This window comes from Rhinatrema bivittatum, chromosome 5 (genome assembly GCF_901001135.1).
Source record: "Rhinatrema bivittatum chromosome 5, aRhiBiv1.1, whole genome shotgun sequence".
NCBI lineage: Eukaryota > Metazoa > Chordata > Amphibia > Gymnophiona > Rhinatrematidae > Rhinatrema > Rhinatrema bivittatum.
Genome location: NC_042619.1, coordinates 251,981,498 through 252,117,089, shown reverse-complemented (window position 1 = coordinate 252,117,089; position 135,592 = coordinate 251,981,498). Strand labels below are relative to the sequence as shown.

Genomic DNA, 135,592 nt, shown 5'->3' with positions numbered 1-135,592 from the left:
GGCAATAGCTGGCAGGTAGATACTTCAGCCAATTGCCCATTTCCAGATTTTGCATGCCCTTTAACAGAGAATGAAACAACCTGTTCCTCCCTTTTGTTAATGTAGAATATCACTACTTGGTTGTCTGTTTGGAATACACCTCCTTCCCTGTCAGCCAAAGATGGAATATCTTTAGAGCATTAAAGATTGCTCTGAACTCTAGTGAATTATGTGGAGTAATTTTTCTTGTGGAAACAGAGTTTCTTGAGAACAGCAGTTGATTACTCTAGCATTGCAACCAAACCTTCTGCCAAGGTCTGGGACTCTCTGCACATGAAGCACAATCTCAGCACCATCTTAGGCTGCAGCCTGCTGCTCCTTGTGCAGTTCAATTAGGAATTTCTCTGCTAATTTAACATTGTCAAAGACAGTGGGTTTCCCATTAATGAGTACGCCTAACTTGGCCAGGTACAACATCACACATCAAAGGTTTAGTTTCTACAGCGCCTTTTTAATTCCTTTTTTCGAAAGGTTGGCAGAAAAATCAGGGAAAATCATTATCCTACTCCCCTGATAAGAGAGCTCATTTGCCTCTCTGGCTGCATTCAAATTTTTCCTTTTGTCTTTCAAGTTATGCAACTTGATGATTGTAGCTCGAGGACCAATGCTTTTGCCTATGGCCAGCACTAAAGCCAGCTGAGCCCAATCAATCTTTCTCACCCCTTTGGCACAGCTCAAAGTTAACAAGTCTGGAAGCCATGTTGAAAAGAATTGTATTCCGTTCCTTTCCATCTGAGTTCTCAGGCAGTTTAATCACCCTATTACATTGGCAGGAACTGTTTTCAAGATTATGTAACGTTTTAAGTACTGAGCCATCGTTTCCTTTTTCTCCACTTTGGCACTCATAGGTGTGACAACTCCAGATCAGTTAGCTTCACTTCAACTTCTTCAGTCCTCATGATATGATATTGTATGGTTTCCACCATTTGCACCACTTTCTCCATAAAAATTTCCAGTCTGTGGTCTATATTATTTAGATATTTTATCTGCAAACCTCTCCATGAGGATTTTGACATATGCCATGCATTCCATGTGAGTGTCAGTATCAAGCGCATCTACTCTGACATCTTCGTCAAAGGCAGACTCCTCTGCAGGTGAGCAGCACTGAGCTTCTTAATTCACTTTTTAAATCTATTTTGTTCAGCCCAGACAGAAGGGATTGATCACTCGCTAGGTTCTTTAACCACAGACATTTTGGGGTAGATTTTAAAAGGTACACGTGGGCATCCATGTGTGCACGCTACCCGGCACACACACATGGACACTCAATTTTATAACATGCGCGCGCCGGTGCACGCATGTTATAAAATCGGGGGTCGGTGCGCGCAAGGGGGGTGCACATTAGTGCAACTTGCACACGCCGACGCCCGCGGCCTTCCCCGTTCCCTCCCAATCCCCTAATCTAACCTTCCTACCTCTTCCCCTAACCTTCCCGCTCCCTAGCCCTATCCTAAACCCCCCCATGACCTTTATCTTACTTTTTGAGCCTGCCTCCGGGCAGGCACAGGTTGCGCGTGCTGGAAGCCTCTGACCCCACCCCACCCCGCCCTTTTTCCGAAGCCCCTAGCCCTATCCTAAACCCCCCCATGACCTTTATCTTACTTTTTGAGCCTGCCTCCGGGCAGGCACAGGTTGCGCGTGCTGGAAGCCTCTGACCCCACCCCACCCCTCCCCGCCCTTTTTCCGAAGCCCCGGGACTTACTCGTGTCCCAGGGCTTTACGCACGTGGCCGGGCCTTTTTTAAATAGGCTCGGCATGCATAGGGCTTTTAAAATCCAGGCCATTGCGTGCAAAAGTCCCAGTGTGCAAAAAGGAAAATTAGTTTCTTACCTGATAATTTTCGTTCCTGTAGTACCAGAGATCAGTCCAGACTCCTGGGTTTTGCCCCCCCTCTAGCAGATGGAGACAGAAGTTTTCAAAACAAAACTCCGCCTTATATAGGATGGTGCCACCTACAGTCCGGCAGTATTATTCAATATCAAAGCAGAATGGCTCTCAAAAAACCACCATAACTATGTACAATAACCCTTCAAGAAGAAAAAGAAATAACCGGTTCACTTAACCCTCCTAGGAACTGAACCTGTAGAACCACTTGAGGACGGTCAATCCAATTTCTGCAGATCTGAAAACAAATCAATCAATAACTGAGTTGACTCTCCCTTACTTCCATGCGTTCCCCGGGCGGGACTCTGGACTGATCCGTGGTACTACAGGAACAAAAATTATCAGGTAAGAAACTAATTTTCCTTTCCCTGTATGTACCCGGATCAGTCCAGACTCCTGGGATGTACCAGAGCTTTCTTACCTGGGATGGGATCTGGAGAGGCCCGCTCTAAGCACTGCATCTCCAAAGCCTCCTTCACCCAGTGCCTGAACATCCAGTCTGTAGTGTCTGGCAAAGATATGCAAAGACTTCCAAGTCGCCACCCTGTAGATCTCCTGCAGGGAGACCATTTGACATTCCACCCAAGAAGCCACCTGCGAACGGGTAGAATGAGCCCGAAGACCAAACGGTACAGGCTTTAGGGATGTGAATCGTTTTTATGATGAATTAAAATATCGTATGATATTTATTAATTTGTCAAACATCGTTGAAAACAGTAAACGATCACATTTCCCCCGAATTTTCGTCAAAAAATCATTTTTCAGCTTAGTACGTGCTAACTCCCGTTAGCGCGCACTAACAAAAATAGCAAAAAATAACAAAAAGTAACAAAAATTAACAGTTTTTGTTAGTGCGCGCTAACGGGAGTTAGCGCGCACTAAGCCGAAAAACAATTTTTCATGAAAAAAACGTCAATCCGCGGGAAAACAAGATTTTCCTGTGGCCAGACAAACCTGAAAGCGGGAACGATTGGGCACCCAATTCACATCCTTAACAGGCTTACCACACAGCAAATATGCCAAGCCTATAGCCTCTTTCAACCAGTGCGAAATCATAACTTTAGATGCCATATTACCTTGTTTTGGACCAGCCCACAGCACAAAAAGATGGTCCGTCACATGAAATGCGTTAGTAACTTCCAGATAACGCAAAAAATGCCCGATGAACATCCAGCTTCCATAAGCTTCCATAAGCTTCCATAAGCTTCCATAAGCAGCTTCCATAAGCAGACACCATCTCTAATTCTCCTACCTCTGTTCCCACTGTAAATACCTCTCTTTACAATTGCTATTAACTACTTTTGAAATGCTTTCTCCCCCCTCTTACTACATCTAATGTAGAACTACATCTCCTCTTAACCCTTTTCCCTTACCTCAGCCCCAACTTACTAGAATCCCGTTGCTACATCTCCTCCTAACCCTTTTCCCTTACCTCAACCCCAATTTACTAGAATCCCTTTGCTCCCTAGTTCTGTTTAACTTACCTCAACTAATATACCCCCAAAGTATAGTTCTGTGTTTTTTTAATAGATTCTACTTTTATTATATTTAAATATTTATATACATACTTTCGTTTAATATATAACTTGTTAAATATATAATCTGTTAAATGTATAATCTGTTAAATGTATAACGCTCCGGCGTAAGTTAAATCTGTTAAATCTGTTAAATCTGTTAAATGTATAACGCTCCGGCGTAAGTTCCTGTTCATTGTACACCGACGTGATATCTTTGATGAGCGGCGGTATATAAATAATTATAAATAAATAAATAAATAAATAAATAAATAAGTCTTTAGACATAGGGTCTGACCGGTCCAAAATGGGAAACGATGGAAGCTCCACTGACTGATTCACGTGAAATGCAGACACCACTTTCGGAAGAAAGGAAGGAACCGTCCGCAAGGATACACCAGAATCCAAAATTCTCAGGATACAGCCTGGAGCTCCGATACCCTGCGAGCAGATGTGATAGCGAGAAGGAAAATCACCTTTAATATGAGATCCTTTATTGTAGCCATTTTCAGAGGCTCAAAGTACGCTGTACACAGAGCTGAGAGAACTAAGTTCAGATTCCAAGAAGGACAAGGGTGCCTGATCGGGGGACATAAATGCTTTGTCCTCTTTAGGAAACGAGCCACATCGGGATGAGCAGCAAACGCCACGCCTTGAATGGAACTGCGCAAACAACCAAGAGCTTCCACCTGAACCCTCAGGGAACTACACGATAAGCCCTTGGCGAGTCAGGATTGTAAGAAACCTAAAATATCCGACACTGAAGACCGAGTTGGAACAATCACCCGGTCCACGCACCAAGATTCAAAGATTCTCCACACGCGCACATACGCGAGGTTGGTGGATGTCTTGCGCGACTGGAAAAGTGTTGCCACCACAGCATTTGAATACCCTTTGCACCTCAGGCGGCGCCTCTCAAAAGCCATGCTGCTAGACAAAAGCAATCAACCTCTTCCAAGCACACGGGCCCTTGATGGAGAAGGTCCGGGAGCAGTGGCAACCGCAAGGGACCCGCCACTGCCAGATTGACCAGGTCCGCAAACTAAGGCCGTCTCGGCCACCCTGGAGCTATGAGGATGACTTCTGCTAGGTGTATCTCCAATCTCCTGAGCACTTTGCCTATCAGTGGCCAAAGAGGAAAGACATACAGCAGCACGTCAGTCGGCCAGGGCAGCACCAGGGCATCTACCCCTTCTGCTCCTGTTTCTCTGTGGCAACCGAAGAAGTGCAGAGCCTTGGCATTCTGAAACATGAGATCCATGCGGGGTATGCCCCACATGTCGCATATGAGCTGGAAACTTAGTCTGCGAGCTCCCATTCCCCGGGATCGAGGCGGTGCCAACTCAGAAAGTCCGCCTGAACGTTGTCGACTCCTGCTATGTGAGACACTGCAATACTTCTAAATGCTTCTCCGCCCAGATGATCAGCTGCCGGGCTTCTGTGGCCACTGGCTGGCTCTTGGATATCCCTTGGCGATTGATATAAGCCACCGTGGTTGCATTGTCGGAAAGAATTCTGACTGACTTCCCCTGGAGAGGGCAGAACGCTTACAACACTATCCACACTGCCCTGGTTTCCAGATGATTGATCGACCACTGAGATTCTTCCTGGGACCATTGTCTCTGCACCGACTTCCTCAGGCAAACTGCTCCCCAACTGGAGAGGCTGACATCCATGGTCACCACTGTCCATTCGGGCACCTCCAGGGGAACTCCTTGGGATAAGTTGCCTGAGATAAGCCACCAATCGAGACTGGAGCTCGCCGTATCCGTAAGAGGGAGAGGTAAATGAAACTGTTCTGAGACTGGATACCAATGTGAAAGCAATGCTGACTGTAAAGGGTGCATATGAGCCAAGGCCCAGGGCACCAGCTCCAGGGTGGAACCCGCAAATAATCCCACACTCTGGGGAGACGTTTGGCCAATAAGTCCCACACTTGTCCTTGTAGCTTGACAATTCGGTTTGAGGTAAGGAACATTCTCCCCTGTTGATTGTCGAATAGAGCTCCCAAAACCTCCAAAGACTGGGTGGGCACCAGTCGGCTCTTGGCTAAGTTGATCACCCAACCCAGTGATCGCAGGAGTTGAAGCACTTTGCGAATTGCCAACTAGCCAAGCGACTCTGACTTTGCCCGAATTAGCCAGTCGTCCAGGTATGGATGCACCAGAAACCCCTCTCTGCACAGATGAGCTGCCACCACAACCATTACCTTGGTAAATGTTCTGGACGCGGTGGCAAGACCGAAGGGCAAAGCTCGAAACTGAAAATGGCGACCCATCACCGAGAACCTCAGAAACTTCTGGTGGTCAGCCCGAATGCCATTGTGAAGATACGCTTCCGTTAGGTCCAGTGACGCCAGAAACTCCTTTTCTTACCGAAGCAATGACCGACCGTAATGTCTCCATGCGAAAACGTGGCCCCCTGAGGCAGCAGTTTATGCGTGTCAAATCCAGAATGAGTCGGAAGGACCCCTCTTTTTTGGGGACTACGAAGTAAATGGAATAATGCCCTTTTTGCTGCTCCACCTGAGGAACCGGGGTGATGGCGCCGAGTTACAGAAGGCGTTGCAAGGTATCTTGTACTGCCTGTCGTTTCTCTTCATAACCGCATGGGGAGACCAGAAACTGCACTGGAAGGCGGTGTGCAAAATCTAAAGCATAGCCTTGATTTATCACAGTAAGGACCCACTGGTCCGACTTCACCTTGACCCACTCCTCGTAAAACAGGGACAATCTGCCCCCGACAGCTGGAACCGAGGAATGGGTCGGCATCCCTTCATTGGGAAGACTTGGCCCCAGATGCGAACTGGGTAGCCCTGGTTCTGCCAAAGCATCGGCCACGAAAGGGCTGAGACCAGGACTGTTGCTGACCGGACGCTTGCCAAAAGGAAGAAGCTGGAGCTCTGGATGGACGAAATCTCCGATTCCCTCTGAATCGAGACAGTGAAGAAAAGGAGCCCCTCGACTTGGGTCTATTGTCTGGCAGTCGGTGAACCTTGTTTTCCCCATGGATTGAATCATATCCTCGAGGTCCTTGCCAAAAAGCAATTTACCCTTGAAAGGCAACAACCCCAGCTGAGCCTTGGAGGAAATATCCGCCGACCAATTTCTTAACCACAGGAGCAGACAAGCTGGCGACACCATGGATCTGGCTGAAGTCCGTAACAGATCATAAAGTGCATCCGCACTATAAGCGATCGTAGCTTCCAGATGCTCTGCTTGCTGTGCTTCTGCATCAGAAAATCCAGCATTAGCCTGTAACTGCTGAACCCAGCGAAGGCCTGCTCGTAAGGCAAAATTGCTGCACATAGCTGTCTACACTCCCAGTGCCGAGACTTCAAAAATGTTCTTGAGCTGCAGCTCCAACTTTCTATCCTGTAGGTCCTTCAGGGCTGTAGCACTCGTAACTGAGATTGTGGTATTTTTGGTGACTGCGGACACCGCCGTGTCCACCTTGGGCACCCGCAGTATGTCAATAGCTTCCTCCAGACTTAATTGGCATCTCAGAGATGTGGTGGAAAGAGGATAACCAATGGGACAGTGCTATACTGGGGTACAAATTATATCGCAATGACAGAGAGGAGCACCCGGGAGGAGGTGTGGCGCTTTATGTCCGGGATGGCATAGAGTCCAACAGGATAAACATCCTGCATGAGACTAAATACAAAATTGAATCTTTATGGGTAGAAATCCCTTGTGTGTCGGGGAAGACTATAGTGATAGGGGTATACTACCGTCCACCTGGTCAAGATGGTGAGACGGACAGTGAAATGCTAAGAGAAATTAGGGAAGCTAACCAAATTGGTAGTGCAGTAATAATGGGAGACTTCAATTACCCCAATATTGACTGGGTAAATGTATCATCGGGACACGCTAGAGAGATAACGTTCCTGGATGGAATAAATGATAGCTTTATGGAGCAATTGGTTCAGTAACCGACGAGAGAGGGAGCAATTTTAGATCTAATTCTCAGTGGAGCACAGGACTTGGTGAGAGAGGTAATGGTGGTGGGGCCGCTTGGCAATAGTGATCATAATATGATCAAATTTGATTTAATGACTGGAAGAGGAACAGTGTGCAAATCCAAGGCTCTCATGCTAAACTTTCAAAAGGGAAACTTTGATAAAATGAGAAAAATTGTTAGAAAAAAACTGAAAGGAAATGTCCAAGAGGCGTGGTCATTGTTAAAAAATACCATTCTAGAAGCACAGTCCAGATGTATTCCACACATTAAGAAAGGTGAGGTGAAAGAAGCTATTTTAGCCAAAAGATCTTCATTCAAAAATTGGAAGAAGGATCCAACAGAAGAAAATAGGATAAAGCATAAACATTGGCAAGTTAAATGTAAGACATTGATAAGACAGGCTAAGAGAGAATTTGAAAAGAAGTTGGCTGTAGAGGCAAAAACTCACAGTAAAAACTTTTTTAAATATATCCGAAGCAGAAAGCCTGTGAGGGAGTCAGCTGGACCGTTAGATGATCGAGGGGTTAAAGGGGCACTTAGAGAAGATAAGGCCATCGCGGAAAGATTAAATGATTTCTTTGCTTCGGTGTTTACTGAAGAGGATGTTGGGGAGGTACCCGTAATGGAGAAGGTTTTCATGGGTAATGATTCAGATGGACTGAATCAAATCACGGTGAACCTAGAAGATGTGGTAGGCCTGATTGACAAACTGAAGAGTAGTAAATCACCTGGACCGGATGGTATACACCCCAGAGTTCTGAAGGAACTAAAAAATGAAATTTCAGACCTATTAGTAAAAATTTGTAACTTATCATTAAAATCATCCATTGTACCTGAAGACTGGAGGATAGCAAATGTAACCCCAATATTTAAAAAGGGCTCCAGGGGCGATCCGGGAAACTACAGACCGGTTAGCCTGACTTCAGTGCCAGGAAAAATAGTGGAAAGTGTTCTAAACATCAAAATCACAGAACGAGAACGAGGATATGATTCAATCCCCTGTCTCACCTCCCTGAAACCTCCCTAGTCTCACCTTCAACCCACCCATACCCACCCTCCCTCCACCCTTTCCCTATACCCCCGCCCACCTATCACCCCATCCCCACCTATCTACCGTGCTCCACTGTACCCCCAGTTAAAACTTTCAACCTTTATGTTTAAATCATGATACCGTTACTACTTGCTATAACTGCTGTAAATAAGCTAATAGTTTATACATATGAGTTTATATATATGTGTTTAATTGTTTAATAAGTTATCAATATAATCCACCATGTTAAGCAACCTTTTTTGTAAATACTGATACGTTCCTTGTACCTTTCTCAACTGCTGTCTTTCCTCCTTTACCTCTCTCCCCCCCCCCCCCCCCCCCTTTTTCGCTCCTGCTCCATTCCCCCACTCCCTGTTTTTTGTAATTTCCTCCTTCTCAAGTTTATTGTAAACCGGCGTGATGTGCTTGCACGAACACCGGTATATTAAAAGCTGTTAAATAAATAAATAAATAAATATAGAAAGACATGGTTTAATGGAACAAAGTCAGCATGGCTTTACCCAGGGCAAGTCTTGCCTCACAAATCTGCTTCACTTTTTTGAAGGAGTTAATAAACATGTGGATAAAGGTGAACCGGTAGATATAGTATACTTGGATTTTCAGAAGGCGTTTGACAAAGTTCCTCATGAGAGGCTTCTAGGAAAAGTAAAAAGTCATGGGATAGGTGGCGATGTCCTTTCGTGGATTGCAAACTGGCTAAAAGACAGGAAACCGAGAGTAGGATTAAATGGGCAATTTTCTCAGTGGAAGGGAGTGGACAGTGGAGTGCCTCAGGGATCTGTATTGGGACCCTTACTTTTCAATCTACCTTATAAATGGGCTCTGACCGACGGCCCGCAAATGCGCAGTAGAGACCAGCTCTACCGCGCATGTGCGGGCGAGCACGTCGATCTGAGCCAGCGTCAGAAAAAAAATGGCGGCGCCCAGTGGCAGCAGCGGGCGGCGACGGCGGTAGCGAGAGGCGGCGGCGGTACCGGCAGCGGGCGGCGGTAGCGGCGGCGGGCTGGGGTAGCGAGAGCGGCTGGCGGACGGCGGTACGCGGGCGACGGCGGAGGGTCGGCCGGTGGTAGCGGGGCTAGCGGCGGTAGCGGGCGGCGGTAGCGGCCAGTAGCGAGGGAGGGAGAAGAGAGAGAGAGAGGGAGGGACGGACCTGAGTGGGAGGGAGGGACGGAGAGAGAGAGTGGGAGGGAGGGACTGAGTGGGAGGGGAGGGATTGAGTGAGGGAGTGGGACTGAGTGAGAGGGAGAGGGGGGACTGAGTGAGAGGGAGTGGGACTGAGGGAGGGAGTGGGACTGGGAGAGAGAGGGAGGCAGTGGGACTGAGGGAGAGTGAGTGGGACTGAGTGAGTGAGAGAGGGAGGGAGAGAGGGGGGAGGGAGGGACTGAGTGGGAGGGAGGGATTGAGTGAGGGGGAGGGACTGGGGGGAGGGACTGAGTGAGAGGGAGGGGGGACTGAGTGAGAGGGAGTGAGTGGGACTGAGGGAGAGAGAGGGAGGGAGGGAGTGGGACTGAGGGAGAGGACGGAGGGCGTGGGGACTGAGTGAGAGTGAGTGGGACTGAGTGAGTGAGAGGGAGGGAGAGAAGGGGGAGGGAGTGAGTGAGACTGAGTGGGAGGGAGGGACTGAGTGAGGGGGAGGGACTGGGGGGGAGGGACTGAGTGAGAGGGAGGGGGGACTGAGTGAGAGGGAGTGAGTGGGACTGAGGGAGGGAGTGGGACTGAGGGAGAGAGAGGGAGGGAGGGAGGGAGTGGGACTGAGGGAGAGGACGGAGGGAGTGGGGACTGAGTGAGAGTGAGTGGGACTGAGTGAGTGAGAGGGAGGGAGAGAGGGGGGAGGGAGTGAGTGACTGAGTGGGAGGGGTGGAGAGGAGTGGGTGAGGGAGGGAGGAGGTAGGGGGGTGGTGAAGAGTGAGGGGAGAGAGAATGAGGGGGAGGTGAGAGACAGAGGGATGTAGCCCGTTTTAACGGGCTTAACGGCTTGTATATTTATAAATGATCTGGAAAGAAATATGACGAGTGAGATAATCAAATTTGCAGATGACACAAAATTGTTCAGAGTAGTTAAATCACAAGCAGATTGTGATAAATTGCAGGAAGACCTTGTGAGACTGGAAAATTGGGCATCCAAATGGCAGATGAAATTTAATGTGGATAAGTGCAAGGTGATGCATATAGGTAAAAATAACCCATGCTATAATTACACAATGTTGGGTTCCATATTAGGTGCTACAACCCAAGAAAGAGATCTAGGCGTTATAGTGGATAACACATTGAAATCATCGGTTCAGTGTGCTGCGGCAGTCAAAAAAGCAAACAGAATGTTGGGAATTATTAGAAAGGGAATGGTGAATAAAACGGAAAATGTCATAATGCCTCTATATCGCTCCTTGGTGAGACTGCACCTTGAATACTGTGTACAATTCTGGTCGCCGCATCTCAAAAAAGATATAATTGCGATGGAGAAGGTACAGAGAAGGGCTACCAAAATGATAAGGGGAATGGAACAGCTCCCCTATGAGGAAAGACTAAAGAGGTTAGGACTTTTCAGCTTGGAGAAGAGACGGCTGAGGGGGGATATGATAGAGGTGTTTAAAATCATGAGAGGTCTAGAACGGGTAGATGTGAATCGGTTATTTACTCTTTCGCATAGTAGAAAGACTAGGGGGCACTCCATGAAGTTAGCATGGGGCACATTTAAAACTAATCGGAGAAAGTTCTTTTTTACTCAACGCACAATTAAACTCTGGAATTTGTTGCCAGAGGATGTGGTTAGTGCAGTTAGTATAGCTGTGTTTAAAAAAGGATTGGATGAGTTCTTGGAGGAGAAGTCCATTACCTACTATTAAGTTCACTTAGAGAATAGCCACTGCCATTAGCAAAAGTAACAAGGGATAGACTTATGTTTTGAGTACTTGCCAGGTTCTTATGGCCTGGATTGGCCACTGTTGGAAACAGGATGCTGGGCTTGATGGATTCTTGGTCTGACCCAGTATGGCATTTTCTTATGTTCTTATATAGCTTATCCATAGTCTTGCTAACTTTCAATTCCAGATCCAGGGTATCCCATTCTCTGTCTCCATCTGCTGGGGGGGGGGGGGGGGCGCAAAACTCAGGAGTCTGGACTGATCCGGGTACGTACAGGGAATAGTGAATTATATCAATTACGGCAGGAAGTTTAGTCAGGTCACTGCTTACCCCACTCAGACCATGATTGGAAGTCCAGAATAGCAGATGTTTAGATGAGCTCCCCCCATCCCTGACTGGCGACATCTGTGGGTATTGTAATCTACATTCTGTCAATTTTATTGTTACAATGTAAACCGAATTGATTAGTAACTTTGTTGCTAGAACTTCGGTATATAAAACTGTTAAATAAATAAATAAATAAATCTAAAACTGAGGTTAGTGGAAAGACTGATCTCCGAATAGATTTTACTCCTGGTGAAATTCTGCACAAAAAAATTAAAATTCTGCAAAATTCTGCAAACTTTATATTGGTCAAAATAACACAATTTACATGACAGTCTAAGTAATTACATTTTAAATTAATACAGAAAAAGGTTATTACTTAAAGATGCAGAATTTTAAATATTTTGAGCAGAATTTTCCTAGAAATTTACTGTAAGAGAGTCCCTTCAACTCGCTTTCCCTACTCCCCTGGCCACTTTGCCCTCTCAGGCCCCAACTCTTCCACCTGCCAGTATCTCTCACCTCCACCTCTAGGCTCAACCCCTTCCACTCTATCCCAGTCCCAGAGTTGGACCCCGTTCTCAGTACTGCCCCTCACACAGGCTCCCTCTGTCCTTCCCTCTCTCTCTCACACACATGCTCCATCTCTGTCTAGTACATATACACACACCCTCATACAGGGCCCTCTTTCTTGCATACACACCCACACACTCTCCCTTTCTCTCTCACACTTACCTCCTCACACAGGCTCTGTCTCTCTCTCACGCACCCCTTCACACAGGCTCTGTCTAACACATACACAATCCCTTCACACAGGCTAGCACCCTCACATACACTTGATCTCCCAGTCTCTCACACACATACATACTCCTTCACAATCTCCTCATATAGGCTCTCTCTCTCTCTCTGAAACCCACACTCAAGCATCCCCCCCACTCTCTTACCTCCCATGCTCTCTCTCACACCCTCCTGCTCTCTCACCCTCCCCCAACACCCTCCCCTCATATAGGCTCCCTCTCTCTGAAACCCACACTCAAGCACCCCCCCCCCCGCTCTCTTACCTCCCATGCTCTCTCTCACCCTCCCCTCCCCCCTCTCACTGGGACCTTTATCTTCGCTGCAAGTGGAGCACACTCCATTCTTGGCACACGCAAATGGCGCGCCGGGGCCTTCATCTTCGCCACAAACAGAGAGCATCCTGCGGCACACGCGGGCCTTCGTCTTCACGCGCTCCATTCGCAGCATGCCGGGGTCTCCTCTGCTATTTTCTGCATGGGGGGGGGGGAATTCTGTGCAAATTCTGCGCTCCGCAGTAGCAGAGAATTCCCCCAGGACTAAGATTTGTGGGATTCAGCTCCCCTTGTGGGAAAGTAGTTGTATATGTTGGTTCCACTGAGCTTTCATTTGCCATTGTGACTGTCGAAATGCACAAATAGCGTAACAGACAGTTGCCTCCATGTGACCCAAGATTTTCATGGAAAAAAAACCCCCACAGGCAATAGGAAGAGCCACATGATACATTGAAGAGAGTAGCAGCATGGTGGCTCAACTCCTTCTCAGCTGTTTTTTTCTTTTCCATCCTACAGAATTATTTTAGCTTGCTGACTTCTTTGCCATGGTTAAAGAGTTTTCTAAATACTCTATACCTAAAATGTAGAAAATACAAGGCTCCTAAACAGCAAGAGGCGAATATCAACACTATTTCTGGGAAACCTACCCCTTTAGAGTGATGACTCTTTCTCGGTTGATGAAGAATGGACTAAGTCTACTTCTCTAAATGATTCACCAGACTTGTTGAGAAAATCTCTCTCTACAAAGTCTACAAGGAGTATTAATTCGAAACTTGAAATTGTTGCTGAGAAAGTTGCTCAACTTGTTTTCTCGGTTAGGGAGCAGAAGGAGAAAACTTCCACTGACCTTTGGGTGTGTTAACCTAGACAACATGTTGTTAACTAATTATGGTAGCAAGATAGAAATGTTGGAAAGAAAAGTTAAAAGTACTCGACGAAAAGATCAACAATTTGGGAAAATCATAAATCGGTGCAATAACTTATGGATTAAGGGCATGCCCGAGCATGTGGGAGGACCAGGATCCTGTTGGATTTCTTTCAAAATGGCTACCTGAGTTTACTTGACCTAGAGTTGAAGAATGACACACTTGAAATAGATCAGGCTCACCATGCTTTAGCTCCAGATATGGATAAATATTGAGGACCCAGAGCCATTAGTGTCATCTGCACAACCTTTGGGACAAACAACGGATTCTAGCAGTAGCGTATCAAGGTGGAGAAAAATGTTTTTTTCTAGATCTCTCTCAACTGGTGCAAAAGCGGTGCCAGAGTTATTTGGAACCTGCATGTAATCCACTTTGAAGTGCCAAAAAGCAGAACATAAAATAAAAATAAATAAATAAAAGAAAGGCTTGTCATATGCTATGGTGTATCCAGCCAAATTGCAGGTGATGAATGACAAAAAGGTGAAAATGTTTAATGCTCCTGAGGAGGTCAGTAAGTTTATCAACTATATTTCTCCTGTTCGCACACAAGAGGCTTCTTTTGTTGCTACTTTTTTCAGCAAGCTTTATTTTTATGGGGCTGAACAGAGCATGAAGTTATTGAGAGCTGAAGTACCTATAGATCCCCCATGGCTCTTAACTTCATTTTTCTTTCTTTTTTTTTTTAAATTCTATTATTTGTTTGTTGTAGTTTTTTCCTGGATCATTTTGTTGTTATTTACAGACATGTTTTATTGTCTGTTCTTTTCTTCCACCGATTTGCAAAACCTTTCTTTTTGCAAGCTTTATGGCAGCAAGGAGAGACTGAGCAATTCCATTTTGTTTGCTCATTTTTTATTATGCCTTTTAGCCTGGGCAGCTATCCATCAGTAATCAGCTGAAAACATTGTAATTATTTTGCTTTTTATGTGCTTGCTATCTAGGGCACTACCTTTTTATTATTATTAGTTTTTGCAGTAATTATCTGTTGTCTCTTTTGTTTGGGTATTGCAAACTGAACCGGGAAGTTGTGCCTGCTCAGAGCAGCAATTAAAGGGGATGGGATTCCCCAGCTGAAAGATTTTCCTTTTTGGCAAAGACCAGTTTTTGGAGAGTTTGTACTTTGCAGGGAAAAGGCGGCGGGGGTGGGAAGTGTTTAGTTTTGGGTTGGCTATTGGGGTTGTTTGGATGTTTGAAGATTTTCTGGGGGCGTTGGTACTGTGTATTTTCTTTAAAGGGGAACAGCTACATGGCCATGCTTGTTTGTTTACTATTTACTTTTTCACGATTTTGGACTCTATGAGGTTTTACCATAATTTATTTCTTACTGCTGATTTTCCTGGAGAAGATATTGATTATGTTGTGGGGGAGGGCATGGAGGTTTCATAGTTGGTTTGTGAGGTTATTCAAAATCAAAAAGACTTAATGTAACTAATATACAGTATATCAGAAAAGACAATGTACAGATGTATGTAACTTTTCTCTCCTTTTTTTGTATGTGTTTGAATGTTTATTATTTGTTTACTTAAATGGTATGTTTTTCAGGCTATTTTATTTCATGGATAACATGAGTGCTGATATGAAGTTGATTTATTTTAATGTTAAGAGCCATCTCCATCCCTGTTAAAAGATGTAAGATCTTGCAATTTCTGAAGAGGCAGAATGCACAAATAGCACTTCTTCGAAAAACTTGCTGGTCTAGGGAGGAACATTGTAAACTTCAGATGCATTGGGTGAGTCAAGTGTTTTCTGCTTCATATAACTTTAAAAGTAGAATGGTCTGTATTATTCATAAGGTACTGCCCTTTGTTGTTGTTCAATCATAAAAGGATCTTGATGGTCAGTTTCTTATTTTAGAGGGAAACGTATATGGGAAATCTATCACTATTGTGAATACTTATGGCCCCAATTCTAATCAATCTATTTTTTTTATTGTAGGTACATACTCCACTTTGGCCCCAATCATTGGTGGGTACTGGAATATATTTATTAATCTGTTGTCCTCCTTCTGCTGTTGGCATGGTGGTCTGCAGACTGGACTTTAAGTCCTAGAGTTGCAGGATGCGTGGAGAAAATGGTAGCCTAGCAATCACAATTAGACTTACTTTTTGCCATGTCATGGTATGCACAGTAGGCTAGATTATCTTTTATGTAATTCATCCATGTTGACTAGTGTTTCTGATTATGCTATACTTTCTGGTTTTATATCGAATCACCATCCCATCTCGCTTACATTGTCATTTTTAGATTGTAGGGGTTCCAGAAGCAATTGGTACCTGAATATGTCCTTTCAGAAATCAAGAATTTATTAAATTGGTAAAGAAGGTCCTAGAAGACTTTGGATTCCATTACCCGATGGAGGATCATGAGCCACTGCTTAGATGGGGAAACAGTCCTTAGAGAGCGCATGATAGCTTTTACTTGACACAAAGAAAAAGACTCCAAAATCAAGCCCTCATGCAGCAGATTCAAGATCTTGAGGTTAAGCATAAACAGCATGACTCTACCAAGGTTACTCACTTTGACTCAGGATGAGTTTAAAACTCTACAAGTTGATCAGATTGAAAACTCTGTGCGATTTGCTAGACAAATATTCTGTGAGCAGGGCACTAAGCTGTACTCCTCGTTAGCGCTGTTAAGCAGTGAAAGAGATGGTAACGGTGGAGTTCATCACTTCCCTCTGGACATTGTCAAATTTTTTTCAAGAGCAGAACTGGGAAGGCATCCAGTATTCAATGAGAAGAGTTTTTGGAGTCTGTAACCTTTCCAAAGTTATCGTCAGGGGCCCAGAAGGCTTTGAAGATGCTTATTAGTCATTTGGAGATTTCTCAAGCTATTAAAACTTTAGTCTCTTGAAAGAATCCTGCCCCTGATGGGTTTCAAATAGACTTTTATAAGCATTTTCAATTAGAGTATGTTTCTTTCTTCCATCAACTTTATAATTTCTTGTAAGAGGCCCCTTTGTCCCCTGGTCATTTATTAGATGCTTTGATTACATTAATCTTTAAGAAAGGTAAAGATCCATTAGATTGCAGTGCATATAGGCCTTGGTCAGATTAAGCTCGTATCAATAGATAAGGATCAAACTGGATTTAGGCAGGGATTCTGTCACTAGCACAAGGAGACTATTTAATATTATATAGTTGACACCCCCCCCCCCAAAACCCCCACAAAATTCCAGGCTTACTCCCTTCCTTGGATGCAAAGGCTTTGATAAAATTTTTTGGAAATACATGTTTGCTGTGTTCAAATGTATTGACCTCCCTGAAGAGTTTTATAGGGTAGATTCATGTTTTGTACTTCAGTCCTAAAGCACGCATTATGGTGACTAGCTGGCATTCTGATGTATTTGTTATCCAGTGGGAAACTAGACAAAATTATCCTTTCACCTTTATTATTTACATTTAGCACTGGAACGTCTTGCACAAAAGATTAGGGAGTCAGCTGATAGTTTTGTATTTCAGTTTGGTGATTCCATTGAATAAAATAGCCTTAGAGGTAGATAATATTCTTTTCTTTTTAACTAAAAATAATTAATCTATACCAGCTGTACATCATCTTTTAAAAGTGTATAATTATTTATCAGGTTATTTAATTAACAATACAAAATATATACCATGGATACTGGACCAAAATTTAGGATCCCTAATTTTATTTGAGGCTTCCCTGTGACAAGTTCTTCAATGAAAATACGGTATTTATTTTATTTATTTTAAAACTTTTCTATACCGTCACTAAGTTATATACCATCGCAACGATTTACAAATAGGCACATAGACTAAGGGGCGGATTTTAAAAGGCGCGCGAATAGCCTACTTTTGTTTGCGCTCCAGGCGCAAACAAAAGTACGCTGGATTTTAGTAGATACGCGCGGAGCCGCGCGTATCTACTAAAAAACCTGGATCGGCGCGCGCAAGGCTATCATTTTGTATAGCCGGCGCGCGCTGAGCCGCGCAGCCTACCCCCGTTCCCTCCGAGGCCGCTCCGAAATCGGAGCGGCCTCGGAGGGAATCCTCTAACACCCTCCCCTCACCTTCCCCTCCCTTCCTCTACCTAACCCACCCGCCCGGCCCTGTCTACACCCCCCCCTTACCTTTGTTGGGGGATTTACGCCTCCCTCTGGGAGGCGTAAATCCCCGCGCGCCCAGCGGGCCTCCTGCGCGCCGGGCCGTGACCTGGGGGCGGGTACGGAGGGCGCGGCCACGCCCCCCGGACCGCCCCGGGCCGTAGCCACGCCCCCCGTACCCGCCCCCAAAACACTGCCGACACGCCCCCGAAACGCCGCGACGACCGGGCCCGCCCCCGACACGCCCCCCTTGGAGAACCCCGGGACTTACGCGAGTCCCGGGGCTCTGCGCGCGCCGGGAGGCCTATGTAAAATAGGCTTCCCGGCGAGCAGGGCTCTGAAAATCCGCCCCTAAGGTTAGTACATCTAGGATATCGTACATTCTAACAGGTGCCAATAAAGTTTGGTTACAATTTCATAAATAAAATCATTATTTGAGTAATGTTGGTCAAGTCCAGGTATATTATTGAGTTACTATCTCTTTGAGATGTGGGTATAAATGTCTTGGCCAATTTGGCCGAGCTTTTCTAAGCTACATTTTCCAGATCCCATTCAGAAATTGAAATCAGACCTAGGCAGATGGACACCTCTTCCTTTATCTTTTCTACGGAGGGTATCTTTGGTGAAGATGATGGTACTACCCCATTGCTTTATTTGTTTTAATATCTAGCATGGAATATACCACTGGGCTTTGGTTTCTGTTAAGAGGGCTTTTTTTTGGGAAGGGAAAGACTCCTATTATACTTTCTATTCTACAGATGTCACAAGTTGTGGTGCTCTGGTTTTTCCCAATTTATATTTGTATTATCTTCCTGTAAGACCGGTGGGGATAAGGGAGTGGTTAAGTAGTGATTCTCTCTTCTATGCTTGGTGGGCCCTGGAAGAATTACAGATGCAGGGGCATAGTCTAGCTTCACTGTTGAGCTATTCATCAAGCCTTATAATATTGACCATCATTAATAGGATTAGTCTAATTTTCTCTCACATTCTTAAGAGTTAGTCAATTACTCACAAACACCTTAAGACGGAGCTGGGTGGTTTTTCTCCCATTTCCCCTCGTTCAAATAATCCAGTTCTCATCTCACCTTTTCTCTGGCTTCCAAAGGTGGGCAGAGAAGGGGTTAAAAATTTTAGGGCATATATGAAGGGACAATATTTACAAATCATTTGAGGATGTGATTGAAGAATTTGGTATATCACCCCATTTGTGCAGGGATATATTTCACAACAGAGAGTATGTTTGTAAATTAAGGAGATAAAAATGGTCTAGAAAAGATCCTTTTTAAACAATCTCTAGGCAAGCTTATCTTCCAAGTTTATGGATATTTGCATGGGAATTTATAAGATATGGAGTCTAAAAATTATTTAATTGATAAATGGAACTTCAATATTTCTTTAAATCTTGATGTAGATGAAAGGCACTCTATTTAGTGTTTTATTCAGAAACTATCAATCTGTAATAAAGATAAAGAATAACTGTTTAAGCTGTTACACAGGTCCTACAGGCATCCATTGTACTTTTCTAAGTTCTGTAACTTGAGTCCATTTTGTTGGCAGGGGTGTAGATTTATTTTATTTATTTATTTTTAATTTTTATATACTGGAATTCCTGTATGCAATACAAATCAATCCGGTTTACAAGTAACGAAAAGGTTGCCCTGGTCTGGGAGGTTAGACCGGGGTAATTTTACATAGAACATTGAACAATAACTAATCAACCATTGAATATTATTACAAGGAACATTGAAAGTAACAATAATATTTAACAAATATAAACAAATAACAAAATAACCTTATTCGTGTATTGAATAGTATGTGCGTGTTCACATTTTTTACAAGGAACTTTAGTAGCGTAAATGGTCTGCAGTAAGCGGTAATATAAAGGAGAATAATGACTGTTAAATAGATATGCGAATAAGCAAGTACGGGTATGAAATTAAGTGTCAAGGTGTTAGTGACACCCTGCATAGGTTGGATCTGAAAGTCAGGAGGGTGCCTAGTTACACTCTGGGAATTGGAACGCTTGCCTGAAGAGCCAGGTTTTTAACCTTTTTTTGAACTCTGGTAGATTGGGTTCGAGTCGTAGGTCGGGTGGTAGCGCATTCCATTGGTGTGGTCCCGCAGTGGAGAGTGCTCTTTTTCTTAGTGTTGATTTGGCAGGAGCTGCGACTAATGTGCCTTTGTAGGCATTTCTGATGGGTCTGGAAGATAAGTGTGGACGAAGTTGGGTTTGTAGAGATATAGGTGCGATGTTATGAATTGCTTTATGAATGATGGTTAAGGTTTTATATAGGATTCTCTGTTTGATGGGTAGCCAGTGGAGGTTGCTCAAGATGGGGGTAATATGGTCTCTTCTATTAGTGTTAGTTAGGATTCTGGCTGCGGCATTTTGTACCATCTGTAGGGGTTTGATGCTGTTGGAGGGGAGGCCAAGTAAGATTGAGTTGCAGTAATCAAGTTTCGAAAAAATAATGGATTGAAGGACGAAGCAAAAGTCATTGAAGTGAAGGAGTGGCTTTAGTTTCTTTAGGACCTGTAGTTTAAAGAAGCAATCCCTGGTGGTTGTGTTTATGAATTTTTTAGGTTAAGTTGGTTGTCAAGCCATGCTCCTAGATTCCTGATGTCAGCAGAGAGCTCCATGTTTAAAGATGTGGTTTGTGTCAGGATAGATGTGTGGGTGTTCGGGTTGTGTGAAATCAGTAGCAACTCTGTTTTGCTGGAGTTTAGAATCAGGTTCAGGCTGGAGAGTAGTTGTTTAATTGGTTGAAGACAGTTCTCCCAGTAGGCGAAGGTTTTTTGAATAGATTCTGTGATGGGGATGAGGATCTGGATGTCGTCTGCATAGAGGTAATGAGTAAGTTTGAGTTGTGATAGCAGATGGCAGAGGGGGAGGAGGTAGACGTTGAACAGGGTGGGAGAGAGGGATGAACCTTGAGGTACGCCTTGGTCTGATAGGATGGGGTCAGATTCCTTGTTATTAATTCTGACCTTGTAAAACCTGTTTGATAGGAATGATTTGAACCAACTGAGAGCTGTGCCTTTTATTCCTATGTTTGATAGTTGTTCTAGGAGTTGTGAGTGATTTACTGTGTCGAACGCTGAGGATAGGTCTAATAGAATCAGTAAGAATGACTGTTTTTTCTCCATGTTCAAAAGTAAATTATCAGTGAGAGAAAGCAAAAGTGACTCTGTGCTTAGTGATTTTCAAAAACCATATTGTGCAGGGGAAAGAATGTTGTGCTCCTCGAGATATTCGGAAAGTTGTTTATTTACGACTTTTTCCATCAGTTTGGAGATCAGGGGCAGGTTTGCAATGGGTCTGAAGTTAGCTGGGTCCCTTAGTGATGCAGTTGGTTTTTTCAGTAGGGGTTTGATGATTGAAAGTTTTAGTTGATTAGGAACTGTGCCCATGGCTAAAGAGGTATTGATGATTTCTGCAATAGGTTTTGCGACGGTGCTAGGGATGGCGGTGAGCAGATAAGTAGGGAGTGGGTCCGAGGGATGTGCAGATGGTTTAATTTTTTTAAGTAAATTTTCAATCTCCATGGCGGATGTGGGCTCGAATGACTCTAGTCTAGAATTCAGAGTGGGTTGGAATGTGCTATGAGGTGTTGGAAGAGTTTGATGGGTTGTAAGGGAGCGAGTAAGGTTTGAGATTTTTGTTTTGAAGTAGGTGGCTAATTCGTTGGCCTTGCTGAGTGCTAGTTGGTCTGGAATGGATGGTGGTGTTGGTTTGGTGAGAGATGATACGTAAGAGAATAAAGCTTTCGAGTCGAAGATGAAGTTATGAATTCTTTTCGCATAGAAGTCCTTTTTTGTTTTGTGTATGGCGTTTCTGTAGGTGTTGAGGGTGGCTTTGTAGTCCAGTCTGGATGTGGGTGTAGAGTTGTTTCTCCAGCTTTGTTCTTTGTTTCGTAATTTTTGTTTTAGGGCTTTGAGTTCTGGGGTGAACCATGGTTTTCTGTTGTCTCGTGCCGGTTGGATTATTTTTGAGGAGGTTGGGCAGAGTTGATCCGCTATTTTGTTCGTGAGTTTGATCCATGAAGTGGTGGCTGTGTTGGCGTCTGAGAGGTCTATATGTTTGAGATCTTTGGAGCAATGTTCGGTGAGTAACTCCAGTGAGCATAGTTTCCTGAAATGAATGGTGGTTTTGGAGATGTTTGGAGGTGGTGTGTTTTTCATTTTGAGGGTTGTGTCTATGATCTGGTGGTCTGACCAGGGGATTGGCGTGCAGGTGGGATTGGTGTGGATGGACCAGCTATCGTTGATAAATATGAGGTCTAATGTATGACCTGCTTTGTGGGTGGGCCCGCTGATTATTTGTGAGAATCCAAGGTGACTGAGGGAGGAAAGGAAGGTTTTGCAGTTAGTGGATTGAGGGATGGAGTCCACATGAATGTTGAAGTCTCCCAGTATGATGGTTGGTTTGTCTGAGTTTAGGTGTTTGGCTATCATCTCTATTAGAGGGGAGGGGTTAGCCTCTAGAGTTCCTGGTGTGGCGAAGATGAGGAATATTTGTAGATGTTGAGATTTGAATATGGAGCATTCAAGTTTTGAAGTGGCGTATGATAGTTGTAGGGTTAGGCCCTGTTGTTTTTTTGCAGCAAGTAGAATTCCTCCTTCTTTCTTTTTTGGTCTAGGTATTGAGAAGAGGTCGAAGGATTGTGTAGGTAATTGGTTTGTTAATGATATGTCCGTGGGTTTTAACCAGGTTTCTGTTATTGCACATATGTCAGGGTTGTTGTCAATGAGGTAATCATTGAGAAGGTGCATTTTTTTGGAAAGTGACTGTGCATTGAATAAGGTTAAAGTGAATAATGAGAGGCCTAGAAGTTGTGTAATGGGAGATGTCATGATGTTGATGAGTCTTTTGTCTGGGTGTCTGAATGGGATCTGGTGGAGAGTTATTTCTGGGTTTTCTCTTGAGTATGGGGATGGAGTGGTGGTGTATCATTGTAGGCTAATATGCTGTGGTTATAAATAGGGGTAGGTCTGTAACCGGTTACGTTCAGAATCTGCTAGTATGGATGTTGGGACTTGTGGATTGGATGCTGGAAATGCTGTGGTGGATGCTGGAACTGCTGGAGTGGATGCTGTGGTGGATGCTGGAACTGCTGGAGTGGATGCTGGAACTGCAGGAGTGGATGCTGGAACTGCTAGAGTGGGTGCTGGACTGCTGGAGTGGATGCTGGAACTGCTGGAGTAGATGCTGGAACTGCAGGAGTGGATGCTGGAGTGGGTGCTGGACTGCTGGAGTGGATGCTGGAACTGCTGGTGTGGATGCTGGAACTGCAGGAGTGGATGCTGGAGTGGGTGCTGGACTGCTGGAGTGGATGCTGGAACTGCTGGAGTGGGTGCTGGAACTGCTGGAGTGGATGCTGTGAGGGCTGGATAGCATGCTGATTTGTCTTGATGGACGCTGGCGAGATTGTAAAGGGTGCTGTATTTTGGCTGGAAAGGATTGGTTGAGATGTTTGGAAGGGGTTGGTGCGTGATAGCTTTATCCGTTCCGAGAAATCCGTTTGTCCATGGTCGTTGGCATTTGTATAAGTTATAGTTTTATCTGAGGATGGAGATCGTGGCTTCCTCGGGGCTGAGACGAAGGGGCGAGACAAAGGGGCAGGCCCCTTTGTCACGCTCCTTAGGCGCGCGACACAAGGCGCGCGGCGCCGGGCTTAATCGAATTTAAAGCCCCTCTGGGCAGGCTCCTATTGGAGGCTGGCTTCGGCGGACGGGGCTTCGGATCACGGCGATTTTTGGCGCGGATGTGAGTTGTTTTAAAAGCTTTAAATTGACTTAGCTTTTGCCTCGCTGTCTGCGCTGGGCGGCGTGAGCGGCGTCGTGGGCGTGTCTCGGCGGGTTCGGCGCGATTTTTTCAATTTTTTCCCGTTCTAGCTGCTGCTGTAAGTTTTTCTTTTCTTTTTCTCTCCGGCCCGTTCTCGGCGCTGAGGCCGCTCGGGCGAGGGGGCTAGACACTGACCTTTCCCCGGTGGGGCTCGGCGCCGATAGCGCAGGCCTTCCCCGGCGATGGAGCAGTGAAGAGAAGATCTGATGCATCTGATGCATCTTATCTGCAGACGTGGTGGGAATGTCCTATAGTAGGTAGGTTTTGGGTAGATGTGAATAAAGAAATACTAGTCATTGGTCACATCTTCAATCTATCTCCTCAGATGAGTCTTCTGGTTTGTTAGGAGGCCAGTACAGAGGATTTCTCATTTATTACCTGCAGCCAGAATCACTATAGTGTTCTTCTGGAAATCGATGGATTGGAGGAGGACTATGGTGACAAAATATGTATGGATGGAGAAAAATATCTAAATGCTTCAGAACAGAGTGGAGGGATTATGATCAGGTTTGGGGCCCTTATTGGACTTTGAGATCACAGCAATTATAAATTGGTTAATTGCCTCTTTTCTACTTAGCTATTGATTCATTGGTATATTTTTATTTTGTCTTTGTTATGCCTGGAAATCTTTTGTTCTTTCTTCTTTCATATATTTTATATATGTTATTGATTTTACAATTGTTCTAAGGCAGATATTCCCAAACCTGTCCTGGAGGACCCCCAGCAGGTCAGGTTTTCAGGATATCCACAATGAATATGCATGAGATAAATGTGCAGGCATTGCCTCCATAGCTTGCAAATGTTATCTCATGCATATTCTTTGAGGATATCCTGAAAACCTGACTGGCTGGGGGTCCTCCAGGATAGGTATGGGAACCACTGTTCTAAATGTTTAAAAATATATATATATTTTATAAACAGGTAGTAAACTATTTTTTGCTGTGCAAGGGTTATCTTGGTCAATTCACCTGCCCACTGTAAAAGGATTGCCTTCTCCTGCGTTGTGTCAAGGGGGGATCCTATGAAGTCTGTAATAGGAGTCTGATCTAAACTGCATTTTGGGAAACTGATCAATGCCAATGTTTGCAGGCTGCCGAAAAAGATCCTATAGCCCATCTATTCTGTATATCCACATCTACTGCTCTCTTCTATAATGCCTACCACTTCCTCAAATATTTCTTGTGCTTGTCCCATGCTTTCTTGCATCCAGATTACCGTGCTGGTCTCCACCACCTCCACTAGGAGACTGTTCCATGCATGTGCCACCCTTTCTTTAAAGAAATATTTCCTTACCTTACTCCTTTTTTCACCCTCATCCCATGACCCCTCCTTTTTAAGACTTCTGTTGAAAAAAGGCCTGTATCCTGTGCAATAATACCTTGGTATTTAAACATCGCTATCATATTTTCCCTATCCCACCTTTCTTCTAGGATATATATTTAGATTGTTAAGCCTATCCCTATATGTTTTATAAACAAATACCATTGCCATTTTAATAGCTACCTGCTGGACCATCTCCTTCTAATTTATATCCTTTTGAAGACGCACACTCCAGGTTTATGCACAGTATTCCAGATGAGGTCTCACAAGTGTTGATCACCTCGTTTTTTTCTGCTGACCATTCCTCTCCCCATGCATCTTTTCAGGCTTTTGCCGCTGCACATTATGCACCTGTTTAGCTACAGCTCATGGTGAAGAAGTTGCTCTGCTGTCAAGTGATTTTTACTGGTTTGTTCAGGGGATAGTCCTTGAAATTCAAGCTATATCCCCCTTATGTTATCTTCAATACCCAACAGGCATAGTTATTAATCATAAGGGTGTGAAGTGCCAAAGCCTTCCCTCCAGTGAAAGGCTGTTGAAATCTAATTGGGTTACATTTGTGAACGTGTAGTAAAAAAAAGATCAGATTTTTGCTTTGCTGTACCTGCTGGAGTTGCTTAGACTGTTCTATTCTCTAGGACATGGACCTGTTCCGTTGCTACTGCAGCTGGGGATAATTGAAAGGAATAGGATTGGTATCTTCTTCTTGAAAAGTAATACCTTGTTCTGTATTGCTAAGGCTGACCTTTTTCTGGTTATAGATAATGGCTCAGGTGTAGCTGCTGACAGAGTAAGGAGAGTGGAACAATGATTTTTTATTAAACAGCCACCTTCTTTAACTTTTTCTTCAAAAAGATTTTCTCCTGTGCATGGAGTATCCACAAGTTTTTCATGAACATCCTCATGAAGAACTGAAGCTCTAAGCCATGATAACTTTCTAGCTTTAATTACAACTGCAGCCATTCTAGAAGCGTTGTCATATGTATAAGCAGCTGATTAGATTCAACTTTTTTTCAAATTACTTCGTTTCTTATAGCATAGGCATGAAGAAATCCATGGCATCCAAAGGGAGTTATTTGGTAATATTTTGGAACTTCTGTAAGGTGGCATACATGAATTGAATCAGGTTAAATTGATGTGCACTTATTCTAGAAGTTAGCAAAAAAAATATTTTTTTTTTCAGTTAGCTATGTTAATGAGTTCAATCAATTAGGATCTTTCCCTGGAGGGGTGGCACATCTTGGACTTTTTTGCCCTTTTCATTGTTGATTTTATAACTACAGATTCATGAGTAAATTGAAATGTTGAGGCCCAGGAAGTGGTTGGATTTATCCAGTTTTCTAGCTATTGGTAATGTACTTAAGGGTGCCTGCCACAGTCTAGTTTACATCTCTTCAAGCAAACTATGTTCTGGGAAAGACATCTCTTGTTGTGGGGCTTGAATGTACTTTACTACTCCAAAAATATCTTCCTTTGGTTCCGCCTCTTCTTGCAAGGTGAATGGTATTTTGTTATTTTGTTTGGACAAAAGCAGGATATGCTGTCTTCTGGCACATAAGTACTTCTGCAAAGTTGATAAGAGGAGTCTGAAGGTAAACCAATGGATTCCTCAATAGCATGAAAAAGAATTATAACAAGTGTCTGTTTAGAGTCAGAAGGCAGGATATGTGGCTCTCCTAAGGTTACTGTATCCTTACACAACTGTAAACTATTAGACTTACTTTGACCCTCACTAGGTAAAATCTCTTACCTAGATTGAAATAGCAGAATAGAAGACAGTCTCAGATTTTGGAACCATACACATTGGGTCTATGCTTGATGGAGGAGATGGAGAGTGCGGATTATTGGTCAAACAGTTCTTAAAAAGGCAAGCTACATTTTTCTTATAAAAAGAGATGATGTTTAGAAGGAGGAATCTTCATATATGATTGATTTTTTGTTCCAGAATCTGATTAATGTAGATTGTTTTGCAGTAGATTTAGCATAACAATTTGCTTTGCTGGATTGAAACCAATATTTTCTTGGCGGTGCTAAGAAGTTGATAGCAACAATGAGGGTACATTGCCTTTGCTTGTTGGTGCTGGTGACTGCAAACAGCACTGGCACTTCCTACAGAACTGATGATTTTTGGCACAGGTAGACCTCAGCACTGGAAAAGGAAAATTGGTTCTTACCTGCTCGGTTTCATTCTTGGAATACCACAGATCAGACCAGTAGATTTTGCATCCCTACCAGCAGATGGAGGAAGGGAATAAAAACTATTCAGACACTGCTACATAAGAGTGCCACCTGCAGTCCCTCTATATTGATCTGTACCCAAGCCAAGATGAATGTTTGTCAAAAACTAACCTAACTCCCTGTCTAGGATGAGCAGGGGAAAGGTCAGAACCCCTGCATTGGAGCCCTCATCTCAAACAACAGAAATTGAAAACTTCCAATAGTAGTTTCTGCACTATATACATCCAGAAGAGAGATTGGTTTTTCCAAACAAAAAGGGCAGGGTTCTGGACTGATCTGTGGTATTCCAGGAACAAAAATTAGCAGGTAAGAACCAAGTTTTCCTTTCCTGTTCACACCCCCACTCCGTGCAGATGAGTGGGATGTACCCAAGCTCCCCTAAATCAGACGGGAACCCGAAAGACCAGCTCGCGACACAATCTCTTCAAACTGTGCCTCCTCCAGTGTCCAAACATCCAGTTGGTAATGTCTGGTGAAAATGTGAAGCAAAGACCATGTTGGCACTTGATAGATCTCCTGTGGGGAAATCAGCTGCCACTCTGCCCAGGACGCTGCTTGGACCCAGGTATAATGCGCATCCAGCCCCTCTGGAATTGGTTGTCCTTTATACATATACACCAATACAATTGCTTCTTTTAGCCACTGTGCAATTGTGGCCCTATAAGCCTTTCTTCCTTTCTTTGCATCGCTAAACACAAAGAGATGATCTGATCTTCTAAAACCATTAATGACTAAGATACTGCAACAAAGTCTAGCAAACATCCAATAAATGAAGTGCTCTTGCACTTGGCAGCGCTGCATCCAAATGTCATAATGTGGGGAGCTTCAACATTTGGCTAAGATGAAACAGAGAGACAACTTTTGGCAAAAAAGAAGGCATCATATGAAAGGATCTCTACAGGACAAGGCCTAATATTCAGAAATCCTTCAGGCTAAACACTACCACCACCAAGAAAATTACTTTCAAAGTAAGAACCTTCAGAGACATCTGTCTCAAATGGTTCAAACTAAGATCCACACAGAACTCCAAGGACCAAATTAAGGTTCCAAAGAGCGCATTCTGAAAACCAGAGGACACAAATGGTTCACACTCTTAAGAAAACAAATCACATCCGGATGCAAAACCAGAGGTATTCCCTGAACCTTACCTCAGAAACAGCCTAAAGCTGCCACTTGCACCTGTAGCGAGCTATAAGTCAGATCATTTACTAGACCCTAATATGAGACCCTGCCACACCTGCAGGGTGAAAATCTTCCTTCAGATACGTTTCAAACACTCACCACATTCTAACATAAGCCAGAGAAGTGGATGGTCTCCTGGGTTGAAGCAACGTAATAACCGCTTCAGAGTAAGCTTTCCAATGCAAACACCTCCTTTCAAACACTAGGCTGTGAGACAAAAGCAATCCGTCCTATCTGAGAAAATTGGCCCTTGACGCAGTAACTCCTCCAGTTGTCCTAGCCTTAGGGGCCCATCTGCTGCAAGATTTACAAGATCCACAAATCACAGCTAGCACATCCACTCCAGTGCCACTACAACCACTCTTCCCAGGTGCCTCTCTATACATCACAACCCTCTGTATGTGAGAGGCCATGGGAGAAAAATGTATAACAGGATCCCCATTGGTCATGGGAGGACTAGAGTGTCGAGTCCCTTGGATCCAACCTCTCACCAGCGACTGAAAAATCAGTTTGCCTTGGCATTGCATTGTAAAGCCGTCAGGTCTGGCTGCAGGAAACCCCACCTGGCCTGAATGAGATCCACGGCCTCAGTGGACAGCTCCCATTCTCCTGGATCTATCTCCTGCCGGCTGAGATAATCTGCCTGCACATTGTCCACTCTGGTTACATGAGATGCCACCAGTCCCATCAAGTGCCATTCCAGCCAGAGAAAAAGTTCCTGGGTCTCTTAAGCCACCATGCAACCCTTTGTCCCACCTTGGCAATTGATATACGTCACAGTTGTTGCATTGTCAACCACGACCATGGGCCGTCTGTCCTTGATAAACGGCCCCTCAACCCTTGAGGCTGGCATCAGTAGTCACCAGCACCCAGACCAGAATTTCCAACTCCACTCCTCTCTCCAAACTAGGATGAGAAAGCCATCATGAGAGACTGGAGCTTCCCTGAAGCAGTAATGGAAGTTGAAAATTCTCAGACAGTGGACTCCATTGGGACAAAAGCGTTCTCTGAAGGTGCCGCATTGAACAAATGCTAATGGAACTAAATTCCAGCATAGAAGCCATAGAACCCAGGTACCCAGGGCAAATAATCCCAGACCCCGGGTACCGAAAGCCGTAGCAGCAGCCAAACCTGAGCCTGCAACTTAAGTCACCCTTTTTGAAGAATACCTTGCCCCTGTGGGTGTCGAATCGTGCCTCCAGGTACTCCAGTGGTTGGGATGGAACTAGATTGCTCTTTGCTAGGTTCACCACCCAGCCCAGAGACTGCAACATCTGCATGACTGACAACACTAACTCTGGCTTTGCTCAAATGACTGCCAATCATCCAAGCAAGGGTTTACTAGCACTCCTTCCTTTAGCAGTGCTGCGGCTACCATCATCACTTTGGTGAAAATCCATGGCACCATCGCCAATCTGAATGGAAGAGCCTGAAATTGACAATGCTCTTCCAGCACCATAAACCGCAGGAACCTTTGATATTATGGCCAAATAGGAATTTGCAAATAGGCTTACATCCAATGACAGCAGGAACCCCTTGTGAACCGCAGCTATCTCCGCTTGCAATATCTCCATTTGAAAACATGGCACCTGAAGTGACATATTGACCTTCTTCGTCAGATCAAGAATGGGCCAGAAGGTACCTTCTTTTTTCATAACCACAAAGTAGACAGAGAAGGCTGGGCAAATTATAAAGCGTAGCCATCTCTTATCACCTCTAGGACCCATTGATCCATAGTGATCTTAATCTATTCCTCATTTTGGGGCAGATTTTATAAAACTACACGCGCGCATAGTTTTGTTCGTGCACCAGAATCAAACAAAAGTTAACCGGATTTCAATAGATATGTGCGTAGCCGCTCGTATCTGTTAAAATCTGGGGTCGGCGCACGCAAGGCTGCCCAAAATCGGCAGCCTGCGCGCGCCGAGCAGCCTGCCTCCGTTACCTCCGAGGCCATTCCGAAATCGGAGCGGCCTCAGAGGGAACTTTCCTTCCACCGCCCCCCGCACCTTCCCCTCCCTAACCCACCCCCCCGGCCCTATCTAAACCCCCCCCACCTTTAATCCAAAAGTTACGCCTGCTAACTTGTGCACACCGGGCCGGCTGCCGGGGCGCCATGTTCCGGTCCGGGGGCTGGTCTGGAGGCTGTGGCCCCACCCCCGGGCCGGAACCACACCCATGGCCCTGCCCCCGATGATGCGCCACCACAACACGCCTCCAACATGCCCCCCCCCCCCCAGGAAAGCCCTGGGACTTATGCGTGTCCCGCGGCTTTGCGCGCGCCGGCAGCCTATGCACGATAGGCTCGGTGTGCACAGGGAGGTTTGGGGTAGGTTTTTGGGGGTTACGAGCGTAGTCCTTTGAAAATCTACCCCTTAATCTGACTTTTATTCTAATGTTTGTATTATTTTTTAAGAAGTTTTACTTGGATCAAAACTTGTAAACCGTCCTGATAGATAAATTAATTAATTAATTAATTAATTAATTAATTAATTAAAAAAAAGAGGGTCAATGGCCCAACGCCTTCCAGGGAAGAGTGAACTAGTCCTGCTTTATTGTGTGGTCTTACTTCCTCTGGTTCCTTGACTGGAACTTTCTCAGGCAGATCCACATTCCCCCCCCCATGGACTGTTGCCTTCCCGATCCCTGCCTTTGCGAGGAAGGATCCTTTGCCTGGATGGTATCCATCCAGAAAACGTTTCCTGCTACCGATCAGCTAGTCCTCAGGTCACTTATGGACCTTAGACTCACCCAGAAGCTTTACCAGCTACTACAAATCTTTCACAAACAGCAATTTGTCTTTCAAAGGGAGATTACCCTGCTGAGATTTGGACCATACATCCGCTGACCAATTGCACAGTCAGAGGAGATGCCAAGAAGAAATGGCTGACAATGTTTCTTGCTGACAGATGCAGAACAGTGAACAAGGCGTTATCAATGTAGGTCACCCCCGCTCCCCAAGTGCTCTGTCCGCTTTATAATGGCTGACTGACAAGCTTCCACCATCTGGAGCTGTTGAACCCAGTGCAAGCCGTTGCGCGCCATGAAGCTACTGCAAACAGCTGCTCAGAAACCCAAAGCATAGACCTCACTTTTTCTGGAGAAGAACTTTAAACTGGCTTATGCCATGAAGCTACTACATACAGGAACGTCCCTACATGAATAGCATTTCCTGTGATCTGCAGATCATGCCATGTCTAGATTGCAGCTACACGAGCTGCCGGCACTAATCAACTTCCCACACCACAAAGGATCCGATCCATGCTGGATCCCACCCGTTCTCCAGCCTCCCCTGCCAGCACCACAGCTCCTGAGCAGGCCTGTCTCCTGACATCTGGCCTGACTTTTTCTTATAACCAAACATTCCCTTAATAGCCAGCAAAGGCCAAGAGAAGAGGGAAAGCACAGTTGTTTAACTGTAATAGGTGTTCTCCTAGGACAGCAGGATGTTAGTCCTCACATACGGGTGACATCATCTGATGGAGCCCAGCATAGAAAACTTTTGTCAGTTTCTAGAACCTTTGACCAGCACACTGAGCTAGCCCAGCATGCCACTATCAGCACATCCACGCGAGGTCCCCCTTCAGTCTTTTTCCGTGGTGCAGTTGCCTCGCGGTTGGAGGAGCTCTGCTCTTTTTTTTGTTTTCTTGCGAGAAAAGTCTTTTTCCTGTTTTCATCGTTGGGTCCCCCTTTGCAGTCTGTGCCTCTTCAGCACAGTAGGTTAAAACTTCTGTTTTTCCTGCTTCTTGTGGTCAATTCCTGGCTTTTGCCCCCCTGGTAACCGCCGGTCATCAACCACACGTCGGGTATTTTTCTATGGCGTCTTCTGGTTTTTGTTGGTGTCCCCAGTGCCCATGGACCATGTCCATCACGGATCCACATAAAGTTTATATCCTTTGCCTGGGGGCTTTGCATGATGTCCAAGGGAGTCAGCTGTGTGACTAGATGATCCCCAAGGGCTATCGTGCATGCCTTGATAAGATGGAGAAACCTTTTGGTTCTAAAATGTCTGCTCAATCCACACCCGCGTCGGAATCATCGACGCCGGGGATTCGAGGGGAGCCCTTTGATATGCTCCCTCTTGCCACTCCTCTTTCCACTTCCTTACAGGATCACAGAAATGGTGACCGATCCTCCATGATCTCACTGGTTTCCAGGGCACTGGGATCCTCTGCCTCCTTGGCACCGGGGAAAAACCGGGCTGAGCACCATGGGAGGTCCTGCAAGCATTGACATTGGTTGCTGTTGCTGGCGGCTGGTGTACCACCACCGAAGAGACCCTGTTCCTCGAAGGCCCCATCCTCCAATGTTCCCTGAAGTCCCAGGTGTTCCCCACTGATATCTGTGTTGGGCACTGTGCTGCCTCAGAGGACGAGCTGGTGACGCCTCATCACCCCTCCCTCAGTCCTGGCTTCACCAGACTTTCAGGAGGAGTTGGACCGCAGGGTGCAGACTGTGGTGCTCAGAGCTCTTCAGAGTGTCGAGCCACCTGCGCCACCAATCCCCATGCCGGAGCCTCCGTGGTCTATTTTGGCACCTCTGCTTAAGCGTTTGGACGTCGTGTTAGGTGCCCTGACAATTGCAACCGGTGCCCAAGGGACCTTTGGTTCCCCAGCGGCAACCAATGCCCCCTTTGGGAGTGATCCCTATCATCGGATCCGAGGAAGAAGACACGGTCAGTGCTGCTTTTCCAAGGCTTCAGTTCCCCGAGCCATTATCCGGGCCCTCCAACCTCCCGCAGCCCTCAGCCCCCCGATGCCGGGGGAACCAACAATTCTCGCAGTGCCCTCGATGCCTCCAAAGCCATCGGAGCCCAAGGCTGGGACCCCTCACAGGCCTCGCCCATGTCACGCTGGCCTTAGTGAAGAGGAAGGCCCTTATGACCTGTGGGAGGATGACTCCTCAGAATCTTCGAATATTCAGATGACCCCCTTCCAAGCCTTCCCCACCGGAGGAAAGGCGTCGCCTCCCCCGTGGATCTTTCCCTTGTGGGGTTTGTCAGGGCCATGGCCAAGGCTATTTCCCTTCCAACTCCTTACGGATGAGGATGCGTGACATAAAATACTGGAAGTGTTTCAGTTTGTCTATGTTCCCAAGGAAAGTGTGGCAGTTCCCATCCACGACATTTTTGAGGATCTTCTCCCAATCTCCATATCCCCCTTCAACAGGAAGGAGGATGCCACCTATTTGGTGCAGCACACCGTGGGGTTCGAAAAGCGGCACTTCCCTAACCAGTCCGTGGTTGTGGAGTCTGTCCTGAAGAAAGCCAGGCATTCCTGTACCCACGCTGCTGCCCCCCTGGGGCGAGAACATAAGGAGCTTGATGTCTTTGACAGAAAGGTCTTCCACGGTGCTATGCTGGTCACCCGTACTTCCGCCTATCAGCTGTACATGACCCAGTACCACTGGAACCTCTGGAAGCGAGTCCAGGACCTCGCAGAAGGTCTGCCTCAACAGCAACAGGAGGCACTCTCGGCTATCGTTCTGCTAGGTTTCTAGGCTGGAAAACATGAGGTGCGCTTCACATATGATATCTTTGAAACAGTAGCCCATGTAGCCGCACCAGCCATTGGTGCCCGTAGGGTGGCCTGGCTCAGAGCTTCTGACTTTTGTCCAGAGGTACAGCAGAAGCTAGCTGACCTCCCGCATCCCAGACCTTATCTCTTTGGGGATAAGGTCTTGGATGCGGTAGCGTAATTGAAGGACCACTATGACACCCCTTCAACAGCTTTCAGCTAGTGCTTCCGATGCCCCTTCCTCAGCCAGGAAATAGTCCACACCAGCTTCCCGGAAGTCCTTCTATAGGCAGAGGAAGTATCCTCTGGCCTCCTGAGCTCACACGCCACACACTAGCTACAGGAGCCGCCCTTGCCAGCAGTGAGCACCCAGGTTCCAATCAGCACCCCAGCAAGCCCTGGATACGGGCTTTTGACTGGCGGTAAGGGAGCATGAGTCAGTCGAGCGCACACCTGGCGTCAGATCCCCCAGTTTGAGGCAGGCTCATTGGCTTTGCCCACCGCTGGGAGCATGTCATTTCGGACCAATGGGTTTCTCCATAATCTGTCAGGGGTACCATCTCAACTTCAGACAGCTCCCAGGGACCTTTCCCCCATGTCCATCATGTGCTTTGTCCACCCAACAGGTCACACTTCACACAGAACTCTCCGCCCTTATTGCAACAGGTGCGGTAGAGCCAGTTCCTCGGCCCCAACAGAGCCGAGGATTCTATTCGAGGTATTTCCTAATTCTGAAAAGGAATGGTGGCTTACTCCCCATCCTTGTCCTCAGGGCGGTGAACAAGTTTCGCATAAGAGAAAAGTTCAGGATGGTCTCTCTGATTCCCTTCCTCAAAAGAGGAGACTGGCTCTGCTCCTCGATCTCAAGACGCTTACGCTCACATAGCCATTTTCCACGGCCACAGAAAGTACCTCCGCCTTGTGGTGGGGAAGGCTCACTATCAGTACAATGTGCTGCCTTTTGGGTTGGCATTAGCCCCTTGCATCTTCACCAAATGCCTGGTGGTGGTGGCTGCATATCTCCGGAGTCGTGCGGTGCATGTCTTCCCGTACATAGACGACTGATTAATCAGGAGTGATTCCCGCACGGGTGCACTGGGTGCTTTAAGCCCTGACAGTGTGGACTCTATAAGCCTTGGGGTTCATGATCAACTACTCAGTCTCACCTCTGTCTATTTCCTCAGCTGGACTTCATAGGTGCCAGAGTAGACATGGCGCAGGCAAAAGCGTTTCTACCCCGCAATCGGGCTCTTGTCCTCAACCTTGCTGGTGGCCTTCGTCCACAACAGCTGGCAAGTGACTGCTCTCCTTCTACGTTTGTTGGGCCATATAGCAGCTTCTATCCATGTTACCCGTCTCGACTGTGCATGCGGAGGGCTCAATGGACCTTGCAGTCACAGGGCGACAGGCCTCTCAGGACCTCAAGACATGCATTGCAGTCATGGAACCTCTATGGGCATGTCTGTCCTGATGGGAAAACCTCTCCAATATGGAGTGAGGGATCCCCTTCCAAATTTCTCCACCTCAAGTGATTCTCACTACAGACTCTTCTCCTCAGGGCATCCACACGCAGGGTCTCTGGACCGCTTACGAAGCCCACTCTCAAATAAACTTTCTGGAGTTTTAGGCAATCCATTACACCCTATGGGCATTCAGAGACCAGTTATCGCACAAAGAAGTCCTGATTCGGACGGACAAGCAGGTGGCAGATGTGGACCTGGGCTCTGTCACAGGGGATGTCATTGCATGCGATGTACCTGCCTGGGACTCTGAACATGCTGGCAGACCAACTGAGTCGCTCCTTCCAGCCACATGAATTGTCCTTCAATCCAGAGGTAGCAGCCAAACTGTTTCAGCGGTGGAGTTCACAAGATGTGGACCTCTTCGCCTCCCCTTACAATCACAAGGTGAGCAGGTTCTGCTCCCTGTCAGGGGGCAGACATCTGGCCTGCGATACCGTCTCCCTCCACTGGGGGAGAGGTCTGCTGTATGCGTATCCTCCTCCCCTGCTCCTCTCAAAGATCCTGCTGAAGCTTCAACAAGACAGAAAGACCATGATCCTTGTGGCACCCTTTTGACCCCAACAAGTCTGGTTCCCTCTCCTGTGGGACCTGTCAGTCAGGCCTCCTCCCGTCCAGCTGGGGACCACATCCAATCTGATCACACAGAACCAGGACACCCCATGCCATCCGAACCTCTGGGCATTGGCCCTAACAGCTTGGATGTTGAGCGTTTAGTCCTTAAGTCCTTGGTCCTCTCAGACAGTGTCTCCCAGGTGCTGGTGGCTTCTAGAAAGCCTTCCACCAGGAAGTCCTACAGTTTGAAGTGGAGAAGATTCTCCGTCTGGTGTGAGGGGCATGGCTTGGATCCATTCACATGCCCCCTTCCCCAGCTATTGGGCTACTTGTGGCACCTTTCCGAGTCTGGGCTTCAAACCAGCTCAGTCAAGGTTCATCTTAGTGCTGTGTATACTATCGAGGTGTTGCTGGCACACCCATATCAATTCAGCCTTTAGTAGGTCGCTTTATGAGGGGCTTGCTCCAGCTGAAGCCCCCTCTTTGGCATCCTGGGACCTCAACATTGTCCTGGTGTGGCTCATGCATCCTCCCTTTGATTTGCTGTGTTCTGCTACCCCCAAGTTCCTTACCTGGAAATTTATTTTCCTGGTGGCGATTATTTCGGCTCATAGTCAGTGAGCTTCAGGCCTTGATTAGGTACCCATCATACACACGGTTCTTTCATGATCATGTGTTCTTGCATACGCACCCAAAGTTCCTGCCTACGGTTGTGACTGGTTTCCACCTTAATCAGTTCTTCGTTTTACCCACCGTCTTTGCTAGGCCTCATTCTGACCCAGGGGAACGAGCTCTTCATACTCTGGCCTGCACAGGCAGTCCACTCAGCTCTTTGTATCCTTCACTACCAACAGGCTAGGATTGGCCGTGGGTAAATAGACTTTCTCCAACTGGCTGCCGGATTAATCGCCTTCTGCTAGCCAGCAGAGTTAAAGCTCACTTTGTGCGGGCCATGGCGATGGCAGTGGCTCATCTGCGAGTAGTCTCCATTGTCTAAATTTGCCTGGCCGCAATGTGGAGTTCTCTTCACACGTTTGTGGCTCACTACTGCTTGGACAAGGTTGGGTGTCATGCCTTTGGTCAATCCATCTTGCACAATCTGTTCCAGACGAACCCAAATCTTCCTGCCTTGTGCCCCTGATGGGAGTCCGGCAGTCTCCTGCTAATAGAGCTGCTGTTACTGTTGTGCCCATTGGCACTTTGTTCAGCACCTGTCGGTCTCACTTGGTCAGAGACTGCCTAGAGCTTAGTATTCACCTATATGTGAGGACTACCATCCTGCTTGTCCTAGGAGAAAGCGCAGTTGCTTACCTGTAACAGGTGTTCTCCTAGGACAGCAGGATGTTAGCCTAAGGAATCCTGCCTGCCTCCCCACGGAGTTGGGTTCTCCTTCCGGTTTATTTTATTTTTTTTTGCTTGTCCGAGTCTCAGCATACGCAGGAACCTTTCCGACTCCACCAGCTCTCTAGCCTTTTTGGCTGTCCGGGACTTCTTAAGCAAGGGTCTCTTTTCTCCCAACTCCTTCCTGGCTAAATAAGCCTTATGAGAAAGTACAAAACCCATGGAAAACACCTCTGGATCCGAGGAGGAAGAGTCCTGATCCATTCCCTCATGAGCCCCTCCCGCCCCTGCCACCAGCAGGGTCCTTTCCCACAGGCAGAAGTGTGGGAGGGGAGTCCCAGGCTCAGAAATGGCAGCCTACACTTCAGCATGTGCTGCCAAAATGGCTGCCAGCTCCTTGGATACCCACCCACCTAGCCGGAGCCTCCAGAGCCATCCCAGACGCTTACCCCTTCGCGCCACTCCCCAGGGTCCCGCCGTCTCAGCCCTCCCAAGGCACATTCACAGCAAAACTAGGCCACATAGAGGCAAGCTTGCCTCAAATCGCAGCTGCAGCAAAGTTTGCTGCGCTGTGCAGGAGCCAGCATGTCGGAGCGGTCGGGCCTACACATGCAGTTGGGCCTAAAACTAAACAGTGCCAACACAAACACTCTTGCCCCTGTCTGGTGCTGAAATTCAGCACTCACCCGACCCCGATGAAGGCAGGCAATTTGGCCCGCTCCCTCTTGCCTGCCTCTCAGCAGGAAAAACACTTACCCGCTCCTCAACCCTGCACAGAGCCGCTGCTGCTGCCAATCTCCCTGCTTCAACTTTTTTTTTTTTTTCAATTAAAGAGACAGGTCACAAATAAAAAGGGGAAAGAATTACTTCCCTGCTTCTGGAGATAGGAGGCTGAGGAGTCAGGCCCACAGGGAGAGAGGGAGAGAGGGAACCAGGACCCCCGACTATCTATCCCCCCCTGTTAAGAAGGGCCGAGTCCAGACAGGGATCACCAATCCCCCACTAGCTCTGCTCCACCCAAGGGATGGCCCTCGAAGGAACCGCGGGGAGCCGAATCCTCTTCTTCAAACAACTCCAGACTGCAGGTTTGCACATCTACCATCTGCTGGAGATAGAGAAATACTGAAGGACTGCTGGTGGCACTCTCACTTATGTAACAGTGCCTCACAGTTTTGTTCTCTGCCTCCGATTGCCGTTAGGGATGCATAAACCCACTCCTCTGGACTGATCTGGGGTATGAACAGGAATCTAATTTAATTTTGACAAATTTATTTTGTTTGAGGAGATTCGTAACAAAAAAAATAAAAGAAAAAGCAGTAAAATACTCAGAAAACTTACTAAGAAAAAGAAAAAAAAAAATCAAAGGTAGCTTAAGGAGAGAGAGCAAAACATCCTTTCACCTAAGCAGAAAAAGACTAGTGCTGCAGTGATTGTGCTAGAACTGCTATACATGCTCAGAAAAACATTCTCAGTCTTTCTGAGCTCCGAGAGAGAGCTTTTCCGTTTCTGCGCCACTGGAAGAATGCCATTCACTTGTTGTCCTGCTTGTGCACAGAGAACCTTCAGTCCTCAGGATATCCCTAAAGCAGAGCTTCCCAAATTGTGAGTCGGGACCCCAAATGGGGGTCACAAAACCTCTAGCTGGGGTTACAAATGCCTCAAAGGGCAGTCACCAGCAGCAGTAGTGGAAATCAGCATGGGATCTTTGAGCTAGCACACACTCTCAGGTCCTGCAATGGTCCCGCCCTTGCTTGAGTTTCCACGTTAAACAGGAAGCCATGTGTGAGGGACTGGGGCCACTGCAGGGCCTGTGAGCTTTTACTGGCTCACAGATCCTGTGCTTTCATTACTAATGTTGCTGCCATTTGCAGATTAACATCAGGCATTGGACCAGCCATTGGGGGAAGAATGGGCACAGGTCCGTGCAGGTTGTCACTTCTTCTCTATCCTTTCCCATCACTGAACTTACCTAAGAGAAAAATGTCCCTGTCATCAGCTTGCCCTCTCTTCCCACTAGCTGTCATCCACTTATCACCTGAGGCCCACAGGAAAATGTTGCTGCTGATCCTAGTCAAGGGGATGGTTGGTTAGGGATTGTTTGAAGGGAGGGATCAGATAGAGGAAGGGTTTGAGGGTTGGATCAGTGGGAGAGGAATTGGCTGTGGAAGGTGAGAGGAGGGATGCAAGAGAGGAGCTAGGGGTAAGAGTATCAACTGGGGGGTATGTGAGAAGAGAGAGAAGGGATGACAGATGATCAATTGGGGTTACAAAATTGGTTTGGAGGTGAGAGAGGTTCAGTGGGGAGGATGTAAAAAGCTGGAGTGGGTGAGGGAAGGGGAGAGGAACTGGGGGATGTAAGAGGAGATCAGCTGGAGGGGCAGAGGTTGAGAGGCCTTCTGGAGAGGGATGGAGGTTGATAGAGGGAATCCATTAGAGTGCAGGAATGTGAGTGGAGGGATTGATGGAGGCAAACTACACCCCCACTAATTAGGTTTGGTTGTTCTCTGGGGTCATGTGAATTTTCAAGTGCCAAAATGGGGTCACATTGGCTAAACGTTTGGGAAGTCCTGCCCTAAAGAATATGCAAATATACAACATAGCTTTACATACAATTGAGGCAGTATATATATATAGAAAGCTCTCTCCTGCATATTCTTTAGGGGTCTCTTAACTGCTATGCATACTTTAAGCTCTGGAGGTTCCCCATCTCTAATGTATATAACACAACAGGGGCCTCTTCTCCCCACCAGCCTTGCACACAGGGTGTACACAGTTCACGCAGAGGGGTGGGGTTCCTCTATTTCAATCCCCAGTGTGCATAATGTAGCATGGGCCTCCCTTCTCAACCCTGGCACTCCAAGAGCATATATAGTAGAACAAGGACCTCTTCTTCCCTACCCCTACATTCTCCCAATCCTGCTCTCAGGGTGTACCTAATACAGCAGGGGATTCACATATCTTGCATTCCCCGCCCCCTCATAATACACAGATAAAGCAGAGTTGCTTACCTGTAACAGGTGTTCTCCCAAGACAGCAGGATGTTAGTCCTCACATATGGGTGACGTCATCAGGCAGAGCCCTATTACAGAACACTTTTGGCACACTGAGCATGCCATGATCCCTGTGTCCACAGGGGTCTCCCTTCAGTCTCGTTTGTAGCAAAAAGCACAAGTGAAAAAATAAAATAATAAACATAAGCGGACCCAACTCCGCAGCGTGGTGGGTGGATTTCGTGAGGACTACATCCTGCTGTCCTGGGAGAACACCTGTTACAAGTAAGCAACTCTGCTTTCTCTCAACAAGCAGGATGGTAATCCTCACATATGGGGGATTAGCAAGCTACAGGCTGACTCATATTACAGCAGCCCAATAGCAGACAATTCGTGCAGCAGGCACAATAATTGGGGTGCTATTTGCAATGATAAGGCAGCCTGAAATCACAACAGGTGGTTGAGGAGAGTTGGGGATTATACTGGAACAAGTTTTTCAAGATAGCTTGACCAAAGAGAGTCTTGACAGATTTCCTTATCTAAGCAGTAGAGGGCTGCAAATGTGTGAACAGAGCTCCATGTAGCAGCCCAACTGATGTCAGCAATTAGTACTGAACGATAGTATGCTACTGATGTTGCCATGGCCCTTACAAACTGTGCCTGCACTCACACCTGGAGAGGAAGGCCTGCTTCCTTATAGCAGAATTCTATACAGTCTGCTAGCCAGTTGGAGAGAGTTTGTTTGCCCACTGGAACTTGCAGCTTGTCTTTGTCAAAGAAGCAAAGAGTTGGGTGGATTTCCTATGCAATGCAGTGCGGTCTAGATAGAATGCAAGTGCACGCTTACAGTCCAAGGTGTGCAAAACCCTCTCACCCTGGTGAGAGTGAGGCCTTAGGAAAGAGTGGGCAGACTATAGACTAGTAAGGTGAGAGGCTGTGTCCACTTTAAGAAGAAATTTAGGGTGAGTTCAGAGGACCACTCGGTCACGAAGGAACCTAATGTCGGGTGAGTATGCAACAAGGGCTTGTAACTCACTGGCCCTTTTAGCAGAGGTGAGGGCTACGACGACAATAATTTTCCATGCTAGAATTTTAACGTTATAAGAATGCAAAGGCTTGAACGGGGAATACATGAGCCTTGTAAACACTACATTTAGGCCCCACTCTGCAACCGATGATCGTAGAGGAGGCTTAAGTCGTAGAAAACCCATGATAAGCTGACTCATAAGGGGTTGAGCCATTAACAGGGCATCCCCTACTCCCTGGTACGCTGAGATGGAACTGAAGTGTACCCGTGCGGAGGACGTCTGGGGACCAGAATCCGAAAAGGTATCCTAGCTAGCCTAATAGAGATGGAGTGGGGCAGGAAAAGGGGCCAATACCTTTTTGTGCACGCCCTTTGGTAAATCTTGTCCATTTCAAATAGCAAGATTTATGTGTAGAAAGTTTTTGTGAAGCTACAAGTACCTGAGAATATCAGTGAGTCTGTGTTATGAGGTTGACCTGTGGGCAGGCAAATTGGTTCCTGGAGTGATAGGTTGAGAGTTATGGGCAAACATACTGGTCAAGGCCAGTACGGGGTTATGAGAATCATTGAAAACCTGACCTGCTGTAGGTTCACGAGAGTTTTGGCTATGAGAGGTAGCGGAAGAGACGCATATAGGAGGCCTTTGTTGCAGGGGTGAGCAAAGGTATCCATAGCTAACGCATTTCGAAGCCTGTGTAGGGAGAATAATCTGACCACTCTGTGGCTCGATTGGGATGCAAGAGGTCGATAGTTGGTTGACTTCAGCGCTAGAAGATTTTACTCACTACACATGGATTCAGAGACTAGTTGTGGGGATGGAGACATTGATTGAGATTGTCTGCTAGTATGTTCGGTATGCCTGTTAGATAAGTGGCCCGGAGATGCACTGAGTGTGCAAGGGCCCAGGCCCAGAACTGCACGGCTTCCTTGTAGAGCAGATAAGAGCCTATGTGTCCCTGTTTGTTCGAGTACCACACTGCCTCTATGTTGTCTGTCTGAATCCACAAAGTTTTATGTGAGAGGAAGTGTTTGAAGGCATAAAGGGCATAACGCAAGGCTCGAAGCTCCAGCAAGTTGAACTGAGACTTTTCATGGAGCAGCGTCGACGCATTTTGGGCCTGGAGGGTGTTGATACAAGCTCTCCAACCTAAATTGGATGCAACCGTGGCCAAGACCATCTGAGGATTTGGTTACTGGATCAGTGATATGGATCAGGGATGAAAGCGGTTGAACAGCTTAGAGCCACTGAAATCTTAAAATCCATTGAAGTTTTTCTCATGGCTAGTCTGGCCATAGGAGTGACGTGGATCATGGAAACCACGTGGCCCAGCAATAGAAGAAGTGATGGGCTGAGGCTATGTTGAATGCACACAGAGATGTGAACAATTCGATAAGATGTCTGCACGGTTGTTGAGCAGGAAGGCCGTTGCGACTGTAGTGCCCAGATCTGCTCCATGTGGGATTTAGGGTAGTTGATCAGAATGCCCAGCCAAATGTAGTAGATTTATAGTGAGTCTTAGAGAATTTAGAGCTCCTTGTTTGGATTGACTCCTTATTGGGCAGTCGTCCAGGTAAGGAAAAACGTGAATGCTGTTGTTCTTTATAGATGAGTGACAGTCACTGCTAGGCATTTGGTGAAATACATAAGTTGTCGAAGCAAGTTCGAATGGCAGAACTTGGTATTGAAAATGTTGTTGACTCACTATGAAGCGTATAGAAAGTCCAGAGAATAGAGGCAACCCCCTTGTTGTAGTAAGGAAAGCATGGTGCCGAGACACACCATTTTGAACTTTTCGTTCTGAAGAAATTTGTTGAGATTTCTGAGATCCAGGATGGGCGGAGGTAGCCAGTTTTCTTTGACAGTAGGAAATAGCGGGATTAAAATCCTGTGCCTTGTTGCGTCCGGCGAACAGTATCCCGAGCCCTGGTCCTCAGTGGGATGGACCGTTCTGTTCTCTGGCAAGGTTGAAAAATCCAGAAGCCTACCTGACGGGCAGAGCTGGTGTGATCTGGATATCAGTTGGTCTCACATGGGAGCGTGAGCGGTAAAAGGTCCTTCTAGCATCCCTCTTTGCTGTGCAGGACCTCGCAGTAAGAACATAAGAACATAAGAAATTGCCATGCTGGGTCAGACCAAGGGTCCATCAAGCAAAGCATTCTGTTTCCAACAGAGGCCAAACCAGGCCACAAGAACCTGGCAAGTACCCAAACACCAAGAAGATCCCATGCTACTGATGCAAATAATAGCAGTGGCTATTTTCTAAGTCAACTTGATTAATAGCCAGTAATGGACTTCTCCTCCAAGAACTTATCAAATCCTTTTTTAAACCCAGCTACACTAACTGCACTAACCACATCCTCTGGCAACAAATTCCAGATACCCTTGTATCAGCCCTCAGAGAGAATGTGTCACAGACACAGCCTCCCACTATTCACCAACCTCTCACACCCACAGGGGGCAGATCCTGGAGAAGGGAGGGAGGCAGGCAATAGGGAATGGGGGGAGTCCTATTTCTAGACCCAGGAGGCGGGGCGGCCTTGGTTAGAGCAGTGGGCTGCAAACAAGGGAAGCCAGGGTTCAAATCCTGTTGCCATTCCTTGGGACCTCGGGCAAGACACATCACCCGCCATCGCCTTCCCCCTGTCCTGGCCCTCAGTGATTTCACCTGCTCCGGGCCATGGGGGAGGGGGCACCATTTCATCCTTCACCTCAGGCAGCAGATTGCCTTGAGCCGCCCCTGATTGTATGACTGGGCCCAGCAGGGCCAGGAGCAAGCTTACTCCCACTCCTTTCCAGCTAGGAGATTTCTGCCATAGAAGGAAGCAGGAGCTGAGGGTACTCTGGGGGGAGGTATAGAGGAGGGGGGGGGGGGGTTCTCTTTGTTGTTTTGCTTTCTTTTTCAGCCTGTTTGTTTTGGTTCAGCACACAAACCAAACCAAAATAAGCATTAAACGAAGTGAAACCCAAATTTTAAAAAAACAAAACAAAAAACCCCAAACCTAAACAAAAATATTTTGTGTGCACAACTCTAAGAGAGCTTTGGCCATCCCGGAAGGTTGAGTGTGAATCCCTTGGGTCACAGAACTGCTGCTCGTCTGTGCAGGAGTGGCTGTGGTTTTAGCGCACAGCACCAGGCACGCATTGGGTACTAACTGTGGTCTTGCAATTGAGCCACTGTCTGCTGGACCTTGTGCACAAAGATTATCTGCGGTGCATGGCAGATCAGCTAGTTTATCTTGGACTTCGGGCCGTAAGCCAGGTTCACCATCTAGCACTGAGTCCTGTTGCTGGCAACGGGAGGACGTTTCGATGCAATCACATGTTGCTCAAATTTCATGTGGATGGCAGAGAGGTTCCCTTGGTGATGTGTCAAATATAGCTAGTAAATAGCAATGTGACAACAATATAGTTCTTGGAAGAAGTTACAACCTAGACCCCTCCTGAAAACTTCTGGCACTTTTTAGTGACCAGGTCAAAAAGGATGGTTTCAGACACGTCCTTTACTTAGGTCTCGAAGGGATTGGTGCCAAAGTGGGATTAGAGTGCCCATCCCCATTCGAGGATCCCGGGATAAGTATAGGGGTCTGTGGAGGCTCAGAAGGACGAGTCAGCGTCGATGACTTAGGCTGTCATTGATAGGTGCCTCAACGAGGCGGTGCCACAATGCTGCAAATATCAATGGCTTCGGTGTTAGTAGATTCCGGAAGGCATCGAAGACAGCCTGACGGATGAGGACGTCCAGCTCCTCCCTGGAAGCTGTTATAGGTAGCGCAGCTACAGGGGGAGACAGGCTAGGTGTTTCTGGCACTTCCACATGAATCTGTGGTAGCTCAGTACCCGGCACCGGTGTCTGTGGGGAATGCCTCTGTGCCTGTGGTACAGAGGAGCTTGGAGACTTGTACCCAAGCCCGCTTCGCAACTGGCTCAATGGACATTGATGCCGATGCGATATCAGTGCCAGCATCGAACGCAGAACCACATCGATGGTGGCGACTATGTTGCCCTTGATGCTCGGCCCAGTCATTCTCCAGCACCGAGGAATTTGCCTTCGCTGTCCCGGATGGCACTTGTGACGGACGGTCACCGTGCCTCTACTGCTCCTGGCATTGTTTCTCGCCCAAGGATTGCACAGGGCTCTGGTGAGGAACCCGATGTATGGAGCATTTTCTTTAGTCAAAGGCATCGAAGGCAGCCTTGGTGGCATCGAAGGCAACCGCAATGGGAAATGTGAACGTCCTGTTGGGAACCATGAATGTCCCAATCCCTCTATTGCCGGTGGGAGATCGCAGCAAGGATACCCGCGGGCAGCGTGGGGCAGACTGAAGGTGATAGACATAGGAAGAAAGAGGGCCGCAATTCAGTTGGTAACCCGGGGGAACCGATAGTGAGTTGACAGGAACCGACCAGGAAACAGGGCACAATATTCACAGAGTGTTGATGAAATGTACGCGAAGGGAGATCCGTGTAGCACTAACAAGGCAGAAAAATCTCATAGAGCTCCTAAACGCGAGGCAAACTGCAGCATGGAAAAAAAAGAGAAACTGAAGGGAGACCCCTGTGCACACAGGGATCATGGCATGCTCAGTGTGCCAGTCAAAGTTTCTAGAAACTTTGACAAAAAAAGTGTTCCGTAATAGGGCTCCACCTGATGATGTCACCCATATGTGAGGACTACCATCCTGCTTCTCCTGGGAGAATCATACAAAGCTTCAGTCAACTTAAGTCTTTTGAAAGCCTAAATGGTGCACCACCCTCTCTTCCCTAAGACGTGTATGTGTACAAGAGGTTCACATCCCTCTTCCCCCCCCCCCCCCCCCAAAGACGTATAAGGTATAAATGCAAACATGAGATATTCACATGGCTCCTCTCCCTCAAAATCACCCCTAGTGTGCGAGATACAAGTGGCATAATCCATTTTGGCCTGAGTAGAGGACAAATCAATAGCAATTATCTGCATTAAGATGCAGAAACCACAGCTAAATCAGATTCTCCCCAGCATGTGCTTGTTCTGATCTCCCACAGCCTTCCATGCGCTACATACAAAGGAGTAAACCTACACATTGTGTGCACAAACTCCACAGAAGGAAAGGAACTGCACCTGTGAGGAAAATCATCATTAATAGGAATAAAAATGGCAAGAACAGAAATCAAAACACAAACTTTACTTACCAAAACACTAACAAATAACTTTGGTAGATACTGTAGAAGAGGAGGCACAGCAGCTAAATTCAGCCAAATTAATGTCAGAATGCTGGGTTAGGTGAGGCACAGGAAGCATTTCATCCCTTCCCCTTGGGTCCTCACCCAGAGAGTCTCCATCTAACCTGCTGAAGAGGGCTATGGGTGCTTTGTGCTGCATTCCCAGCCATGTGGAAATGAGGTGGTGGGTTAGAATATAATAGAAGTCTGGGTGGGGAATGAAATGCAAGATTGCTCTGAAGGAGTATACTGTTGTAAAGTTTACACTTGTCCAGCTGCAGCAGAGCACCTCCAGTGCCTGGTACACAGACATGTATACATCATGCTTTGGAAGAAATGGTGTGCAAATACACAAGCTTTATCCCCTCAGCACATTTTTCTCTATCACTAAAGGAAGAATAAGCCAGCTGCACCCACAGGAACAGCAGAGTAGCAGACAAGTATTTTATGTGAGATCATGAGAGGTATATAGGTGAGGAAGGGGTGGAGGGTAGGTTGTGCATGCTTACACCTGGCATAGAGCACAAAGGAGACATGTGAAAGTGGGGTGCTACTCCTGTTTCAGTAACAGCACTAACAAGGCAGTAGTTAAACCACAGAAAAAAATCTACACAGGTTTAACATATTCCCCTTCATCCATTATTTCACCAGGTTAGTGGCCCTTTCCGAGCCAGGTCCATTCCTATTAAAAGCGTGATGTTCCCATTAAGATCTCCAGAGAATCTGGCAATAGATAGGAGTCTTTACTTTCCAGTTAGTTTTGTAAGGTTCTACCAAACAAGTAATTAAATCATCAGAATGGCATATGACCAGTTTCATAAATATCTAGTCAAATCACCAGCAGATTACTCACTCCAAAGTCAATCATCACAGAATTACTCATGTAACACCTCAGCAAAGATCTTGGAGTCAGTGTCACACACAACCCCTCTCCCCTCCCAATCACCATCTTCCAAGCAAAAACCCAAAGTCCAGTGTCAACACTTCCCCTTCTCCCACAGCATAGATCTCAGGGTCCGGTGGCATACACAACCTCAGCAAAAGCCTCACAGTCTGATGTCATAGCACCTGTTCATTGGCAGTTAAATTCAGCCAAATTAATGTCAGTTTGCTGGGTTGGGTGAGGCATAGTGGGAGAAGGAAACAGCCCTTTCCAGGAGCTGGAACAAGTACAGAATGCAGAGATCAGTCCAGAGATGCAAGGATGAAAAGCAATAGCTTGGATCTCCTGATGCTTTGGTCTCCTGGCAGCGCTCTCTGGTCCTTGCTCAGTTTTTTCCTCCTCATTTCACAGCACTAATTTTCTGGTTCCGACTGTATCACCTTCCTCTTAACTCGAACTTTTCCACTCCTGGAAGAACTCTGGAACAGGCCAGATGGATAGAAAGATTATGATGGACATTTGTTTTCTGCTCAGTCTTAATTTTTCAGAAAAAATATATAAATTCATTATTTATGTCTGAGAGGAAGTTACTTTGGGAATAGGGCTCATTTTTATCTACATGACCAAATAACTGCACCCTACTTGGAAGATATAAATCTCTTTCCCAGCCCATATTCTAACATGCAAAGCTGACACCTGCCCACTTGTGAGTATGCAGGGTGGCAGCATATGTGTGGGGTGTGCCAGTGAAATGCACCACCACAACACCCCCCTCCCCTTTGTACTTCAAAAGCTGAGTAAAGGAGGAATTTTAAAATGCTCTGTGTGCCTGGTGCACTTGAGATTCCAGCCATCCATGACAGCGAGGTGGCATTCTCTCTCTCCACTTGGTTGCTACCAGGCAGTTTGCATAAAGAACCAGCTGAAAGCAAGTACTCTTAGCATGCCTCTTTCTGGGTCCTTTGCTATGAGAAGGTATTAGAAGCACGATGCTCGAGATGGTAACTCTATCCCTGTTATATTAGGAAGGGGTATTCATGATTCTGCTAAGTGCAAGTCTAAAAAAATCTATTAGACAAGAGTGCTCTCTTATCCTGATTTTGAAATCAGGTTTTAATGATGGTGGATTGACTGAGACAGATGATATCCCATTCATGTTTGCTGTCTAATGCTTAACTGGTTCAAAATAAGAGTGATATAATCTATGATTTAATTGCTGATGAGAAACATGAACTGCGTTTTATTACTAAGGCAAGGTTGTCCCTACCCAAATCTACCCCCATCCCATCCTGCCTATAATTTTTTTAATCCCATAGTGAAAAGGGGAGGAGGCTGCACTTAGTTTTAAGCCCAAGTTGTTGCTCTCTGTTAAATCAATCTATGCTTTCTGGATAGTCCATTATCACAACTTAACCATCCCAGTAAACTAGCAATGTTAATTGTTTATTGTCCTCCTAGTGAACTTAGATCTACTAATTGATTTGACTACCTCCTTGTCTTTGTGCATGTTGACTGTAAGTGACTAATCTGCATGTGGATGTCAGCATCCGGCACGCAAATGTTTAATCCAAAGGGAAGGTGACCAACACAGTCAGAAGATGCTTAGTTCTGTTATTGCTGGAACCCACCAGCCTAGCTCTGCGTGCGCACCATCTTCTCTTGACTTTGTGGGTCTCACATCCGGCTATGCCGTTACACCAGGTGACCACTAAGACTAAGGCATCCACTTTAGAAAATAGCCTATCCCTTGCTGCTAGAAGAAAAAAAAAAGATACAGCTTTAGTAATACCCTCCTAACCTTGAGAGGTGCCTTTGGAAATTCCCATTCCACCATAATCACATCCTGATATCAGAAAACCTTAGGAGGCTTCTTGATTTCTGAAAGGCTAGAAGCACCTGCAGAAGTGGCCAACTCTGCCTGCACCTCATTAATCTTAAGAGACCCCCAACACCTTGGTAATAAAAATGAAGCCGTTCTTCCTTCTGAAAAAGCTGTGTCACTGAGAAATCCTCTGCCATCATGGGGAATGTCTCTCCCTCCTTCAGATCTTCTAAACCACTAAGGATTTTCTTTCCTTTGTCTTCATTAAGAAATGAGGAGGCTGCCATCCAGGAGCTCTACATCCAGTACTGGATCAGTCCAACCTACCACCATCTGCTGGAGGCATAGAATTACGGGCTAATTCAGGTACTACACTAGGTTATGTGAACAGAATGTCACTGAACAATTCTGGCTCTCTGCCTTATCCTGCTGGCAGCGGGAATAAACCTTGGAGTCTGGATTAATCTGATTAGACAATATGGAAGGCTATATTTTTGCAGGTGATATTACATAGATGGTCCACTTAATGCCTAAGTAGGATAGCTTGTTGCATAAACTTGAGCCAAATCAGAGAGCTATTTAGGACTAGTTTCGGTGAAATAAGGAGAAATTTGATCTTACCTGTTAATTTATTTTCCTTGGATCCCGCTAGACCATTCTAGATGCGTGGGTTTGTGTTATCCTGCCAGCAGGAGATAGAGAACCACAAGCCATTCAGCAACAACATCACTGACAAAGAAGTCTGCAGCCTAGGAACTGCAATTGAGTGGAGAAACTCCTTATGATCAAAACTGTGAAAAAACAAAACAAAAAAAACAAAAAAAAAACCAAGAAAAATCTATAAAACAGCCTGAAAGACAGCTCTCTAACAAATCCATCTTTTTAGAATTTCAAGTAGGAATAGAAAGGAAGCCACAAAGTGGCGATATAGAGAATCTTTCGAAGAAAGACTTAGAATCTTCTTTGAGCCCTGAGAAGCCCTTAAACAAGAAAAAAGCAAAAATGCAGTCATTAACTTCTTGGAAGGGTCCTGCACTGATCTAGCGGGATTCAAGAAAAGGAAATTAACAAGACAGACCAAATTTCTCTTTTTTTAATCAAACTAGATCAGTCCAGATGTGAGGAAAATACCCAAGTCCTTTATCAAAGTGAATGGGAAGGCAAAAAGGCTGCTCTGAGAACATTTGTCCCAAATGCAACATCTCTCTTGGTCTGCACATCTAAACTGTAAAGTTTAGTGAAGGAATGTAAGACAGACCAAGTGGCTACCTTATAGTGTCCTCTGGCACCATTGCTGTAGACTCTTCCGAAGCAGAAGCCTGTAACTCATTGAAAGGAGCACGAAGAATTTCCAGAGTATGTAGGTTTCTCAGAAAACATGCCAAAGTGAACATTTTTCCATCTGGACAAAGAATCTTGAAGCTGCCTCTCCCTCATTAGGTCCACTGAGAACCACAGACAGCCTATCAGTCTTCCAAAGGGATTAGTCATTTTTAGATAGAGGGTTCACCATTGGACTCGTTCTGCATGCGGCAGTTCTATCCCTACTGCCATCCCTCTCAGCAGGCAAAAAAAGAAAAACAGAGTCCTACTGACCTAAGGCCTGAATGACGCTGCCTATGAGGCTGGAGCCTTCTCTCTGCAACCTAAGGTTCACAGCCATGGCAGACATATCAGAGTGAAAACTCCCCTCCCCCAGCAAGGCAGCTTTACTAAATCTGCCTGACACTGCTGTTAGAAAGAGCCAAGGAAAGGACCCATTGAAGGGAGAGGGGGTGAGTGTGGGGAAAGGGGAAGAGGGAGGACAATCCCAAAGAGCAGAGTAAGCCTATTTAGGGTATCCTCTCCTGCTGCCCTCAGAAACTCCCTAGCTCAACCATGTCTGAAGCAGAAGTCTGGGAGCCCCCTATCAAGTCCTACTCAACCAGAGCCTAAGCAGGAAAATCCTAGGAAGAGAACCTGCTTCACTAGAAGAACAAATTTCAAGAAACTGTTGCCCTAGCAGCCATTAGACCAGTTCCACCAGGGGAAGTAGCTACCCAAAAGCAGTGGCAAGGTCCAAAAGGCCGAGATCTGGGAGCTAAAATCCTGTACCAGTTCAGAACATGCCCACCAACTGCTGGACATACAAAATACTGGCAAGTTCCTAGGCAGCACAACTCCTTATAGTTGGTGATGTGACTGAAAAGATTGTGGTTCTCTATCTCCATCTGCTGGCAAGATAGTATAAAGACATGCTTTTGGCTTAGTAACAGGATAAGGAAACTTGTTCTTAACATAATGAAGATAGATTTCAAAAACTAGAAGAAACTATTGGGTTTTTTTTTCCTTTTCCTTGGCCATGTAAAGTTATTGAGGTTAAACAGGCAACTCCTGTAGTAAGCTCACTTGGGGTTCCATTTGATAGAGATTTCACCCTGGGAAATACATTTTTCCCAGGTGGTTTGTAGTTCTTTTGCTAACCTGAAGGCAGTGAGAAATCAGTCTTTTTCTGGATAGACATCTCTTTTGAACAGTGGTTCAAATTGGTAGTAATCTCACACCTTGACTACTATAATAGCCTGTATGTTTGCCTCCCTCAGAGACTCACACGCAGGTTACAGGTAATAAAGAATGCTGCAGCCAGATTAATAAAAAGGAAAATTAGTTCTTACCTGTTAATTTTCATTCCTGTAGTACCTCGGATCATTCCAGACCATGGGTTAAAGCCTCCTGTCCAGCAGATGGAGACAGACTAAAACTGAAAGGGTATCCTATATGAGGACAGAGCCTACCCTGTAGCCCTTCAGTATAACCATTGTCAAAGCAGAGAAAGCATGAAGATAAGCACCATGGAACAAGCAAGCAACAGAAGAACTCGAGCAATCAACAAGAGAACTCTGAAAACTTTGAACAAGTAAAAACAGTGAATGAACTCTGTGAATGGACACTCTTGCATGAATGTCCACAATCATCACATAGATGCTTATGGTGCCTCCTATTAAGGAACATTAAGGCACACATAGAACAGAAAAGAATCATATAGAATACAGCATTTGAAGAATGGTGTAATGAGCTTCGAGCGGACAAAAAGACAGGAAAGGGAAGGGCATCTGGACTGATACATGGTACTACAGGAACGAAAATTAATAGGTAAGAACTAATTTTCCTTTCCCTGTACGTACCCGGATCAGTCCAGACCATGGGATGTACCAAAGCTTCCCTAAACAGGGTGGGACCTTCACAGCCCCGCTCGAAGCACCTACCGCCCAAAGGAACCAAAAACTGGCACCTGAACATCAAGGCGGTAATGTCGAGCAAAAGTATGCAGAGACTTCCAAGTAGCTGCCCTGCATATCCCCTGCGGAGAGACCGACTGACTCTCCGATCAAGAAGCAGCCTGAGAACGCAAGGAATGGGCCTTAAGGCCCTCCGGGACCGGACGTTCCTGACAGATGTAAGTCGACGAGATCGCCTCCTTCAACCAGCGAGATATCGTAGTCTTAGAGGCCTGTTTGCCCCAGTTGGGGCCACTCCATAAGACAAAAAGATAATAGACACTCAAAAGTTATTAGTTACCTCAAGATAACGCATGAGAATGCGTTTCACATCTAGACGGTGTAGATCATCCCCGCCAGGGCTTGCAATGTCCGCAGGGGAGAACGCGGGGTGCTCCACCGACTGTCATGAAAGGAAGACACAACCTTTGGTAAGAACGACGGGACCGTCTTATGAGAGACCCCGGAGTCCGAGATACGTAAGAAGGGCTCACGGCAAGACAATGCTTGGATCTCAGACACCCGTCTGGCGGAGCAAACAGAGACCAATAGAGGGTAGAACGACGAAGGGGCTCAAGGGGAGCCTGAGAGAGCCCGGAGGACCAGATTCAGACTCCATGAGGGACAAGTGGGACGCAACGGCAGCTTCAAATGTTTCACCCCTTTGAGAAAACGGACAATATCTGGATGAGACACAACTGCATAGCCTTCGAGGCTTCCCAAGAGAGAACAGAGTGCAGTCACCTGTACACGGAGTGAGCCGAAGGAGAGACCCTTACAGAGACCACGCTGGAGGAACGAGAGGACTAGCGAGACTGGAGCCGAACGTGCCGTAACACCTGCTTCCTCGCAGACAAGCTCAAAAAACCTTCCAAACCCGGACATAGGCGAGGGAAGTAGAAGTTTTGCGAGCCCGCAAAATAGTGGAGATGACGTCCTCAGCATATCCCCTCCGCCTCAGCCTCCACCATTCAAAAGCCATGCCGCAAGACAAAAGTGATCCGCCTGGTCGAAAAATATGGGACCTTGTCGGAGGAGGCATGGAAGATGGCAGAGACGAAGAGGACCGTCCGACGCGAGGTTGACTAGGTCCGCGAACCACGATCTGCGAGGCCACTCGGGAACTACGAGAATGACCGGACCTCTGTGAAGCTCTATCCATCTGAGCACTTTCCCTATGAGGGGCCAAGGAGGAAATACGTACAGAAGGACGTCGCATGGCCAAGGAAGGACCAGAGCATCTACCCCTTCCGAGCAGTGTTCCCTCCAGCGGCTGAAGAACCTGGGAGCTTTGGCATTGTTCATGGTTGCCATCAAGTCCAGGTGCGGAGGACCCCACGCCCACTCGCCGGGATCCAGACGCTGACGACTCAAAAAGTCGGCTTGAACATTCTAGTTGCCCGCGATGTGAGACGCTGCGAAGTACTCCAGGTGTCGCTCTGCCCACGCGAGGAGCTGACTTGCTTCGAGGGCCACCAGGCGACTCCTGGTGCCCCCTGGCGATTGATATATGCCACGGTGGTAGAGTTGTCTGAGAGCACCCGGACTGCCCGCCGAAGCATTGGGAGAAACGCCTTGAGTGCCAGACGAACTGCACAAGTCTCCAGGCGGTTGATGTGCCAGCGAGATTGGGCTGGGGACCAGTATCCCTGCGTGGCCTGAGACTGGCAAACCGCTCCCCAACCGGAGAGGCTGGCATCCGTCGTGACTACCAACCACTGCGGGGTCTGAAGGGACATTCCACGAAGAAGGTGCTTGAGCGATAGCCACCATTGTAAGTCGCTGATGGTAGAGTCGGAGAGTGGGAGCGGCGTCTGAAACTGTTCCGAAACCGGCTGCCAACAGGACAGCAAAGCTCTCTGTAAGGAATGCATATGCACAAACACCCAGGGGACCAAGCCGATCTTGGAAGTCATGGTCCCCAGGACCTGTAGATAATCCCACGCCGTGGGAAGAGGCATGGAAAAGAAACTCTGAACCTGACCCATCAGCTTGAACCCTCTCGAGTCCGGCAGAAAGACCTTGCCGACGCGGGCATTGAAGCGTGCCCCCAGGAATTCCAAGACATGGGTCGGTTGGAGATTGTTCTTTAAAAAATTGACGATCCATCCCAGGGACGAGAGAAGAGCAAGGACGCGGTCCACCGTCTGACGGCATAGGGTCTCCAACTTGGCCCGGACCAACACCCCGTCCTTCCGGAGGGCTGCCGCCACCACCACCTTGGTAAATGTGCGTGGAGCCGTGGCGAGGCCGAAGGTCAGGGCCCGAAACTGGAAGTGTTGACCCAAGATGTGGAAACGGAGATACCTCTGATGTTCGGCATGGATCGGTATGTGCAGGTAGGCTTCTGTCAGGTCGAGTGAAGCCAGAAATTCTCCGGGATGGACCGCCGCTATCACAGCCCGCAGGGTTTCCATCCGGAAATGGGGCACTTTGAGGGCACGGTTGACCCTCTTGAGATCCAAGATGGGACGAAAGGAATCATCCTTCTTTGGGACCACGAAGTAGACAGAATACTGGCCGGCACCGTGTTCCGCCACCGGGGCGATCGCCCCCAGGCTCTGGAGTCTGGTGAGGGTCTGAGTCACAGCAGCCCTCTTCCGGTGGCCGCACGGAGAGACTATGTACAAGTCCGGAATGTTGCGAGCAAATTCTAAGGCGTAGCCTCTTTCGATTGTTTCGAGGACCCACTGGTCTGACGTAATTTTGGCCCATTCCTCCACGAACAGAGACAGACGACCACCTAAGTTGGGAACAGAGGGATAGGCTGGCGGATTCTCATTGGGAGGCGGGCTTAGGCGCGGGACGATGGGGAGTAGCATCTCAGAAGGCCCGACGGCCTCAAAAGGACAGAGGCCAGGACTGGGACCTGGAAGAATTTCCCCTAGAGAAGGCACCCCTTGCTCTTGGGTGATATCTTCGTTGACCCTGGAAACAGGTACGAGTAGGAAAGAAAGATCTTGCTTGTTTCGGGCGGTCCTCAGGCAACTTATGAACCTTGTTTTCCCCCAAGGATTTAATAAAGCTGCTCCAGGTCCTCGCCAAAAAGCAACTTACCTTTGAAAGGAAGAATTCCCAGCTGTGCGCCTTGGAAGACGAATCAACCGCCCAGTGTTGGAGCCAGAGAAGCCATCTGGCCAAAACCGCCGAAGCCATCGCCTTCACCCTGAACAAGTTGTAGAGGGCATCCGCCCCATAAGCTATAGTGCCTTCCAACCTTTCAGCCTGCTCTGCCTCTGCAGACAGGAGGTCTTGGGTGCTGAGTAATTGTTGGACCCATCTAAGGCTTGCTCGCTGTATGAGACTACTGCAGATCGACGCCCGAACACCCAAGGCCAGGATTTCAAAAAATGCGCTTGAGATGGAATTCCAGCATGCGATCTTGGACATACCTCAAGGCTGTGGCCCCCACCACCGGGATGGTGGTGTGCTTAGTGACCGCCGTCACAGAAGAATCCACCTTAGGCATTTTCAATAAATCTAAACACTCCTCCAGAAGAGGATAAAGCTTTTCCATGGCTCTCCCGACCCGAAGACCCGACTCGGGGGCCTGCCATGCCCTGAGGAGCATTAGTTTGTGCATAGGGTGGAAGGGAAAAGAGCATGGCAGAGCCCTGAGTCCTGCCAGGATCGGGTCAGAGTAAGCTGGCATCTCCGCCGAAAACTCATCCACTGGGGGACACAATCCCCAATTCCTGAGGGATGAAGGGGATAAGAGGTTCCAATTCCTCCCTTCGGAAGAGATGGAGGACCCGGGGGTCATCCCCCTCCAGAGGGGGAGAGGCATCAACAGCATCCGGGTCCTGATCCGGCTCCTGGGCAGGCAGAGGAGCGGGAGGATCCGGGGGTGGCCCCCGGGACCACTCGAACCCGAATCGACCCCTGCCCGTCCGGAGCTGCTGGGGAAGGAGGAACAGGAAGCCTAGGAACCTTAGCCAGGGAGGGGACCAGGGAGGGGGTCCGATTCCTCTTACAAGCTTGCCAAATAGGATTTGTGCAATAAAAGCATAAATTCAGCTGAAAAACAGGGTCTGGCGCCTCCGGGGGGGGGGGGATGGATATCAAGACCTGCCTCAGGAGAGTGAGCGGGGCTCCGAAAATAAATAAATAAATAAATAAATAAAAATCAGGTCCTGTGGCTCAGGCTGCTCTGAAAAAGAAGCAGCCGAAAAACCTAAAATGGCTGCCGTTCCCGCGGTTTGACGGTCCAGGAACAGCATGGCCAAGCTCTTACTAGGCCTAGTTCGGGTTCCTGAGGGCACTGAGGCAGGCTGAGGAACCTCCCCCCCCCCCCCCCCCCGGCAAACAGCGAGAGCAAATTCCTTCCCTAGAGAGACGAAGAGAGGAATCCCCGCAAGCCAGACACAGTGGAGATCGCGGCATGCCCCGATGTGGAGGAGGAGCAGCAATTAAAGTCAGCTGGGCTGCCGGGGGTGAAGGAGCGGAGGCAGAGACTGAACTCTGCACGCTCCTAACTCTCTCAAAGGCTGCAGTACTTCTCAGGTAAAGGAAAAAAAAAAACGTTTTTTTTTTTTTTTTTTTAACAAAACAGGGGGAAGACGTCCCTGCAGGCAGCCTCAGAAACAAGTCATCCCGGTGAAGGGAGACAAGTATGGAGGGAGAGAGAGAGAGAGGCTGAACAGGGGGCACCACCAATTTCCATCCCTGCAGCCGAGGACCACCGGGAATAGGGAGCCTAGGCTATATAAAACAAGGTGCAAAACCCCCCTAGGCCCCCGCAAGAGTAAGAAGACAGGGACTGTCTCTTGTGAAGGAGATCCACAGAGTCCAAACAAACTTTTTTTTCAGTCAATAAAGAATAAATACTTGCTTGATCCAAACAGCATTAGAAACAAAGGCAGTAAAGTCCCCAAAAGGGACAAAGAATAAGACAAACAGGGAACCATAGGGTGAGCTGTTCCATCTGCTGGAGACAGACAAATACTGAAGGGCTACAGGGTAGGCTCTGTCCTCATACAGAATACCCTTTCAGTTTTGGTCTGTCTCCATCTGCTGGCAGGAGGCTCAACCCATGGTCTGGACTGATCCAGGTACGTACAGGGAATGTATATCTGCTTCTTTCTTACAGTCTTCTTCACTAGCTACTAATCAACTTAATATGCTCATTTTAAGATCCTATGTTTGATTATTCGTTTGGAGTACGATCTGTTGTACTTGACAGAGAAACTGGAAATTAGGCTTTTCTATTTATCAATTTACATGGTGCTTTTTATATTGTTTTGTATCTTGATCATGTTTTTGTTTCTTGTAGTGGTCCTCTTGTTCTAATAAGTTTGTTTGGGTTTTGTTTTTTTTTAAATAAAAAGAGCCCTGCTGACCTCTTTAACCATTGGAAACTGCAGAATTACCCTTTGACTAGATCTTAAACATCATGGAATATCCCATTCTAGCAACCCCCAAAATAAAAAAAAAAGAACTATAGAAACCATAAAAATATAAACAAGAACCAACAAAAAGAAGACATGTAGCCTTAGGTGATCCCAATACCTTAATGACCAAAAAGAAAAGCACAATAATACAGCACAAACATGAATTATATAAGATAAATAGGAGTAAATAAAAGCTAGTCAAGCAAACAAAAATTCCCTATAGGCTTGCCCTTCTCTTCCTTGCCCATCAATTCCAGAAAAGGCTTCCAGATTTCTAGAACGTGAACATAGGAATCTAATTTGCTGCATCAAACACTCCATGGCATAAATGTGCCACAGGTTTTGAAACCACAAGGATAATTATGGTTTAGAAGGAGAGCACCATTGTAGAGCAATGAAGTGCCTTGCAGCTACTAACATATGGATTACCAAGGAAGAATGATTAACTGCTCCAACAGTATAATTCTTAAAATTATATCCTAGCAATATTAATGCAGGATAAGAGAGGAGTTTTATGTTGGAAATTTGATAAATCCCAGACAATTTTAGACCAAAACAAGGAGACAGGGGGACAGGTCCAAACATGGAAATGGAAATAAAAAAAAAAAAAAAGTACCACCCTGCTCTCCACAACCCCTCCAACAAAGGTGGTCCCATTTTAAACAACCGTTTTGGTATAAGATACCACAGAAAAAAATGTTTAATCCATTCTCCTGAGTAGATACACAAATCGAATTTCCTTTATTCATCCTAAGAAAAATATCTGCCCACTCATCCTCAATAATCTTAAAATCAAGGTCTCTTTTCAAACTGTCTATGATTTTATCCAGCACACGATGACCCATATCATATAACATCCTACACAGGAAAGATGTCAATCCTTTATTACCAGGACTAAGCAAGACTTACCATCTCAAACTAAGTCCTCCACCATAGGAAGTTTTGATTGGCTCTAAAGGGGCCCAGCCCTTAAGTTGCAAGTATAGAAAAACTAAGGTATTGGTGGGAAAAAAAAATCTTCTCTGCAGATCCTCTATCAAGATATAGGAGTTACCATTAAAAAGCTGGCCCACCTTTTAAAGACTGCCAGCATGCTACAGTGAGAAGTCTGCTCTAGTAAAATGACTTGGAAAATCCGGATTATTCCAAAGGGGAGATAGCAGAGGGAAAAGATGAAAGCTTCATAGCAGCAGCAATATTATACCAGGTTACTAAAACCATAGGAATAAGACCACTGAATATGCTTTTTCAAGGGAAAGGAAGCCCAAAGATGTATAGGAACATTTTTCCCATAGCTAATTTTCTTTCCATACGGATCCAGTGTTTATCTGGAAAATTATTCATCCAGACCACAATATACTTCAGTAGGGTTGCCCAATAGTAAATCCTCAAGTCCAGAAGCCCCACCTCGCCCTTATGACCAGTAATGACTTTAAACTGCACTCTAGGCTTCTTACCCTGCCAAACAAAATTAGAAATCAATTGCTGAAGCCTCTTAAAAAAGCTAGAAGGAACCTGAACAGGAAGTTTGTCAAACAAGAAAATAAAACAGGAAAGTACATTCATTTTTATGGTACCTATTTCTATCAAACTATGAGATTTGGAGAGGAGCCTAAACAGTTAAGTCATCCCTCACCTTCCTCAACAGAGGCAGATAATTCAGTTCATACAACTTATCCAACTTAATTGGGATTCTAACGCCCAATATTTAATTGAATCTTTGCCTCATTTAAAGGGATAACAATTCTCCAATTATTTCTTCATCTTTGGGCAGATCAAAATTTCTAGACTCTCTGTCTTGGCTTTGTTTACCTTAAAGCCTGAGATCCTACTGAATATTCTAATGTAGCACAACCTTCAAAGTCTGGATGGGGTTCGAGACATATTGAAGCACATCGTCTGTAAACACCACAATTCAATTAATCTCTATCATCTGCCCCAATAATCCATGAAAACCCAGGATGCTGTCTAATCCATGCTGCAAAGGGTTCCATGGCTAGGGCAAACAGGAAAGGAGAGAGGTGGCAACCCTGCCTAGTGCCTCTAAAAAGAGAAGAACACTGAGAAAATATTCCGTTCACCTTAATCTGGGCCGTATGATTCGTATAATGGCATGAGACCTATTTGAAGAAATTCCCCCCAAAGCCAAACTAAATAAAGGGCACATAACTAATAGAGCCACTCAACCCTACTGAATACTTTCTTTACATCCAGAGAAACCAAAAGGGACTCCTAGCATGAATCAAGTATAAGGACCGCCTTACATTATCAGATCCTTGCCTCCATTTTATGAAACCAGTTTGGTCCCTTATTAACCAAGAAGGGGAGCACCTGCTCCATCCCACTTGTCAGTATCTTAGTCAAAATCTTATCAGAATTTTAAAAAGTGATATTGGCTTATAGAAGCTATAGTCCACAGGATTCTAACCTGTTTTATTTAACAGAGTTAGTTTCTAAAATGGAAGATTTTGCCAGAGAGACCCCCTGCAGCAGCCTCTTGCACATTGCCACCAACCTAGGGGCAAGAGAAACTGAAAGTGTCGTCTAGAATAATGGAGGAAACCCATTTTCATCTGGAGTCTTACCCCCTTGACTAGCATTTTTGACCTCCTGAACAGTGATTAAGGACTCAAGAGATTCAGCTCTCTCAACTGGTAGCACATGTAGAGACAAATTACACAAAAAGAAGAGATCTCAATCTCATTGACAGACAACTCAAAATATACAAGCTAGAATAATACTCTCTAAATGAGTCATTTTTTTCTGTCATCACAGGAAAGTTCACCAGTGGAAGTCCTGATCTCCTTAATCAGGTTAGAATCTGCTGCGGCCATCAACTTGTGAGCCAACAATCTATCAGCTTTATTTCCCTTATCATAGAACATCTATTTAACTTGGCAAAGGGCTTTGCCAACTTTCTGCATAACAGAGTTTAACATAACTTTATTATTCATTACCACTTCAGGCAGAGCAGAGTAGTTGTAAGATCTATGGACCCTTGTTGCTGGGGTGAGGTTGACGTAACCTATAGGGAAAGCCCTGTAGGTCTTCACCATCAGCTGGCAAGCCTAGGCTGGGAGGAGACTAGTCAGGAGCTTCACCTATATCAGCTCCTTTCCCCTTAGGTTGAGCCCTCTGGTTCCGGGGGCAGGCAGATCTTAGGTGAGAGTCTCTTAGGTAGTTATGAGAAAGGAAGGCCAGGGCTAGACTAGGGTCAGAGGCAGGCAAGAATGGTCAGAGTTCAGGCAAGGGTCAGAGCCAGTAATCAGTCTGAGGGTAGGTGGACAAATCAGAGAAGGACAGACAGCAGGGCAGGAATGGGGAGGGAACCTGGATGTGACAGAGCTGGAGAGATAAGGCAGGAACAGGAACAAGACCAGGAACACAGACATGAAGCAGCAGCACACTCTACAGGGACTGTAAATGATCCATTGCTGAGGCAGTGAGGGGATATCCCAGAGACCTTTATAGGGCAATGACGACATCATTGGGGAAGCACTGTGGCCTCGATCCTGCCGTAGGCCCTTTAAGAGGAGCCAGGTTTGGTGCGCGTGCCTAAGGGGTTCTGCAGCTGAGCAAAGATGGCGGGGTCCAGCTGCGAGGGAAAAAGAGGAAGGCATCAGTGGCGTCCTGCTGCGAAGAGAGGGCCTGAGCAGCATTAGGGGTGAGTGCTCATAACAGGAATATCTCTGGTTCGTAGTCTCAACTAAGTTCTACCTTGCCCTATCCTCAAAGTTGCAACTAGCATTTTCTTGAAACTTTCAAAGCTATCAGCTTCCCACAAATAGTGGCCTTAGACAACTCCCACAAAGTAGCCCCAGAAACCTCACTATTGCATTAATTTCAAAGAGCTCCTCAATAGCCTCCATAATAGAAGATAATATCTTCTCATCTTTCAATAATCTTCCAGCTATGTGAAAAATGATCTCTAATATCTAAAAAGCAATGCAAGGAAACAGAGGAGTGGTGAAACCATTCAATAAGACCCAGATCTACAGAGCAAAGTGATTCAGATTCCCTCTTGTAAAAAAAAAAAAAAAAAAATGATAGCTAGACCAAAATACACTCCAAAGGAATGGGAAAAGAACACTTGTGTAAATAAATATGGTAACAATTTAAAAATAAATCTTTATTAATATTATTCTAAATGAAGCATATTATTCATTTTGAATCTGATTATTAACAAGATATAATTAAGAATTTAAGCTTTTTTGGTACAGGACCATTGGATCATTGCTCTATTTAAATATGTTTGTAATGGAGAATTGTTTAAGGATTATTGTGATTTCTATTTGTGATCTAACATATTAAGGATATATTGCAATCTTTTTAGTTTTATTTTTTGTAATACAATAAAATTTGTTTCATGTTAAACTGAGTTATTTTGTTATAATTTGCAAATACAATATGTGTGTTTAAAGCCATCATGAATTATGAGGAAAAAAAAGAATAAACCCGTTTATTGGGATACAAGTACCTTCAGGAATTTACCAAACCATGCTTCGCAATCAATCTTTCAATGCTGTTTAACATGTACTTGAAACCTATATGTAAACTGCTTGCTGATTTAGGTGTTTACTATTGTCTTTATGCAGGCGATATACAATTTCTCTTTCCTGTTACAAGAAAATTACTTCTTACCTGCTAATTTTCGTTCCTGTAGTACCATGGATCAGTCCAGAAGGTGGGTTATGTCCCCCGTCCAGCAGATGGAGTCAGAACAAACTTCTGAGGGTGCTGCCCTATAAGCCAGTGCACCCTCAGCGTCCTCTCAGTATATAGAATATCAAAGCCCGATAAACGATGATAATGATGAATCAAGTTACAACGAAACCCCCTACGTATGGGGAAAAATACATAAAACTGTTAGCAAAACTGGAACTGTCATTGAACCAACTTGCAAAAAGAACTGTGGAGCGCAGCCTCTGAACATAGAGGTGAAACAGCTGAATTGTATAGACACAGACAGAACATAGTTTGAGCAGTAAACCCCCAAAACCCCCAATTTGCTGAGGGAGGGCGTCTGGACTGATCCATGGTACTACAGGAATGAAAATCAGCAGGTAAGAAGTACATTTTCTTTTCCCTGTACGTCCCAGGATCAGTCCAGACGGTGGAATGTACCCAAGCGTCCCTAAAGAGGGTGGGGGCCCCTAAGAGCCCTGCTCGAACTACACTGTCCCCAAAGTAGCCGGAGGACGGCGATTGCAGCTGAAGTCAGTAGTGCCGCGCAAAAGTATGCAGAGACTTCCAGGTCGCTGCGCGACAGATCTCCTGGATGGAAACAGATTGACTTTCCGCCCAGGACGCAGCCTGAGAACGAAGAGAGTGGGTTTTGACCCCCAGCGGGGGCTCTCTACCCGCTCTGATATAGGACGATACAATGGCCTCCTTGAGCAAGCGAGCAATTGTCGTCTTCGTGGCCTTGTGTCCCTTCCGTGGTCCTGACCAGAGGACAAAGAGGTGGTCAGACAGACAGAAATCATTGGTGACCTCCAGGTAGCGGAACAGTGTGCGCTTGACATCAAGTTTTCGGAGGTCCCGTGGGTCCTCTGTAGAGAAGGAGGGCAACTCTACCATCTGATTCAAATGAAAGGCTGAGACCACCTTCGGAAGAAATGAAGGCACCATGCGTAACACACCAGAGTCAGTGAAACGGAGGTAGGGTTCTCTGCAAGGTAACGCTTGTAGTTCAAAGACTCGACATGCAGAGCAGATGGCCACTAGGAATACTGTTTTGAGAGTGAGATCCTTGAGGGTGGAGGAACACAGGGGTTCAAAGGGAGGTCCTGCCAGGGAGCGAAGGACCAAATTGAGGTTCCACGAGGGACAAGGAGACTGCACTGGAGGCCTCCGGTGTTTAATTCCACGAAGGAAACGGACGATATCAGGGTGAGCTGACACAGACCTGTGTTCCAGTGTGGGAACCAAAGGATCCCAGGGCCGCAACTTGAACTCGAATGGCATTATAGGCTAGGCTTTTGTCCAAGCCTTCCTGCAGAAACTGTAAGATCTGAGGCACAGAAGCCGCCCTCGGGCGTGTAGAATGTGAAATGCACCAGGGCTCAAAGACGTGCCAGACACTCACGTAAGCGACGGAGGTTGATGTTTTTCTCGCTTTAAGAAGGGTTGAGACTACAGAATCCGGGTACCCCCGGCGTTGAAGGCGCCGCCTTTCAAAAGCCATGCCGCAAGATAGAAGCATACTGCCTAGTCGAAAAATACTGGTCCTTGGTGCAGGAGTCGCGGTAGATGTCCCAGGCGTAGCGGTCCGTCCACTGCTAGCTCGATCAGGTCTGCGAACCATGGACGGCGCAGCCACTCTGGAGCTACGAGGATGACCAGGGCTCTGGTGTCTCTCTATTCTTCGGAGGACATTGCCCACTAGTGGCCAGGGTGGAAATACGTACAGCAGGAGATGAGGAGGCCAAGAGAGCACCAGCGCGTCCACTCCTTCTGCACCATGGTCCCTTCTGCGATTGAAGAATCATGGCGCCTTGGCATTGTGAGCGGTGGCCATGAGATCTAGGTGGGGTGTCCCCAAGCGATGAATGAGAAGTCGCATCGCCTCCTCGGAGAGCTCCCACTCTCCTGGGTCCAAACGTTGTCGACTCAGGAAATCTGCCTGGATATTGTCCACTCCCGCAATGTGTGAGGCTGCCAGATGAGAGAGATGTCTCTCCGCCCAAGACATCAGAATATCCGTTTTCAGACGTGTTGACTCCTTGTGCCCCCTTGCCGGTTGATGTACGCCACTGTGGTGGCGTTGTCGGACAATATCCTGACCGCTCGCCGTTGGACGAGCGGGAGAAATTGCTCCAGTGCCAGACGCACTGCCCTTGTTTTCAGTCGATTGATGGGCCTCGTGGCCTGTTCCTTTGTCCATAGGCCTTGTGCTGATCTCGACTGGCAGACTGCCCCCCCCAGCAGGTCAGGCTGGCGTCCGTGGTAATCACTACTCAGTCCGGAACCTCCAGGGGCATTCCCTGTGCCAGATGGAGCGGGTCCAGCCACCACAGGAAGCTGTCCCTGGTGTACTGGGGGAGTGGAAGAATGAGCTGATAGTCCTGGGACACTGGTTTCCAGCGAGAGAGCAGTGCCCTTTGCAAGGGGCGCAGGTGTGTGAAAACCGAAGGTACAAGATCGATGGTGGACGCCATGGACCAGAGAAGCTGCAGGTAATCCCAGGCCGTGGGGGCTGGTAGAGCAGAAAAACGATGTACCTGTCCTCGAATCGATTGCACCCGATCCGGACGCAGGTAAACCTTGCCCTTGACCGTGTCGAAGCGTGCCCCCAGGAAATCCAGGATCTGCGATGGAAGGAGGGTGATCTTGGGGAAGTTGATCACCCAACCCAAGGACTGGAGAAGGTGCACCACTCAAGAGACCGCTGCATGTCCCTGTGCGAGAGTCTTGGCACGAATGAGCCAATCGTCTAGATATGGATGAACCAGAATGCCTTCTCGCCGGAGTGCTGCCACTACCGCCACCATTACCTTGGAAAATGTTCGTGGAGCGGTCGCAAGACCGAACGGGAGCGCTTGAAATTGAAAATGCTGTCCCAGGATCTTGAATCGAAGGAAGTGTTGATGCTCCGGGAGAATGGGTATATGTAGGTAAGCTTCCGTCAGGGTCTAGCGATGCCAGGAATTTCCCTCTGTGGACTGCCACTATTACGGACCGCAGAGTCTTCATCTGGAAGTGAAGGACCTTGAGGGACTTGTTGACCATCTTGAGATCCAGAATCGGTCGAAAGGAGCCGTCCTTTTTGGGAACCACAAAATAGATTTAATAGTGTCCGGAACCCACCTCCCCTGGGGGAACTGGTATGATGGCCCCAAGACCTAAGAGTCTGTCAAGGGTCTGGCAAACTGCGAGCTGCTTGTGCGGAGATCCGCAGGAGAAGAGGAACCTGTCTCTCGGGGGTCTTACAAATTCCAATGCGTAGCCTCGCCTTAAGATGTCCAAAATCCACTGATCCGAGGTGATGTGGACCCACTCCTCGTAGAAGAATGAAATGCGGCCCCCGATCCTGGGGGGGGGAGTCGAGGAGTGGGACACTCTGGCATCATTGAGCGGACTTGTTGGCAGCCCCTTGGGCCACCCCGTCCCTGGTTGATCTGCGGCCTCGAAAGGACCGAGTCCACGACTGAGACCTGGCGGATGGAGTCCGGGGTGTCGTCTGTCTGGTGACGCGGGGTCTGCGCTGCGTCCGGAAACGGCTTTTGGAGGGATAAAATGACCTGGAGCCGGAAGATCTGGGTCTGTCCTCAGGGAGTTGGTGTATCACACTTTCCCCCGAATTGCGGCAAGGGGGGGGAGGGGCTGACTCCTTCAGCGATCACCCCCGAGGGAAGGCAGGTCCAACAAACCTAAAAAGAGAAAGAATTCACAAGGACTTACCCCAAAATCACTCACAGGGAGAGAGAAGCAGAGAAAACAGGCAAGCCCCAAGGACAGAGTTGATTGCAAGCTCTGAAGGGGCAATGCTTGTGAAGAGAACTAATTGCCTTTTTTTTTTTTTTTTTTTTTTAAACAAACTTGATTCACCAAATGAGAGAAAGCTAAAATAGAAACAGGGAAAGAAGAACCAACTTCTAAAATCCCAGGGGGGCTGAGGCTCCCCAGCTCCTATCTGCTGGAGTCAGAAGAATACTGAGAGGACGCTGAGGGTGCACTGGCTTATAGGGCAGCACCCTCAGAAGTTTGTTCTGACTCCATCTGCTGGACGGGGGACATAACCCACCATCTGGACTGATCCTGGTACGTACAGGGAACATGGATACTACTACTACTACTACTACTACTACATTAGATTTGATTTCAATTTATCTTTCTGCAGTAAATGTTGGTTGTCTAGTAACAGGCTTTCATTAAATCTATCCAAGACAGATCTTATACTTATTCCTTTAGAATTGTACCAATATTATATTCCAGGGTCATACTATTCCCATTGTTAGTCAGGCAAGACATTTGGGAATAATTTTCAAATCTGATCTTTTAAAATCCACATCAAAACAGTAGTTCAAAAATCATTTTGGAAACTCCATGTGTTGAAGCCCTACTTAAAGCCTTCTGACTTTTGATCTGTCCTGCAATTGCTTGCGACATCAGGCATAGATTACTGCAACTCTATTAGGGCCTACCCTCAGCACACCTTAAAAGCCCTTCAAATAACTCCAAACTCTGAAGCTCAAATTCTCACTAGAACCTCTAAATTTGATAGTACTCCAAATTTAAATTCATTACACTGGTTGCCAGTTGAGTAAAGAGTGCAGCTCAAGTTTTTGTCATTAATACACAAGGCCCTAAGCAAATAAACCCCAACTGATATTAGTTCATTACTGAAAATGTATCCTCCTCTAAGAAATTTAAGATCTAAAAGGTAACTATCTGCCATAGGATCAGACTTGCTGAAGTAAAAGGCTTTTTTCCATTGCAGGCCCGAAATTATAGAACCAGCTTCCAGTTGCATTGAGAAAGGAAGGATGCTATAAAAGCAATTAAAGGCTTACCTGTTCAGAGAGGCTTATTATAAAAGTGTGACAGCTCTTTTTGCCTAATATATCAGACAGCATATTGTTTGATTTTTGACTAATAAAGTCAAAAAGCCAATTGTATTTGTTGAGTTTTATTTTATTGAATACGTTTTTAATGTAGGTCGCATAGGACTTCGGATATTGCAGCCTATACATTTTTAAAATAAATAGAGCCATGTGCCGCAAACCCTTGGTAATTGGACTAGAGTTATCTAAACTAGGAAGGAACAAGTTAAAAATCAACTCTAACAAATATTCTCCTTTCTGAAAAAGCTAAAAGCCCAGCAAAGAAATATGATCAATATTTGGGGAATAAACAGATGCCAGAGTTATGGGGCATCCTACCAATCTACCTTCAATAAATAAACAAAAGTTAGGAAAGATCCAAGTGGGCATTTATTTACAGTGGGGCTGATGTAATAAGACCCATGGTAAAATAGGTGCTAGTTATGAGCATGGGTTTTGATCACTGCATGCAGCCTATGTAAAAAAATAAAATTATGCAAATGATTTGGGCGCAGAAATCTGTGCACATATGGAAAACCGCGCGTATCTAAGCGCTGTAAGTGTCAATAATCCGCGCATAAAAGCAAGCAAGCGAGTCTCCCTATTAAGTGAAAGCATGACCCTGGAAAGTATTTTTAATATTTCAAATAACTGTGCTGATGAAAACATAGCAAATATTTTCATGGATGCCGGCATAGCAACGAGATAGGTGCTCAGTTGGGCACTAATCTGGATACTCAGGTGCAAACATAGGCACTCAGCCAGGTCTGTCTTGCGCACCGGTTCTGAACGTTCCAGATACCGCACTAAAAGTCTACCGATGTTTAAATGGCGTAGGAGGCGGTAGTCTTCCGTGTCCTTGCGTCTATCTGGGGACGGTAAGGAAATAGGCTGTTTCAAGTGAAATTCAAAGACTACCTTTGTTAAGATGGAGGGGACAGCACGAAGCTGTACTGTTCCTGGGGTAAACTGAAGGAATGATTCCCAACATGACAGCGCCTGTAGTTCAGAAATGCAGTGAGCCGAGCTTGGGATCAGAACCGCAAGTTTTGCACCACCTCCATCTGCTGGAGACAGAAATACTGAGGAACAGCAGGTGGCACACCAGATTAAGAGGTGGTGCCCTTCAAACTTTTCTCTGTCTCCATCTGCTGGAAGGAAGGCAAAACCCAGGTGTCTGGACTGATCCGGGTATGTACAGGGAAAATGAGAATACACCAACCTTATCACTATTGTCCAAAACTCTCTAAAAAGGGCCCCAAAACAGTAAAATTTGACAACTGTGCACACATTATTTACTGCAGCTCCACCTTTGACACGCCAAAGTCAAATTTCTCTTTCCATCATCGAAACAATGTGCAGAGCATCAAATACAATTGGGCCCACATTGAATGCAGCCCAACCCCATGGTAATATTTGAACTGCATGTAGCCGCCTCCTAGCCCGGCCTATACTTCCACTGTGTGACTCCAGGACTATTTCTTAACACCGCTTGTCCAATGCATTAAAGGATCCTCAGATGCCTCCTTCCTAGCTCTATCTACAGGCAGCAATGACTTCCGTGGCAGAACAAACATCTGGGACTTTAAAGAGCAGTCCGGCCCACTTGAGATTTAAGTGCTGCTTAGGCCTTAACATCCTTGCACACTACATTCTGAGCTAGCCTAGGCTGGCATACACTTCCGCCACAGTGCTTCAGGCCAGATTCTCGTCGTTTACCACCCAGGGTCAAGTAGTCTGAATTTAATTGCTTTCAGCAAAAGGAATTCACTGCAGCAACCATGAGCGTATTAAATAATTCTGTTCAATGAATAACGGCCAGAAATAGATCTGGGACATTAATACACAGTACCGAGAAATAGAAGAGAACATGGATTTGGAGCAGCCCGCTAACAGCCTCACAGAGCTCGATTTTCAGCTTACTCTTTTTCAATCATCAGCCCCTATCTCACGAACAAACTTCCAAAATGGCCAAGGCAAGTTTCTTTCTTGGCTTTCAGAATACATCTTAAGGTGTATCTTTCTTCTTTAGCTGCAATTTATTATAGTGAACTCTGATTTAGGATAGATTTCTGGGCTTTGTGTTAAATGTCTAAATACCTAATCTCTAAGTTTTATTTTGGTCTAAATGTTTTTAAATTGTGCAGCATTTGTAGCAGGTGTTTTATTTTAAATGTTGTATACCACCTTAAGTGACTTATTAAGCCAGGGAAGTGGTTTATACATTTGATAGATAAATAAAAATATGAGCAGCTGGGTTATGGGCACATAGCTGAAGTGCCCCTCCAAGGGTGTCTCCCTGCCACTGGCATAATAGAAGCCTGTGTTCTTACCTCTTTAATCTGTGGCTTCTTCCTCCCTGTCCGCAGGCTCTGGCTCCTGTGCAGTGATTTGGAGGTCTGCGACTCTTTGGCACGGACAGAGTTCCTGCTTTCTACAACTTCAGAGTCAGACCAGCGCTCCTCTGTAGAATCACTCTCATGTCCAGACTGCGGCATAACACTGGGGTCTCTGTAACCTGAAAAAGCAGGAAATTAATTAAATCTAGATGGACCATTGTGGATTATAGAGGTAGCCGGAGATCTAGCCACCCCCAGTCCTCAGGGGACTGGGTCTCTCTACCATCACAGTTCCTTTGTACAACATACCTATTGGTCTTCTCCTCAACTCCTGGGTTTCTGGATACAGTGGGTCCCCAAAATGTATGGGAGTGTCATCTGGAATTGCTCTGAGGTCCTGCATGCTGAAACTGCGCAAACGCCCAACCAGTGCTCCCTGACTCTGAGAGAAGAAGAAAGCATGAAAGATCAAATGCTGATGTAACACCAGCTAAAGCCAATGTTCCCCAAGCTTCAACTTTACTTGGCATGACTCTCTTATCCTCCCAAACTTCCTTTTGCAGTCAGGCCACCATAAATAAGACTCTCTGGGCACATGGCTAGCACCTCATTATATTCCACAGCATAAAGCATCTGCAAACATGATGTCTCTTTACTTAGAGGTAAAGAAAAGCAAGTTTGCTTACTGTAAACGGTGTTTCCGTAGATAGCAGGATGAATTAGCCATGCTGTCTGGGAGAGTGTCGCGATCCCGAGTAGGCGGAGTTTCCTCAGCTGAGCACAGAGTTTTTGACTCTGTGCGTCTGCACGGTAGTGTTCCCGCGCGGTTCCCTCACCTCTTCAGTTTCTTTGTAGCCAAGCGAGAGGTAAGTTAGGAAGATATGTATGACCCTTTTGTGACTGTCTAGGGAGGAGGGAGGGAATGCATGGCTAATTCATCCTGCTATCTACAGAAACACTGTTTACGGTAAGCAAACTTGCTTTTTCCCATCGATAGCAGGGCTGAATTAGCTATGCTGTCTGGGAGTCCCAAGCTCCCGGGTTGTGTCCATGTATATATTTCTTTGGAGGTTTGGACAGCAACCCTTGAAGTGGTAGACCGTCTCATATCTTTTTGAGTGATAAGACTGCTGTGCCTAGTGCTGCATCAGAGGTCGTTTGCTGTTGCAGGCAATAATGTGATGTGAAGGTATGAATGGATGACAATGTTGCCGCTTTCCAGATATCAATTAAGGGAACTTTGTTCAAGTGGGCAACTGATGCTGCAGTGGCGCGGATTTGGTGCACCTGAGGCTTTGAGAGTAGTTTAATGGAACGTTTATTATAGCAAAAAAGTATGCATTGTGATAACCAACTGGCTATGGTCCTTTTTGAGACTGGTTGTCCAGGGTCATTCGGGTTAAAGGAAAGGAACAGTTGAGAAGGCCTCGAAGTTGATTGAGTCCTTTTCTTATAGTAAGCTAACGCTCTTTTACAGTCCGTGTGTAAAAGCTTTTCATGTTCGTTAGTATGAGGTTTTGGCATAAAAATAGGTAGAGTTATAGTTTGATTAAGATGAAAAAATGTTACCATCTTAGGAAGAAAGGAAGGGCGAGGACGGAGGGTCACCTTGTCATGGTAGAATTCTAGATAAGGGGAATAGTGAACCAAGGCTTGTAGTTCGCTGACTCTCCTTGTGGAAGTTATGGCAATGAGAAAGATTGTCTTCCATGTCATATATTTGATGTGGCTAGAGTCTAATGGTTCAAAAGGCGGAAGCATTAGTTGTTCTAGTACTACATTTAAGTCCCATGGAATTGGAGGTTTAGTCACCGGTGGGCGAAGCCGTATCATTCCCTTCATGAATCTGGAAATTAACGGATGGTTAGAAATTGGAAGATTATTAAAAGGTTCATGAACATAAGAACATAAGAAATTGCCATGCTGGGTCAGACCAAGGGTCCATCAAGCCCAGCATCCTGTTTCCAACAGAGGCCAAAACCAGGCCACAACAACCTGGCATTTACCCAAACACTAAGAAGATCCCATGCTACTGATGCAATTAATAGCAGTGGCTATTCCCTAAGTAAAATTGATTAATAGCCATTAATGGACTTCTCTTCCAAGAACTTATCCAAATCTTTTTTGAACCCAGCTACACTAACAACATCCTCTGGCAACAAATTCCAGAGCTTTATTGTGTGTTGAGTGAAAAAGAATTTTCTCCGATTAGTCTTAAATGTGCTACTTGCTAACATCATGGCATGCCCCCTAGTCCTATTATTCGAAAGTGAAAATAACCGAGTCACATCTACTCGTTCAAGACCTCTCATGATCTTAAAGACCTCTATCATATCCCCCCTCAGCCGTCTCTTCTCCAAGCTGAACAGCCCTAACCTCTTCAGCCTTTCCTCATAAGGAAGCTGTTCCATCCCCTTTATCATTTTGGAATGAAAAGCTGCTATAGCACTGATATGAACTCGTACCAAAGTGGTGGCTAATCCTGCTTCGTAAAGTGTGTGCAGGTACTGTAGTAGTTGAGTGGCAGTGGATGAAAAGGGGTTTATGTTTTTTGGACTACACCAGTTCAAGCACCGCTGCCACTTTCCTGTGCAATTGCGTCTAGTTGAAGGTTTTCTTGAAGCAATAAGAATATCCTCCAGTTGAGAAGATAAACCTAGGGGGTTTAATATTTGCCGTTCAATCTCCACGCTGTGAGATGAAGAGATTGATTCATGTGGTGAAGTAAAGAGCCCCCTTCTTGTGTCAGAAGATGTGGAAGATTTTGTAGCGTTATTGGTGGATGAATGGAAAATCTCATGAGGTACGCATACCAAGGCTGTCTCGGCCATGCTGGGGCGATTAAAATCATGTCTGACGCATCCTGGATGCATTTCTGAATTGTTTGAGATATGAGTGGAATGGGAGGGTAGGCATACATCAAGCCTGGTGTCCATGGAATGAGAAAAGCATCGGGAGCAAGCTTTTGATTGCTGGGATAAATTGAGCAAAAGGTTTGGACTTGTCTGTTGGCTTCTGTAGCAAAGAGATCTATTGTGGGAAAACCCCACTGTTTGAAGATGTTTTCTGCCACTTCTGGATTTAAGGTCCATTCGTGTGGATGAAAGATCCGACAGACAATCTGCTGTTACATTGTCCAGACCTGGAAGATAAGTCGCCTGAATTGATACTTGGGCCTTGATTGTCCAATGGAGAATTCATGTCGCTTCCTGATATAGAGTCCAGGAACCGGACCCTCCTTCCTTGTTTATTTATTTATTTATTTGGCATTTTTATATACCGATTTTCCAGTAACAGAATTACTAATCAAGTCGGTTTACATTTTAAACAATAACATGACAGGAGGATGTCTTACAATAAACAGGAAGATTGAACTTGGATAAATAATTGGGGTTAACAACATAAAGCTACATCTTTAGTCTTGATCATTTGTTGGCATTCAAATGGAAGCTGAAGTTAGGAGAAAGCTTGGTTGAATAACCAGGTCTTGAGTCTCTTTTTAAATACAATAGGGCATTGGACTAGTCTGAGGTCTGATGGGAGAGAGTTCCAAAGTTTGGGACCGGCGGTTGAGAAAGCTCTTTTACTTAATGTTGTCTTCATCGGTGGGACCTGTAGGTTGTTTCTGTAAGCTTGTCTCACTGGTCTGGTGGAGGTGTGAGGTTGAAGAGGGATCTTGAGCTCTAGTGGGGCGATGTTATGTATTGCCTTTTGGATTAATGAGAGTGCTTTGTAAAGTATTCTGAATTTGATGGGGAGCCAATGTAGATTTTTCAAGATGGGTGTAATATGAACTCTTTTGTTTGTCTTAGTTAGAATCCTTGCTGTTGCGTTCTGCAACATCTGTAGAGGTTTTGTGAAGTTAGCAGGGAAGCCAAGTAGTAATGAATTGCAGTAGTCGAGTTTACTGAGAATGATTGATTGTAAAATTGATCGAAAATCTTGAAACTGGAGAAGGGGTCTCAATCTTTTTAAGACTTGTAGTTTGAAAAATCCATCCTTTATGATGTTGTTGATGGAGGATCTGTAATTCATTTGGTTATCTAGTATAACTCCCAGGTTTCTGACTTGTGGGAATAAGGTTAGTTGAGAGGGCAGGTTAGTGATAGGTTGTGGGTGGTTTCCATCTTGGGAGATGAGAAGGTACTCTGTCTTGTTTTGATTAAGAATCAGATTGAGACTTGTCAGCAGGTTGTTGATGGCCTGTTGGCATGAGTTCCAGAAGTCCAGAGTTTTATGAAGTGAATCAGTAATAGGAATCAGAATCTGAACATCGTCGGCATATAGGTAGTGGATAAGATTTAGTTTGCGGAGGAGTTGGCAGAGTGGGAGCAGGTATATGTTGAATAAGGTTGGGGAAAGTGAAGAGCCTTGTGGGACTCCCAGGTTGCTGTTGAATGGTTGAGATTCCTCCCTGTTGATCTTAACCTTATAATGCCTGTTCTGAAGGAAAGATTTGAACCAGTTGAGGGCGACGTCTCTGATGCCAATGTCTGACAGACGATCAACCAGTGTATTATGATTGACCGTGTCAAATGCTGCTGTTAGGTCAAGGAGGATGAGTAGGCAGGGTTGTTTTTTTTCAAGGTTCAGTAGGATGGAGTCCGTTAATGAGATTAGTAGAGTTTCTGTTTATGTAAAACATGGCTACCTGGTTGTCTGATTATACCATGAGGCTTGATCCCTGTATCTGAACTGAGAACGTTTGAAGTGCCATCCAAATGGCTCGCAATTCTAAAAGGATTGATTTGGTATGTAGATTCCTGAGAGATCCACAGACCTTGAGTTTTCAGGTCGCCGAGATGGGCTCCCCAACCTTTGTTGGAGGCATCTGTGGTCAGAGTGATCTGATGAGGAGGTAAGCGGACTGGGGCTCCCGAGGAAAAGTTTTTGGGAAGGAGTCACCATCGAATGTCCTCCTTCATTGCGTTCGTTATTTGAATTGTGAAGTTGAGTGGTTGTAGGAATTGAGACCACAGAGTCTTTAAACCCCATTGTAAGCGGCGCACGTGAAGTCTGGTGCGAGAAACCACGTAGATCATTGCTGCCATATGACCCAGAAGTTGGAGAACCTGGCGTGCTGATGCCTGGTTTTTGTAGAGAATACTGTGGGCCAATGATTGTATGTTCCGCATCCTGTCTGGAGGAAGGTACGCTCTCTGTTCCACCGTATTTATGAGAGCGCCTATGAACTGAAGTCGTTGAGTAGGTTGTAGGTGAGGCTTCTCGAAATTGATAAGAAATCCCAACCTCTGAAGGAATTCGATTGTGCGTAACGTACGATCTCGCAGTGTAGACTGATCCAATGCTACTATTAACCAGTCGTCCAGATAAGGAAAAATTTGGACTGAAAGTTTCCTGAGGTGAGCCACCACCACTGCTAGACATTTGGTGAATACCCTTGGGGCTGAAGATAGGCCAAATGGGAGAACCTTGTATTGGTAATGTATATTCTGAACTTGGAAACATAGGTAACGCCAAGAAGACGGGTGAATTGGTATATGGGAATATGCATCCTTCAGGTCGATGGAACATAGCCAATCATTGGGCTGAATCAGCGGAGGGATATTTTTGAGAGAAGTCATTTTGAATTTCTCTCTCTGTATGTGTTTGTTGAGTAGTCGTAGATCCAGAATGGGTCGTAGACCTCCTGACTTCTTTGGAATAAGGAAATATTGGGAATAAAAACCCTGATGTTGATGAAGAGGGATGATCTGTATAGAATGCTGAATTTGTAGGTTGTTCAATTCCGTTGTGAGGGATGTGGACTGGGATTGTATCATCCTCTTCGGCATATGAGGAAGAGAAAGAGTAGACAAAGTTTAGAGGGTAACAGTCTTTTATAATGTTTAGTACCCACTGGTCTGAGGTAATGGATTCCCAATTGTGGAGAAAAAATTGAAGGCGTCCTCCTATGAATACTGGTAGTGGTGGGGCTGTATTAATTTCAAAAAGAGGAAGGTTATTTTTGTTGAGGAGCTGGCATTTGCTTTAATTGCTTTTGTTGTCTGGCACGATCCCTAGAAACAGGTGGAGCTGTATTCCTCCGTGGGACATATGGTTGAGGTCTGTACTGGGAATATGGTCTATTGTATGGTCTCGTATAATACCGATGACGGTAAGGATAAAAACGATGTTGAGATTTGTGAGACTCTGCAGGTGTTGTAAGGGAAAGTACAGCTGCACTTTGTTCCTTCAAATGGGAGACTGTCACCAAATTTATCTCCAAAGAAATTGTATCCTGTGCATGGAATATCGGCGAGTTTCTCATGGACATCAGGACGAATTGCGCTGGCTCTGAGCCAAGCGATATGTCTGGCCGCTATAGCCGAAGCGGAAACTCTTGCCGATGATTCGAATGACTCGTAAATGGACCGTAGTAAATGTCTGAGACCTTCTTCAATATCCAAGAAAGACTGTGGAAGTGTGTTGTCTTCTGATAGACAGAGTGGACGCAGCTTTTGGAGTGATTCAAAGAGGTACTGCGTAGTGTAGAACTGATGATGCTGTATTCTGTTTGTGAGCATGGAGGAGTGGTACCCCTTCTTTCCAAAGTCATCCAGACATTTATTCTCTCGGCCAGGTGGTGTATTCGAATGTAGCTTAGTACGCTTAGCTTTGGATAAGGCTGATTCAACTATAATAGATTGATGGGGGAGCTGGGCAGACTCAAATTGCTGAATTACGCATCTTATACTTAATATCAATTTTTCTGGAAGTTGCGGTCGTTGAGAATGGAGTTTTTCCAGATTTTGAATAGAACATTTTCTAACACAGAGTGTGGGGGTAGAGCAGCGGACTCGGGAGGAGATTTGAATATTTTAAAGATCCCTAGCATTTCAGCCCTGGGATCAGGTATTCTTCCGGTTTCTACCTGGAGAAGACTGCCTACTTTCTCAATGAATTTTGCATTAAGTGAAGTCCTCTGGAGGAGAATAAGGCTCAGGTAGGCCTTCCGGAGGATCAGATGGCATTCCCGTTGAAGAGTTCAAAGAGTGAACTGATTCTGGAGAACCCAGGCTAAGTGGTTGAATTGGTGTATGTTCCTTGTCTGGCTCCAAGGGTTCAACATATGAAGGTGAACCATGAGGTGAATCCTGTGGTGATATTTGTTGAGATTTTTTCAGTTCTTGGAAAAAAGAGCTCAGGATGTCTGAGATTTTAGTCATAGTAGATGCCGTAAGAGTGCCCTGTGGAGGAATGTGTAATTTTTGCTTTGGGGCTTTTGTTGGAATTGCCGCAAGCAAATGTCCTCAGGTGATGTTCCCTTTTGCTGGTCCTGAGGAGGAATAATTGGAGATGGGCAAATACATTTTAATAACGGGATCTGTAAGATAGGAGAGAGTCTCTTAGCTCTAGATACAGATGAGAGATTGGCCAAATAACTTTCACTGAGTGGAGTCTGACCTGAGGATGGAGAATCAGGCGCAGATAGATTTTCAACATCCACGTCAGAGCTTATACTGGAGATTCTTTGCGAATCTCGAGAGTGTCATCTCCTTGCTGAATTTTCTTTTGTCATGTGCTTCGATGAATGTGCATGGTGTGATTTATGATGTTTGCCCGATATATTGTGGTCTGGTGACTCCACCTGCATTCGTTTTGCACCATGCACCTTAGGTGCGTCGGGCAATGATCTGTGCGCCGTAGATGCGCCGTGTAGTTGGCCATGCGCCATGGATGCGCCGCGTCGAGGATGCGTCGTCACGGTCATGCGTCGTTGCACCATGCGTCAATCCATGTAATTTGAATGCGCCGTGCATGCGTCGCTGGTTTTTGTTGCGTTGTGCTTCCTTTTCAACGACACTGAAGGCGCAGATTTAGACGACGCATTCCCCGGTTCTTTTGGTCGAAGTACCACTGCTGGATCCCCGGCTTTACTGTGTGGCCTTGAGGGTGTGTGAGACCCTGGCCGTGTACTGGGGACCGCTCTTTCCAATTCGGCTGGTCCCAACGAGGACGCCCGTTTCAAGTGGGCCTTACTGGATTTCGCTGGTCCCGGCGATGAATGTACGGAGGATGGTGGGGCCGAAGTGCCCGTCCGTAGCCTTTCCATCCATGCAGCCCGCTGCTGCTAGGCTCGCGGAGACATCCTTCCACAGTCCTGACATGACATTTGGTCGTGGACCGGGCATAAGCAGATGTAGCAATAATTATGTCCATCCGTGATGGACATAATTTTGCCACACTGACAATATTTGAACCCAGAGGGCTTCAGAGCCATCTGGGAAGAAAAAGTTCTTGAAAAAAAACGCGAAAAATTTGACGAAGAAATTTCCTGTCAGGAAAAAATAGCTAGAGAAAAAAACCGCGTGTGCGAATGGCTCGCGGGAAAAAAAGAAACTGAAGAGGTGAGGGAACAGCGCGGGAACACTACCGCACAGATGCACAAAGTCAAAACCTCTGTGCTCAGCTGAGGAAACTCTGCCTACTCGGGATTGCGACGCTCTCCCAGACAGCATGGCTAATTCAGCCCTGCTATCGACGGGAAAGAAAGATTTCTGGGTTTTTGTAGTACCTTTAATTCTAATTTTATCACCACCTTAAAAAAAAAAAAAAAAGACATACAGCCACTGCTGGTGGGTACAGCCTGGCAGTATATCATGAAGCACAAGAGCAGGTAATGCAGATGTGAAAAGCCATGGAAAGTGCTTACTGGAGATCCAATTACCCAGAGGCAGTCAGAACTCTAGGTGAGGCTCAATCAAGGAGATAAAGTGACTTGCCTCAAAGCTTATGAAGTCACACTGTGGTCTGAGGCCTCCATCTTCCCTTCCCCTTTTTGTGGAATCAAGAGAGATAGGAAAATTGGTTCTTACCTGCTAATTTTCGTTCCTATAGTACCACAGATCAGTCCAGACTCCTGGGTTTTGCCTCCCTTCCAGCAGATGAAGACAGAGAAAGTTTCAATATCACTGCCACATAACCCAAGATGCCACCTGCAGTTCCACAGTACTGAGAAGTATCCAAGCCAAGATACAAATTACCAACAACAATGCCCTGAATGTCTCATTGTCAAACAAGATCCTTACTGGCTTCCCCCGCAACAGAGGTAGAAATGCCCTCAGCGCCAATTGCACCACTTGTCTCTAACCAAGTAATGGACCACAAAGCTTCCTCCGCCAACCACTGGCCCTGTATGGACTGGTCCTAGCATACTGCTCCCAACCGCTGAGACTGGCATCAGTGGTAAAATCATCCAGTCTAGAACCTCCAAGTCCACTCCTCACCTAAACTGGTCCCAACCAAGCCACCATGCTCTGATAATGGGTCCCAGCAGGAAAGCAACGCCGACTGCAGAGGCTGCATATGAGCAAACGCCCAAGGAACCAGCTCCATGGAACCAAGAACCTGCAAGTAATCCCACACCCTGGGCACCTCCATTAATCTGCAAACTTGTGCCTGCAAGTTTGCAATTTTTATTTATTTGTTTTTGTATACCGATATTCAACAAAAGTCATCACGTCGGTTCACATACAACAAAAGGAGGAGAAATTACAATGTGAAAAATAGAATCAGAAATATTATATAAAGTAAGGGAGAAAATTAAAGACGACAGAAGAGAAAGAGAAATAATGAGAGATAATTAAGACTAATTTGGTGAATAGTTCTTTTTTAACATGTTGAGAAAGCTTTTATTAAAAGCCATGTTTTCAGATCTTTCTTAAAAGTTTGTGTGGATGATTCAAGTCTTAGTTCAATTGGTAGGGTGTTCCATAGAAGCGGGCCTGCTATTGAAAAAGCACGTTGTCTTGTTGAGATGAGACGGGATATTTTAGGGGATGGAGTTTCAAGGAGACCAGTGTTTGTGGAGCGTAAAATTCTTCTTGGGATTTGGAAAAAGAAGTGCTCCTTGGCGAGAAAAACCTTCCCCACCTTGGTATTGAAACGTGCCCCAGAAATTCCATGGATCTCAAGCATTGGAGTACCAAGTCCACTGCCTGCCTGCAAAGGACCTCTAATTTCACCCGAATAAGTCAGTTGTCCAGATATGGGTGAACCAGGACGCCCCCCCTCTGGAGGGCCGCAGCCACCACGACCATTATCTTGGTGAAATTCCTGGGAGCAGTCACCAGACCGAACGGAAGGGCCCAAAATTGAAAATACATATCCAGGACCATGAATCTTACATCTCTCTGATGATTGGGTCTGATTCCTATGTGCAAGTACACCTCGTTAAATCCAGGGAAGCTAAGAACTCCCCCTAGCGCATTGCCACAATTACAGAGTGCAGGGTCTCCATCTGAAAAGGCTTATTCCTTCTGAAACGAGAGTGGGAAGGAAAGAACCCTTTTTCCTCCTTTCAGTTTATCCTCAGACAATTTATGACGTTTATTCTCCTCCAGATGCTTGATCAGCTCCTCCAACTCCTGCCCAAAGAGCAGCTTCCCTTTAAAAGGTAACGCTCCCAACTGAGACAAATGAAACATCCGCCGACCAGTTTCTCAACAAAGGAGTCTCTTGGCTGATACCGCAGACATCATCGTTCTGGAAAAAGTCCTAATGAGGTCATATAATGCATAGGCCCCATAGGCAACCACAGCTATCAGTCGCTCCGCCTCCGAGTCAGACATGTATTTGTCCGCCTGCAATTACTGCACCCATCGCAGACTAGCCCTCTGCATAAAACTGCTGCAGACCGCGGCATGTTTTCAAGGACAGACACCTCAAAAATCTTCTTGAGGTAAATTTCAAGCTTCTATCCTGAAGGTCCTTCAGCGCTTCAGAACCAGTCACCGGAATGGTCGTCTTCTTAGTAACAGCCGATACAGAGGCATCCACCTTCGGGATCTTCAGGAGCTCAAGCGTATCCTCAGGCTAAGTATATTCATTTATCCATCGCTCTAGTAACCTTCAAGCCAGTCTCAGGAGTATCCCGCTTCCTAAACACCAATTTTTTGACTGAGTTATGGAAAGGAAAACCCTTCACTGGACCCCATAAGCCATCCATGACTGGATCTATGTCCTCCTGATTTGCCTCCTATGGTGGAACCTTTATCCCCAATTCCTCCAGGACGAGGGGAATCAAGGGACTCAACTCCTCCCTGTGGAAAAGATGAACCACCTTTGGGTCATTCCCTTCCACAGCCTGGGCTTTCCCCAGCCCTTTTTCTGGAACCCGGTCCTTTAAAGCCAAATTTGTATCCCAGGGGTCCTGTACCTGCGGATTCTCATCTTCTAAAGTTTCAGATGTTATTCGCCGTGCTTCCCGGTGCGGCCATCTCTGGTAATCACCGAACGCTTGTAGCCCCCGCAGCCCGTGAGGATCTGGTTCTCTTCTCCGGCCACAGACCTACCAACATCTCCTGCTTGGCCCTGCACCACGGTCTTTCTGGCCAAAATAAGCCCTGTGCTGCAACAGGGTAAAATCAGAGGAAAAAGTAGAGGAATCGTCAGAAGCCTTCCCCAGGAGGTCCTCTCTCTCCCCCCCCCCCCCCGAAGCCTCCCGGTCTCCCACAGGGTCCGTATCAGCTGGGGACAATGGAGGAGGTAAATTCCCATCCCCCACCTGCAGCACATGAAAGTGGACAAAATGGCCGCCATTCCCGCACTAACCGGGAAGGGGGTCCGCTGCTTCCACGAAAGCACCAGAGAACCTCCCAGGCCTGCGCTGCCTCCCCGAAGCCACTGCGACCGTTCCCCAAGCTGCCCTCTCCTCTGCAGAAGCACCAGGAACATCATCCGTCGCGAGAAAGTCACACGGGTCACCATATGCCGTGCAACTGAAGCCATGTGGCATATTGTCGAAACACTGGGTCCATAGAAGCAGGCAGCTGCCCCAGGATCGCTACAGAAAAAGGCTGCTTGATTCTCTTAAGAGGCTGAAGCTCTGCTGCAGACGAACAGGAAAGCACAGAATAAAACTTTTTTTTTTTAAACTTTTCTAGAGCTAATAAAAAGAACAAAAAAAAACCCCCAAAAACCATCCCTGAAAACTGAAGAGTGGCAGCAGGCTCTGTATGTCCTCCTGAGGACGAGGGAATTAGAACAACCAGCTTTCTGCCCCCAGCGGTAAGAGACTGAGCAAGAAAGCGTCCCCAACCCCCTGCTCAAAAACCAGGGAGTATGGCCCCTCCAGGACATGCCAACCACCTGGGAGGCAATCTCTGAAAGCTCATACTTCTTTCCCATGTATTTATTTTATTTTTTTTTTTTTTTTTTACTAGTTTCAGACTGCAGATTTTGCACCTCCACCATCTGCTGAAGACAGGGAAATATTAAGGGACGGCAGGTGGCACTTTGGGTTATGTGGCAGTGTCAGCGAAACTGTCTGTCTCCATCTGCTGGAAGGGAGGTAAAACACCCAGGAGTCTGGACTGATCTGGGTACGTACAAGGAAGAGAGGACTTGATATGCTAGAGTAAGGGATTCACTATAAAATGTCAGCAAGTGTCACAAACTTATCACCCGACCGCCACTTCTGCCCCATCAGCTACTCCACAAAACAAACCCCCCAGTGCCATTCCTGCAACACACAAAGCCCTACTCCAGTACCTTAGCAGCTGCCTGTACCGCAGCAGTAGCAGCGATGTTTAAACCTTTTCGCCCAAAATTCACCATAGTCTCATAGCTTTGTTCTTTTGCCTGCACAATATATGCATCAATTTCCTAAAAGACCAAAGAAAAGAAATTAAAATGGAGCTAAACCTATTTCCTTCCCCAATATTTATTAATACTTCTGTGCGTATCTGGCTCTCCCAAGCATAGGCAACATATGTTCCCACCAGTACTGAAATAGGAATGTGGGTTGGGAGGAGGGGGGTGGGTGATGGGCAGGATTGATATACATTGACATAACTGTGTAGGAGGAATCTCAAAACAGGAATAGCAGGGTGGGGTTGCAGGGCAATTGGAGAATGAGACAGACTTGAGGTCACAGTAAAAGGATAGGATTCTTACTCTCTCTTTACGGGACAGTGTAGGATGGATAAATTTCCTATACAGCACACTTGCTCCCTTGGTGTACGGAGACAACAGCCAGATAACAAACGCCATCTTCATCTCATAGTAAAAAGGAAACCTGCAGAGACAGGTCAATCATGACAACATGAACCCATCCCACCCGGGCCACAGCACTCACCACTCTCAGCTATCACTTCAAATTTTTTTGTCCTAACACATTATTTCTTGTATCTGCACACGTTTCATCATATAAAGTTCAAAATTGTACTATAGCTGTGCCAGTTTCAACATTTTCCAAGCCATCTCTTCAGCTGTTTATGCTGTACACAAGCTTTAGGTGCATCAGTGGGACAACTGCATGGGACTATTATGATGATCAGCAAAGTAGTCCCTGATTTATTGAGATTCATAAAGTTTATTTAAAAGGAGTTCCCAAATACTTTGACTACTACTAACAAAACAAAAATCAGGTGCTGGCCCAGATGGACCTGAGATCAATTCCTGGAACAGGTCTTTGCTCCCCAGATCAGCCAGGGACACTGGGACACCTAGTGACCAGACTTGAGGTCCATGTTACTGCTATGACTGCGCTAAAGAGTTGGTAAGGCTATACAAACCCTAGGTGACTGTAAATGAAGGAACCAAAAAAGGCTGGTCTCAATTTGGAAGCTCAAAAGGTGCTGGAAGAAACTGCCAGACCACAAAATATATCTAAATCAGTAAGAAAATATTGAATTTTGTAAATTTTATTTTAATTGCCAGATGAATTAAATTGTTTGACTTGTACTTCTGCCTTACAAATCCAATGAAAGGCTCAGCTGCACCATCCCAAAGTAGTGTGCTGGTATTCATGTGTGCTCACCCACTACGATCCGAGTGTTTGCTTACCCTGCCCTCCTCTGTAACTCGAGAGCTTGCTTATTTGTCCTCCTCTTTCCCTACTCCCATGCTCACCCACCCCTCTCCCTGTGACACAATGTCACCTACCCCTTCATTATCCAGCCTCTTCTCCCTATGACATGAAGGCTCACTCACCTGTCCCTCCCACCCGCATATAGCAAAAGCTTACTCGTCCACTCTACCCTCCTGTCTTATGACCCAACAGCTCATCCACTCATCCTTCACTCCCTTCTCCCCAATGATCCAAGGGCTCACTCTCTGTCTCTTCCTCCCCCCCCCCCCCGTGACCTCCTTCCTCACACTCCTTACCATGAAATAAAAATGTCCGTGAAGGTTTCAATTGTCATAAAAAGTGCAAAGACAATCCAGTACATCATCCAACGCACCTAGATGGGAAGAAGAATACATTGTGATCACATCTCCTTATAACCAAAGCCTAGTCTGATCGCTTCCCTGCAGAGTAATCTCTCCAGCTCATCTTCACTTCTTTCTTAGTTCCTTGATATCTTTGCTGAAACACTGGGCCCAGACTTGTAACTTGTACTAACAGTGGTGAGGTAACTTTGTTCTCCCACATTTAATAAACACCAGCACTCCTGTAGCCAGTGCTCATGGTTAGCTCTCTGTTCCTAAGTAACAGCAATGCATGGCTCAGTCTTTTCTAACACTCTGCCCTTGTCCCAGGATATCCAGACTCTTGGTGTTTTCAACCTGACATATGTAAATTATATCAATCCCTTCTACATATGGCACAGTCCTAGGAATAGTTTCCATCACTGAATAATTAAACCTGCCCTCAAACCAGTTTCGGATTCAGCCACAATTTGAATTCCCCAGGCCTCATCTTCTCTGTGGACCTCCATAAGAAAGAAGAGAGGAAAATTGGTTCTTACCTGCTAATTTTCAATCCTGTATTACCACAGATCAGTCCAGACTCCTGGGTTTTGCATCTCTGCCAGACAGAGATAAAGTTTTACTTACAATGCTACATAACTTGCAGTCCCTCAGTATTGCGGCCCGCGGGGCTGCCCGAAAACAATCCAAAATGGCCTCCGTTCCCAAGCTCAGCGGGAACGGATCAGCTGGGGCTGTGCTGCCTGTTGGGTAGCCACGTGGAGGACTGAGGAGCCCGATTCCGACCCTCCCGAGGCCAAAACGGAGGGTCCTTCACCTCCGGGTAAGCAATCAGCGCACAGGCCCTCTCTAGAAAGACGCGCGCTGAGCCGCACGTGTGGCACGACGACCCTCGGGGCATCCCTGCCGTGATTAAAAGTGCAAGAAAAAAAACTGAGAAAAAGCGACGAAACGTAACAATCTCGGCGCAGTGAAGCAGGGAAGCCAAGAAAAACACAGGAGAGTCAGCGCGCGCAAGTAAAAGAAAACTTTTTTTTTTTTTTTTTTAGGTAAAAACTTGCCCGATCGCTGTCCCAGGTTCTGTAGAAGCTCCTGCTGGGGTGAGTGAGCCGGGCTCCCCGGTATCACCCCAGTGCTGCCTACAATTGTGTACAGGGCCATCAACCCTTACATGCAGCTGTCTCACCACACCAGGGGGGATGGTCCCTCAGGACCTAGCAACCCCCTGGGAGACTGACAGATCCTCTGTTCTTTTTACCTATAGGAAATAAAGGAAAATCCCCCTTTCTTAACCCTGCTATCCTTTTTTTTTTTTTTTTTTTTACAAGCAAAGAATCAGAAGAGACTGTGGGTCTTGCACCTCCACCATCTGCTGGAGACAGAGAAAGACTGAGGGACTATGGGTGGCACCTTGATATATATGGCAGGGTTGTTTTTAAAAATTTCTCTGTCTCCATCTGCTGGAGGGGAGGCAAAACCCAGGTGTCTGGACTGATCCGGGTATGTACAGGGAACAGCAATTATAATAACCTTAAATGCAAACCCCCCCGACGAGCAGGAGGAAGGTGAAATTGTAACAAAATGGAAAATTCTTTGGCGAAAAATAATGTAAGCGCACAGCCCTGAAATGATCAACAACTCTGCACTGTATACAAATCAACAGTATAAATGGCAGCCCCCCCCCCGAAGGAACGAAATTAGCAGGTAAGAACCAAATTTTGCTTTCCTGTTTATACCCAGATCAGTCCAGACTCCTGGGATGTACCTAAGCTCCCCTAAACAGGATGGAATCTGAAGAGTCCCACTCATAGAACACTCTTGCCAAAGCACATGGAAGCCAGATCCCCGAAATTCAGGCAATAACGCCTGGTGCAAGCGTACAATGACTTCCAAGTAGCCTCTCTGCAAATTTCCTGCGGAGACACCTGTTGTTACTCAGACCAAGAGGTTGCCTGAGAACATGTCAAATAAGCTCAAAGCCTCAGGCACAGGATGAGGGTTTAGCAATATAAGTCGTCCCAATTGCCCCCTTAAGACATCGTGCAATTGTAGCCTTAGATGCCTTATATCCCTTCTTTGGACCACTCCACAGAACAAAGAGGTGATCTGATCTCCGGAAATCATTAGTGACCTTCAGATACCTTAATAAAGCATGCCTTACATCCAAGAGCTTAAGTTCTCTCGCGCAATGCATGGAGGAATAGAAATCCGTGAAAGCCGGAAGTTTGATCATTTGATTAAGATGGAACACTGAAAATATTTCCCTAAGATCACGAACTGCAGAAACTGCTGGTGCTCCGGCTTGATGGCTGTGTGTCCATCAAGTCGAGAGATGCCAAGAACTCTCCTCTGCACATCATCACTATGACTGACCTTAGGGACTCCATGCGGAAATGAGGAACCTTGACAGCTGCCATTTACTTTCTTCAAATCCAAAATCAGCTGAAACATCCCTTCCTTCTTTGACATGAGGAAATAGATGATATACCTTCCTGTTCTCAGCTCTATCCAGGGAACTGGTACAATAGCATCCAGATACAGCAAACGGTCCACTGTCCCTTGAACAACTACCCGCTCAGTGTAAGGAGCACAAGGGGAAATTATGTAGGCGTCCCATACCAGACCGCAAATTCTAACGCGTAGCTGTCTTTTATCACACTTAGAACCCATTGGTCCATGGTAATTTTGGCCCACTCCTTGTAAAAGAGCACCAAACGCCCTCCGACGGCCATCACTTAATTGCAAACACTGCGCACATCCTGTCCCCATGCCAGGGTTGTCTTGGGAAGGCTTCCAACCACCCTGAAAGGACTGACTCCAAGACTGAGGTCTACCTGCGAGCTGTCTCTGTGGCTCCAAAGAATCCTTAGTTTGGTGAAATCTCTTACTGTCCCGAAACCTTGCCTGAGCAGGAAAAAAAATCACCTGCCTCTAGGCTGGTCTTCAGGTAACTTATGAACCTTGGATTTTCCGAGATGCTTCATTATCTATTCCAAGTCCTTTCAAACAAGAGCTTGCCCTTAAATGGAACAGCTCCCAGCTGAGATTTGGATCAAACATCCGCCGACCAATTCCACAACCATAAAAATCTAGCAGACACCACAGACATCATGATCCCAGAAGATGTCCTGATCAGGTCATACAAGGCATCTGCCTCATACACCAAAGCCACTTCCAGACATTCAGCCTGTTGCGCTGCCAGCCCTGATGCAGCCAGTGTCTCCTGCAATTGCTGGACCTAACGCAAACAAGCCCTCTGCATAAAACTGCTACAAGTCACAGCCCTTATGCCCAGGGATGAGACCTCAAAAATTCGAGATGCACATCCAACTTGCGATCTTGCATATCTCGTAAAGCGGCAAAACCTGCTATTGGAATGGTGGTCTTCTTAGTGACCATTAACACTGAAGCAGCGATTTTAGGGCGAGCTAAAAGCTCCAGCATCTCCTCCAACAGTGGATAAAGCTTTGCCATCAATCTAACAACCCTTAAGCTAGACTAGAGTGTCCCACTCCTGAACAACCAACTTCTTCACTGTCTTATAAAACGGAAAGGCTTCCGCTGGACTGTGCAAATCATACAAGATGAGGTCTGCCCCCTCCAGGTCAGACTCCTCTAGCGAAACCTTGATTCCCAGCTCCTGAAGCACCTGCAGGATCAAAGGCCAGAGTTCCACTCTGCGAAAAAGATGAACCACCTTGGGATTAACCCTTTCAGCCACCGGAACCTCTTCTGGATCCTCGGCTAGGTTTGCAACATCCAACATCAGGCTTCTCCTGAGGCATCTCTCGTTGCAGCCTCTGGATCATCTGAATCCTTAGTATCCCTATCAGTCCCACCTGGCTGAGACGAAGGACACAGAATACGTCAAATGCTCGCTGAATGCTTTTGTTTGGCTTGCACCAGATTCTTCACTGCCCAGGTATAAACCATGGACTGCGGCCAGGACCTAGCGTGATCTCCTGCTGCACATTTGGCCAAGTAAGCCCTATGTATAAGCAAAGCAAACTCTGTGGAAAAAACCTGGGAATCCTCAGAATCCCGGTCCCAAAGGAAAATTCTCCAGGTCCTTTCTTCCCCTATCAGGGGAAAATCTTCAAAATCAGAGACCCTCAGACCTCCCTGGTGCCAACAGCAGCGGGAGACAGCCATGGAGGGGGATCTTCATGCCTCCCATGCTTGAGCAAATATGGCCATCGTTCCCGAGCTGACCGAGGAAACCGTTGCAGTAGACCCAGACACCCACGAACCTTTTGCCGATCAAGAAGTAGCAGTGGTAATTGTAGGCAATCCCAATGTGCCTCCCCCCCCCCTGAAGTGCAGCCAGAGCACAGGCCCTCTCTGTTTAGGCACGAATGTAAACACCCATAGGCATGGCAAACCTGGTGAAGTCGCAGAACTGAATTCAGACCGCGAGAAGATGATGTCGATTTAGCCACGGAAGGAAGTAACGCTGATGGAACGGTGCAAAATTGGAGTCACTGCAGGATATGGAGTACAGTTTTTGAAGAGTGGTTTCTCCTGAAGCAGGACCGGGTGGTCCGAAACACGATCGTGTCGGGACTGTTTTCTTAAGTAGTTCAGATGAATATTATTTCACAGACTTGTTTGTGATAACTTCTAATATGATCTGTAATGGTATATCCAGTTTGGGATGAACATGGGACTGTTTCTGAAGTAGCACAGATGATTTTTGCTCTATTGACTCTTTGTGATAACTTAAATATGATCTGCGATGATATACTTGTTTTGGGATAAATATTGGAGTTCATCAGCTTTCTATAAAGATTTCAAGATAGAAATCAAAACATTTCAAAAAAACAAAAAAATCAAAAGTTAATAATTAAAATAAATTAAAGGGAACTATGACCAAAATCATGAGTTTGATTGACAGTCAAACTCATTGAGTGTGGGTCCTACAAATAATATATGTGGGTTTAATGCACATGTAGTTATATCATAAAATGAGAAAATTTGACCAGTGAAAGGAAAATTAGTTTCTTACCTGATAATTTTCGTTCCTGTAGTACCAAGGATCAGTCCAGACTGCTGGGTTATGCCTCCCCTCCAGCAGATGGAGTCAGAGAGAAAAACTAAACAGCACCCCCTAGATATATCGGTGTGCCACCTGCGATCCCTCAGTATAATTGATATCAAAGCAGAAGGAACAAAACCAACCCTTCCATTGAAAATTCAAACAAGTTAAACCAAACACTGACTAGATCAAGTAGCAACATTGCCCTAAGGACCCAAAACAAACTTGCCCCCTCACAAAGACGAAGGGAAGAACAACTTACCATATTGTAAGGTAGAACAGATGTATTTCACTGTTAAGAAGCGCCTAACAGCCGAAAATATGAAAGTCTCCTGAAAAAGACTTGGGCAGGCGTCTGGACTGATCCTCGGTACTACAGGAACGAAAATTATCAGGTAAGAAACTAATTTTCCTTTCCCTGTACGTACTAGGATCAGTGCAGACTGCTGGGATGTACCCGAGCCGTCTTAAATGGGGTGGGATTCAGAGAGTCCCACTCGAATCAAGCTGCTCCCAAAGGACTCATCCGACGGACCACGAACATCTAAACGATAATGCCTCGCAAACGTATGCAAGGACTTCCAAGTGGCCGCCCTGCAAATCTCCTGGCTAGAAACAAGCTGACTTTCAGCCCACGAAGTCGCCTGAGAACGCAGGGAGTGAGCCTTAATCCCATCAGGAACAGACTTACCGCAACCAATGTATGTGGACGCGATCGCGCCCTTTAACCATCGGGCGATAGTTGCTTTGGACGCCTGCAGACCCCTCTTGGGCCCATGCCACAAAACAAACAGGTGATCTGACCTCCGAAAATCATTAGTGACCTCCAAATACCGCAACATTACCCGACGGACATCCAAATGCCTCAAGTCCCGACCTTGAGAAGACTGGAGCTTCTTCTCCGAAAAAGAAGGTAATTCCACCGTCTGATTAACATGAAAAGCCGATATCACCTTTGGCAAGAAGGAAGGTACTGTGCGCAAGGACACTCCAGACTCAGAAATACGAAAGAACAGTTCCCTGCACGAAAGAGCCTGCAGCTCCGAAACACGACTCGCTGACGAAATGGCCACAAGAAATACAGTCTTGAAAGTTAAATCTTTCAATGAAGCCCTCTTATTAGGCTCAAAAGGTGCCGCGTTGAGACCACGGAGAATCAAGTTCAAGTTCCAGGAAGGACAGGGAACTCTCACCGGAGGACGCAAGTTCCTAACACCATGCAAAAAACAAGCAACATCTGGGTGACACGCAAGACAAGAACCTTCAATCTTACCCCTCAGGCAACCCAGAGCCGCCACCTGAACTCGAAGAGAACTGTAGGCCAAACCTTTCTTCAATTCCTCCTGTAAGAACATAAGGATATGCCCTACAGAAGTCTGCTGTGGCAAAATCTGAAAGTCACTGCACCAAGAGTCAAAGACCTTCCATACTCTAGCATAAGTAAGCGTAGTCGAAGACCTGCGCGCCCGAAGGAGGGTGGAAATGACCGCTTACGGATAACCTTTCTTCCTCAACTGCCTCCGCTCATAAGCCAAGCCGCCAGACAAAAATCGATCTGCCAGGTCGAAAAATACCGGGCCCTGGCGAAGGAGATTCGGAAGATGTCCTAGATGCAATGGCCCGTCCACCACCAGACTGACGAGATCCGCGAACCACGGGCGCCTTGGCCACTCTGGGGCCACGAGAATCACCCGACCCTGATGTGATTCTATGCGCCATAAGACCTTTCCCACTAGGGGCCACGGAGGAAACACAGAGGAGGATGTGACGAGGCCACGGAAGCACCAGTGCATCTACTCCTTCCAATCCGTGCTCTCGCCTGTGGCTGAAGAAACGTACCGCCTTTGCATTCAGCCGAGTCGCCATCAAGTCCAGGCGCGGAACCCCCCAACGCAGGGTTATGAGACACATCGCCTCGGCTGACAGCTCCCACTCTCCCGGGTCTAGGTGCTGCCGGCTGAGATAATCCGCCTGAACGTTGTCCACGCCTGCAATATGGGTGGCCGCGATGCGGGATAGATGACGCTCCGCCCAGGCCATCAACAATGACGCCTCGTCCGCCACCGGACTTCTTGTGCCGCCTTGCCGATTTATATACGCCACCGTGGTCGCGTTGTCCGATAGAACTCGTACCGCCCGACCGTGTACCAGTGGAAAGAGGCGGCGCAAGGCCAGACGCACCGCTCTGGTCTCCAGACGGTTGATGGACCAAGAGGCCTGGCGGGGGGACCATGAGCCCTGCACCGCTCGGGACTGACACACCGCCCCCCAGCCTGACAGGCTGGCATCAGTCATCACTACTACCCAGGGCGGAGGTTCCAGGTCCACGCCTTGCAGGAGATGGTCCGGGCTCAACCACCAAGCGAGGCTGGACCGGGCCTGCTCCAGCAAGGGCAACTCCATGCTGTAATCTCCTGTCCTGGGATCCTAGCGAGAAAGAAGCGCTCTTTGCAAAGGCCGCATATGTGCAAAGGCCCACGGCACTATTTCCAGAGTAGAAGCCATATGTCCAATGACTTGTAAATAATCCCAGGACGTAGGTAACGGGAGAACCAGCATGTTCCGCACTTGTGCCATCAGATTGACCATCCGCTGGTGCGGCAAAAACACCTTGCCCACCAAAGTATCAAAGCGAGCTCCCAAGACCTCCAATTGTTGAGTCTGTTCTAGCTGACTCTTCGCGAAGTTGACTACCCAACCTAACGATTGAAGCTGCTTCACCACCAACCGAACAGACCGCTTGCACAACTCCTCCGACTTCGCCCGGATGAGCCAATCGTCGAGATAGGGATGTACCAGTATCCCTTGACGGCATAGAAAGGCTGTGACGACCACAAGTATCTTGGTAAACACCCTGGGTGCAGTAGCGAGCCCGAACGGAAGGGCACAAAACTGGAAATGGTATCCTAACACCAGGAACCTCAGGTACCTTTGGTGACGCCCCCGGATTCCGATGTGAAGATACGCATCGGTCAGATCTAAAGAAGCCAAAAATTCTCCCTTGTGGACGGCCGCAATAACAGACCGCAGCGTCTCCATACGAAACAGAGGAACGTGCAAGGCCTTGTTTACCCGTTTTAAATCCAAGATGGGCCTGAACGTGCCTTCCTTCTTTGGAACCACGAAGTATATGGAATACCGTCCCGTCCTTTGCTCTGCCGGTGGAACTGGCAATACCGCCCCCAGTGCCAGCAACCGGTCCAAAGTTTGGGCGATAACTAGTTGCTTTTCCCGAGGACCGCAAGGCGATATCATAAAAAGATCCCGGAGGGGCCGAGCAAATTCCAACACGTAACCATGTCGCACCATGTCGAGGACCCATTGGTCTGAAGTTATCTTGACCCATTCCTCCCAAAACAGGGACAACCGACCCCCGATGTGTGGGACGGAGGAATGGGTCTGCGCGTCTTCATTGAGTAGTCTTGTTGGGGACAAAGCTCTGCGAGGATCCCAATCGCTGAGGCCGCCTGCCCCGAAAGGAAGGAGACCAAGACTGAGACCTGGACCCTTGCTGTTTTTGGGGAAAGGGACCACCCCTCCCCATACGGAACCGGCGCTGACCGCGAAATCGAGCCCTGGAGTTTCTGAAGGACCGAGACTGACGGGGCTTATCCTCAGGCAATTTATAAACCTTATTGTCTCCCAGATCCTTGATGAGTTGATCCAACTCCTCTCCAAACACCACCTTACCCTTGAAGGGAAAGGAACCTAAGCGGGACTTGGAGGAAGCATCTGCCGACCAGCGACGTAGCCAAAACAGCCGTCTGGCTGAAACTGCCGGACATAGTGCGAGCCGAGGTCCGTAGCAAATCATACAAAGAATCTGCTGTGTAGGCAACCGCCGCCTCCATGCAGTTGGCCTGCTCCGCTTCGTCCGGCGGAAGTTCCTGTGCTGTAAGCAGTTGTTGAATCCAGCGGAGAGTGGCCCTCTGCACAAGACTGCTACAGGCCGCCGCTTGGACCCCTAATGCCGCAACCTCAAAGATGCGCTTTAACAAGATCTCCAACTTTCGGTCCTGGAGATCCTTCAATGCTATCCCCCCCCGTGACGAGAATGGTAGTATGCTTGACCACTGCCGCGACTGCCGAATCCACTGAAGGGACCTTGAGCAGTTCCAAGGACTCCGACAGCAGGGGATACAACTTGTCCATAGCCCTGCTAACTCGCAAGGAAGCTTCCGGAACATCCCATTCCTTAGCGATGATCTGTAACACCTTGGAATGGAAGGGAAAGGTTTGCGGAGGGGCCCGCAGGCCGCCATAGCTACATCCCCCGTTGAAGTGTCCGCTTCCTGCTGCGGCGTAGGGATCTCCAACTCCTTCAAAACATGAAGGATCAAAAAGTTGAGCTCATCCTTACCAAACAAGCGGAGAACCTGGGGGTCATCTCCTTCAACAGACCCCTGACCATCAGCAACATCCGCTCCTAGCGCATCCGGGAGGACTGGGGCGGGATCCGGTGCCTCCGGAACCCCTACAGCTCCCAGTGGCCGAGGACACCTGGTCCCATCTTTCCCCTGATCCGGGAAGGGGGGTTCCATCCGCCTCCCAACCTGCTTCTGCCTCCAAAAAAGCTTTGTGCATCAACAGCACAAACTTGGAGGAGAAAGGTACTGGTCCCTTAAATGTTGCCCCCGCGGGCCGGGGGGGGGGAGGAGGGGGTCAAAGAGCATCTGAATCAGGCGCACTCTGCGGGCTTAAATCAGGTGAAGGAGGGAGAGAATCCTCCTCCTCTGACGCTGAATCGTGAGCCTGCCGTGTGGTCAAAATGGCCGCCGTCTCCCTCTATATGGGAGGCGGGGCTGAAGACCAGGACTCAGCTACCCTTCGCCGCCGCGCCGAAGAAGACAAGGAAGCACTGCTGCGGGCAGCGCTCGGCCCCCGAGAGGGTCCCTCGCCCCCGGGAAGACATCGGGAGCAGAGACCCTCTCGGGAGAGTCGCACCCCCGCAGCCTGTGCAGGCCGAAGATCACGGCATGAAGAGGCCGTCGGCAGGAAAAGCGTGCCAAAAGTAAGTAATGCCCCCAATTTGTAAATGTGCCGGGTGAAACAAGCCACCCCCTCCGGAATCCCTGGTCCAACGCACGGCAGGCCGGGGCTGCAAGCACCAAGCTCACTGCCTGTCCCCAACAGGTCTTACTTGGCTTTCTAATGCAAATAAACTGTCTCTTCCTTTTTTTTTTTTTTTGAAGCAGACACAAAAATTTTCTAAGTGCAAGCCTCCTTCAGAGGAACCTCTGGAAAACAATCACTGGGGGGGGGGGGGGGGGGGGGGAGGGAGGGTGATCGGCCCACCGGTAAGCTCTCCCCTGGGACATACAGGGACACACTATCACTGGGAAAACACCTGAGGGCAGTGCCCTCTATGCCTGCCTGATAATCTGCCTAGCCGCTGTGCGGGGAACAGAACAGGAGAAACAGGATAATCTATTCAGACACCTTATTATTATATATATATATATATATTTTTTTTTTTTTTTTTAAGAAAACCAGCAACAACCAGTTGATCTAGCCAGCGTAATCTCAACTACCAGAAAAAAAACCTGGAAATTCCAGAAGAAATGTTAGACAGACCAGGACCGCAGGTTATGCCTCTCAATCTGCTGGAGTCAGAGAAAATACTGAGGGATCGCAGGTGGCACACCAGTATATCTAGGGGGTGCTGTTCAGTTTTTCTCTCTGACTCCATCTGCTGGAGGGGAGGCATAACCCAGCAGTCTGGACTGATCCTGGTACATACAGGGAAACCTATTTTGTTTTTGTAAGTGTGCTAAACCTTGCCATGCACCATCACCACATGGCTGGGGCTGCGTGCCACTGCCCCTCTTCACTCTCCAGAAGAATCTGGAGAGCAGTCCTGCTCTGATTGGCAAGAGCACCAGCACTGGCAAAAATAGCTGCAAGCACAGCCGCTGCTAACAGAGCCCCAAAGAACTCAAACTTTTTTTTTTTTTTTTTTAAACAAGCTTATCACCAAACTACAGCAATCTAGCCCCATAGCAAGAAACAGGAATATTTCCCTGCTCGTCCAGGCTGAAAGTGCTGAGCTGCCAGCAGGTTCTAAGGCTGCCTCCTGAGGACTGAGGGATCTGGACCACTAGATGTATACCCCACACAGGCTTTAAGAGCAAGCTACTAAAAAGGTCATCAACCCCATACTCATCCATCTCAGACCAGGGGGATGGCCCCACCAGGACCTCATAAACCAACCCCCCCCCCCCCCCCCCACCGGGAGGATCCAGAAATCTTCTAGATTGTTTTTTTTTTTGTTTTTTTTCTTTTTTGGGGGGGGGGGGGGGGGGGGGGTTGGTTTATGAGGTCCTGGTGGGGCCATCCCCCTGGTCTGAGATGGATGAGTATGGGGTTGATGACCTTTTTAGTAGCTTGCTCTTAAAGCCTGTGGGGGGTACACATCTACTCCAGATTACAGTTTTCACACCATCTACCATCTGCTGGAGACAGAGAAATACTGAGGGACTGCAGGTGGCACACTAGGTTATATAGCAGTGTCAGTAAAACTTTCTCTGTCTCCATCTGCTGGCAGGAATACAAAACCCAGGAGTCTGGACTGATCTGGGTATGAATAGGGAAGAAAAACTGGTTCTTACCTGCTAATTTTCGTTCCTGTATTACCACAGACCAATCCAGACAAGCGGGTTATATTCATCCCTCCCAGCAGATGGAGGTAGGGAACAAAACTTTGGGCACTGCCACAAATACGAGAGTGCCACCTGCAGTCCCTCAATATTATTCGATACCCAAGCCAAAATAAGAAAAATAAAGAGCAAACGAGGCTCCCAACATGGATACCCCTGACCAACTAGATAACCATGCAGAAAACGCTAAACCTAGAAATTGAAGCCAAAAAATGGCAAAACTGCTTTGCACATAAATACAGCAGTAGATCAAGCAGTCTTTCGGCAGAGATCCTCAGGGCGGGCCTCTGGACTGATCTGTGTTATTACAGGAACGAAAATTAGCAGGTAAGAACCAATTTTTCTTTCCTGAACATACCCAGATCAGTCCAGACAAGCAGGATGTACCAAAGCCCTTACACTAGGTGGGAACCCGAAAAATCCGCTCGAAGAACATTCTCTCCAAAAGGGGGCAAGTCTCCAGGGCCCGCACATCCAAACGGTAATGCTTGGTAAAAGTGTGGAATGAAGACCTCACCGCAACTCTACAGATCTTTTGGGGAGACACCAGCTGACATTCAGCCCAGGACGGCGCCTGAGCTCAAATCAAATGTGCTCTAAGACCAACTGGAACCACTCTTCCTTTTGATACATAAGCTGCAGAGATAAGTCTCTTTTAACCAATGAGACAAAGAAGCCTGAGACACCTTTTTGCCCTTTTTTTGCTCCCCCGAACAGGACGAACAAATGATCAGAACGACGAAAAGCATTAGTGACTTTCAAGTAACAATACCACCTGTCTCACATCCAAAAGGTGACGTTCTCGTTCCATCGAGGGATCCCGAGCCCAAACCGGAAACCCGGGCAACTCCACTGATAGGTTTACATGAAAAACCGACACCACCTTAGGAAGAAACAAAGGTACCGTTTTGCAAGGACACCGTATCGGACGATATCCGGAGAAACGGATCACGGCACGAAAGCGCCTGCAATTCCGAAATCCTTCTAGCCGAACAGATCGCTACCAAAAAGACTGTCTTCAGAGTCAGGATCTTCAAAGAGGATCGAACGGCTCCTCGCAAAGGACCCGTAGCACGAGATTAAGATTCCATTCCGGACAAATGCGACGCAGAGGTGGATGGAGATGTTTGACTCCTCGTAGAAAACACACCACATCCGGATGGGACGCCAAGGCCTCCCCCTGGATTCTCTCTCTCTCTGAGGCAATCCAAAGCGGAAACTTGGAACCAAAGGGAACTATGGGCTAATCCTTTGGATAAATCTACCTGCAAAAGAGACAAAATATGGGACACAGACACCTGAAGAGGGTCCAATCCCTGTTGTCCACACCAGGCCTCAAACACCTTCCATACCCGGTATAGGCTAAAGAGGTAGCAGGGCGTCTCTCTTGGAGCAGCGTGGTAATTACTGGTTCCGAATACCCCCTCACGCGCAATCGCCTCCTTTCAAAAGCGAAGACAAAAGCGATCCTCCTGATCGGAAAACATAGGATCCTGACACAGGAGATCCGGTAAATGGGTCAGGTATAGCAGTCCGTCCACTGCCAGCCACACCAGAACTGCGAACCACGGACGGCGAGGCCATTCCAGAGCCACCAGAATCACTGACCCCGTGTGGCCCTCTACATGCCTGAGTACCTTTGCTATCAGCGGCCATGGAGGAAAGACATACAGGATGACTCCGGTCGGCCACGGACATACGAGGGCATCCAGCCACACCGCCCCGGACTCCTTCCGGTGGCTGAAGAACTTTTGCGTCTTATTATTGAGACTCGTTGTCATGACATCGAACTGCGGGGTTCCCCACCATTCGCAGAGAAGCTCCCAGGCCCTCTGAGAGAATTCCCACTCCCCCTGATCCAACTGCTGCCGGCTGAGGTAATCCGCCTGGATGTTGTCGACTCCTGCAACATGGGAGGCGGCGATTCCTTTGAGATGAAGCTCTGCCCACTCAAACAGCAGCTGAACCTCCTGTGCTACCGTGGGACTCTTGGTTCCCCCCTGGCAGTTGATGTAAGCCACCATGGTCGAATTGTCTGAGAAAACTCGCACCATCCGATCGCGGACCAAGGGTAGAAACTGCTCCAGAGCTCGGCGCACCACTCTCGTCTCCAGGCAATTGATGGACCATGACTGTTCAGACGTCGACCAAAGGCCCTGGGCAGACCTGCCCAGACAAACTGTCCCCCCAGCCCCGAAGACTTACATCCATGGTGACCACCACCCACGAAGGGGACCTCAAGAGGAATCCCCTTCTCCAGATTGTTCCGCGTCATCCACCAGGCCAGACTGGCCCTGTCCGACTCAGAGCCAGGGGCAGGAAATATTGTTGTGACAGAGGATTCCAACGGGACAACAAAGCTCTCTGCAGAAGCCTCAAATGGGCAAACGCCCAGGGCACCAGTTCCAATGTTGACGCCATCGAGCCTTGGACCTGTGAGTAATCCCAGACTTTCGGCACCTGTAGACGAAGCAGACGTGCTATCTGCCCCTGAATTTTGATCACTGTATGAAACACTCTGCTCCGCTGGGTGTCGAAACAGGCTCCCAAGTATTGAAGGGAATGGGAGGGAACCAGATGGCTCTTCTGCACATTGATAACCCAACCTAGAAATTCCAGGAGTGACCGAACTCGGTCCACAAAACGCACACATTCCCTCTAGTGACTTCGCCTGTATCAGCCAATCATCCAAGTAAGGGTGCACCAGCAATCCCTCCTGTCGCAGCACCGCCACCACTACTACTACCATCACCTTTGTAAAGGTCCGTGGGGCGGAGGCCAACCCGAAAGGCAGCGCTTGAAACTGAATAGTGCTGTCCCAGAACCATGAATCTGAGAAACTTCTAGTGCTCTTGACAGATGGTGATATGCAGATAAGCCTCAGTGAGATCCAGAGACGCCAAAAACTCTCCTCCCCTTCCACCACAATTACGGTGCTCAACGTCTCCATCCGAAAACGTGGTACCTTCAAACTCTGGTTGACTTTCTTCAGGTCTAGGATAGGTCGGAATGTGCCTTCCTTCTTGGGCACCACAAAATAGATGTACTATCTGCCTTGTCCCTGTTCAGACATTGGCACCGGTATAACCACCTACAGACTTAACAACTGCTGAAGCATTTCCTGGACCGCTGCCCGCTTGCTTTGGGAAAGACAATGCGACTCCAGAAAGACCGGCCGCAGTGGGCAGAAAATTCTAAGGCGTAAGCGTTTCTCACCAAGCTCAACACCCACCGGTTGGAAGTGATCTTGGCCCACTCCTCTTAGAACTGGGCCAGCCTGCCCCCGATTACCTGAGACGAGGAGTGGACCTGCCGGATCTCATTGTGAGGACTTATTGCCACCCACACCCTGGGTGGATCTACCTCTAGATGACCTTCCAACCCCTCGAAAGGACTGTTGCCTATGCGAAGACTGTCTTGGGGCAGAGGCCCCCAAGGGCCTCGTCTGACGAAAACATCTGGACTCCCGAAAGCGAGGCCGAGAAGAGAAAGGTTTCCGGTCAGACTTTCGATCCTCTGGCAGCCTATTGCCCTTTGTCTCTCTCAACGACTTCATCAGACGATAGAGGTCCTCACCAAACAGCAGTTTCCCCTGAAAGGGCAGATAAAGAGTTGCAATTTTGTTGACAGATCCGCTGATCAGTTGCGTAGCCACAAGTGTCATCTGGACACCACCACCAATACCATAGCATGGGCCGTGGTGCTCACCAGATCAAGGCATCTATGCCATAGGCAACTCCTGCCTCCTGGCAAGTCGCCTGGACTAGGGAAAGAGTCCCAGAGGCCGACTGGTCCTGCGGCTTCTGGATCCAACACAAACAGGTCCGCTGCATCAGACTTGCACATACCGCTGCCCGCAGGCCGAGCCCTAGGACCTCAGAAGCTTGCTTGAGATGCACATCCAACTTCCGATCCTGAACATCCTTCAGAGCGGAAGCTCCAGCCACCGGAATAGTGATCTTCTTAGTGACTGCCGAAACTGCTGCATCCACCTTCGGGACCTTGAGAGGCCTTCAGCCTCCGGACCCGCCAAGGTCCCCTGTTCAGTTTTAGAGTCCCCTGGGTCCACAGGGGGACCCCCAATCGGGTCCCCATCCTGATAGGCCTCCAAGGAGACCTCATCCTGCTGCTTAGACTCGTCCGAACCTTCAGAGTCTGACTCCAATCTCACTAGCCATCCCTTGAGAGGCAGAGTTCGCGGGCCCACAGAACCTTCCCACGCTTTGCCGAACCCGTCGGGCCTTCTGTGACACCGCACTTATCTGCCTGCCTAGCCAGGAAGGCCTCGTGCGTTAAGAGTACGAATTCAGGCGAACACCCCCCCCCCCCCCCCGGGGCCCCCGAAGGGCACTTGGGGCTGCTAGGGCCCGAGACATCGGACCTTTTTCCCCAGGTCGAACCATTGGGAGACAGGAGAGGCAGGGACCCCCCCGGACCCCAAGGGAGAAGCTCCCCTATCCAGCTCTGCTTCTGCGGCCATAGCCACTCCCTCCTGCGATACCACACCACCTCCGCGGTCCGCGAATGCCTCCGCGGCTTTGCTTGCCTTTCAGATCCCCCTCCAGCACACTCCGTGCAGAGGAAGAGGTAATTCAGGCCGACCGACGGGCTACCATAGGCCCTGCAGGTCTCTCTGAGCTGTTTGTCTGTCATAACAAGCACCAAGAAATAAAGAAGGCAAAATAAAAATCCAAACAGGCAATCCTATGCTTGCCGTGCTTCCACGCGGCCCGGATCGCAAGGGGGAGGGGCACACCACGCAGCAGCTATCAAACCCTGAAGAGGGTGCACTGCCCCAAGAAATTCCCGCCAGCACGGTGAACAGGCCGCTGCCACGACTGAAAACCGAGCGGCTCGTTCGGAAGTACAACCAGCCCCCACCGGGACCACCCTCCTCCGAATGATCCCCCCACTTACTGCCCAGCCTGCACCCTATCTCGCCGAGGATTTCAGCCTGCCGCATGCTTCTGCTGTTGTATTCAGTTTGCTAAGCCGCACAGCTTGCTGACATACGACTGCTGTTGCAAAAGCAGACAGCTGCCAGTGACTTTTTTTTTTTTTTTTTTACAACAAAGATTTAAAGGTCCAGACACACAGGAAAGCACAAAAATAAAAGTAAGGATACTTCCCTGTTCTGGGCAGGCAGAGGGGCTTCGGGCCCACCGAGGGAACCAGACCACTGGCTGTCAGTGGTCCTGGGGTCGTGGGCTGAAGCTGGCCAGGGGCATCCAACCCCCTGTTCACCCGGCTCAACCCAAGAGATGACCCTTCTGCAGGAGCCTGTCATCTCGAGGAGCAATTTTCCTTAAAATATCCTGTCAGTCAGTACTGCAGGGTTAGCACCTCTACCATCTGCTGGAGGTAGAGAAATACTGAGGGACTGCAGGTGGCACTCTTGTATATGTGGCAGTGCCCAAAGTTTTGTTCTCTACCTCCATCTGCTGGTAGGGATGAATAAAACCCGCTTGTCTGGACTGATCTGGGTATGTTCAGGAACAACTGTTTATCCAGCTTCTGTTGCTATAACATACATGGTTACAGACATCTCATGCAGTGAAATATCAGAGAACACAATGCCTTTTCTGCGCAGGCAGAACCTCCGTACTGCTCTCTGCTGCAAGACCATGACGCAGCCTCCCCTCACATCCCTTGGCTGCCACCCAGTGTTCCGGAACAACTAGTACCACAAGATTCATCCTCAGGTGCTTCAAAGCTTATTTCCCAACCAGGCCCTTCTGGGCACTCCACCCTTTCTTGTTGCTAAACAAATAAACATTCAGGAATTCAGAGACAAGTCCTCCACACCCCTTGCAAGACAGGATTACCTCGGTGTTTAAGGCTCTTTTTCCTTGCATCACATTTCTGAAAGAATCACCTTCCTATTATACAAGAAGCTCCTACCCTGGTCCCATCTTAAAAATGGACTAAAAGGTGCACTCACACCCATGATATTATCAAGCACCTTTTCATGGTCATGTCACTTTGTCTTTTCATCTATTTTTGGAATGTGTATAACTTTAATTCCCTATTGAGTGGATTCATAGGGTTGATTCTGGTTAAAATATTCCAGTCTTAAAAACATACAGTATGTCTTCAAACATCTTTTCCCAGATGCTTAAAAAAGGATGTTTGATTATCTCTGCTTGATTCTGTACTACTCTCTAAGACTTCTCAATTGACTCTATACCACAGTTCTTTACATTCATCATCTGTATAGGGCACCATAGAAAAATCAATAAAAGTCTCGACCAGCCCACTATCAATCAGAATCCAGAACATGCAATCCACCACTCCTCCACCAAGAGTTGGCACTGGTGGGTTTTGATCTGATCCAGTATTGTGTGAGCCCAGCAGTGTTTCATACTCACATATTCCCGCACATTCTTTGTTTTCATGGCCTTGTATGATGCATAGGCAGGATACAGCAAACCAAAAACCATCCTGAAAGGAAAGCAAATGCAAGAGATTAGTTAGAAGAGAGGGAATGTGTCCCCCTCCTCCCCCAATAGGGAATGGATATTTAATTTTTATTTTTTTTTATCAATGATCTGGAGGAAGCAATAAGCAGCAGCAGTGCCATTTCTGGTTACAAAGGACATCTCCCCATCACATTTGTTCATGGTATACTGAAGGCTGACATAACTTTTATGGGACCACTGTAAGAATTAGCCAAAGATAAGGTACATAAGCCTAAAACAGATATTTTTCTCAAGTTGTTTATAGCAAGGGTTAAGATGGTCACATTGTCAGGTGAAATTCACTGAATTTTCAATGTGCGTTACCATGTTATTACTACCCCTTTTATCTGTATTGAGGTCCATTTTTAAACGTCTTTTAGGTGGATAATATAATCATTATCTGTCTAAATAGCTTACCCGGTTATTTTCATCCTATATCTAGCTAAATTCTACCCAGGTAACTATTTGCTCAGTTAAAATTTAGCCAGATAAGTCAGGGGCATTTTAGCCAGATAAGTTATCTGGCTAACTTTGATATTTGGAGCTAGCTAGTTAACTTACCCGGCTAACTCTGGTCGTACCATAGGGCTGTCCTAAAGTTAATACAATGTCCAAAGCAATTTAATAACAATAAAAACAACGAGTCAGATAGACTAACTTTAAGATAATGCTGTATATTCAGCAGCACACTAATTAGTTGGTTACATATACCCAGCTAACTAGCACAGCCACATAGCGGCTGAATATGGAACTCATTGTTTTTATTGTTATTAAATTGCTTTGGACATTGTGGAAGTGAAGGCAGATCAGAAATTAAGTTGATAATGATGCCTTCTGGGAGAAGTTGATAATATGAGCAGCCCATTTGTAATCTTCTCTTTTATTTCTTAAAGATAAAGTTTTAGAGACCTAGATTTCTTCCAGAGTTATCTGCCAGTGGGATTACGAATGGCAGGATCACTGGCCTCAAAACTAGTTAGTTTAATTTATTAAGTCTTGATATACCACTTTTCAAAAAAGAAATCAAAAGTATTACCTCAAGGTAAGTTACATAAGGTATTTACAATTGTATAGAACAGGGGTTGGGAACCTTTTTGGCTGAGAGAGCCATGAACGCCACATATTTTAAAATGTAATTCCGAGAGAGCCATACTAACTACAACCCCCCACCCTCCTGACCCCCCCCCCCCCCCAAGACCTACCAAATTAATTTACAACCCCCCACCCTCCTGACCCCCCCCCCCCCCAAGACCTGCCAAAAGTCCCTGGTGGTCCAGCGGGGGTCCAGGAGCGGTCTGAGAGCGATCTCCTGGACTTGGGCTGCCAGTAGTCAAAATGGCGCCGACAGCCCTTTGCCCTTACTATGTCACTGGGGTCGACCAATGGCGGCGGTAGCCCCTGTGACATAGTAAGGGCAAAGGGCCGACGGCACCATTTTGATTACTGGCAGCCGTCGGCCCTTTGCCCTTACTATGTCACAGGGGCTACCGCCGCCATTTGTCGACCCCAGTGACAGTCAGCTCGATACAGTAACATTCAGTTGAAGATTTCTCGTCTGTAACGAGCTCGCTGCGCACAATTCCGACTCGTAAGGCAAACCAGCGATACAGTCTCCAGTTTCGCGCGTCCGTAGCGCTTCTTAAAACAGACGCGTAACCCTTCCCCCACCCGGCATGTAAATGAACGAATTAGCTGTATAATGAAGGAATTAGCTATTCCCCTCCGATACCGTAACGCGCGCTCAGGTTATCTCATTAGTAACGCACTGTTTTGCCGCGGCTGTAACGTGTTAGTTTACCGCCTCCCCCTAGTAGGAGTTAGGACTGTGAGTCTAGTAACAAATCCATCGACACCGCTTAAGACACTCAAAACCAATAAAACACAATTAAAAAAAAAAGCGATACAGAGATGATCGAGAAAATGTAATGATGTGGGACACATAAAACCTGTCAGAAAAAAAAATAAAAATTTTTAAATACCTGTCGGAGGGCCGCGTGGGTCCAGGCGGGCGGCGGGAGCCGGGTGGTCGCGTGTTAAATCTAGGCCGCGGGCGGGTGGGCGCCTGTTCCAGGCAGCGGCGGCGGGGGGACACGCGTTAGTTCGAGACGGCCGGTGGGCGGCGGGTGGTCGCGTGTTAAATCTAGGCCGGGTCCGCACAGGCGCGCATTCATTCACTGCCGGTGGGGGCTGCCCCGGCAGTGAATGAATGCACGCCTGTGCGACCCCTGCGATTCGGCGCTCAAGGCAGTCACATGCGCTGGTACCTGTCATTTCAAATGTCATTTGAAATGACAGGTACCAGCGCACCCTGGTTACTGTATAGGCGCTGTATTAAGCGCCTATACAGTAAAATGGGTTACGCGGGCATAACCCTTCCCTACTGCTTTAAAGCCGCGGCATGCATTTGCATGCGATTAGAGGAGAGTATCGGGGAGTTAGTGAAGAGAACTGTGCGTGCGGGGAGGAAGGGTGCGCCTGACACTGCCGCACTGTTATTACCGCGGCCTTACAGGATCGACCTGATAGTGAGGGCAAAGGGCCATCGGCGCCATTTTGACTACTGGCAGCCGACAGCCCAAGTCCAGAAGATTGCTCCCGGACCGCTCCTGGACCCCCGCTGGACCACCAGGGACTTTTGGCAGGTCTTGGGGGGAGGGGGGGGGGTTTGTATTAAATTAATTTTGGAGGTCTTGGGGGGGCGTCAGGAGGGTGGGGGTTTTTGTTAGATTTTTACTTTTTTTTTTATTAAAGATTTGTCTGCGAGCCAGATGCAGCCATCAAAAAAGAGCCACATCTGGCTCGCGAGCCATAGGTTCCTGACCCCTGGTATAGAACTAAGAACAAAAATACTCCATGTAGTATTAAAGCATAACAGTTTCACAGTCTACTCCAACCTAATACAGAGCAGCTACTGATATTCATGTATTTAAAAAAATGACTCTTAAATAGCTATTGACTGAAACAGCATTAGGCAGATACACAATGCATAACGTGTTCTTCCCCACCCAGCAGAACAGGATTTTTGGTTACCTGTGTCAACTGCATTTGCATTAGCTCGCCACACCAGACTGAAGGAACTCATTCAACACTGTCCTTTTAATCCACTCTTATTTTGCATTACAACTTTTGAAGGAGTGTTGCTAAAAAATCCTTTTTCTGTATTTATATTGCAGTAAATTGGAGGTTTGAAGTAACTGGTCTGGAAAGTGATCCAAAGGAGGTCCTTTAGAAAAGTCCACCTTCCAAACAGAAGAATCGTGGTGTCTACAAATGGAGAAGCAAACCCCAGATGTCTACATCTCCACACATCAATATCTTTGTATTAATTCTTATGTTGATCAATATAAAGATATCAGAACCTGTAAAGGTTCCAAACCTTTCCAATGCAAGGCAGCTCCTAGAGCTCTGGCCTACAAAAGGTAAAACAATATCCCCAAAACAGAATACAGAACTTCCCAGGTTTGTACAAGGGATGCCAGCCCTCCTCTGTCTCACTAAATCAGGATGAGCATAGGACAAGTTTACCATGCACCCACACTGAAAGCTGGAAATTGCTGCATATGCTTCCTCCTCAGAAAAACCACAGTGCAGTTGAGGGCTCAAGTATGTTTGGCAATACTTTAAATCTCATCAATAAATAAAACTGCTGAATAGTATGGTTCATTGTAATGAGTCCAAGAGCTTAGCGACTGGAGGGAAAACAAACCACAAAGCTTAAGAGTGAAATTACTTACCACCTGATAAATTTCCTTTCCTCAAGTCCAGTCAGATTCAATCTAGACAAATGAATTATGCACACTGACCAGCAGATGGAGATTGAGAGGTTACTCCTTATATGCATCTGTGCTGACACCAGCGTGTCAATATTTCTGTAATAAGCTAACTGTAGACAACTTTAAACATCTCAGTCAATTAACAACGAAATGCCCAAAAAATATATACCAGTAGACTTCCAGAAGAACCAGGCCATGGAAGCAAGCAGCAAGAACAACAGTAATAGATATATGATCTGAGGAGCAGCCAAGAAAATCATCATGCCCATAGGCAAACATTTTCTTTAGCAGTTTAGTTAGGAATCCTGTTTCCTTCCCTGCTCCCCTCCCCCCCCCCCCCCCAAAAAAAGAGAAGGATTCTGATATCAGGCAGCATAGGAAGGGTCCTGGACTGGTCTGACTGGACTCATGGAAATAAAATCATCATGGAAAAAGTAATTTCACCTTTCTATTCATCCAGGACTAGTGGGATGTACCCAAACTACTCCTAAACCGGGCAAGATGCTGCCCAATCCTCCCGCAATATGGGCAAGGCAAAAGAAGTCTCTTCCCTAACCTTAACATCCAAGTGATAATGCTTAAAGAAGGTATGCAAAGAAGGACAAGTTGCTATCTTACAGATCTCCAAAGGAGATACCAATCTTTCTGCCCAAGAAGTAGCCTGAGCTCTTGTGGAATAAGCTTGTATATACTAAGGCAAGAGAGTACCGGAATACACATAGGCTACCATAAACACCTCTTTAATCCATCGCACCACCGTAGCTCTAGTGGCTACCTCACCTTTCCGTACTCTACTAAACAAGATACAAAGATGATCATAATTCTTGAAGGAGTGAGTGAGGACCTTCAGGTACCTCAAGAAAGCTATTCCGACATCCAGGGTCTGAAGAAACTTGTACCCTTCACCAATCATTTGCCTGTCAGAGATTGACTGATTTAAATAGAGGTCAGACACCACCTATGGCAAAAAAGAATGGCACTTATAATCTAAATAAAGAGGGTAGAAGACCAAATCACCAAGTCGTGGATTAACAAAGATGTGGTAAAAATTACATTGTCCAAACAATTACAGGCTGTTCAAATGGTAAGCTTTTAATAAGCATTTAAGAGCTGGGTATTCATGCTTTTATAAACCAAGTCATGGTCCCTCAACAAGGACTGTGTTTCATTGACTACATCGGGAGGGACCAATCGCACAAGTCACAGGTTTACAGAAACAGCATTAATAATGCATTAACAATCTCTTTGTTAATCCACTGTATGAATCTGTACCATATCCCCAAGAAATTGCTTGCACTTCCAAAATCCTCCTGGCAGAACAAACAGCAACCAGAAATACCGCTTTCAGAGTAAGGAGCTTTAAGGAGACCTTAAGAGGTAGAAACTGCTCCCGCTAAAAAAAAAAAAAAAAAAAAAAAAAGACAGAACCAAATTTAGGTCCCAGGAAGAAATTGGAATCCATAGAGGCGGCCTAATATGCTTAACTCTCTTCAAGAAACGAGACATGTCAGCATGTGACAACAGTCTACCCCCTATTTGACCCCTATAACACAAGAGATATGTCACCGGTTCTTTTAAGATGATTAGGACCAGACCTTTAAGTGAGCCTTTTTTGCAAAATTTCCAAGATCTATGGAACCAATGCTCTCAGGTATATAGGGATGACAAGAATACATAACATCAAAAACCCTACAGATACAGATATTTAACAGATTTTTTTATACCGACATTAAAATGCACATCATATCGGTTTACATTATAACAAAGAAAGAGATGGAAATGGAAGTTACAATGAACAGGGGAAAAGGGTAACAGGACAAAACAAGTAGAAACCTTCCTGGCCTTAGGGAGAGTAGTTACCACATTCTAGGAATATAGGAAAATTGATTCTTACCTGCTAATTTTCATTCCTGTAATACCACAGATCAGTCCAGACAAGTGGTTTTATTCATCCCTACCAGCAGATGGAGGTAGAGAACAAAATTTTGGGCACTGCCACATATACGAGAGTGCCACCTGCAGTCCCTCAGTATTAAGCGATACCCAAGCCAACATTAAAATTAGCGAGTGAACGAGGCTCTTAACATGATAACATGGAGGACTCCTTAACATGGAGGACTCCTCTCCAACCTAAATCTAATACTAAACTCTTCAAAAAGCGAACTCCTCCTAATTTCCACCGAAAACAGTAATACAGACACAAATCCACCACCGAATTTACAAACCCCACAAGTAAGAAACCTAGGAGCTATCTTTGATAATAAGCTAAACCTTAAATCATTCATAAATCAAACTACTAAGGACTGTTTCTATAAACTCCAAGTCTTAAAAAGAATAAGACCACTGTTTCACTTTCAAGACTACAGATCAATTCTTCAATCAATAATATTCGCTAAACTAGATTACTGCAACTCTCTACTATTAGGTCTTCCCTCTTCTCACACTAAACCCCTTCAGATGGCTCAAAATACGGCTGCAAGAATATTAACAAACACCCGGAGAAGAGATCACATATCACCAATTCTCAAAGACTTACATTGGCTGCCAATTCACTACAGAATTATTTATAAGTCCATAACCATTATTTACAAAACCATACATCAACACTCTCAGCTCAACCTTCAAATTCCTCTCAAAAAATTAACTTCCAATAGACCAATCAGAGAGTCCTACAAAGAATCCTTACAAATTCCACATTCCAAAAGCATGCGACACATAACAGCCAGAGACAGGGCTTTCTCCAACGCAGGACCATCACTGTGGAACTCCATCCCACCAGATTTGCGACAGGAACCCTGCCTCCCCACTTTCAGGAAAAGACTCAAAACATGGCTTTTTATGAAAGCATTTCCTGACGTAAACTGAACCTTAATCAGTCTTTGACTAATCACTAACTCCACAGCATTAGGGCAATTCGTTATTACCTCAAATGCATTGATAGGCATATATGTATCATATGTATCTAGTTAAATACCCCTGCTTCTTTTCTCTGCTCCAAGTTATATTACTACCTTGTTTTATTGTAACTGCAACCCTTAACTTTCACTTGTATATTGTTACTATTACTACTACCTTTTTAATTTATGTTATTTATTGTTATTTATGACCTCTTGTTACCTTTTCACTTGTTAATTGTAAACCGACATGATGCGATACCCATCGCGAATGCCGGTATAGAAAAACTTAAAATAAATAAATAAATAAATAAATAAATGATACCCCCTGACCAACTGGATAACCAATTTAAAACAGTAAACAAATAATCTTAACCAATTATGGCAAACTCTGTTTTGCAAGCAAATACAGCAGTAGAACAAGCAGTTTTTTGGCATAGATCCCCAGGGCGGGCCTCTGGACTGATCTGTGGTATTACAGGAACGAAAATGAGCAGGTAAGAACCAATTTTCCTTTCCTGAACATACCCAGATCAGTCCAGACAAGTGGGATATACCAAAGCCCTCCTACACCGGCCGGGAACCCAAAAGACCAGCTCGAAGAACACTCTACCAAAAGGGACCCGTCTCCGGGGCCCGCATATCTAAATGGTAATGTTTGGTGAAAGTGTGTAATGAGGACCATACCGCGGCCCTACATGTCTCTTGGGGAGACACCAGCTGACACTCAGCCCAAGATGCCGCCTGAGCTCGAGTCGAGTGGGCCCTAAGCCCTACTGGAACTCCTCTTCCCCTGCCTGCTGAGCAGAATGGATGGACCATTTGGTCTTTTTCTGCCATCATTACTATGTTACCAACGGGACAGTGCTATACCAGCATTCAAGTTATATCACAGTGATAAGGTAGATCAATTTGGGTGGAGGTGGGGCACTATATGTTCAGGATAGCAGAGTCCAAAAGGAGACTAAATGAACTATAGAATCTTTATGGGTAGAAATCCCATGTGTGTGGGGGAAGAATACAGCGATGGGGGTATACTGCCATCCATGTGGTCAAAATGATCAGATGGACAATAAAATGCTAAGAGAAATTAGGGAAGCTAATAAATTTGACAGAACAATAATAATGGGAGATTTCAATTACCTCAGTATTGACTGGGTAAATGTAACATCAGGTCATGGTAGAGAGGTAAAATTCCTGGATGGAATAAATAACTACTTCACAGAGCCATTGGTTCAGGAACAGATGATGGGGAGCCATTTTAGATCTAATTCTTAGTGGAATCCAGGATTTGGTGTGAGAGTTAAAGGTGGTGGGGCAACTTGGCAATAATGATCATAGTACATATATATTTAATTCTTTATTTTCAAATTTTGAAAATTAACCAGGAATAAACATTCCTATACAGAAAAATCAATGTCAATAAGTAACAACAGTATACAAATAAGGTAAATATATATTCCATATAATATGACATTAAATTATAAGAAAATTAATAGTAATTAGGGGCAGAATGGAGCATCATTTTCAATATAAATTTTAACTTAAACATATAATTGATAAGCTCGCCAAGTAGTTACCATCTTTTATTCTATTTCACACTGGGACTGTCGGAGTTATTTAACAGGGGACCTTCCAGCTAAGAATGATCTCAATTGCACTGGATCAAGAAAAACAATTTTCATTCAATATCTATATATGTACCCAAGCACCCCTAAAGCGGGTACGCCCTCGAAAGACCCACACACAGGACACTCTCCAAAGGACAGCTCATCCCACGCCCTGACGCCCAGATGATAATGCCTGGTAAACGTATGAACTGAGGACCACACTGCTGTCCTACAAATCTCCTGTGGCAACAGAAGTTGACAGCCCAGGAAGCAGCCTGCACCCTAGTGGAATGCACCCTCAAACTGAAAGGAATTTGTCGTTCCTTACAGATGTAAGCCGAACAAATGGCCTTCCTAAGCCGATGAGATATGGTAGCCTTATAGACTTTGTTCCCTTTCAGTCCACTGAAGGAGGATGACAAACAGATGATCTGAGCGACGAAAAGCATTAGTAACCTACAAATACCGAAGTAGCATCCACCGTACATCCTGAAGACGTAATACTCTATCCTAAGGAGAATCTTTTGACTACTCTAGAAAACCCGGAAGATCTACCATCTGATTAACATGAAAGGCAGACACCACCTTAGGAACAAAGGAAGGCACTGTTCTCAATGAAATTCCATTCCCGGAATCCGCAAAAACTGATCCCTACATGTCAGAGCCTGAAGTTCCGAAATCCTTCAAGTTGAACAAATAGCTACCAAAAAGACCGCTTTCAGAGTCAAATCCTTCCGGGTAGCCCTTCTCAAGAATTCAAAAGGGGAGGTCTGCAAAGGACACGAAGCACTAGGTTGAGACTCCAATCCGGGCAGATCTTTCGGCACTGGAGGACGTAACAGCTTAGCTTCTTTGAGGAACCTTACAACAACCAGATGGACAGACAGATCTCGGCGGTTGACAGCATCTTGGTTTCTGCCCAGGACACTGCCTGGGCTCCAGTGGAATGGGCCTTGACTTGTAAAGGCGGTGGCTTGCCTGCTTCAATGTAGGCTGCCTTGATGACTTCTTTGATCCAGCGGGCTATGGTTGCTCGCGAGGCCACTTACCCTTGCTTCTTCCTGCTGTGAAGAACAAATAGATGGTCCGTCTTTCGTACGGATTCTGGCCTTTCCAGGTATTGGACTAGGAGTCTGCCGATGTTGAGATGGCGTAGACTGCAAGACTCTTCCAAATTCTTATGCTCAACTGGCGAAGGTAGCGAGATGGTTTGGTTGAGATGGAAGTGAGACACCACTTTGGGGAGGAACGCTGGAACTGTGCGTAACTGGATGGTTCCCAGGCTGAGTCTAAGGAATGGCTCCCGGCAGGACAGTGCTTGTAGCTTGGAGATATGGCGGGCCGAACAGACTGCCACCAGGAAGGCTGTCTTCAATGTTAATAGTCGGAGAGACAGGCTGCGAAAAGGTCTGAAAGAGGCTCCTGCTAAGAAATCCAGGACCAGGTTGAGGTTCCAAATAGGCACCGGCCACTTTAGGGGTGATCGGATCTGCTTGACTCCTTTCAGAAAGGGGGAGACATCCGGGTGAGAGGCTCTGCTGCCGCTCTCGCTCTTGGTTCCGTAGCATGACAATGCGGCCACCTGTACCTTGATGGAGTTGAGACAATCCCTTCTGTAGCCCGTTCTGCAGGAATTCCAAAACCGCCAGAATTTTGACTGAGCGTGGAACGATGTTGCGGTCCTCGCACCAGGCTTCGAATACTCTCCAAATCCTTATGTATGTTAGGGATGTGGAGAACTTGCATGCTCAGAGTAGGATATCAATTACTGCCCCCAAGTATCCACTCTTCCTCAGGAGAGTCCTCTCAATAGCCAGACCATAAGAGAATTGAGCTGGATCCTCGTGGAGGATCGGTCCTTGTTGGATCAGGTCTCTGTGTGGAGGTAGAGGGAGCTCCCTGTCAGCAGTCTTCGCATGTCTGCGTACCACAGTCTTTTTGGCCAGTCTGGAGCCACTAGAAGTACTGGTCCCCCGTGGTGTTCTATCTTGTGGATGATTGCACCCAATAGGGGCCACGGCAGGAAGGCGTATAACAGAGTCTCCTGTGGCCAGGTCTGTACCAGGGTATCAATTCCCTGGGACTGGGGTTCCCGCCTGCAGCTGAAGAAGCTGGGCCCTTTGGTGTTGGACCGGCTTGCCAGGAGGTCCATGGTTGGTGTTCCCCAGCGGTTTACTATCAATTGGAATGCTGTGGTCTGCAGTGACGTTGTCTTTTCCGGCGATATGGATGGCAGAGATCTCTTCAAGTTTCGCTTCCGCCCATGACATTAGGGGGTCTATTTCCAGAGACACCTGTTGGCTTCTGGTTCCTCCCTGGCGGTTGATGTAGGCCACTGTTGTGGCGTTGTCTGACATAACTCTGACTGACTTGTCTCTGAGTCTGTGACCGAACCATAAGCAGGCTAGTCTGACTGCCCGGGCCTCTAGGCGATTGATGTTCCACCCTGCCTCTTCTTTGTTCCATTGTCCCTGAGCGGTCAGCTCCTGGCAGTGTGCTCCCCATCCTCATAGGCTAGCGTCCGTGGTGAGCAGGATCCAGGATGGTGAGGATAGTCTCGCTCCCTGGCTCAAATGATCTTCTTGTAGCCACCATCGTAGTTTGTCCGGGACCTGAAGGCGTACAGTGTAGTTCTGGGACAGTGAATTCCATCATGATAGTAGTGAGCACTGTAGGGGTCTCATATGAGCTCTTGCCTAATGGCACTACGTCCAGTGTGGATGCCATGAGGCCGAGGACCTGTAGGTAGTCCCATGCTGTGGGGTGAAGCTCGCTAAACAGGGTTCGCAACTGGGTCATCAATTTTGATCTCCTTGTCGGTGTCAGGGTGACCTTGTCTTGTTTGGTGTCGAACTGGACTCCCAAGAATTCTAAAGTTTGGGAGGGATGCAGACAGCTCTTGCTTGAGTTGACCACCCACCCAAGGTTCTCCAGTAGAGTTTTGACTCTTTTGGTAGCCTGGTGGCTCTCCTCTGGGGTTTTTACCCTGATCAGCCAATCGTCTAGATAAGGGTGTTTGCGGATTCCTTCCTCCTCAGTGTTTCTGCCACCACCAGTATGATCTTGGTGAACATCCGGGGTGCTGTGGCTAACCCGAATGGTAGTGCCCATAACTGGTAGTGACAGTCCAGGATCGTGAAGCGTAGAAAACGCTGATGCTCTTGATGGATCGGAATGTGTAGGTAGGCTTCCGACAGATCCAGGGATGTAAGGAACTCTCCCGGTTGTATCGCCCTTATTACCGAGCATAGGGTTTCCATGCAGAAGCAAGGAATCTTCAGATGACTGTTGACCGACTTGAGGTCCAGGATGGGCCTGAACATTCCTTCTTTCTTGGGAATGATAAAATAGATGGAATAATGTCCAGTATTTACTTGTTGTGGAGGCACCGGTGTTATTTATTTTAGCATTTTTATATACCAATATCCATTTGCACATCGTATCGGTTTACATAAAACAATGTCCTGGGCAGAAACCAAGATGCTGTCAACCACCGAGATCTGTCGGGTGGCGACATGGTCCTCCATCCGCACCTTCTCCAGGTTTTACCGCCTTGATGTTCAGGCTCGAGAGGACACAGCATTTGCAAGGGCAGTACTAAGTGGGTCACTGGCAACCTCCCACCCGGTTCGGGAGTAGCTTTTATACATCCCATTGGTCCTAAGGCTAGTTATCTGGTCAGTCCTCTTGGAAGGGTCATGGCAGGGGGATTCCACAAACCTGTCCGGAGGGAGGTGGTGGAAATCCAGGTAATATCCCTCTCGAATGATGGCTAGGACCCACTTGTCCAAAGTTATCGCGACCCATCTTTAGTAGAATAGGGTAAGCCTGCCCCCTATGGCTTCTTCCTTTGTATGGGTCAGCTGATTTTCATTGTGGGGTGTGGCTGGGGCCTGGGCCCGAGCTGGCTCCCCTTTTGTTTTGCTTGTTCCGAAAGAACATAAGAACATAAGAAATTGCCTGCTGGGTCAGACCAAGGGTCCATCAAGCCCAGCATTCTGTTTCCAGAGGCCAAACCAGGCCACAAGAACCTGGCAATTACCCAAACACTAAGAAGATCCCATTCTACTGATGCAATTAATAGCAGCGGCTATTCCCTAAATCAGGGGTCGGGAACCCATGGCTCGCGAGCCAGATATGGCCCTTTTGAGGGCTGCATCTGGCTCGCAGACAAGTGTCGCCACACTTTCCAGTCCCCCGCTGACCCAGCTGCTCCCCGGTCCTCCTCCGCCCGGGCTTAAAATGCTGTCAGCCCGGGCGGAACGCGGCAGGACAGCTGGAGTCAGCGGCACCGGCATGGTCTCCTCTTCCCGCCCCCCAACCCCCCCGCGGCCCGGAAGAGGAAGTGGAGAGCATCGGGTGCGTGCGCGGCAAGAAGAGGCCACGCTAGTGTCCGACGAAAAGAAGATTGCAGCGCGGCTCAGAGGAAAATGAAGAGCTTCAACCGCGGCCGATGGGACTCCGCCTCCGCGAGGGCTGAAAATGAAGGTGGTTAGCGCTGGCAGGAGGCTGCTGCTGCCGCGAGTTCCCGGGGTGGGGGAGAGAGAGAGTGAATGAGCGAGCAAGCATGTGTGTTTGAGATCCTGTGTGTGTGAGTGAGAGATTGCATGTATGTCTGTGATTGAGAGCCTGTATATGTGAAAGAGAGTATGTCTGTGATTGAGAGCCTGCCTGTGAGAGAGAGAGCATGAATGTAAGTTTACCATTGGGAACCTGTATGTGTAAGTTTGTGATTGAAAACCTGTTTGTGTGAAAGAGTGTGTGTGTATGATTGAGATCCTTTGTGTGAGAGAAATCATGTGTATGTATGATTAAGAGCCTGTGTGTAAATGAGAGAGAGATCATGTGTGTTTGTGTGTGATTGAGAGCTGATTTAGGTGAGGGAGCATGTGAGTATGTGATTGAGAGCCTGTGTGTAAATGAGAGAAAGAGAGGACATGTTTGTAAGCATGTGAATGAGTCTCTGTGTGTGAGAGAAAAAGACAGCATGTATTTATGTGATTGAAAGCCTGTGTGTGTGTAAGCGTGAAAAGATAGACAGCATGTGTGTAAATGTGTAATTAAGAGCCTATATAAGTGAGAGAGAAAAAACATGTGTATATTTGAGTACTGAGAGCATGTGTGTATAGGTGTGTCATTGACAGCCAGTGTGAGAGAGAGCGCTGGTATGTGACAGAGAGGAGTAAGTTCCAAGCAAACCACCCCGCCTCCTGCTAATTCAGAACAATCTCAGGACACCTGGATATCAAACGTTCCCAGGTATGCAGAGCAAAAAAATTTTTGTATCCTTATTATTTTTCATTACTGAGTCTTTGTGTCTGCTATTTTGAAATATTTTGTTGGTATCTGGAAATGTTTTATATGAGTTTTTAATTATTGGATATTCCACTCATCAGCTGTTTCGAAATATGTTCTTTTTGTTAGTATAGTTTTACTGCTGATGATTTTATATTTCTTGATTTGTTTTATAAGGAAGGGTGATGTTTCTTTTTTCCTTTGTTACACTGCATACAGAGACTCTGGCTTGTTGCAGTTTCCAATTCAGTTTTTTCTGCATGCTTCTTGTTATGCGTTTTGGTCTCTTTATTCTATGTTAGGTGAGGGACAGCACGTGATTCAGGTGAGGTTTTCTGCTGGCGTGTAGTTTCTGTGTAGGACTCTATAGCAGCCTGACTTGGTCCGTTTTCCTAATAGGAGATGTATTGGTGTCTTAAGGCCTGGTGTAATATTTTCAGAGTGTGATCTTACATAAAATGCACACATTTACTTGTATTTAGTTTTAAACATATTGTATGGCTCTCATGGAATTACATTTTAAAATATGTGGCGTTTATGGCTCTCTCAGCCAAAAAAGGTTCCTGACCCCTGCCCAAAATCAACTTGATTAATAGCAGTTAATGGACTTCTCCTCCAAGAACTTATCCAAAACTTTTTTGAACCCAGCTACACTAATTGCACTAACCACATCCTCTGGCAACAAATTCCAGAGTTTCGGCCTGCGGGGCGGGCCGCTTGATATGTGCTTCTATATGGGTTGAAGCACTGTGATCCTCTGCCCCTGGAAGGTTGGGGGAAGGGTCGCTGGTTTCTCTTATTCCTGTCCTCCAGTAGCCGTGGCAGTGGGGACTCGCCCCATTTTTTGGCTAGTTTCTCTAGTTTGCTTCCGAACAGGAGGGTTCCCTTGAAGGGCATCCTTGTGAGTCTCGTTTTGGAAGATGCGTCAGCCAACCAGTTTCGGAGCCAGAGTTGTCTTCTGGCTGCCACGGCAGATGACACTCCTCTATCTGCGGTGCGCACCAGATCAGAAGTGGCATCCGCGAGGAATGATACTGCTGGTCCCAGGGCTTCCCCAGGAGTGTTGTTCCTGGTCTGTGATAAGCAGGCACGTGTCACCACGGCACAGCAGGCCGCGATCTGTAGAGACATAGCGTAGACGTCAAAGGACTGTTTGAGGATAGATTCTAGTCGTCTGTCTTGAGAATCCTTGAGTGCTGCTCCTGCCTCCACCGGGATAGTAGTGCGCTTCGAGACCACGCAGAGCATGGCATCCACTTTCGGACATGCCAGGAGATCTTTGGTGGCTAGGTCCAGAGGGTACATGGCTGCCAGAGCATGGCCCCCTTTGAACGTAGTTTCCAGGGCATCCCATTCCAGGTCAATTAGCTGCTGGACAGCTTGTAATAGTGGGAAATGACAGGAGGTCTGACGGAGTCCCTCTAGTAGGGGGTTCATCTTAGGTTCCCCTGAGGCACTTGTGCCCGGGATACAAGCTCTTTTAAGCTGTGTGTGATCAGGTCTGGAAGCTCGTCCTTGGCGAAGAAGCGTCTCATGGTTCGGTGGGGCTCTGTCCCTGGAGGGAGTTCCCCTTCCTCCAGGGGTTCTGAATCCTCATCCGAGTTGTCCAGGTCCCCAAAGGTGGGGCTTCTGGACGGTGGGATCACTTCCCTGATCAGAGAGGGTCCCGGGATGTTGAGGTGCTCTGGTGGAGCTTGTGGCCGTATTATAGGAGGCCCCAGTTGCATGTGGACGAAGGTATGCAGACCTTTGAAGAATTCCACCCAGGAGATAGATGCTGGGTCTAGGCTAAGGGACGCAGTGTCCCTGGGGAGCCCCGTTTGAGGGGGGGGGTCCCGCTGTGCAATGCTAGGTCCAGCGTACTGTTCGAGAGGCTGGAACCCGGTACCGGCTGGGGAGGGCCATGAGTTGGATCCCCTAGGGCCTCTTCACACTGTATACACAGGGCCGTGGCCTCCTCATGCTGTGCAGCTCTAATGTGGCATGCTGGGCAAAGGCCCTGAGCCTTGAGTTTCTTTTCCGGTGGTGCCATGGCTTGTGAGCATAAAATACAGTTTTGTGCTCCGGTGTGTTGAAGTTGTGCGCATAGATTTGGTGTGCGCTCAGGGAGATGTGCGCGCTGTGCGCACAGATCGAGTTGTGCGCCCAGCACAGTAAGCGCGTGGCTACACGCATCGTCTGTGCACACGGTACTTGTGCGCGCGACGTTGTGCGTACAAGGTATTTGTGCTTACGGCTCGCCTCTGTGCGCACGGATCAGGGCAGCGAACAGATCAAAATGGTGACTGCGACCACATGGACAATATGGCGACCACTTTGGAGGGTCTCCACGTAGAAGGACCCTCGGATCTAACTGAGGCCTAGCCCTGCTAGGGCAGATCAACCCGGGCACTGGTCCTGGCTGGTGACCTGTGAGACTCCTCGAGCTTCGGGGACCGAAGACTTTTAATTAGATTTCTACCTTACCTTGTCCTTGAGATGGACAGTGAAATGCTAAGAGAAATTAGGGAAGCTAACCAAATTGGTAGTGCAGTAATAATGGGAGACTTCAATTACCCCAATATAGATTGGGTAAATGTATCATCGGGTCACGCTAGAGAGATAACGTTCCTGGATGGAATAAATGATAGCTTTATGGAGCAATTGGTTCAGGAACCGACGAGAGAGGGAGCAATTTTAGATCTAATTCTCAGTGGAGCACAGGACTTGGTGAGAGAGGTAACGGTGGTGGGGCCGCTTGGCAATAGTGATCATAATATGATCAAATTTGATTTAATGACTGCAAAAAGGAACAGTGTGCAAATCCAAGGCTCTCGTGCTAAACTTTCAAAAGGGAAACTTTGATAAAATGAGAAAAATTGTTAGAAAAAAACTGAAAGGAGCAGCTACAAAAGTAAAAAATGTCCAAGAGGCGTGGTCATTGTTAAAAAATACCATTCTAGAAGCACAGTCCAGATGTATTCCACACATTAAGAAAGGTGGAAAGAAGGCAAAACGATTACCGGCATGGTTAAAAGGGGAGGTGAAAGAAGCTATTTTAGCCAAAAGATCTTCATTCAAAAATTGGAAGAAGGATCCAACAGAAGAAATAGGATAAAGCATAAACATTGGCAAGTTAAATGTAAGACATTGATAAGACAGGCTAAGAGAGAATTTGAAAAGAAGTTGGCTGTAGAGGCAAAAACTCACAGTAAAAACTTTTTTAAATATATCCGAAGCAGAAAGCCTGTGAGGGAGTCAGTTGGACCGTTAGATGATCGAGGGGTTAAAGGGGCACTTAGAGAAGATAAGGCCATCGCGGAAAGATTAAATGATTTCTTTGCTTCGGTGTTTACTGAAGAGGATGTTGGGGAGGTACCCGTAATGGAGAAGGTTTTCATGGGTAATGATTCAGATGGACTGAATCAAATCACAGTGAACCTAGAAGATGTGGTAGGCCTGATTGACAAACTGAAGAGTAGTAAATCACCTGGACCGGATGGTATACACCCCAGAGTTCTGAAGGAACTAAAAAATGAAATTTCAGACCTATTAGTAAAAATTTGTAACTTAGCATTAAAATCATCCATTGTACCTGAAGACTGGAGGACAGCAAATGTAACCCCAATATTTAAAAAGGGCTCCAGGGGCGATCCGGGAAACTACAGACCGGTTAGCCTGACTTCAGTGCCAGGAAAAATAGTGGAAAGTGTTCTAAACATCAAAATCACAGAACATATAGAAAGACATGGTTTAATGGAACAAAGTCAGCATGGCTTTACCCAGGACAAGTCTTGCCTCACAAATCTGCTTCACTTTTTTGAAGGAGTTAATAAACATGTGGATAAAGGTGAACCGGTAGATATAGTACACTTGGATTTTCAGAAGGCGTTTGACAAAGTTCCTCATGAGAGGCTTCTAGGAAAAGTAAAAAGTCATGGGATAGGTGGCGATGTCCTTTCGTGGATTGCAAACTGGCTAAAAGACAGGAAACAGAGAGTAGGATTAAATGGGCAATTTTCTCAGTGGAAGGGAGTGGACAGTGGAGTGCCTCAGGGATCTGTATTGGGACCCTTACTGTTCAATATATTTATAAATGATCTGGAAAGAAATACGACGAGTGAGATAATCAAATTTGCAGATGACACAAAATTGTTCAGAGTAGTTAAATCACAAGCAGATTGTGATAAATTGCAGGAAGACCTTGGGAGACTGGAAAATTGGGCATCCAAATGGCAGATGAAATTTAATGTGGATAAGTGCAAGGTGATGCATATAGGGAAAAATAACCCATGCTATAATTACACGATGTTGGGTTCCATATTAGGTGCTACAACCCAAGAAAGAGATCTAGATGTCATAGTGGATAACACATTGAAATCGTCGGTTCAGTGTGCTGTGGCAGTCAAAAAAGCAAACAGAATGTTGGGAAATATTAGAAAAGGAATGATGAATAAAACGGAAAATGTCATAATGCCTCTGTATCGCTCCATGGTGAGACCGCACCTTGAATACTGTGTACAATTCTGGTCGCCGCATCTCAAAAAAGATATAATTGCGATGGAGAAGGTACAGAGAAGGGCTACCAAAATGATAAGGGGAATGGAACAGCTCCCCTATGAGGAAAGACTAAAGAGGTTAGGACTTTTCAGCTTGGAGAAGAGACGACTGAGGGGGGATATGATAGAGGTGTTTAAAATCATGAGAGGTCTAGAACGGGTAGATGTGAATCGGTTATTTACTCTTTCGGATAGTAGAAAGACTAGGGGACACTCCATGAAGTTAGCATGGGGCACATTTAAAACTAATCGGAGAAAGTTCTTTTTTACTCAACGCACAATTAAACTCTGGAATTTGTTGCCAGAGAATGTGGTTCGTGCAGTTGGTTTAGCTGTGTTTAAAAAAGGATTGGATAAGTTCTTGGAGGAGAAGTCCATTACCTGCTATTAAGTTCACTTAGAGAATAGCCACTGCCATTAGCAATGGTTACATGGAATAGACTTAGTTTTTGGGTACTTGCCAGGTTCTTATGGCCTGGATTGGCCACTGTTGGAAACAGGATGCTGGGCTTGATGGACCCTTGGTCTGACCCAGTATGGCATTTTCTTATGTTCTTATGTCTCGGCGCTTCCCGGTCTCGTTCCGGGCGGTCCAGCTGCAGGGGGAGAGGGAAAATACCTTCACCGCCGCGCTCGAGGTTGCACCCGCTGCCTCTCAGCCTCACCCGATGTGGGGGCTAAGTCCCTGCCGAGGGTCGGCCGCCGGGCCGAGGCTTACCTCCGAGGAATCGCGGACATCACCTCGGGAATTCCCAGCTGGGGGAGGGACCCAATGGGTGTCACCGCAGGAGAGCAGGGCTTGTCTGTAGAGGAGCTACCACCCATATTAGGAGCTACCACCCAGGAAAGAGATCTAGGCATCATAGTAGATAATACTTTAAAATCGTCAGCTCAATGTGCTGCAGCAGTCAAAAAAGCAAACCGAATGTTAGGAATTATTAGGAAGGGAATGGTTAATAAAACAGAAAATGTCATAATGCCTCTATATCACTCCATGGTGAGACCGCACCTTGAATACTGTGTACAATTCTGGTCACCACATCTCAAAAAAGATATAGTTGTGATAGAGAAGGTACAGAGAAGGGCAACCAAAATGATAAAGGGGATGGAACAGCTCCCCTATGAGGAAAGGCTGAAGAGGTTAGGGTTGTTCAGCTTGGAGAAGAGATGGCTGAGGGGGGATAGGATAGAGATCTTTAAGATCATGAGAGGTCTTGAACGAGTAGATGTGACTCTGTTATTTACACTTTCGAATAATATAAGGACTAGGGGGCATTCCATGAAGTTAGCAAGTAGCACATTTAAGACTAATTGGAGGAAATTCTTTTTCACTCAACGCACAATAAAGCTCTGGAATTTGTTGCCAGAGGATGTGGTTAGTGCAATTAGTGTAGCTGGGTTCAAAAAAGGTTTGGATAAGTTCTTGGAAGAGAAGTCCATTAACTGCTATTAATCAAGTTGACTTAGGGAATAGCCACTGCTATTAATTGCATCAGTAGCATGGGATCTTCTTAGTGTTGGGTAATTGCCAGGTTCTTGTGGCCTGGTTTGGCCTCTGTTGGAAAGAGGATGCTGGGCTTGATGGACCCTTGATCTGACCCAGCATGGCAATTTCTTATGTTCTTAATATTTCTTCTTATTCTTTTGGTTTTCTTTGGTGAAATTAGTCTAATGCTGTGCGAGCGTGCATAGAGTCTCTAACTGCTATGGAAAGGGAAAATACTGAAGAGCTGCACTTCCTGCAGGGGTATATGTACTGGGGCTGACGTCAGATTGAAATCTGATCCATCTCCAACTGCTATCAGGAGTACACTATACCCACTGGTCCTGAGTCCATCTGCTACATGCTAGGAAATCACAATTCTTCAAGCATTCCTCTGATAATTAGCACTGCCTTATTACATTATTGGTTACCATAAGATCATCAAAAACAATCACCCTGAGGTCTCTCCTGGCTGATGTACATCAGCATCTCCACCCTCTTTGTGTATCACCCCTTGAATTTCTGCATCTTAAATCTAAGACTCCCCATATTGTTTCATTGCATCTTAACTGCCAAATACTCAGCCACATTTCAAGTTTTCTTAAATCCATCAAGGATGTCAGATATGTTGCAGATCTTAGTGCATCTACAAAAAAAAAAAAAACACACCACAAAACAAATGTTCCTATAAACCCTCTACAATGTGACTTATGAAAACATTGACCAGACCAGACCGAAGACTGATCTCTGTGTTTGGCCACAGATTGTGATAGGGAGAATAACAAATAGGCACTTGGAACAATTGAGTCCCAGTATAGATGACCAACATGTCAGTGGCTTCCTCTTTCCTGGTGCACCCGACTGAGCAGCAGAGACACAAGGCTGACCTGGAGGTTCAAGTGGCAAGTGTTGTACACTAAGGTTTTCATTCCTGGAGGTAAGGGAAGAGTCATGGTCATTGTTTAAGTATGAATATTAGTGGCTGGAATTAGAACCCATGATTGCAGGGTTCCAGAAGGAGCTCTAGTGACCAGATCAGACATTGTGTGTGTGTGTGTGAGAGGGGAGGGAGTGTCTGAATATACAACAGGCAAAAAAATCCCAGGTAAATGCAAATGAAGGCTTACAGTACCAGATCCCAGCCTTGGTTTTGATTAAGCTGGAAGTACAAAGCAGCAGTAGGAATCTATCAGACACCCCCCCCCCCCCCCCACACACACACACACACACAAAAAGACAAAGCACTCCCAACTCCAAACAGCTCAGCCTGGCAGTTACCTAACCATGTTTACTGTACAACTCTCCTCCTTCCCTGAAATAAACTAAACATCCCAAAGTCACATTGAACAACCATCACACACCTTAATTTCAACATTTTCTACATTAATAGTTTAACAATTCATATTGTTCCTCTCATGTAGCCATCAAATTCCACTGTCTTTTATCTGTAATGTAAGTCATCTGCCTCACACCTTTAGAGAAGTTTCAAAACCATTTCTGGTCACTGTGGCCCATCCTTTGGTTGCCCAGTGTTGCCAATATATGCTGCAAGCCTCTTTTATCACCTTCTTCCCCCCCATGTCAACATCTATCTGGGTCACTTATGCCAATGAGGCTAACCCAGGAGCAGAATGCAGAAAACCTCTAAAAGTGGTTCCCCACTTGAGAATTACCTCACCCATACAAAACCCAAGAGAAAAGGGTGGAAAAACTTGTTGCAGGGCTGAAACCATAGTTAGGAGTAGAAAAGCAATGGAAGACCTTGTGCTGCTGTTGCTAGTCATACTTACACCAGGACACGGGAGATTATCCAGGAAACCATAGTGCCCTTCTGTAACAGTACCCTGGCTAGGGCCGGTACTTGTCCGTGCTGCTGATGATGGAAGGGATCTGAAATCTCTCAGCTTTATCCCGGGGAGGGAGTGCTCGCCTTCACTCCTCTTTACGCTGTAGGGAAGGGAAGCAGGGTCTCTACCTCACTCTGGAGGGATGGGACTGGGTTATTTGCCTCAATCTTACTCTGGGGGGACACAGGCTCGCTCTCTCTCTCTTCCTTATCCCGGAGAAGATTCTCACCCTCACTCTTCCTTCCCTCACTTTTCCTTAACCTTGAGAAAGGAGGGGAGAGGGAACTAGTTTCTCTCTCTCTTCCTTACCTTAAAGGGGGAAAGAGGTTCTCTTCCTTACCCTTCTTTACCCTAAGAGGAGAGGGGGGGATGAGATAGGAGTTTCTCTCCCTCACCCTTCCTTACCCTGTGAGGGCGGAGGTTACCCCTCGCTCATCCTTATCCTGGAGGAAGAAGGCTTTCTCCCTCACCTCTGCCTTACCCTATGGAGGAGAGGGGAAAACAGATTCTATGACCTCTCTCCCTCACTCTGACAGGGGCAGGTTCTCTTCCTTATGCTGCGGAGCGGCTTCGCTCCCTAAGGACCTGAGGCGGGGGAGTTCCTGAATCCTAAAGAATCTCCCTCTTCACCTCCCTTGCGCTGGGAAGCTACAGCTCCTCTTTCGCGGAGGAATATCTGCTCTGCCAAACCCCGCCGCCGCCGACTTCCTTCTTTTCCCAATTTTCCGTTGCACCCACAGCTCGGCAGGTACAGAATCACGTGCTCCTCCTCTTCCTCCCTCCGTCATTGGTTGTTGTCACATTCTGTTACCCTAGAAACATTCGAGTTCCGCTCTCTCTCTCGGCAGGTACACGGTCACGTGCTCATCTCTTTCCCTCCCTTCATTGGCTGCGGCTCTACCGTCACTCTAGCAACGCTCTGGATCTCGTCCCCTCCCTTCAGCAACCTGCAGGTACCGTGTCACGCGGAAGCTCGCGTCGTGGGCGGAGTAGCCTGTAAACTCAAATGTTGCAAAAATTCAACTAGCATCCAATCCGCGAGCGCCGCCGGGTGCACGCATGCGCATTTAGAGACATTAGGTGGAGCTCCTGCCCGACGGCTTCACTGAAAGGCAAGGCAAAAATCGAGAGGGAGGAGTTGTATCATAGAGTAGTCCAAGGTAGTTATTATTATGGGAAAGATCATCGAATGAGGTAAACGCAGGGAAACCGTAGCTAGGCGCTAGGAGTAAGGGGGGGGGAGGGAACAATAAGAATCCTGCCAAGTGCTGAGGGAGGTGCAAGCATCCTGCTGCTGGGTGCTGGGATGAATGTGGGCATACGCAACCTGCCCCGGGTGCTAGGGTAAAAGGACAGCCCAAGGTCGCTCCCCGTGGGAAGTGGTGTGAGCAGAAGAAACAGGAGCTCAATCCCCCCCCCCCCAAGATGCTGAGGTGAGGGAGGCAGCACAAGGATCCCTGCCTGCGGGCATTGGATTAAGAGGGAGGCACAGGGACTGGGTGCTGAGGTGAGAAGGTGGCAGGAGCCTAGCATCCAAGACCCTGCCTCATTACATATTCATAGACCACCTCCTTCATACTCATGACATAGTTTTAAACAAAAGGCATAATGTAACTGCGAAGAGGTGATATTTTATTGGGTTAAGAAACATTCCAGTATGCATGTGATTGGGAGTACAGTACCCGAGGCCTTTTCTCAGGCTATGTCCATGGAAGTCTTGAAAGCTTGCTTCTGTGAGTGTGTGTGTGACATATTGAGGCCTGTGAAAGGGGTCTACATGCTGATATCCACCACCACATGTCTGTACAGCAGTGTCTTCCCTTTGAAATTGGGGACCAGAATCAGGTCCATGTTCTCCACTGAGACAAACTGGAATGCTCGAGGAGCCACAGCATGAATGTCCTGAAACTTAACAAATTGCTTCTTCTCGATATCCCAGAGATAGATTTGTGTGTAGAAGAAGTCACTCCCCACTGCCACATACTGCCATTGGCCCACAGAAAAGGGTTGCATAACCATGGAGCCTCGTGAGGGTAGTGCCTGTATCTCTGGAAAGCGCTGGCCCTCCCATCTTACCACTTTGGAGTCGCCAATATAGCGACTCAGGCACAGATATGATTCTCGTTTGTAGCGGAAATGCTTGACCATTTGTACATCCATGATTTCGCTGACTTCCCCCTGCAACAGGAACTGCCGTTGTGAACGGTTCCATTGGTAGATGACCGGCGACTGGGAGCTACTGGAAACAATGAGCCGCAACCTGCCTTCACTGTCCACAAATTCCACATCTGTGTCACGGTGCCAAGGGTGTAGTGCCTGGTGGGAGTAGAAGCCATTCTGGTTCCAGCGATACAAGCTGGTGGAACCAGCCTTTGAACTGTCTGCAATCACCACATACCAACTGCCATCAATGGTAAAAGATTCTACATCATTGGGTTTGCGTATTGAACGTTGATCAATGTCCTGTGTCTTGATGAATTTGGCCACGTTGCTGTCCCAATGATATATATACGAGCCACCGAAAATCTGAGCCACCACCACATACAACTGGGACTCCACCAACACAGGCTTACAGTGTACGACTGAGGGAGCTGGGAGAGGCAGTGGAGGGAAAGAGCAGAAAAAGAGAGATCACACACCCATACAGTAATGCAAACACACAGCACATTTGTTCCCCACATTCAGACCACCTGTCCAGTGACTGATACTGTTACTGCCCCTTATGGCTTGCTCTTAATCCAGTCCTGCAGGCTCATTACTATATATGATGCCTCCCCCCATACCTTATCCATGATTCCTTCTCTCTTATATATGATTCCACCCTCTTACGAGCCGATGCGATAAAGGGCGCTCAGCTTAATGAGCGATTGGACTCATGAGGCTAACACCCGATGCAATAAGGGGATTAGTGCATCCAAAATGCATGTCCAAAGTCACATGTAGCGCATATCGCTCATCACATATAATGCCATGTAGATGAGGCTATTCGCTATTACCCCAGATGCAGAAAATCGCCACTCAACTACACACCCTTTGTAACAGAAAATTTAACGCCAATCCTGGAGCTGGCATTAAGTCAACCCTTGCATGCAGAGCTCAACTAAAAACCAATACTGCTTTCTATGGTTCCCATTTATTTTTATTATTTATTTTTATTTAAAAGTATTTATATTCCGCCACCTCCATAAATCAGTTCGGCAAGGATCACAATAAAACAATCATAAAATAAATGTAATACAAATACACATACAACACAAAATACAAAACATACATGTTTAAATCATTTAAAATACTTTGAAATGTCATACTACTTCATCCAAATGTCTCCTCAAAGAGCACTGCCTTTAATGCCTTTCTGAACCCTTTAAAATACTGCTGTTGGCTTAGGATAAATAGCAGTTTATTCCACTCATTTGGTGCTACTGAGTTAAAAACATTCCCTCTAGTTTGAACCAATTTAATTTTTTTAACTGGAGGAATAACTAACAATTGAGCACCCTCAGATCTCAAAGCACGACCTGAAGTATAAAACGCAATATAATCTTTCAATATACATGGATAAAAAGTGTTCAGAAGTTTTAAAACAATGGTTACCAACCTAAATCTGCCCCTCCATTTAACTGGGAGCCTTTCTTATTTTGCAGATTCCACATGTTGCAGCGATAAGCTATCAAGAATTTGTCCATTTTACTAATTTTCCTTAAATCATGAAATGGTTTAATTTTTCTGCTGGCTATTCCCTCATTAGGTTTGTAAGGTGTCCTCTCAAGGGATGTTGGATCAGCCAGCTTATGAAGTTCTGAAGTAACAGGATAAAATGGATGCTCATATTGAGCATCCATTTTCCTAATCCGTGCACAGCCAGGTCTCCTAGTGCTTTGGAGCACTAGGGACGCACGATTTCCCCTAGAACATCCTTTTAGTGCGGCAACTCATTTGATTATTCCATCAGATGCCCAGGAGAAGTGGTTATGTGTGCATTAGTAAAATGAGCGCTCAATACAAGCACCAGTTTTACTGCGTAGTTTTATTGCATTGGCCTTTAAGAACATGCCATACTGGGTCAGACCAAGGGTCCATCAAGCCCAGCATCCTGTTTCCAACAGTGGCCAATCCAGGCCATAAGAACATGGCAAGTACCCAAAAACTAAGTCTATTCCATGTAACCATTGCTAATGGCAGTGGCTATTCTCTAAGTCAACTTAATTAATAGCAGGTAATGGACTTCTCATCCAAGAACTTATCCAATCCTTTTTTAAACACAGCTAAACCAACTGCACTAACCACATCCTCTGGCAACAAATTCCAGAGTTTAATTGTGTGTTGAGTAAAAAAGAACTTTCTCCGATTAGTTTTAAATGTGCCACATGCTAACTTCATGGAGTGCCCCCTAGTCTTTCTATTATCCGAAAGAGTAAATAACCGATTCACATCTACCCGTTCTAGAACTCTCATGATTTTAAATACCTCTATCATATCCCCCCTCAGCCGTCTCTTCTCCAAGCTGAAAAGTACTAACCTCTTTAGTCTTTCCTCATAGGGGAGCTGTTCCATTCCCCTTATCATTTTGGTCGCCCTTCTCTGTACCTTCTCCATCGCAACTATATCTTTTTTGAGATGTGGCGACCAGAACTGAAAACAGTATTCAAGGTGCGGTCTCACCATGGAGCGATATAGAGGCATTATGACATTTTCCGTTTTATTCACCATTCCCTTTCTTATAATTACCAACATTCTGTTTACTTTTTTGACTGCCGCAGCACACTGAACCGACGATTTCAATGTGTTATCCACTATGACGCCTAGATCTCTTTCTTGGATGGTAGCACCTAACATTAGGTAGCACCTAATATGGAACCTAACATTGTGTAACTATAGCATGGGTTATTTTTCCCTATATGCAACAGCTTGCACTTATCCACATTAAATTTCATCTGCCATTTTGATGCCCAATTTTCCAGTCTCACAAGGTCCTCCTGCAATTTATCACAATCTGTTTGTGATTTAACTACTCTGAACAATTTTGTATCATCTGCAAATTTGATTAACTCACTCATATTTATTTCTAGATTCTTTACTATCTGTGATTCCTCTCCATTCTCCCTATGTATGATGCCCCCTGATTTACTACCCACGTACTATCTATGATACCCCCTTTACTTCCCGTGTATTATGTCCCCTTCTTCATTTGCCCTTACTATTTGTGATACCCTCCTTACCTTCTTATTATTTGTGATGCTTCTCTTTATTTCCCCTTATTTGTGATGCTGTCCTTCTCATTTACTATCTGTATTATGCCACTTTTCACTTTTGCCTTCTTATCTGTGATTCCTTCCCCTTCTCACTATTTGTGATGCCCTCTCTTCCTTTCCACTTAATATCTGTTATTGACCCCTCACACACACACCTTTGTTTCCCATTTCTGATATTCACAAGATAATCTTTCTCTGGGAGTCTCATGGCTGAAGCCTGCCCTTACCAGGAATCCGGTCAAAGTAGTGCATTTGACGCTCCACATAGTCCCACTTGTGGATTATACAGCTCCTGTTGCTAGGCTGAGCAAAGGCCACATACAGGTCACTGGAGTAGAGGAATGACTCTGCTGAGACTGCTTGGAAAGGCAGAGTCTGATACACAATGAAGTCTACAGAAATAGAGACCAGAATTAGCAGAATGGGGACATTTAAAAACCAGAGCTCCTGCATCCCATTAAAATCTTAAAGCCAGATCTACACTGAAAAACGTTTCCCATCCCAGGTCAGCTCCAAATTGAAGAAAGATCCTTAAAGCTGAGTCTATGATCAAGGCTGAATAAGTACCCCAGAAAGCCAGCTCTATTTTAAAACCTTTTATATCTTCTCCCTGGACTTTACAGAATGTCCAACATAAAAAAAAAATACATTCTGTCACAAACAATTTTAAAACATTTGAGAGCCAGCCCAAGATCAATCACGTTTCCATCACTTGCTTTATAATCAAAAGGGGAGACCATGATCAGAGATATGAAACATAACTGTCCAGAAGTTCTCTCAGCCTTTTTCTTTTGTTTCCCAAATATCAGCCTCTCTCATCCACTTCCCCAACCTCTCAAAAGATAAATGATTTTTTTAGAATAAAAAAGCCTGAACCTTGTTCTTTCTAAACTTTAAGAAGATAGGTTCCTGACTCCCAGCGGAAGGCTGTTTGCTATTGAGAAAGCTCTAGATCTAAAGTGGGCCAGTCTCATGACTCACACAGTAGGAACATGGCAGTAGATACTCTTGGTTTGAGTGTAGCTCTCTGCCAAGGGTATACCTGAAGAGAGAATCCTGTAAAGTCAGCTCTAGATTGAAGAGAGAGACTGATCCAGAGGTGGGATAGTACTGAAATGAGATGCACTAAAACAGTTGCAGACTGAAGAGAGACCTCCAAAGTTTGTGCCTCCTCCAAATCCACATCAAGGAGTGAAGAGAGACCCCAAAGCCAGCCCCAGATTTGAGAGAATCCCTCCATATTCACATAAAGGATCAGGACTGAAGAGAGATCCCCCTAAAGCCAAGTATTTGGGCAGAAGTTGGGCTCCTCATGCTAACTGGAATATTAGCAGGAGTGCAGCATCTAAAGCTAAATTTTGGATTCTGAAAGCAGTGGAGCTTCTAAAACTTATTGGGATCAAGGCAAGAGTAAGGCCACTAAAGCTGACTGAGAGCCAGGCCCCTCCACAACTCATACCTGTGACAGTGCAGTTGAAGTCCTTGAGCAGTAACTCATGTATCTTTTGGCCCTTGTATTTGCTGGAGCCATGGCAGAAGACAGTTGGCACTGTTGTGTTGGTGACCCGAAGCCACTCCACCAGCCACTTCAGCTCACAGTCACAGTGGAAAGGGTTTCCCCGAAGGTCCCTGCCGGGGATAGAAAAGGAAAACATTTAATTCTTTATTTCCTTATGCAGCCCAAGTATTTACAGCCAAATCCAGCCTCTGGACTGAGAAAGCTGCTGATAATACTCATCTCCACTAAACACAGCCACTCCCAAAAGTTAGGCCCAGGAACAATTCCAGACCCTACAACTGTGGACTGTGAGCCAACTGCTTTTCTAACAAAGCCTGGGCCTGATGCTTTTATTCAAGGCTTTCTTTATATATATATATATATATATATATATATATATATATATAAATAAAACCAAAACCAACACAAAACAGTCTCCATTTATTCACCAGTGAAGGAGTGTTAGGAGTTGGGGGAACCCTCAAGGCTTCAAAGTTACTTACAGGTCACGTAGAATGTCCAAGGGCTTGAAAACATCTCTGGGGAGGGACTGAAGGTTGTTATTGGCCAAAGACCTGCAATGGAAGAAGAAGGTCATCTTTCTGCTAGGACTGGTGGAGTGCAGCAGGATGATTTCAGCAGCCAGTGGCAGGAGTGGGCTCAGAGGATAATTGTTACTTACAAGTGTATCAAGGACTTCAGCCCTCGGAAGGTATGTTTGGACAGGGTCTGAATAGTATTGTTCTCAATGAATCTGTAGAAGAGGGAAATGGAAAAATCAGAATGAATCAACTATTCTAAAGACGACATATTGTACAAAATAAGCCAGACCCAAAAAATCCATGAAAGAAAACGCAAAATGTATGTAACCCATTTATTCTTTGATAAAACTAAGGTGTAAGTATTTATACTTTCACATTTCCGAAATATACCAAGCATTACAGTTTTATGTGCTCTTATACATAATGAATTTTATGTTCTTAAAATAAGATAAATTAAGATCTGATAAAATAATTTCCCAAAATGTCAGTTTTTTTCTTCACACTTTCTGAGTTTCCGTAAATTTTACATCTCTACACGAAAGTGCAATCTTGTATCATAGCAAAACATACTCAAAGTGTATCCTGTTCAATAGGATAATTGACTGTACAGAATAGCCTAAATACATTAATATCTGTTCTCCAATATTTACTCTGACATGCAATTACCCCAGAGTGTACCGTGTCCCCACCCTGGACCTGACCTGACCCATGCCTGAGAGCCCAATGCTGTTACCGCACGTACAGATACTGCAGGTGGGAGAGGCCAGAAAAGGCATCGTTCCCTATCAGCAAGAAATTATTGGAGTTCAGGAGTCTAGAACCAGAAAAGAAACACAAAAATGAGTTTTGTCTTCATGGAAACAGAAAAAGGGTGGGAGGGAAGAAGCAGAAAGAGAGAGAGAGAGAGACTTATTTTTTAAATTATTTGTATGCTTTCCAACATGCGGAATGTTGAAAAAAATTATATAAAAGGGATCAATGTCCATCTGTCGGTCTGTCCATAGGCACTATAACTCCCCCCCAAAAAGGGATGAAAATTCACCACATTTGGCTTACAGGAAGAAAATGTGAATATCTGAGGTGAGTTCCAAAACCAGAAACATTGGATCAATATCTTCAGAGAACTGAACCTCCCCCCAAAAATCCCTATTGTTTTCTATGGGAAACTGTTAGAATGCTGACCAGCAGTGGCTTCCAAAAGCACCCCTCCCCCAACCTTTCCAGCACTGTGGTACAGGAGGAATGTGCCAGAAAAAGAATTTTGTTTCATTTGATATTTATTTCTATCTGGTTCCTTTACTTGAAACAAAATAAACACCAAAGCAAAATGAATTAAATAAATAATAAAGAAAACGAAGAAACCGAGTCCCCCCCAAACCCAGCACTAATGAAATACAATAATGTAGCCATCCTTCCCCTCTTTCCTGAGCCGTCCCCTATCTACCCCACCCTCTCCAGACCCATTTTACCTCATTTGTGAGCAGCAAAAAGGGGCAGGAACAATCCCCAGTCACTCCTGCTCTACCTGGTTCTGTTTTCAAAATATGTAGCCTATGGCCTTAAAGTAGAGTTAGGTGCCTAGATTTGGCCAATAGTAGAGTCTGTCCCCTCCAAAGATCTCTACATTTAGGGGTCTTAAAAGTGGGCTCGGTCAGGGAATGATCCCTCTTGAGGGAATGGTGATGATTTTCAACCTTGGGCTCCTAATTTAGATGCCTACAGTTAGGAGAATCAATGCCTAGAATTTCATTTAGATGTCTATATTCAGACCAGAATTAAGAGGTCTAAATGTAGCTGAATATAGGCCCCTAGAGTAGGCACTGAGCATCCTCTGAATATCTGGGTAATTTTGTAAATGCACATAAGTTACACCAATTATCAAAGCAGATGAACAGTATGCACAGAAGGTTCACTTTGAAAAATTTTCCCTGCAAAACTGCATGCACATAATGATCCCTACTATTTGGTATGCCTAGTTTTGCCAAGAGAATTTTCATGCATACTTTTAGAAATCAAAAATCATGCATGTAAGTCCCAACCCTGCCCACACTCCATGCCCAGAATGCCTCCCCCCATGCATGTAATACTAGGCGTATACAGCATGCGTGTGCATAATTTTACAGACATATTAGTTGTGCAACTTTCTAAAGAACTATTTGTGCGAGTTAAGCACTACTTTACCCACAGAAGCCCCTTTGAAAATTACCCTCTACATGTATCACTCTGGCAAAACATACAAATGATCAGGTCCAGAAAGTTTCCTGGAGAGACTGCCAGTGAGAGAGAGAGGGAGAGACTGCCAGAGAGGGTGAGCGACAGAAGGAGACTACTAGAGAGAGACTGCCAGTGAGGGAGAGACAGATCAACAGTGATATGGAAAGAGATCATGTGAAAGAGATCCAGAGAGTACTACCTACAGAAAGTGCAGGGAAGGCAGGTGGGAAAAAGCCTCTTCCTGTATTTCGGAAAATTCAGCACTTACAAGGGTCCTGAGGAAAGGGATGCAAAAAGAAGAGATGTAATCCTTCCAATAAACCTCTCTCCTGCCCTGCAGCACCCAGTTCTGAGAATACCCCTTAACCCCCACAGCTCTGCCAATGCACCTCAGTCCTGTCCTTTAGCATGCTCTGCCTTTCCAGTACTGAAAAACCTTCCCTTCCAACATGCACACACCTCTGCCAATGCGCCTCATTCCTACCTTGCTATGCCAGTATTGAAGCCACTGCCCTTCCACTATCCTGCACCTGGCTATCTCGTATTATTATACTCACAGAGAAATGATGCCGGGAGGCAAGTTCTTTGGCACTGATTTGGACCGGATACAAAATGCTGTGTCCCTGGTACAGGAGCAGCTTGCCGAGCACAAAGGGACTCTGGGATTTTTCTTGGATCCTACAATCAGCAAGAGGTAGGCAAGCATGAAGACGAGAAGGAAGAGCCTCCTGGTCCCTGTGCCAGTCATACTCTCTCCCTGGGTCTCACCCATCTCCTGCAGTGGGAGCTGTGCTTCTCCTGTGCCCTACGGGGCTGAACTGGGACCTGGCTGGGTGCAGAGAAATCCTGACTGGTTGTGAGGGTTGACACACAAACTCATTCATTCTCACACAACCCTGCAGGATTCCAGCATTCATCTGAAATCATCTCACGCAGGGAGATGCTCGGGACTGTCCTGCCACTCTGCAGAGCCCAACAGAAGGAGAGAGAGAGAGTCTGCGAGGAGAGAAGGGGCAGAACAAGGGAAAGACAAGCTGGGCAGTGGGTGGAGGACATAGAGCGAGAGAGAAGAGGCAATAATGTTGCTGCTACATATTACATTCTTATTCGGTGTAGATTGCTTTATGCTATTCTGCCTTGGATAGTTCCTGGAAAGGCGACCTATAAATCATTAAATTAAAGATGCACATTTCCCAAAGCTGAGAGAGAAAATCAAAGCCTTCCCACAAAAGAACAGGAAAAATTATTTATAATCTTGGGGGAAAGAGGAGAAAGAGCACCTAGAGCAGGAAAATATGTGGCATCCTGTCACCAGGCTGGAAATGAAACCTGACCAGGGATGATTCGGACCAGGACCAGAATCCAGGAATTCTTTTTGTCATTTCCCTTCCGTGTTCTGTAATTCTTTCCTTTTTATCCCTTTGGGGTCCTTTTCAAACAGTGCACCGAATGCAGACGCTTCTAGCAAGGGGACATCATGCTGATTTTCAAGGGGACACTACCCGATCGAGCAGTGCTCGCCCCTTGGATTCCTCTCTTGATCTAAGGCCCCGGGGAACTTCTAACAGTTCAGGTACAAGTTCACGCACTGTGAATCCCAGCTCTGCTTTCAGTCGGGCTGAGAACAGTTTTTCAAATAGGGCAATCTAGGGACAGGCATCTATTTTGACCTGGCTGGATGGTTTTCTAAAATTGCCTTCCTTCAGGCCGATACAGTAAAGCGTGTTCAGCTGATCGCACTGTTTAACACGCGGTTGGATGTGCGTCCACACACACACACACACCCTCCCCAAAATTCATAGTGCTCATCCCGTGCAAATGCATGTTGATGAGGCTATTAGCCCCAAATGAAAAAAAAAAAAAAAGGACACCCGATCCGCACATTTGTACACTCAGAAATTAATGCCAGCCCAGAGCAGGTGTTAATTTCTGAGTGGCCCAAAAAAGTGTACAAAAAGCAGAAACTACTGGCGATATTAAGTCGGAGGAACCAAAAGATTAAAAACATTTTTTAAAAAGTGCCGGTGGTCAGGTTAGGAAAAGGGACGCTCAATTAACGAGTGTCCATTTCCCTAAACGTGGCTGTGCACAAGTTAGGAAAACGGATGCTCATAAAATTAACGAGCTGACAGCCACCTCTCCTGGGTTGCCAAGGAGGTGCTAGAGGAACATAATTGACCCTAGCTCCTCCTTTTAGCGCGACCCCCCTCATTTAAATATTGTATCACACACCGAGGAGAGGTGGCTGGATGTGTGTTAGGAAAGCAGGCACTCAACACTGAGTACCCGTTTTCCACGTGAGTTTATTGTATCGGCCTGCTTATGTGTTACTTTGACAGCATATGAACAGATTGTCAGGGTTTTGCCATCTCCCATTTTTGGCCCTCTATTGTTTCCATACGTAGACCCCAGAGACACCCCCCCCCCCCCCCCCCATTTCTTTGATCCTGCCTCTCCCCTCAACTTCTCCTTTTATCACTACTCTCTGTATCTGTCCCAGATATGCTCAGATTCTGCCACCAATTTTGTTGCCACCACTTCCACTGGCAGGCTATTTCATGCATCCCCCACCCTCTCTGTAAAGAAGTATTTCCTCTCAGCCTCCTTCCAACTTCACATCATGGCCCCTTGACCTTGAATTTCTTTACCTGTGGAAAAATATTACCTTCTGGTA

General features: G+C 46.5%; 2 protein-coding genes across 6 annotated transcripts; both read right to left on the bottom strand.

The window, feature by feature from the left end:
• Window positions 1-46,373: 46,373 nt before the first annotated feature.
• On the bottom strand, window positions 46,374-130,221 carry REEP4 (receptor accessory protein 4). 3 transcript variants are annotated; one of them, XM_029603827.1, is made up of 8 exons: window positions 130,124-130,221; window positions 101,883-101,955; window positions 83,779-83,855; window positions 82,567-82,687; window positions 82,162-82,275; window positions 69,976-70,108; window positions 69,661-69,845; window positions 46,374-47,792 (listed from the first exon to the last, which is right to left on the bottom strand). In XM_029603827.1, exons 2-8 carry the CDS (start codon window positions 101,952-101,954, stop codon window positions 47,727-47,729), a joined length of 768 nt encoding a protein of 255 aa, XP_029459687.1. In that variant the 5' UTR covers window position 101,955; window positions 130,124-130,221; the 3' UTR covers window positions 46,374-47,726. The 3 variants fall into 3 exon arrangements, with proteins under 3 accessions (XP_029459687.1, XP_029459686.1, XP_029459688.1); XM_029603826.1 differs by lacking the exon at window positions 130,124-130,221 and adding an exon at window positions 123,356-124,343; XM_029603828.1 differs by lacking the exons at window positions 101,883-101,955; window positions 130,124-130,221 and adding an exon at window positions 100,432-101,815.
• LGI3 (leucine rich repeat LGI family member 3) lies at window positions 124,671-133,913 on the bottom strand. 3 transcript variants are annotated; one of them, XM_029603821.1, is made up of 8 exons: window positions 133,476-133,913; window positions 133,122-133,193; window positions 131,447-131,518; window positions 130,845-130,916; window positions 130,666-130,737; window positions 130,124-130,293; window positions 128,892-129,056; window positions 124,671-126,003 (listed from the first exon to the last, which is right to left on the bottom strand). In XM_029603821.1, exons 1-8 carry the CDS (start codon window positions 133,688-133,690, stop codon window positions 125,186-125,188), a joined length of 1,656 nt encoding a protein of 551 aa, XP_029459681.1. In that variant the 5' UTR covers window positions 133,691-133,913; the 3' UTR covers window positions 124,671-125,185. The 3 variants fall into 3 exon arrangements, with proteins under 3 accessions (XP_029459681.1, XP_029459682.1, XP_029459683.1); XM_029603822.1 differs by lacking the exon at window positions 133,122-133,193 and having other exon boundaries at window positions 124,673-126,003; window positions 133,476-133,910; XM_029603823.1 differs by lacking the exons at window positions 131,447-131,518; window positions 133,122-133,193 and having other exon boundaries at window positions 124,677-126,003; window positions 133,476-133,909.
• Between the last annotated feature and the right edge of the window lie 1,679 nt (window positions 133,914-135,592).

What these genes read in the sequence shown, in the direction of transcription:
- REEP4 (XM_029603826.1), bottom strand. Translation starts at nt 123,387, where the DNA reads ATGGTTTCCTGGATAATCTCCCGTGTCCTGGT. An exon ending in CAAAGAATGTGCGGGAATAT is followed by an intron (nt 83,856 to 101,882) that starts GTGAGTATGAAA and finishes CTTCCCATCTAG; the next exon opens with GTGCGTTGGATGATGTACTG. An exon ending in CACTGTCCCGTAAAGAGAGA is followed by an intron (nt 82,276 to 82,566) that starts GTAAGAATCCTA and finishes TTGGTCTTTTAG; the next exon opens with GAAATTGATGCATATATTGT.
- LGI3 (XM_029603821.1), bottom strand. Translation starts at nt 133,690, where the DNA reads ATGGGTGAGACCCAGGGAGAGAGTATGACTGGCACAGGGACCAGGAGG. An exon ending in CTGCCTTCCCTGCACTTTCT is followed by an intron (nt 131,519 to 133,121) that starts GTAGGTAGTACT and finishes TTCTGGTTCTAG; the next exon opens with ACTCCTGAACTCCAATAATT. An exon ending in CTTCAACTGCACTGTCACAG is followed by an intron (nt 129,057 to 130,123) that starts GTATGAGTTGTG and finishes CTATTTCTGTAG; the next exon opens with ACTTCATTGTGTATCAGACT.